The sequence below is a fragment of the Phocoena sinus genome, chromosome 6 (genome assembly GCF_008692025.1).
Source record: "Phocoena sinus isolate mPhoSin1 chromosome 6, mPhoSin1.pri, whole genome shotgun sequence".
NCBI lineage: Eukaryota > Metazoa > Chordata > Mammalia > Artiodactyla > Phocoenidae > Phocoena > Phocoena sinus.
The window spans coordinates 53462098-53606276 of record NC_045768.1 but is presented as its reverse complement, the minus strand read 5'-3'; positions in this window follow the sequence as shown (position 1 = coordinate 53606276).

Below are 144179 nucleotides of genomic sequence, written 5' to 3'. Positions count from 1 at the left end.
GTAAAATTCCATTGTATATATGTGCCACATCTTCTTTATCCATTCATCCGATGATGGACACTTAGGTTGTTTCCATCTCCGGGCTATTGTAAATAGAGCTGCAATGAACATTTTGGTACATGACTCTTCTTGAATTATGGTTTTCTCAGGGTATATGCCTTCCCATTTAGACAGCAGTTCTTAGGGTTTGTTAATTCCAGTTTCTCTGGCACCAAGTAGTGAGTCATAGTGAACTCTCAAGTAAATATTTCGTGGTTGGAGCTATGTATGGAGGGCTTTCAGGAAAAAAATACCATTACCCAGTTAGCAGTCACAGGAAAGGAAGGCTCTCCATATTGAATCTGGTGCTCAGAAAAAAGACAATTTCATGTTGAAAGCCCCCCAGGGAACAAAATGCCTATATTTTCCATTCATTCATTCAACAGGTGTTTACTGAGCACCGTGTCCTACATTTTACTACAATCTATGCAGAATGTTAGATAATGGATTCTGCCACTAAATGCCTTTAATTTTAGTTGAGGAGAAAAGTCTGCTTATTAAATCAATAATAGAAGAGCTGCATAACGATATAAGAGATGTCACAAGGCAGGATAAAATCAAGCATCAAAGCAGAATTCCAAACAGTAAGTCCAGGATGGGGAGACCACTGTGGGCTATAATAATCAGAGAAGGCTTCACAGAGAAGGCGCGACTTCAGTTGATCTTTGACCGATAAGATTCAGGTAAGTACAGAGCAGAGCTTTCCAGCCGGGCAACAGAGAGGATGGAGCAGTGCGATGGTGCCAATCATGATGGGTGGTGAGACTGGACTAGTGGAGATACTTTGCTATAGACTGAAAGCTTGTGTCCCCTTAAAATTCATGTGTTGAAAACCTAAGGCCCAAAGTAGTGGTATGAGAAGACAGGGCTTCTAAGAGGTGATGAGGTCATGAGGGTAGAGCCCTCATGAATGGACCAGTGCACTTTTAAAAGAGACCACAGAGATATCCCTTGCCCCTTCTGCTGCGTGAGGACAAAGGGAAAAGACAGCATTCTGTGAACCAGGACATCCTTGCCAAACACAAAATCTGTTGGTGCCATGATCCTGGACTTCCCAGCCTCCAGAACTGTGAGAAATCAATTCCTGCGGTTTATAAGCCACCCAGTCTATGATATTTTGTTACATCAGCCCAAGCTGGCTAAGACACATATATTGGAGACCCCAGAATCCCACACCAAGAGGACTGGGTTTTACAATGGAGAGCCATATGGGAACCCTTCCCCAAACTTCAATTTCTCCGTAATTATAACCACACGGAATCCGTAACTCCCTCCTCCATATTCCCACAACCTCCTATACACATTTCTGATAGCATAACCGTCACAGTGAATGATGATGATCTGTTTATGTAGCTGCCTTCCCCACAAGACTGGGAGATTTGACAGCCAAGGCTGTCATTTTTACCATTGCTTAGCACAGTGCCCTGAACTTAGTGGAGCCCCAGGATACACCTGTTGAAGGAACAGTGAGAGGAAGGTGAGGGCTGAGGTAGACTTAGTGCAGGGACAGATGTATGATGCGCTTTCTGCACCATCTCCTTCTGCTGCCACCTCCCACGGTTTCCGGGACCCCTACCTTACACCCTAGTGCTGTGAAAACTCTAGCTCTGGAGAGAAACACCCATGTTTAATGCTTCTAACGCACTCAAATGTCAGCTCAAAGTTAAAACCCAGAGGAACTTCATAAGTCTCCGTGCCTTGTGCTATTCTCCATACACAGTACTACTTCTGACTCTGAGAACAATTGCCCTGTCTTGCAAGTGCCTCAGTGAGATCAGCCCTTCAAATCCTATAAAACAGCTTAGGAAAGCAAATGTACCTCCTCTCCATCCACTCCTTGGCCCAGAAGAGAGGGCTCTCCCCTATACAAAAATATATATGACTTCTTAGTAGTTCAGGCTTCAGATTTAACTCCTGGCTTGGAGAATTCTGCTGCTAATTTATTTGTCAATTCCCAATCCCTCACCAAGGCCATATAGCATTAGGATCAAAGGATCTGCCTTCTATTTTCAAAGCAGTGTTCTCTGCTCTGTTAGGAACTCTGCCCACTTCTGGGGAGCGACAGGAGTTACATTAAAATGCATGCTGTGCTGAGAGGGTTGACCAGATGAGCTCTCTGCATCTCTAATTTTTATAATTGCCACTTGGGGGATCTGATCTACATTTAAGTTTCATTCCTAGAAGCTGTACCAGAAAAGCCTTTTAAAACTCCCTTAAAGATTACTATATTACTTTGTTTTCCCTCAAGTAATAAACACCCAGCTTCTAGCACTTACAGTTTTGTGAGTTCCCTCCTGAATGGTGCCAGAGCTGAATGTAATTAATATGGAGGCCCTGGGCTTTGTTTTTCCCCTGCCTCCACCTCTGAATCACTGTTTCCTTCTTCCCCTGTGAAGCAGCGAACAGCTGGTAAACCAGTTCATTCTTTCTATTCCTTTTATCTCATGCTCAAGCTGCCAAAGCCTCGTAAGTGTAATCTTTTTCTAAATAAGTAGTCCTCTGCATTGATTCTTTCAATTTCCTGAGCAGTTACTTTTGGTCAAAAAAGGTTTTTCTTAGGAAGATACAATAGAAAATATGATATGGTTTTTGCCCTTGAGCAGCCCATGAGGGAAGGCAGACATGGAGAATTAGAATTCAGTGTGCTAAGTCCACTACAGAAGTGTGTACACCGCGCTGGGGAAACCTAGTCGCCAAAGAGTAGCCACCTCTAGGGATGTTATTTCCAGAGGAAATAACATTTAATGTGTGTCGTCCTGGGGTGGAGGATTGCTGGGGAGAAATGGGTCTTCCAGGCCAGGCAAATAGTTCATGCATTTGTACAAAGGTATCAAAGTCCCCACTAGGGGTATATCTGCAGAAAGTTTAATGATAATCAGCTAATGGAAAAATGACGTTACTCATCAAAGTGCCTGATTGGGGATGAAATTTCCTTCCCTTTGCTGTTCAGTCCTCTGAGAGGAAAGGACTTAATGCCCTGATTCTATATTACAAAATTTACATTCATAATTGTCTCTATTTATAAGATGCTCATGCAGTTTTCCCAGGTAAATATCAGTGTATGCTAGTTGCCCTGTTTTAATTGGTAAAAATAGCCTCTTTCATTCTCAAATGTCTTTATATCTGGACAATAAATAATATGGCTACTCCACCTATTTGGGAAAAAATCCGTAAAATATTTATCTGACCAAGAGATCTTGGTAGATACATCTAACTTCATAGAACAAAAATGACCTCATACCCTCTGAGGAGAAAACACTTCTTTCTGAGATAGGTTACTTGTAGGGAATGAAGCGGACTCAGTGAATGCTAAAGTCTTTCCCAAGCACACATTTCTGTGATCAGAGAGGTTTCTTTCCCATTTTGAACAAAGACACAAACGAACAAAAAAACCTTACTTCTTCTCCTACCTAGCAACATTTCTCACAGGCCAGTGCAGTAGCAGGTTGCCTCCTGGGGAAAAAAATTCTTTTGTATTCTTTTTCCCAGTGGGCTTTGTACCAAACAATATGATTTCTAGTTGTGACTAAGTCGAATGTAATTCTCCTTCCCTCTGGCTAGAAAAAAAATGGATGGAATATATTAAGGATACAAGACCAAGTCTCACAGAAAATTGGAGAATCCCCATCATTGCACTGTTGCCACAGGGGTTAGAGAGCTCTAATTTTAAAATCTGACTCAACAATTCACAAATATTTACTGTGCTAGGATATGGGAAGTACAATGAAAAATAAGCTGCCCCACCTATTCTTGAATCAATCAGGAAAGACTAAGTTATGCTGCAGTAACAAACAACCCTAAAATCTCAGACAACAAAGGTTTATTTCTCAGTCAGACTCCATGTCAATTATCAGTCATTTAGAAACTCTACTTTGAATACATCTCATTCTGGGACCTATGCTAAGAAAGCAACACCATCTGGGACATTGCCAGTTTCTATGGGAGAAGGAAAAGAGAATTTGGTGAAGCACATATTAACTCTTAAAGTTTCCACCAGGAAGTCATATCATCTCTCATTTCATTGGTCAAAGCAAGTCATATTGCTACATCTAAATTTAAGAGGGAGAAGAATGGTAATCCTACCGTATGCTTCAAAGAAGAAAGAGATGAAATAACTGTGAACATATTCAATGACTATGACAACCAACATGGAGGTTACATTTTACAAAGGAAATTAGTCAAAGAATTCAGTCACACTGACATAAATTCACTAAGAGGCTTATACAGAAATCTGCTTGAGCCCAGCATTTTATGGATATACAATCATAAAATGGATTCTCTGGTGGAATCTCTTATGATAAAATTTTCTGATATTTAAGGAATCAGCAACAGGTAAGGACTATAGGAATTTAATATGATGTACATGCACTAGATAAAGTTAATGTTAGCACTGAAAATAATAGAATTTCAAATATGTAAGGGACACTGGACATCACCTAGATCCCTTGTTTTACTGGCATGGGACCTTACAGTTCCAGCATTATTGTGAACTAAACGTGGATTTCTCTGTTTTCCTTCCTGATACAAATATGAACAAATGCAAGATGAAAAGTTTTCAGTGAATGTGACTGAGCTTGATAAAAAGAATGAGAAATATTTAGATTCCAAAAAGAAGAATATATCACCAGAATGATGAGCATAGATGCTAATACTGGGATACCCAAGGTGACATTAAACTGAGATATGGGTCCTATTGGAAAGAGCCTAGAGTTCTTTCCATACATGCAAATATGTAAGACATGGTCTCAGGCCCAGCTGGAGTATGAAGCAAGCACCAAAACTTTGCAAAAAGTGAAGATCCCAAATGGTTCTCCCCTTCACAGAAGGAAAACTAGAAAAGCTTTATATTCTGGCCTAGGGAATCTTCTCTTCTCTTGGTTTTGGGGTTGGGCAAAAAGCTTCCTATTAGACATAAAAATCCCAAACTTGAAAAATACACAGGTGTGATATCATAATTTAGTTTGCTCATGTTGTATAGAAATCTTAAGCAGATATGTCAATGGGTAAATTGGTCTTGGGATAATAAGGCCTCGCATAGGGTCCTGATTAAAGAAAATGCAAATTTCATCTGAAAGAAAATATTTTCAATTCAATGCATATGGAGTTTCTAAAGGAAAGAGGAGGAAATGGCTGATAAGCTCAACATAAAATTTAGAAAACACATGATGAAAAAACCTATCTACCATAAGGCAGAATCAATGACAAAAAAGGGGGATTGGTACTCCCTATTATCGAGGTAATAAGTTTCAAGAAATTATAAAATAAACAGGTTCTTAATAATGAAAACAAAGTTAAAGGAAAAAAAACATAGCCAAAGAAGAATACACTGTAAAAAGAAACAATGCAGATTTGAAAAAGAACCAAATAGAATGTGTGGAAATAAAAATAATATAAACCCTCCTCCAGAAATTAAAAACTAAATGGACAAATAGGAAAGAAAAGATGGTAGATTAAAATCCTAAATATATCAATAATTGCATTAAGTGTAAGTGGACAAAATATTCCAATTATAAAAGACTAAGATTATCAGATTAGACTTTTAAAAATCTTTAACTTGATTATCTGCTGCACATTGAACATAAAGACACAGAGTTTGAAAGTAAAAGACTAGAAAAATATACACATGCAAACACCAATGGAAATAAGTCCAATGTGGCATTACTACTATCAGAAAAAAATACACTGTAAAGCAAGAAGTATCATTAAAGAGAAAGATGGGTATTTTATAATTATAAAGGGGTCAATTAGTCCTCTATAAAAATTTAAATGTGCACTTCTAAACATTAACTTCGAAATGTATAAAAACAAAAAAGTAACAGAATTTACCCTCATAGCCTGTAGGATTGCTACATATCAAGAAAAAAAGAAAGAAAATAACAAATGTTGGCAATAATGTGGAGAAATTAGAACCCTTATGTACTGTTGGGGGGAATGTAAATAGTGCAAACAGTGTAGTAGTTCTTAAAACAATATTAAAGAAATAATTACCTTAAAATCTAGCAATCCCACTTCTGGGTGTATACTCAAAAGATTGAAAGCAGTGTCTCAAAGAGATATTTGTACACCCCTCTTCACTAGCATTATTCACAATAGTTGAAAAACAGAAGCAACTCAAATGTCCACCAGAAGATGAATGGATAAACAAAATGTGGTATGTACATACAATGGAAAAAGGAAATTCTGACCAATGCCATAACATAGATCACCTTTGAAGACATTATGCTAAGTGAAATAAGTTGGTCACGAAAAGACAAATATTGTATGACTCCACTAATATGAGGTACTTAGAGCAGTCAAATCCATGGAGACAAAAAGTAGAATGAATGGTGGTTGCCAGGGGCTGAGTGTAGGGGGAAATTGGGAGTCTCTGGTCAATAGTTATAGAGTTTCAGTTTTGCAAGATGAAGAGTTCTTGACATTGATTGCACAAAAATGTGAATGCACTTAACACTACTGAATTGCACATTTTTTTTTTTTTTTTTTTTTTTTTTTTTTTTTGTGATACGCGGGCCTCTCACTGTTGTGGCCTCTCCCGCTGCAGAGCACAGGCTCCGGACGCGCAGGCTCAGCGGCCATGGCTCACAGGCCCAGCCACTCTGCGGCATGTGGGATCCTCCCGGACCGGGGAGCGAACCCGCGTCCCCTGCATCGGCAGGCGGACTCTCAACCACTGCGCCACCAGGGAAGCCCATGAATTGCACATTTTTAAATGATTAAGATAGGACATTTTACATTATGTATATTTTTACCACAATGAAATTTAAAAAAATTTTTTTTACAAGTAACAGAAGACAGGCAACTCCACCGTGAAATCTCTCTTGTATTAATTATCTATTGCTGCATAACAAACTGCCCAAGATTTAGCTGCTTGAAACAATAAACATTTATCATTTCTGTTTCAGCAGATCATGAACCTAGGTGTGGCTTTGTTAAGGGTCCTCTGACTTAAGATCTCAAATAGGGCATTCTTATCTGAAGGTGCACTTTCGGGAAGATCTACTTCCAACGTGGTTGTTAACAGGATTTTCATTTCCTCGCAAGCTGTTGGACATAGGATCTCAGTTCTCCTCTGGTTGTTTACCAGAAGACTTTTTCAGTTCCTTGCCATAAGGACACCTTCATCAGGCAGCTCACCATATAGTAGGTGACTTCTATCAGAGTCAGCAAGCAAGAAAGCATCAGAGGGCAAGAGTCTTTCATAATCTAATCTTGGAAATAACATTTTACCATGCTTGCCATATTCTATTCATTAGAAGCAAGCCTATGTACAGTCCACAGTTCAGGAGAGAGGATTAGAGAAGGATATAAACACTAGGAGATGGAGATTGTTAAGAACCATCTTAGAAGCTGCCTGCAACATTTCTCGATAATTAATAAAAAAAAAAAAAGCAGACAGAAATTAGTTAAGAACAGAGGAGATAGGTGAACAAACTAGATCATGTATAAAATAATTTATCCAACAACTATAAAATACATTATTTTCAAACACATATGGACTTTTCACCAAATTTGACCTTATGCTTGGTCATGAAGCAAGTGTTGACATATTTCAGAAACTGAAAAATGGAGTATGTTTTCTTCTCACAGTGGAAGTAAGCTAGAAATTAATAACAAAAGGTAATCTGAATATCTACAAATGTTTCAAAATTAAGCAATGTAATTCTAAATATCACAGTGGCCAAAGGAAAAATAAAATCAATGAGCTTTAGAAAATTTATTAACTGGATTATGATGAAAACAGAACATATCAAAACTTGTGGGATATAGCTAAAAGTACACAGTGATAAAATTTCAAAGAGAATGAAAAATATCTTGAAAACAACTATGCATCAATAAACTTTAAAACACTAGTATACTAAACAACAATCAAGTACCAGAAATAAATATAAGTCGATAGTAAATAATATCTGAAATTTTGAGGAGAAATAACAGTCACTCTAGAATTCTAAAGAAATCAGATAATTACCTTCAAGATTAACAGTTAAATTAACATTCAAAAGTAAAGTGGACTTCTCTTTTTGGTAATACATTTACCTTAGTGTCTGGACTAACCTTTCTAATGTTAAGAACTAAAATGAGGAGATTGGTTCAAGATGGCAGAGTAGAAGGACGTGTGCTCACTCCCTCTTGAGAGAGCACCAGAACCACAGCTAATTGCTGAAAAATCATTGACAGGAAGACACTGGAACTCACCAAAAAAGATACTCCACATCCAAAAACAAAGGAGAAGCCACAATGAGATGGTAGGAGGGGCACAATCAGAATAAAATCAAAACCTATAACTGCTGGATGGGTGACTCAAAAACTGGAGAACAATTATACCAGAGAAGTCCACTCACTGGAGTGAAGGTTCTGAGCCCCACATCAGGTTTCCCAACCTGGGGGTCTGGCAATGGGAGGAGGAATTTCCAGAGAATCAGACTTTGAAGCCTAGTGGGATTTGACTGCAGGACTTCGACAGGACTGGGGGAAACAGAGACTCCACTCTTGAAGGGCACAAACAAAGTAGTGTGTGCATCAGGACCCAGGGGGAAGGAGCAGAAACCCCATAAAAGAATGAAATTAGAACACTCCCTAACACCATACACAAAAATAAACTCAAAATGGATTAAAGACTTAAATGTAAGACCAGACACTATAAAACTCTTAGAGGAAAACATAGGAAGAACACTCTTTGACATAAACCACAGCAAGATCTTTTTTGATCCACTTCCTAGAGTAATGGAAATGAAAACAAAAATAAACAAATGGGACCTAATGAAACTTAAAAACCTTTTGCATAGCAAAGGAAACTATGAACAAGATGAAAAGATAACCCTCAGAATGGGAGAAAATATTTGCAAACAAATCAACAGAGGATTAATCTCCAAAATATATAAATAGCTCATGCAGCTCAATATTAAAAAAACAAACAACCCAATCAAAAAATGGGCAGAGGACATAAAGACATTTCTCCAAAGAAGATATACAGATTGCCAACAAACACATGAAAGAATGCTCAAAATCATTAATCATTAGAGAAATGCAAATCAAACCTACATTGAGATATCATCTCACACCAGTCAGAATGGCCATCATCAAAAAATCTACAAACAATAAATGCTGGAGAGGGTGTGGAGAAAAGGGAACCCTCTTTCACTGTTGGTGGGAATGTAGATTGATACAGCCACTATGGAGAACAGTATGGAGGTTCCTTAAAAAACTAAAAATAGAACTACCATACAACCCAGCAATCCCACTGCTGGGCATATGCCCTGAGAAAACCGTAATTCAAAAAGACACATGCACCTCAATGTTCATTGCAGCACTATTTACAATAGCCAGGTCATGGGAACAACCTAAATGCCCATCGACAGACAAATGGATAAAGACGTGGTACATATATAGAATGGAATATTACACAGCCATAAAAAGGAACGAACTTTGGTCAGTTGTAGAGATGCGGATGGACCTAGAGACTGTCATACAGAGTGAAGTAAGTCAGAAGGAGAAAAACAAATATCGTATATTAACGCATATATGTGGAATCTAGAAAAATGGTACAGATGAACCAGTTTGCAAGGCAGAAATAGAGACACAGATGTAGAGAACAAAGGTACGGACACCAAGGGGGGAAAGCAGGGCTGGGGGGATGGTGGTGGGATGAATTGGGAGATTGGTATTGGCATATATATACTAATATGTATAAAATACATAATAAGAACCTGCTGTATAAAAAAATTAAATTTAAAAAAAGAACTAAAATGAATGATAAAATATAGAAAACACCTTTTAAAATTATCTAAGAGGAAAAAAGGAGATAAGAGATTTTATCATTATAAAATCTAAGTGAAGGTGGGAACCCATAGATGCAAGAGGAACATAGATGTTGCTTCTGCCTTGAGGGCATTTATCAAACCTGATAAACTTGAGTCTAAATATTCATAGGATCATATGCATAAGGGATAGAAGATAAAGCCCAGACTTCCCCTAAGTAGGGACTCTAATATGTAATCTCTCATAAGGCTGGAACACTCCAAATAGCTGTACTTTTAATATAAGAACAGGCAAGTAAACAATCTCATGTGGATTTGCAGCCCAAATTCAAGTCACCCAAGTGGTCCAAAAACAAACAGAAATGATTAGCCTTTTTAAAAAAGTATTATTAAAGGAACTTAAACTTGTAGTACTCATGGGTTCATGGCAGAGAAAAAGCAAATTCTGTCCAGACAAATGCACCTTTATCACAATCCTCAAAGAATTTCCAGAAATAATTTTTCCAAGGAAAATATACAACAAACACAAACGTTTCAAGCACACAAAGAAGTAATGCTCCACAAACACAAAGAGCAGCAACAAAAGACAGCAAAAGACCCTCAAATATTTCAATGCGGGCATTATCAGACATAGAATTTAAATAACTACACCCACTATGTTTACATTATAAAGACAAAGTGAAAATTATCTATAGGCAACAAGAATATAAACAAGCAGAATTTTTTTAAACCACAAAACAAAAACAAAAAGTATTTTTAAAACTCAGGTTTAACAGCAAATTAATTTAGCTAAAGAGTTAATGAATTTGAAGTCTCAAAAATTATCCACAATCTACAAAAGAACATACAATGGAAAATAAAAGTGAGCTTAAAAGACTTGAAGGGAAAAAAATAAGAAGGTTTAAAATATATATTGCTAATTAGATTTCATGGAGGGAGGGAAAAGGAGAATATGGTAGTGGCAATATTTAAAGGTATAATAACTGGATAGTTCTGATAATAGATGCAGTGCCCAATCCATCGATTTTTTTTTTTCTAAGAATCCCAGTGAATCCCAAGCAGAATACACAAAAAGAAACCTACACAAACACGTGGCATAGAAAAACTGTAAGACACTAAAGACAAAGTCTGAACAAGGAAAAATGATATATTGTTCTCTAGGAATAACAGATTGAAAGCTGACATCTCAACAGTAAAAATGAAAGCTTTCAATATAATATACTGTAGTGATATCTTTAAGGTGCTGAAAAATAATAATGTCCAACCCAGAATTCTATACCAATCCAAATATCTTTTAATAGTGTCACAAAATACAGTATTTTCAAGAAATGAGATCTGAGAAAGTGTACCATTACCAGAGCTTCATTAAAGGACATTTTAAAGAATGTTCATTTGGTTGGGAAAAAAAAAAGATCTATAAGGGAAAGTTTGAGGTGCAAGGGAAGAAGAGAAAAGCAAGCAGTAATACTTGGGAAATATAAACAAATATTGACTATAAATGATATTTCTGTTGCAGGATGGTGGCAGTTAATAGAGTTAATAAGGTCGAAAAACTTGTAAGGCAGATGGTAAATGTATTAAGATGTGATAAGTTAAATATGTGCTGTAATTTGTAGGTTAACCATTAAATGAATTTAAACAGAATATATAACTTTCAGACAAGTACAGGGACAAAAGGAAATAAGAAAAAATGCTTAATCAATGCAAAAGAAAACAGGCATGGGGTCAAAAAAGAAATAAAACTGAAGAGACAACACAAAATATGATAGTAAATAATAAATCCAAATATACAAATAATTATATTAATTATAAATGAACCAAGTGCTCTAGTTAAAAGATAAAGATTATCATACTGGATAAAAAACATATCCAACAACATATTATTTATGAGTCACATAAAATAAAAGAATATAGAAAGTGAAACCAAGCAGGGCCCTATGGGGCTCCAGGGATACACATAACAATATCTTTTGAGTTCTTCATAGAACTAAAACCCCCAATAAATGGAAGATGAAGCAATCCTCATTCCAGAGAGAAGGTCACAGTTTGATAGCTTCAAGAACCAGAGAAACTTATCTGGAGACCACCTGAGGCCAGATTAAAGGAATGCAGGCCCTGCATGCATCTTAATCTTATCAGCAACCCCACCCTTGAACCATTGCTATAAAACTCCTCATCAAATCCTCCCAGGTTGGGGGACACAGTTTTTGAGGGGCAGGAGCCCACTGTGTCCCCCTCTGCCTGTCAAAGCTATAAAGCTATTCTTTCTACTTCACTCAGAACTCCGTGTCCAAGCTTTGATTTGGTACCAGTGCATAGAGCCTGAACTTTCAGCATCAAAATGTTAAAAATTTACAGAACAGAAAAATGATGTATCATGCTAACAATAGATGGAAGTGTATATGTATATCAGACAAAATAAACTTTAAGGTTTGAAGAACTACATTAGTTAGCAAGCACTTTATAATAAGTTAAATTTACCAAGAAGATATAACATTTTACAATTATATATACATAATAATATAGCCTCAAATATATGTAAAGTAAAAAGCAAAATATATAAAGAAAAATTCCAAGAAGTAACAAGCAAATCCACAATCACATTGGGAGGTGTTAACACACTCTATCAAGAACTAATGGAATACAAAGACCCAAATAACAAAAAGCAAAGTTTATAGAAGATTTAAACATGATTAACAAATTTGATTTAATAGATAATTATAGAATGCTGTGCTCAAGAATTGCAGAATATAAAATTACTCCAAGCAAATGAAACATTCACAAAAATTGGCCACATCTTGGACCAATGCGACACAAATTTCAAAGGACTGAAACTGTGCTATCAGACCATAGTGTAATAAAACTAGTAGTCAATAACAAAAAGATACCTAGAAATTTTCCTGTATGTTTGGAAATTAAGAAATACCCTTCTCAATAGCCCAGGGGTCAAAATAGAAATCATAATGGAAATTAGAAAGATTTTCAGCTTAACTGTAACAAAATAATGATAAACCATATAGAATGCAATTTCAACAGTACTTAGAAATGTATAGCCTTGAATATTTGAATTAGAGAAGAAAATAGGTTAAAAATTAATGAGCAAAGCATCCATTTCAAGATATTTGGGAAAAGAACCATAAAATTAAAAATAATAGAAGAAAGAAAATCATAAAGAGCAAAATTTAATGAAACAGAAACAAGCATAAAATAGAGAGAATTAACAAAGCCAAATATTGGTTTATTGAAAAGCTAATATAATTCACAAAACTCTTGCAAGACTGATCTAGAAAAATAAAAGATAAGGCACAAATGACCAATATCAGGAATGAAAGAGGCTACCACTGTAGATGCTGTAGATATTAAAAAGATAATTTATTCTGAAAAAATTTTGTGAATAATTTAGAAAATTTTGAAGAAATTCATTCAAATACGTAATCCACTAAAACTGTCTTTGATCTGTGAGACAAGCTCAGAGTAAGAGACTATTTCTCAAGCCCAATTCTAAATTCCCTGAAGAGGTTTCCCTTGTGGTGCAGTGGTTGAGAATCCGCCTGTCAGTGCAGGAGACAGGGGTTCGAGCCCTGGTCCGGAAGATCCCACATGCAGCAGAGCAACTAAGCCCATGCACCACAACTACTGGGCCTGCTCTCTAGAGCCTGCAAGTCACAACTGCTGAAGCCCGTGCACCTGGAGCTCATGCTCCACAACTGGACAAGCCACCGCGATGAGAAGCCCGTGCACCGCAACAAAGAGTAGCCCTCGTTCGCCGCAACTAGAGAAAGCCTGCACGCAGCAACGAAGACCCAATGCAGTCCAAAATAAATAAACAAAATGAATAAGTTTATAAAATAAATAAATAAATTCCCTGAAGAGAGAATTTAATTGGACACTCTTTAGTCCAGTGACCACACCATATACAATTAATTAACACCAGAGTGTTGGATTAAATTGCAAAACATATCTGCAAGGGGTCAGTACTGAGAGGACAGAGAGGGAGGAGAGTTCTCAGAGATAATAGGCCATTGTGGGGGGCAGATATTCCAAAGAAAGTGTACAAGTGTGTACCACTTATCAACATGTGTATTATCAACTTTTACTGATAATTTGTTTCCCATCACTGGGCTTGTCCAAGGCAGTTCTCGGCCGTGTGTCTGGGATAGAGTGGTGCTCAGACCATGTACACTGAATAAATGCTTTAATGAATGAACTTCATCTCTTTGAGATTTTAGATTTTTATCTTTAAAACAATACGTTATGACTGAACTTGGACCCAATAATGCTGAAATTCTTTTTCAGACCTATGATCACATGTGAGACTTTGAAATATATATTTAACAAAAACTTGTTTTGTATATTTTACATGTATTTTTAAGATCAAAAATTAAAAACTTATTTTTTGCAAACTTACTGAGGTATAATTGACAAAAATCGTATATATTTAGGGTGTACAATATGATGATATAATATATGTATCATTGTGAAATAATGGCCACAATAAAATTAACACATCTATCACCTCACACTGCTAGAATTTATTTGTGTGTGTGTGTGTGTGTGTGTGTGTGTGTGTGGTGAGAACACTTTAGGTCTACTTGCTTGGCAAATACTGAGGTATAATTGACAAAAATTGTATATATTTAAGGTGTATAATATGATATATGTATCATTGTGAAGTAATGGCCACAATAAAATTAACACGTCTATCAACTCACACTGCTAAAATGTGTGTGTGTGTCTGTGTGTGTGTATGTGTGGTGAGAACACTTAAGTTCTACTCGCTTTGCAAATTTCAAGTATACAATACAGTATTGTTAACTATAGTCACTATTCTGGACATTAGATCCCCAGAACTTATTCATCTTATAACTGAAAGTTTGTACCCTTTGACCAACATTAAAAAATATGTTTTACTAGACACATATATCTTTCAAGATTGAATTGGGCAGGTTGCATCATATTATCATTTCCTGAGCTGTTGAGAGTATATCCAATGCTGGCCTCCAGGTCTCATCTCTCCTCCCTTAGGCACAGGCTTCAGGATGTGCTCCTTCTCTCTGGGAAGAGCTTATTTTTCTAGAAGACTCATATTCTGTCTCCTATGTGTACCTTCTCTCTGGCCCCTTGTCTCCTTTTTACTACTTTCTGGAAAGATCTGATTCCCCATTTGCAAGAAAGTTCATCAATGCCAGAAATTCTCTCAAATATTATCCTTCTGTAACACAACTCTGGTCATGTTACTTTCCTTTATAAAATGCTTTGTGGTGCATACATAAATTTTACTCCACAGATTTGGGTATTTGAGGAATATCAAATTTTTTAAAAATCCAATTAAATCTAATTCTAAGCCCCTATTCTTACAGCTGGCAGGAAATTCAGTCACAGTATTTAATGGAGGTTCTTTTCTTTCCCTAGAGTAGTCCAAGAAAGCAGGAAGCTGTTTTCCAGGAAGTATGGTACCCAGAAAAAGGGATGGCTTCCAATATTCAGTCTGTAATGGCTGCCACTGATAGCCTCGTTTTCCAAACCTACATGGGCCCTGAAGTATGGGCATCTCTTCAGCTGTTGTGCCAGTTGAGCTACTGAGGTATTTGCCCAGCGGGGAGCAGCAGTGCCAGGGTTTGGCTTCTCTGAGGCACCTCCCTGAGTTCCTGCCATCCAGGTCATCAGGTTTGTGTCTCTGACCCTCTGGGGAGGTGACAGTCTCTATTTCCTGCCAGACGAGGGAATACGAGGGAATCTCTCTCTCTCTCCCTCCTCAGTCTTTTTCTCCCAGGCCCTCTCCTCTTTCCCCTCCCAGCCAAGATGCTGAACATAATCTCCTCTAAAATATGAGTCTTTGAACACAAAAGAAAGAATGTTTTTCTTCCAACAGTTTCTCCTTTGGGCCCTGCCAACGCCCCAGGGCGAGGGAAGAGAAAAGCTCAGGTTACCTCCTTGAAAGAAGAGTAGGGTGGGGTAAGTAGTTATATATGGAAAATGTAAATCAATAATCACAATAAATCATCTTGCCACACCCTCAAATACTTTTCTTTTTTCCACAGTAGTGTTCAAAATTCTTAGCCAGACCTCTAAGGTCTCCATAGTATAGATTCTGCCCGCTTTTCTAGTCTTTATCTTTCTCTCTCTCAAGTCCTGTAGAACTATGAATAATCCCTCCCCATGTTCTCCTGAGGCACTGTCGTGTTTAAGTGACTGTGTTCAAGCTTCTCTCTGTGGCCCCACCTCCCCCAGGAAACACCAATTCATTCACCTGTAAAGATTCAACTCAAGGATTGTCCCTTGTGGAGACTTGTCCTGACCTCCTCAGATAGGAATAGCCATTCTGTTTTTGTTTTTTTTTTTTTCTTTTTCCTGTACGCGGGCATCTCACTGTTGTGGCCTCTCCCATTGTGGGACGCGCAGGCTCAGCAGCTATGGCTCACGGGCCCAGCCACTCCGCGGCATGTGGGATCTTCCCGGACCGGGGCACGAACCCACGTCCCCTGCATCGGCAGGCGGACTCTCAACCACTGAGCCACCAGGGAAGCCCAGGAATAGCCATTCTCTTCTGCAGACGCCACTGCTCCCCGTGACATCTCAGTACACTTTTTAATATAGATGACTGCCTTCCTCTACTACCCTGTAAGTCCTTGAGGATAACTATCATGTCTATTCGTTTCTCCATCCCAATATCTGGCCCACGCTCAGCTTATGGATAGTAAATAAAATCAAATAGAGACCCAAGAACACACAGAGTGGAGACTCAGCATGGTTGGACCTACAAACATGAAGGTCCGGAGGCCTTGATCTCTGAAGTGTTGTATGTTTGTGCATTGTGTGACCAGCTTCCACCTAGGGTCATTTTGTACTTAGGAGGCACATTCTTCCAACAATGTTCATGCTGAGGCCCCATATTTTTTCTTTCAATACGTTCTGCCTTTAAATACTTTGTGTAAGGCCAACTGGCCCGAGGCAGGGGAACACAATCAGATTCACAGGTTGCATCAGACCGAAACTCTCCGGAACACCCAGTTCCAGGAAATGACCTGAGGACTTTGAACCCAGCCCAGCCTTCCCGCCTCTCGAGGGGCGGGACTAACGGTCCCCCAGGATACCCGAAAAGACCACCAAACAAGGAATACCCTGCGCCCTCCCAGATTCGCCACACCCCTTTCCCTTCTTCCTCTATAAAATCTTGCCCAACCCCCTCGGCCAGGTGCAACTTCTCTGGCCCCTTTCTCTCGGACCAGTGAACCTCGCCCGGGAGCGCTCCCTAATAAAGCTCACTTGAAGCTTTCCTCTGTTTTGTGGTGCCGTTTGTTAAGATCCGACCTTACACTTTGCATTTGTGATTTGAGTTCCAAGCCATTGGTTCCTGGGACTACTATTTAAATTTTCACCAAGAGTCTAGGCCAGAGGTCCCAAACTAGCAAACCAGTCAGTGAAATATATCAGTCAGCCATGTTTCAGTTGGTCAGCAAGTTTTTTGTTTTTAATTTCGGTTTGAATGCTCTTCACATAGTTACACCGACAGCTGGGCTCTTGAAGGCATTTAAATCAGTGCTCCCTACTCTATGCCAGCTCTCCATACAAGTCAGTCAGTCTCTAAACCCTTCCCATACTCCAGCCAAGAGTTAGTCTAACAGGCGGTTGACCATTTTATATGGTGGGTGCCTGTGAGCCCATGTGTGTTTGGATAGAAAAATGAGCAGGGAAGAGAGGAAGAAATGAAAGGGCAAGTTGCAGGAGAGGAGAGGAAACAGTGGGGAAGAGATGGAACCTGTGAACTCTGCTTCCACCTCGTAGCCAACCCTCTATTCTAGCGCAGGGCTATATCTCTTTGATATGTTGCCTGTCCGGATGGGAATTTGCCCAGTGTCAGGAGAGTCATCTGAGCTTTCATTCCACTTGGGTAACTTTTAGCCACGCCTACATACAGTAAGTGTTTTAATCAATGCACCTCTATTCAGTTTCAGAAGTCATCATATTGAACTTATGCTGTGTTGGGCTATATCCTAGTGCTACCGGGATGATTTGGATATCCTTAGGGGGCACACGGTTTAGGGAAGACTGACATCTGGACAGATCACTATCAGATAAGACAGAGCTATGCAGAGGGTGCTGTGGGAATTTAGAGGGGGTACTTGGCACAATGTGGAGACTCAGGGTAGGCTTACCAGAGGAGGTACTCTTTGTGCCAGAGAAAGAAAGGCAGCTGGGGCCCGTGGTTGGGGTGGGGGTGAGGGTTGCCTAGGAGATAAGACTAAGGAATAGATTATAAAGAGTTTAACATGCCAAGAATTTAAACTTTAATCTGAAGTCAATGGGGATCCCTAGAAGATTTTTTTAAGGAGGGAAATAAAGAAAATTTGAATTTTAAAAAGTCAGTCTGTTTCTCTAAATAGATACCCTACTTAAACTATTTTGAGACATTTTAATAGATGCAAGATGAAATATTTCCATACGCTTGTCTGTCAGCAATTGTGTAACGTACACGCATGTGTGCTTTTACAAAACGGTAGATGGCCTTTTTCCTTCCATTATTTTATTTGCATTCTCGCTCTAGACACTGAGAAATAAAGCAACTTGGCCAAAGACAGTCCAAAGCTTCCAAAAGGCAAATAAAATCCAAGACACCCAGGTTTCAAATTGGCAAGTCAGTAAGTCCTATGGAAATTTACCAGATCCTACCTGAAATTTGTTCTACCCACTTCTTTTATACTCTCAGATCTCATGCCAACTCAGCTCCAAATTTTAAAATTGTGTTTTTGTCACTGTAGTAAAAGTCCCTTTATAGATTTTTAAACAAATGTCAGTACTTGCACATTGATTCCTCATCTGTTTTCCATTAAGATTTACATGAATGATTAACAAATAGGCTCTCAATGAGGAGAGATCACAGGGCTTATTTATAAGGATGTCACGTTTTAACGTACCTCCAAAGCTGTGGCTTTTACCTCCATTGCTCATATTTCTGAATTTGCTGACATTCTAGCTTTCAGAAAACCAAGGATTCAAGCAGCTAAATATTGCTCAAAAGAGAATGTCCCACTAGGTTACTTTCTGTAAATCTGAAAATAAATCAGTTTGAGTATGTGTTTGCAGGGCAGGATCTTTCCCTGTAGTGGGTTACGAGGGGAGGGAACCGTGTTTCACCTTTGTCTACCGACTCCTGAATGGGAAAAGGCATATATGATTTATCACTTCCATAGTTACTGCCAGAGGCTCTTTGCAAACATTTTAAATATTCCCTAGGTCGGATACCTTTCTCTTTGTAAGAATTTTGAGTAGTTTCTAATTGTGAGATTAACAAAGTTTGTCTTCTAAGTTTTCATACCCTTTTGACCCTGTTGATCCCTGGTGCCCCCAGTGACTCCCACCTCTGTCCTAAGTAATCCTGGATGATCCAGAGCAGGTGTTCCCTTCTATTCTCTCCCAGTTCAAATATGGAAGTCATTTGGTTGGAAAATTTATTCCCACTAACCTATTGATGGCTAGAGGTGTTTTATATTATTCCTCCTAGAGATGTTTTTAGTTTTACTAGAACTGACTGCCCTCTTGCAAAGAAATAGATCTGCCAAGTTTGTGGCAAAACTGATTTATTTTCTGAAGCAATTTACTTTTCATACTTTCATTTAGCAAAGAGCTACAGTATTAAGTTACTACTGTGACAAAGGCACTTTGCTCGGAGCTGGTGGATACCCAGATAGAGCACACATAGATCTTGTTTGTAAGCAGCTTACGAATGACTAAGCAGGTAGCCTTTCAGGCTGGAGGCACCAGGCTGGTAGGGTGCCTAGTATCTGGGCACAGCTATAGCCCAGCATCTAGAGGAAAGCCTGCACTTTATAGGTGCTCAACAAAATTTGTTGAGGGATGAAATAGACCACTGAGAGGTGAAGAGACCAGAAACAAGTTAGGCTCCTGAGTATTCTGCAACCTTCCAGGGAAGGGCAGAGGGGGAAGAGTCCATTTTAGAACTAGAAGTTTAATAGGACACCTATATAGAGGCAACCATACATTTGGCTAGCTGGTGCTGCCAAAAACAGAGCTCAGAAACAAAACTGAACAAAACCACTGTAAGACCTCAATAATTAAATAAATAGATATATATATATATATATATATATATATATATATATATATATATATATATATGTCAAAGCTTGGAGCTGAAGCTGGGAAGGAAAGTACAATGAGGTTTTTTTAAACCATAACTGGACTCGCCAGGGTTTTGGCTAAGAGCCAATATGAGGAACCTAAGTACAACCAAATCAAGGTCCCCAGGGCGGGAATAAACTGATGAAAGAAGTATTAATGTTCAGTGAGACAGATTTTTTAAAAACGTAGCTGACTTTCTATTAAAACGTGGTAGTTACTACATGATGAAAACCTATGTAGCAATTAAAGTCATGTATACATTGTGATAAAAAATATGTATGTGCATAAAAGTAAATGCACCAAAATATCGACTAACAATGGTTATCCCTAGGAGGTAAAATTATGGATGATTTTTATTTATTTTTATTTTAAATAACAATTTACTAACGAATGTTTAATAAATTTTAGAGTTCATTTTAAATACTGAATTATTTAATAATGTTTAAATAATTAATGTTTATTGACAAAAAATGTTTTTAAAAAATAATAATTACTTAACGTAGCTTAAACGCTTCAGTGACAAGGCCTGGGTGGGGAGGAGGGAGAGGAGGGTAATGCATGTGAAATGAGGTGTGGAAACTTCAGGATGATTCTCGGTGCTAGAAGAGGCTTGAACAGAGATCTACCTCTTAAATGTCAGTGAAAGCGAACACCTTGTTTTCAAGTAAGAAATTCCATTTTGACCTGTCTGGGTGATTATACTTTTTGCTTTGATATGATTAAAAGACAACAAACAAACAAACAAACAAGCAAAAATACCTAAACAACATCTCTAAGGGATGAAAAGGCAGCAAGTGTGTCACATTCTCTGAAAAGGCTCTTGGATGGGGGAAGGCCAGCGACCATGGTGCTGGGAGGTGGGGAGATGGGAGGGTGGGTAGAGGGAACTTTCCCAAAACGCTGACTCTCAAAATTATAGGTGAAAACTACTCTAACCCTTTTCCTCCCTTGAGTCAAGACAAAAATAAGAGTCATATGTAGTTGTCTTACATAAGTCACCCAATCTACATTGAGGTTTTAGTAATTCTATCGAGATTGGTTGGTGGTATGGCTTCTTTTCTGTTGAAATCAGAATACGTTAAAAATTCCTTTGTGGGCTTCCCTGGTGGCGCAGTGGTTGAGAGTCTGCCTGCCGATGCAGAGGACACGGGTTCGTGCCCCGGTCCGGGAAGATCCCACGTGCCGCGGAGCGGCTGGGCCCGTGAGCCATGGCCGCTGAGCCTGCGCGTCCGGAGCCTGTGCTCCGCAATGGGAGAGGCCACGGCGGTGAGAGGCCCGCGTACCGCAAAAAAAAAAAAAAAAAAAAAAAAAAAAAAAAAAAATTCCTTTGTGACATATCTAAAAAAGTAAACAATGAACTTTAGGAACAGCAGAGTTTTAGGTGATTTTTATTTTGGTCTTTTGCTCGTCTGTAGCTCCTGCTTTTTAATTGCATTTTACTACGAGCATGTACTGCTTAACAACAAAAAGAAAGGATAACACTCAATAGGATCAAAATTAAGTGAAACAAAGCATGTGTGAAAAGAGAATGGACTACAAGAAAATATATCCACTATTCCTAGTGCTCGCCTTTGGGACAGATTATAAGCGATGGGTAAGTTTCCACTTCTTTGTATTTTGCGTATTCTCCAAACTTCCTAAAATGGCCATGGGAAAACAATACACATAGCACGATCCCACTTTGTAAAAAATGAAATTGCCTACCTATGTAATATATAGTTTTTACAGGGAAATATTTAGTAGCATATATACTAGCACAGTGATTTTTATTTTTTGTTTTGTGGGGTGGTGGGAAGATGCATTAGAAATGAGAGAGGAAGGAAAGCTTTTTTTGTTGGCATCAATATACTGTTTGATTCTGTGTGCAACAAATGTGTATTACTTTACTAACTTTGACAAAAACAAAAGAAATTAGAAAACTGCGCGAGAAAATCTTGACAAGCCCAGGTTGTCTTGCTAGCTTCTTTGCACCCTTTCACGTATGTTTTGTTTACGACCTAGAGAGGGTGTTTCCCCCATTGTAGAGTTCCACTGTTCAGCTCTGGCTCTCACTGAGGTTCTTAGCCCTTTAAACGATTTGAAACGCTTTCTAAAGAAATAAACCTTTTTCTACGGGATCCTCCCCACTTTTGCAGTGTATTTGAAAATCAGGGAGCCAGGAAGAGTTACTTTGAAAACTCAGATTTCTCTTCAATTTATATCATACAGGAAGTGATAGGACCTATTAATATTAAAAGGCTGTCCATATAGCTGGCATTTTTGCTTTTGGAAACTAAAGTGATGGGTGAATAGCACTGTTTATCTCAGTTAGCTGTGTCTTCCTGTGTCCCACATGCAGAGCAGAACCAAAATCTACAGAGGTCGGTAATTTTATAATCCAAGCTCCGGCAAATTCGGCATAGCATTTTCATTTATTGGCTTTCAAAAATGAGAATTCTGTCCTTTAAGCCACTGAGGGAATGGGGTTCACAGCATTGCTTTGATAGAGTTGTAATGTTCAGTTGCACAGGCTGGGCACAGCACAAATGTGTCATGCACCTACAGGGGCGTATTAACCCCAAGGGGATGCTGGCCTCTAGCTTGCACAATGGCTGGACATGGGTTACCAGCAGCCCTGAGGGTCAGCAGCCAGCCAGGGGCTGGCAGGCACCCAGATTAAGGAAATCACTCTGTCTTCATCACTTCACACAACTGTTTTGTTCATTTTTTAGTCTCTTTCTCCTACCCACGATTCCTGTTATTGATCGAGTTGCACCTCCCGCACTCCTTACAAAAAACAAAGAAAGAAGATATATTGGAGTACCTCGGAATGTGACCTTATTTGCACATAGGGTCTTTTAGAGGTAATTAAGGTAAAAAGAGGTCATTGGGTGGCCCCTATAGAAACAGAAATTTGGACACAGGGAAGAGGATATAAAGACACAAGAACACCATTACAAGCCATGGAATGCTGGAGGCTACCAGAAGCTAGGAGAGAGGCCTGGAACAGATCCTTCCCTGACAGCCCTCAGGAAGAACCAACCCCGCTGAAACCTTGCTCCAGACTTCTTGCCTCCAGAGCCATCAACAGTAAGTTTCTGTCGTTTAAGCCACACAGTTTGTGGTGCTTTGTTTCGGCAGCTCTAGAAAATGAATAAATGCCCCGCCCCCTCCCCAAGCTCTCCATTTTTCTCACTCCATGGCTTTCTCCTGTCTTCCTTTCTCTCACCTTCTTGTCCCAGGAAACCCATCTTTATGTCACTTCTCCGCTTTGGTTGCATTGACTCGTCAAACATGTGGTCAGTGTGTTCAATGAAATAAGCCAGACCCCAAGAAATCACGAAAGAAGAGAAATGTTTGTTCGAAGGACCCCGTGTTAGTCATGGTTTTTTGGATAATTTACACTCCGGGCATTACCAGTGCCAGCATGTCTGCTCTATTTCTTAAATTTCGACTCCATATAGTATCTAGTGCACGTCCGAAGTTACACCTGCTCGAATACCTCCTAAGTAAGAACCAGGAGCACACAGAATGTCTTCAAATAGAACTGAATTCTGTACTCCATACATATTATCAATTATTGCCCACCGTCTATGATAATCAAGCACCTCTGAGCTGTTTTACCTTCCGCTCTTTTAATAACTAAATAGATTTTTTTCGTGACTACAGGGATTGATTTTTGTCTTGGCAGTCACAACTGTGGATGAGCTTGCTTTGATGTAGAAACCTGTCAAGAATATAGATGAAAGAAACGAAAGCAATATACCCAGGCAACCTAGAAAACAGCACTTTCCAAGAAGTACTGTGTCCTGAGTTACCAACCTTGGATCTTAGAAGCTGAATTCCCAGCCAGGATTAGACTATAGTATTCCAGTGACCCAGATGATAAACTTAAACTTGTTTTCTTTGGGGGACAAGAGGAAGGAACATCCGTGGGCTGTTTTCTCTGAAAATTATGTACAGTTGACCCTTGAACAATGCAAGGGGTGTAGGGGTGCCCACCACCTTCCATGCAGTTGAAAATATGCCTATAGTTTATCGTGGATCCTCCCAAACCGAGGTTCTTCTGTATCATGGTTCTGTATCTATGGATTCAACCAACCGCAGGTGGGGTAGTGCTGTATTTACTTTTGAAAAAGATCCACGTACAAGTGGACCAGTGCAGTTCAAATGTATTTCAAGGGTCAACTGTATAATGTCCTAACATCCTACAATTTGTTCGGTCTTCACTCTGAAGGTCATTTATGCTCAATTCTCAAAGGTTTTGCAGGGATTTGAGACATTTCAGGCCAGGTCCCTCCTACACACAACACTGGCATGTAGAGATCTAGTGTCTGTCATTAAAAACTACCTCAAAGCTTCTTGCCAAGTGCCATTCATTTGATGGTACTATTAAAACTGGCAGTGACTTCGTATCACCATTACTGGTACATGAACAATTTTTAAATGCACTCTTGAGATTGTGAATTCTACTCCCCAAGCCTGCCCCAGATTTTTGCATAAACTGTAGGGCTCTGTTGCTTCCTTCCCACTGAACACCACTACAGACAGGGTCTGTTGAATCAGACAGACCTGGGCTCTGGGTCATGGCTTCCTAGTTACTTAACCCCTCTGAGCCCCAATTTCCTCTTCTGTGTGTAACTGCAGAGGCTGGGGAATGCTCTACAGATCTACACTGCCTTCTGAAGGGGGCAGATCAAGGTAAGAGTAAGACCTTCAACTCGGGGCTTCTGTAGGTCCTTTGTACTGCTGCAGAAATCAGTGGCTGTTTTGGGTGGGGTTTTTTTTAATGTAGTGGTTCTATAAGGGTTGTTCCCAGACCAGTGGCATCAACGTCATTTGAGAACTTGGAAGAAAGCCAACTTCTCACCCATACCTACAGGCTCAAAACCCAGCAAGCTATGTCATAAGGCCCCTAGGTGACTCTGATCATGTCCCTAGCATGCTCCAATTTGAGAACCACTGGTGTAGGTAAAGGAAGGCCTGGAACTGAGTTTAGATGTAGGGGCTTGTGAGAACTAATGACTGCCCTACATAATAAAGAGGAAGTTGGAGTTCTCCAGTACAGTCTGGGAAGTGGGTATAAGAGGAATGGAGCCAGCAGGCTGGTGGGAGGCCTAGATGGTGACAGGTTGCATGAGGTCACATGGGCAGTGAGAAAACCCCAGCCGTGTGGTGGCTGAAAGGACCTTGAGAGCAGGCCTGCCTGATACATGATTTGGCTCATGTACTGTATGGTGGCATTTTGGTACATTCGGCCCCATGCCTACAAATATTTAGATCTTTCTCCTGCATGCAGTAACTCTGCATGAGTGGGATCTTGTTTTAGGAGGGGAGGGATGGCAGTTTGGATATACACCGAGATGAGGTTAAGAAATCAGTGGATTTCAGGAAGTCAAAGCCAGAGATGACTATACTCTAGAGCAGGGCTTCTCAACCTCAGCGTAACTGATATCTTAGATTAGATAACTCTTTGTGCTATGGGCTTCTATCAGCTGTAGAACTTTTAGCAGTATCCCTGGCCTCTAGCCACGAGATGCCAATAATACACACATCCCAAATTTTGGCCACCAAAAACGTCCTCACCCATTGCCAGAACAGGGAAAAATAACCCCCTTTGAGAACCACTGCTCTGGAATCTTCTAGGGGGACACTGGATTTTCTTAAGGGCATGTAATAAGTGAGGTAATTAGGGATATGGTGAGTACATTTTCTCTGAATCAGAAGCGACCAGGTTATCCTAGCTGACACCTGTGGTGGTAACATCTCTCTTACAGAGCAGTGTGAAAACTCAGTGAGAGTATTTGTAAAGGGCTGGCAGAGCAGCTGGTCCCTGATAGACATACTGTCTCTTGCTTTTCCATTTCCGTTATAAGCATTCTTAGTAGACCACGACCCATGATAATCCCAGAGTTCTGTGCACTGTCCTCTCTACTACACGTCCAGAACCGTGAAGGGGCTGAGACTATCTGCAAGCTCACAGGTTAACTTACTTCAGTTTTATGGATGCTGACAGAAGCCATGAAACCACTGGGTCAGAGACAAAGGACCATTTATGACTCACAGAAATAGCAGTAGCCAGAGCATGAGTATTTTCTTGAGCTGGTTTTCCAATTCCAGTTCTCACACAGTGGCACTAAGGGGGCCAGGCATGCACACCCAGGTTTGCCTTACCAGAGAGTAACTCTGAGCTTAGGGAAACTGAATCTCGTGTGTTAGACTGTGAGCACGTCTGCCCTTTGGTCTAGGGGTAGATACTCTGTCTTTTAAGGCTGTTCATTATACAGACAGGTATCCTTGAAAAGGTAGTCTTGAACGGAGGCAATCTGGTGTGTGTCTCTGCTCACAAGTTGTGCAGAAACATAAGAGATTGGCTCCCAACATTACTATTCTGTAAGCTCTTTTGGGAGTAAGACCATATTTATTCATCTTTGTAACTAACCCTGGTACCCAGGAGGTCATCAATAAGCACTTTGGGGATTATATAATAAAAATTCCTAACAAAAGCATGTGGGATGAGTTCAAGGAGTTATGTTTGGCCCAATTCGACATTCTACCCATTTGAGAGTTCTATTAGCTTTCAGCTGCTGCTGTAACGAGTTACCACAAAGTGGCTTAAAACAACAGAAATTTGGGTTAGAGTTCTGGAGGTCACAAGTCTGAAATGGGTCTTATTGGGCTAACATTAAGGTGAGGGCAGAGCTACATTTCTTTTGCAGGCTATAGAGGAGAATCGTTTTCTTGCCTTTTCCAGCCTCTAGAGGTCTACGTTCCTCGGTCTGTGACCCTTTCTGCCATTGTTAGAGACATAGCATCTTCTAGTCTTTCTCTGGCTCTGACCTTCCCCTGCCCTCCCTTTTTCACTAATAAGGACCCTTTTGTTCTATTGAGAACACCTGGAGAATCCAAGATGCTATCCCTACCTCAAGATCCTTAGCTCAATTACAGTTGCAAAGTCCCTTTTGCCATGGCAAGGTAACATCTCCACAGTTTCTTGGAATTAGGATGTGAAAAATCTGTCTCCCCTTTTGTAAGCAAAATCAGGTTTCTATCCCTTCAATGAGACTTCCCTGAGGTATAAAACACAGTCATTCTTGTTTGGGAAATCAGGACTGAACTTTTTCCTTCACACTATTTTTTCCTCTTATAATTTACATTTGGAACACAGTTAAAAATATTTTTCACCAGCCCTCTGTTTAGCACCAAAAGTACATTAAGGAAAAAGCGTTTCCAAGAAATAGTAGGCAGCACACCATGTTTACTTTAGATTTTTTCATGTTATCTGTAGAGGAGATTATGTATATTTCCTCTTCTTTTATAAATTCCTTTCCTACTAGATAATTTGAGTCAATAGCAACAAGAACTTCTGTCAAGTCTTGGTAAAAGTGGTTGAACATGCCTTAAAGATCCTATTATATGAGAGGAAAAGAAAATTCTTGAGCATCGAAAATGCGCTAGAAGCTCTACTCAGCACCTAACCTGACCATCTCCGCTAATTCTCAGAACAAATCTATTAGGTTGGTATTATCATGACCCTAGTTTTACGGGTATACGTTATCTGTGTTGCCCAAGCCCCAGTACCTGTGAGTAAGGCACAAATCACACCCAAGCTTTCTGATTCCGCAGACATAAAGCTCAACACGTAAGCTATACTTCCTTCTTGGGTCTGAGTCCTTCTTTTTTGTGAACTGTGACATACATACCCCCCAAATGCATAAACAGATAACCATAAAGCAAACACCCCTGTAGCCATCACTTAGAAGAGGGGTTGGCACATGGGCCAAATCCATTCTGCTGTCTTTTTTTTTTTTTTTGTAAATCCTTTTATTTTTTGGTAAAGTCCTATTAGAACACACCTATGCCCATTCCTTCACATATTGTCTGTGTCTACCACTTTCAGGTTATAACAGCAGAGTTGAGTAGCTGTCACAGAAACCATATGGCCCACAAAGCCTAAACTAATTACTGTCTAGTCCTTCACAGAAAAAGTTTGCTGACCCCTGACCTAGATCAAGCAGAAGAGCATTGCCAGCACTCTGGAAGACTCCTATATGCCTTTCCCCACTCATAACCCTGTCAGTAATCACTATCCTGCTTTTTGTGATCATGATTTTTTAAGTAATAAGTTTAGAACCTAAATATTGCTAAACTGTGATACTGTATATTTCAGTTTTGCTGGTTTTTGGAACTTAAGAATAGAGTCATACCATGACTTTTTCCATTTTGTTTCTCTTGCTCAACATTAGATGTGTGAGATTAATCCATGTTGTTACATTTAGCTGTAGTTTGTTTATTATCCTCAAATTGTACTCTATCCTATGGGTATCACACCACTTATTCCTTCTACTATTTATGAAAATTTGGACTATTGCAATATAATGACTCATGCTGCTATGGATATTCTTTTCCATGTTTCCTGGTGCACATGTACATGAGTTTCTGCTGGTAGGTATCTAGGAGATTTGCTGGATCATAACGTATGTGTTAACTTCATATTCTGATATGAATATGGATACTAGTAGTATTCTGGATACTAATCCTTTGTAAGTTATATGTAACATAAATAGCTCCTCCCACTCTATGACTCTCCTTTTCACTCTATTTATGTTGTCTTTTAATGGACAGAAGTCCTAGATTTTTAATGTAGTCGCGTTTATCAATCTCTTTGGTTAAGGCTTTTTGGTCTTAAGAAATTTTCCCCCATATTTAAGTTACTCTCCTTCATTACCTTCTTAAAGCTTTATAGTTTGCCTTTTATGTGAGGTCTTTAATTCAACTAGAATTCACTAGTGAATTCTAGTTGAATGGTGTGACCTCAGGGTCAATACTTTTTCCCATATTACTACCCATTTGTTCCAACACCATTGACTGCAGGTACTTTCTGCTCTTCCTCAGAGCCTCTCTTTCATTATACACAGTGGCCATTTATGCATTGATGTGTGTTCTAGGTTACCTTTGCTGTCTCACTGGCATATTTGTGTATCTCCACACCAATATTATATTGTCTTTATTGTAAAAGAAGTTGTAAAAAGTGGTAGAACTACTCTTCCCACCTTGCTCTTCTTCAAGAGCATGTGTGGCTATTTTTGGCCATTTGTACTAGTGTATAAATTTTAGAATTAACCTGTCAAGTTCCACAGGTCCTACTGAATCTATAACTCAGCTGGGGAGATGTTACAATTTTTACAACATTGAGACTTTTATTTTTACTTTTTTTTTTAAAGTTTTTATTTCATATTGAAGTATAGTTGATTAACAATGTTGTGTTAGTTTCAGGTGTACAGCAAAGTGATTCACTTATACATATGCATGTGTCTATTCTTTGTCACATTCTTTTCCTGATTAAGTTGTTACGTAATATTGAGCAGAGTTCTCTGTGCTATACAGTCATACTGAGTGAAGTAAGTCAGACAGAGAAAGAGAAATATCTTATGTTTATATGTGGAATCTTAAAAAACTAAATAGATACAAATGAACTTATTTACAAAACAGACTCACAGACTTAGAGAATGAATTTATGGTTACTAGAGGGGGAAGGGTCAGTGGGGAAGGATAGTTAGGGAGTTTGGGATTGACAGGTACACACTGCTATTTAAAATATTTAAAATAGATAACATTGAGACTTTCTAGTCCACAAACATATTCTAGCTCTGCACTTATTAGGTCACCTTTAAAATTTTTCAAAAAAGTTTAATCATTTTCTCTCTACAGATCTTTCATATATTTTGTTAGATTTATTCCTAAGAGCTTTGTATTTTTAAAAAAATGTCTGTTTAATGCTGATACATAGGACTATAATTATTCTCTATTGCATTCTGTATCTGGAAATTGTTGGACTCATTAATTCTAATAAATTTTTGGTATATTTTTAATAAACAAAAATATTATGTCATCCGTGAAAAGTGGGAGTTTTATTTTCAATTGTTAATTTTTTTTCTGACTTATTGCACTGACTAGGATCTCCAGTACAATGCTGAATAGAAATAGTAATAACAATAACTTTATCGCTTCTGATTTTAAAGGGAAAGTATTCAACATTTCACCATTAACATGACATCTGCTAAGTGGTGTTTTTATAGACACACTCAATCTGAATCAAGTAGCTCCATTTTTACAACCAGTGTGCTAAGAAATATTTTAAATCATAAGTGATACTGCATTTTATCATGAGGTTTTTCATTGTCCATTGATATGATTTTTTTCCTCCATTAATATCTTAATGTAGTTAATTATATTAATTGGTATTCTAAACCAATTTTCAAACTAATCTTGCATTCTTGGAATAAACCCAGTTTGGTCTTAATGTATTGTCCTTTTTACCTATTCCTAAGTATTCCTAAGTTTGCTAGTATTTATGACTTTTGCACTTATATTAATGAGGGAGAGTGGCCTATAGTTTTCCTTTCTTATTACTGTCCTTATGAAGTTTTAGTAAGGGGGTTATGTTAACTCATAAAGTGAGTTGTGTGTGGCAAAGACATGCTATGTTTATACCACATCGTTTCTACATCCTCTACATATAAGACTATTTCCCAGCCTCCTTCGCAGTTACAGTGGCCAAGAGAAATATGGGTAAAAAGGACATGCATTTATAGTTTAAGTCAGTTAGGAGTGGTCGTGCCTTCTCCATACTTTCTCTTGGAGGCCACAGGCATTCCAGATTATGTAATTACAAGATGGTGGAGGGACAGAGCACAGCGTTAATTACCACTACGAATAGGGAATATATTTCTCCTTTTTCTGTTCTCAGAATAACTTGTGTAAAATGAGTTTTCCTTTAGATTTGTGGTAGAACTCACCTATGACTTTATTTGAAGGAACATTTATACATTCTCATTCAATTTCATTAATGGTAGTAGGGCTGTTCAGGTTTTCTATTTCTCCTTACATCAGTTATGATAAATTATGTTTTTAAAGGATTTGATACTTTTATCAAAATTTTCTAATTTATTCATATGAAATTGTTTCCAATATCCCCTCATTACATTTTAAAGTGTTTGCAACATCTGTGGAATATCAATGCTTTCATTTCTTATATTCATTATTTGTGTCCCCCTTTTTTTCCTTGATCTATCTTGCCTGAAGTTTCTCAATTTTATTAGTCTTTTCAAAAAACCAGCTTTTGACATTGTGAATTATCTTTATTTTGTGTGTGTCTCCCGTTAAGTTACTTTCTGATTTTATTTTTCTTTATTTCTTTTTTTGAATTTTTGGCTTTTATTTCTTTTTATAAAAACTTAACTTATTAATTTGAAGCTTTTATTTTCTAATATAAGCATTTACAGTTATAAATTTCCAAATACTGCTATATCTGTCCCCTTAAGACAGGAAATAAAGTCATTTTCAATACTCAGTTAAAAATGTTTCTAATTTTTTGTTTATGCTTTGTTCTCTGACCTATAGATTATCTGAAAGTAGAGTTCTTAATCAATAAGGGTTTTCTAATTATCTTTTTGCTATGGATTTCTATATTAATTCCAATGTGTCAGAGAACATGGTGTGTATCACGTCATCCTTAAAAATCTGTTGAGGCTTGCCTTGTTGTCCAGGATATGATAAATTTTTGTAAAAAGTCCATATATACTTAGAAAAGAAAGTATATTTTGCATTTATTGGCTATAGTGCTCCATGTAAGTTCAATAAGTCAAATTTGTTAATCATTTCTTTTAACTCTTTTATATAATCACAGAGTTTTTCGGTCTGCTTTTTCTATTAGTTCCTTAGAAAAATGTGTTAAAAATCTCCCACTGTGATTGTTAATTTGTTATGTCTTCTTGTAATTCTGTCAACTTTTGCTTTATATTTTGAAGATAAATTATAACATAAGTGTACAGTTTAAACAGTGTAGAATAACTTCCTGATGAATTGAAACATTTATCTTTACGAAGGATCCTATTTATCTCTAGCGATATATTTTGCCTTAAAATTTATTTAATATAGAAGTAGCATAATCAACTATATTTTAGTATTTACATATCCTTTTATTTTTTTTTTTTTTTTGTGGTATGCGGGCCTCTCACTGTTGTGGCCCCTCCCGTTGTGGAGCACAGGCTCCGGAAATGCAGGCTCAGCGGCGATGGCTCATGGACCCAGCCGCTCCGTGGCATGCGGGATCCTCCCGGACCGGGGCACAAACCCGCGTCCCCTGCACCGGCAGGCGGACTCTCAACCACTTGCGCCACCAGGGAAGCCCCCCTTTTATTTTTTAACATTCCTGGTTCTGATATCTTAGGTATGTGGCTTGAGAATGACACATAGTTAGATTTTATTGCTGTTATTTTCATTTTCTATCCTGCCTACAATATTTGTCTATTAATTGGAAGATTTGATCCACTTATATTAATGTAATTAGTTACACAAGTTTTAAATCTATCATTTTTTGTGTGATTTCAGTTTTTTGTGTGTGCCTGTTTTATGGTTTCTTTGTTTTAATCTCATACCATTTATTCTTTGGATTGATTTTTTTTCTCATTCCACTTTTTTCCTGCTTGCTACAATGGCAGTTGTATATTTTATTTCTCCATTTTGTTGTGCTTTCTACAAACATTAATAACATTAAAATTTGAAGTTAATACCATTATTATGCTCCCAAAATCTATGAAGAATTCTCCTCCCTCCTTCCTTATATGCTATTGTTGTCTGTATCTTACTTATACCTGTTTCTTTTAAAATTTATATGACAAAGTCATTATTTTATTCAATCTGAGCTCTTTTAGGTATAATCATATACTTCCATTTTTTTCTCTGTATTTCTTTTTATTCTTTCTTGTATTTCAGACTTCCATTTTAGATCATTTTCCTTCTGTCAGAAGGTTATCTCTTAAGCAAGATCTCCCCCACAAAAGAAAAACAAACACAAAAACAAAACAAACACAAAATAATAAATAAAATACTAGCCAAAAAAAAAAACTCAACAAAAGCCCTGGACTACAAAGAAGCAGTAGCAAAAACTCCACAGAGCTCAAAAATTAAGGATGGCTGCATAGAAAAGTGCAGGAGGTACATTACCTATATCACTCCATCCCCCAGTGAAGAGCAGCTCTGTACCAGGAAGGATTCCCTCGGAGGAATTTCACCCCACAGGAAAAAGAAGAGCAAGAGAACCCCAGCAAACCTCACCACTGTGAATGCTTGCGACCTTTGCTGCAGAAGTCTACCACAGTCTTCACCAGTGTTGATCCCAGCTGATGGAGCTACCCTGGAGTCCCACTTACTGAAACTACTCTCTGACGCTGGAACTGTAGCTGTGGTGAGAACTGCTCTCAGGGGCCCCAGTTGCTGTTGTGCCCTGCTCTCCAGGTTTAGGACACCACAACACCTCACCATTTATAGGGTAAGAGCTTCTACTGCTCTATGCCCCACATTGCCCTATGTCAAGGCTTCATCTTACCATTACCACGGCAGCCTCTATTGCCCTGAGCCCTAACCCCCTAGATCCCAGGTTGTGGCTCTGATCCATCATTTCTGGGGTAAATAGAAATAGAATTCTCAACAGACCAATAACAAGCAAAGAGATTGAATCAGTAATCAAAAGCCTCCCAACAAACAAAAGCCCAGGGCCGGATGGTTTCACTGGTGAATTCTACTGAACACTTAACAGAAGAATTAATACCAGTCCTTCTCCTTCAAAAAAACTGAACAAGAGGAAACACTATGAGACTCATTTTACAAGGCCAGCATCACCCTGATAGCAAAGCCAGGTAAGGGCACCACAAGAAAAAATTATAGACCAATATCCCTGATGAATATAGATGCAAAAAATTTTAATAAAGTAGCAAGCTGAATCTAACAGCACATTAAAAGGATCATTCACCATGATCAAGTGGGATTTATCTTTGAGATTTAAGGATAGTTTAACATATGCAAATCAATAAATCTGATACACCATATTAATAAAAAATAAAAATCATATGATCATCTCAATAGATACAGGATAAGCATTTGATAAAATACAACATCTTTTCATGGTAAAAATGCTCAACAAATTGGGTATAGAAGAAATGTTCCTTGGCATAATAAAGGCCATAGGTGACAAGCCCACAGCTAATATCATACTCAATGGCAAAAAGTTAATTCTTTTTTTCCTCTAAGATGAGGAACGAGAAAGACAAGGATGCCGACTCTTACCATCTCTATTCAACGTAGTACTGAAAGTCCTACCCAGAGGGATTAAGAAAGAAGAAAGGCATCCATATCAGGAAGGAAGAAGTAAAATTATCTTTGTTTGCAGATGGCATGACTTTATATGTAGAAAACCCTAAAGACTCCACCAAAAAACTCTTAGAGCTAATAAATGAACTCAGTAAAGTTGCAGGATACAAAATCGACATACAGAAATCAGGTTCATTTTTATATATTAACAATGCGCTATCTGAAAGAGAAATTAAGAAAGCAATCCCTTTTATAACAGCATCAAAATCAACAAAATTAACCAAGGAGGTGAAAGACTTGTACACTGAAAAGTATAAGACATTGATGAAAGAGACTGAAGGAGTCAAATAAACGGAAAAGTCTTCCATGGTCTTGGATTGAAATAATTAATATTGTAAAAATATATTGTGCACAGTGATCTAGTATTTAGGGCAATCCCGATCAAATCTCCAATGGCATTTTTCACAGAAAAAGAAAACACTGTTTAAAACAATTGTTTGGAACCACTACAGATCCCAAAGAGCCAAAGCAATTCTGAGGAAGAACAACAAAACTGGAAGCATCACATTACCTGATTTAAAGCTATGTTACAAAACTGTATTGTAAAACAATAGTAAACAAAACAGTAAGATATGGGAATAAAAACAGGCCAGTAGATCTGTGGAACAGAATAGGGAACCCACACATAAACCTATGCATATGTGGTCAGCAAAGTTTTGACAAGGATACCAGAACACACAATGGGGAAAGGAATGCCTTTTCAACAGATAGTTTTGGGAAAACTGGATATCCACAAAAGAATAAAATTGGACACCTTTCTTATACCACTCACAAAAATTTGAAATTGATGAAAGATCTAAATATAAGACCCCAAACCATAAAACTCCTAGAAAGAAACATAGGGAAAAAATCCTCACATTGGTCTTGGCAATGATTTCTTGGATAAGACACCAAAAACACAGGCAACAAAAACAAGTGGGTCTACATTAAACTAAAGAGCTTCTGTATAGCAGAGGAGACAATAAATTGAAAAAAACTAGAGAATGGGAGAAAATATATGCAAACCATATACTGGATAAAGTGTTAATATCTAAGATGTATAAAGAAACTCGTACAATTTAATAGCCAAAAAGCAAATAATCTAATTTAAAAAGGTGCGTAGGACCTGAATAGACATTCTTCCAAAGAAGATATACAAATGGCCAATAGGTATATAAAAAGATGCTCAAAAGCATTCATCATCAGAAAATGCAAGTCAAAACCACAGTGAGATATCACTTCACATCTGTTAGGATGACTATCATCAAAAAGATAACGGACAACAAATGGCAAAGACGTGGTAAAAAGGAAACCCTTATATACTGTTGGTGGGAATGTAAGATGGTACCGTCATATGGACAATAGTATGATTCTTCTTCAAAAATTAAAAACTGAACTACCATATGATCCAGCAACCCCACTCCTGGGTGTATAGCCACAGAAAATGAAATCACTACCTTGAAGAGGTATCCGCACACCATGCTCATTGCAACCTTATTCACAACAGTCAAGATACGTACACAACCTAAACACGGTTCAATGTAGGAATGGATAAGTCACATATATATACACACACACACACACGCGCGCACGCACATATATGTACATACGCAACGGAGTATTATTTAGCCATGAGAAGAAAGGAAATTTCGCCATTTGGTACAACGTGGATGGACCTTGAGGGCATTGTGCTAAATGAGACAAGTCAGACAGAGAAAGACAAATACCATATGATCTCACTTATGAATGGGATCTAAAGTCGAACTCATAAAAACAGAGACCAGAATGGCGGTTACTAAGTGCTAGAGGGTGAAATGTTGTCTAAGGGTACAAACTTACAACTAGTAGATAAATAGGTTCTGGAGGTCTAAGGAACAGCATTATGATCGTTGTCCATATTGTATTATAAAGTTTAAAGTTTCTAAGAGACTAGACCTTAATTCTTCTCACCACAAAAAAAGAAGTGATTATATGACATGATAGAGGTGTTAGCTAATGGTGGTAATCATATTGCAACATATAAACGTAACAGACCAACATGCTTTATACCTAAATGTTATGTGTCAACTGTATCTCAATAAAAATATACTCTTAAAATTTCTTTTAGTGAGAATCTTTGAATGGTGATCTTAATTTTGTCTGTCTAAAAACATTTATTACCATCACTCATTCTTCAAAGATTTTAGTGTACTGTTCACTGTTCCAGGTTGGAGATATTTTCTTTCTGTTCATTAGAGATATTATTGCACTGACTTTTGGGTTCCCTTGTGGCCATTAACTGTTGCTCATTTGAAGATGACTTTTCCTTTCCCCCCGCCTACCAGCTTCTCTTCGTTTCTGGTCTTCTGCCGTTTCTCGGTGGTATACCCAAGTATAGAGCTTTTTTAGTATCATTTTTGAATTTGCTGGGCTTCTTGAAAATGCAGATCGGTGCCATTGTTTGAGGAACTCCTTTACAATTAGGTCTTTTTAAAAAATAAATGTATTTATTTTTGGTTGCACTGGGTCTTCGTTGCTGTGTGCAGTCTTTCTCTCGTTGCTGAGAGCTGGGGCTACTCTTCGTTGTGGTGCGCAGGCTTCTCATTGCAGTGGCTTCTCTTGTTGTGGAGCACAGGCTCTAGGAGTGTGGGCTTCAGTAGTTGTGGCACATGGGCTCAATAGTTGTGGCTCACGGGCTCCGGTGCACAGGCTCAGTAGTTGTGGCGCATGGGTTTATTTGCTCCGTGGCATGTGGGATCTTCCTGGACCAGGCCTCTAACCCTTGTCCCCTGCACTGGCAGGCGGATTGTTAACCACTGTGCCACCAGGGAAGCCCCACAATCATGTCTTAATACTGCCCTCTCCCCATTATTTTTCTCATGTCCTAGAACTGATGAAGCATAGGTTACACTTTCTCACTTTATCCTCCTGATTTCTTAACTCTTCCCTATTTTTCGTTTTTTATTTTCTGTACTGCATTCTGGGAATTTTCCTCACAGCTTTTTTTCAGTTCTAATTTTTACGCATCATTTGAGGTTTTATTTTTGTCTATTCTATCTTTTCTTTACAGAAGGCCTATTGTGTTTTTTTCCTAATATGGTAGGTCCCCTTTTATATTTCAATGTTCTTTGTAGAAACTTCTAAGTTTACCTTTTATTTATTTATACACTGGTTATCAAGTAATTATGCTTACAGTGTTCTATAATTACAACATACTAAGTCTTTCGGGGGCTGTTTCTTTCATTTGCTGGGTTTCTGATTCTCACTTGTGATGCTTTATTTCCTTGGTGCTCAGTTATATTTGACTGTGTGATGTTTACTGCCCTTGAATTATTTTCTCTATGGGGATTTTTTATTTTTTTGAAGCCTAGAATAAATGTCTTCTTTTAAAGAGAACTTGTATTTATTTACTCCTATTTGGGGGTACTATCTGTCACCAATCATGTAAAATAAGTTGATGACTTGAGATTCCACGGATCAACCTGTTGCAAATCTGTGCACAAATGGGGTGTGGCCACAACTTATGGACATTTTTTCCCTCTTGCTCTATCATCAAGGCATTCTCTCCTGCAACACTGCAGCAGGAGGTGGTTTACTTCCGGTTCCCACTTACACTGAGAGTTTTCCTTTGGGGTCCAAAAGGGATGTGGCCACCTTGACTTCTCTCCGTCTTGATTTGTGACAATATTTTTTTAAATGGCCAGAACAGTTAAATGCCTAGAAAAGTGACTTTGATGCTAAGGCTCTTAATTTTCAGTTTCATTTTCATTTTAACTGTGTTGTGGTAGTTCCTTTCAGTCATAGGAGGTGTTTTTTGTTCAAGACATTTAAAAAATTTAAGTTGTTTTCACCTAAAGTTTTGGCCCAAATAACTTAATTTCCCACTCTTGGAATCAGAAATCTGTGTATGTATGCATGTTTTAGAGATGTCGCACACAGTATGGTTAGGAGACAGTCTCTGAAATTATGTATTCTAAAATGGCCAGGGGATATACTTTAGAGCCCGTTTGTCAGGCTTGAAGTCAAAAGGTCACCTTCTCTGTCCTCAAATACCACCTTTCAGAATGTGGCATCGTCAGGAGACATGCTTTGTCCCTTTATTTTGATAAAGCTCATCAATACCATCTACACAATCTTGAAGTGAAAATGATTGTCAGGTAAGTTCTAAGGACTTGAGCCTCCCTGCACTCAGCTTGGGTCTTCAAATCTCTGCTAAGCAACTGATATGTTTATGAAACTTAAGTTTATAAAGCACTTTAACCATCACCTCCTAATCTGACCTTCACAACATCCTTGGGAGCTAACCAGGGCAGAAGAGTTACTGGTCTTTCACAGAGGGAGTTAGCTGGGACCCTAAGATATTGGAGTGGGACCTGAGAGTCAGGACTCACTCTCCTTATTGAATGCTCTTCAACTATAGGGCTCAGCGTCATCAGAACGCTAACATCCAACAGTCACCAAACGATATTTTCAAAGCCGTACTGCCTAATATTCTGACGTCCCTAATTGATCTGTGAGAATTAGTATGCTTTCTAATACTCGACCACAGCCCATTTCCTCACAAGTTACATAAATGCCCATCCCGAAAATAAAAGACCTTCAGTAGTTTTATTACTGCCGTGACTGCCAGTTCTACTGTTGACTACAATTTTGAGAGTTTGTATCTTTTCTTTCCTGCCTGTTTTCACCTTTTCTTTCTCCCTCTCTTGCTTCATCTTTCCCTCTCTTCTTTCTTGCATTCTTGCTGTCTGACTTTTCTGTCTTTTCTGTTTTTTCCCTCTATGGACTGCTTTCTATTTGAGTTTGGATGAAATTGAGCAGGGGAATTTAGAAGCGGGGGGAAGAAAGGGAGTTACATTAGTTTCACGTGAGTTGTGTTTTCCAGCCTCAGGATTTGGTGTTTGAGCAAAAGATAACTCCGCTGAAGCCTGTGTGAACTTAGTGTAACTTGAATATCCCCAGGCCTCAGTATGTTAATGAATAAATGACACTAACAGTTAAGTCTTCATGTTACTAACTCTAATACCAGACCAAGACATAATTTCCAGCCCCAAGAAAAGAGCCCCCGGCCGGTAACTTGGCAGGGCATCGAGGATTGGCCATCACTTGACATTGTCCTCTGTCCCTCTGATGCCTATCACGTTGCCTTCCGTGGCTGCCTCCACGGGTGCACATCCCTGTAGATAACCCTGGCTGCCATATGCTTAATCCTTAAGTCATCTCAACAATTCACTGACTTGAAAAATAAGAAACAGCTTCCTCCCTCTGCCTTACATTCAGACGGAGCTCCACAGCAGAGCTGTTTATGTCCCGACACGTTTGAGCTTAATAATACAGTCGCGCTTGAGTTTATAGGCAGAAACCTCTTTGTTCCCAAGGTGGGCAAACCCACAGAGTAGGTGAGTCAGAGAGGATCTTAGGACCAGCTGCCGTGCCCGCCTCCCACCCAGACTCACAGATACCTCCCTCCTCTTGGTGAATTCCCATTTTCTGAGAGGCTTCTGAGGTCCTCCACACTTAACCCCACCCAGGGGTCTGAAGCTCAGTTTGGGACATGCTATGATGTATTCCCAGGAGCCTCCGCAGCTCTCATGATAATCAGAGGAGCAAGGACACAAGCAGACAGTAGAGATGAGCCCAAGTCTCCACAACTGTTGTATCTAGATCTTGAGGTAAAGCCCATGGGCCCTTTGACTCACTCTGCCGGTTACCAATATCCATTCTTCCCTTCTTTGAAAATGAAGTTTTAATTATATTCGAGGGGACAATGTACTCTGAAAGTCAATCGTCCCACTCCCTTGTGGATAGGTGTGGCCACCGGACAAGTTCCAAGCAATGAAGCCTAAGCAGAAGTGGTGGTGGTGGGGACTCAGGAAACTCCTTAAAGGAGGAGCAGACAGCTGCTCAAGTACGTTTTGACCTTTCTCCCTTCCTCTTTGCTTTCTGGAACGGGATAGGACGGCTGAGGTCCTAAAAACATTTTTGTATCATAAAGTGAACTTAAGGATCAAAGGTGGGCACGAAGTTAGGATGGTGACCCAGAAATGTAAGAAGGAACCGGAGCCCCAATGACAGGGAGTAGTTATATCTGGATTGGCTACTTCCAGATTCTTATTACCAGAAACAGAAAATAAATCTACGTGTGTACTGGCTCCTGTTATTTACTATTTCCTGTTAATATCTGCCTCTGTCTAGTTCTAGCTGATAAAGCTCTCTGGCTGTGAGCTAGGTTTGGGGCAACTTTTCCTGGGGTCCTGTGCCAGCTTTCCCATGCTTATCTCTGTGTGCTTCAACAATTCATTCAAGCTCCCTGTGCTTAATTTTCTCATGTGAGAAACAGGATAAGCAGAGCAGGTGTCTCACAGTAATAACAGGGTCAAATAAGGTAATACTATGAAGCTCTTAGACGAGCCCTTGGAACACCGTCTTCATTAAATATTTGTTATTACTACGTGTGAAAGAAAACCTGTCCCTATATTGACTGAGTTGGACAAGTTCAGTGCTATTGTATCTGCAATTTCATTTAAATGCCCAAGATTCACTTTTCTCCTTTTGCATTTCAGAGGAGGCTGGACCTCCCAGCTGGTAAACTTTGCTTCCCCCTCACTTGTAGAGAGGCGAAGGGTGTGTGTATGTATTTGTATACACAGTTTCCCCTTGGTTTCAGACACCAGAGAATGATCTCAATTTAATAAAAATCATAGATCTAGCATCTTGCCTTCAAGCTCAGGGTCAGTGACAACCCTGGCAAGCCCACATTTTCTTTGTTTAGGATTCCAAGTTGTTCTGCAAACTTTTCATCAATGCCATCACTCCCACTCAGCAAGAAAATATAGACATCTCTGCGACACAGGGCAGGATGGTATGGCTCTTACAAAACTTTGTAGACGCATGTCACTATTATGCAAAGAAACAGAAGAGGCCCACTTCAATCCAAGGGCAGAAAACCTCAAGAGGAAATCAGTCCAGATGCCCCTCACATGCCTCCCTCAGACGTGAAAATAGGAATGGCTGAAATGGAAAATGACGTGGGAAGAATGAGGCATCATTTGTAGGAGACACCAGAATACAAAGCTTATGACTGCTCTTTGTTCCCACTCCACGATTCGGCATCTACTGTTGACCCGTTATCATTTGCATCCTTTTGTGCTGGGCCACCTCAGAGATTTCCCATTTTTGGAGACAGACGATGAATTCCAAACCCACTCTGAATAAGCCAATTGCTGACCATTTGTTTCTCGAGCAAGGGTGAATGTATGGGGCTTGTTTGCGGCAGGATGCCTGCACTCTGCCTTCTTTCTGCCTTGATGATGGGGAGGTGACAAGATAATGGCCAGCCCTTGGGGGCAGCCCCATGAGGACCCCCAGCCAGGTGCACAGGATGGAGGAGGCTGGTTTTAGTTCATTTTCAGAAGGTACTGGCTCAGATTTTCCCCCGGTTTTCTTCTTGGATCAAGACAGAAACAGAATGAAGAGGAATCAAAGCAAAGAAACAAACCTAGAGAAAACAAGGACCACATGTACCATTCTACCTGAGCCTCCAGAAGATGACAGCCACATCAGCCTGGAAGAGGGGGTTTGGAGTTTAAAGGAGCAAACTCCTCATATATAGGCAGCCAGAATACAGGACTCACCCAGGCCTGAACCCAGGGCTCATTTCTGCAAGTCCGAATGGCCTGGCAGGTTAACTGGGGGGGGAAAAAAAAATGCATCTACTCCTAAGCCTGCAAACACCCAGGAAACTCCTTTGGGCTCAGGGAGATTGGTGCATTCAAAAGTAGCAGCCCAAGGCCCTGTTTTGATACGCAGAGGTCAACGGAAGTTCCTGGTTTAATTAATGGTGAGAGGGAAAAATTCAAAACGGCAATTATGTTTTCCTGTCAGATTCCATGTGCTCCTCTGAGTTTTATCCTTGCTGTCTTCCTGATGCTTTTGATAATTATTTAATTGGTTTCCAATCTAAATAGATGCTGTCTGGGGGACCTTGAAGATGGCGGAAGAGTAAGACGCGGAGATCGCCTTCCTCCCCACGGATACACCAGAAATACATCCACACGTGGAACAACTCCTACAGAACTCCTACTGAAGGCTGGCAGAAGACCTCAGACCTCCCAAAAGGCAAGAAACTCCCCACGTAACTGGGTAGGGCAAAAGAAAAAACAGAGACAAAAGAATAAGGACGGCACCTGCACCAGTGGGAGGGAGCTGTGAAGGAGGAAAAGTTTCCACACACTAGGAAGCCCCTCCGCGGGCGGAGACTGCGGGAGGCAGAGGGGGGAGTTACGGGACCGCGGAGTAGTGCACAGCGACGGGTGCGGAGGGCAAAGCGGGGAGATTCCTGCACAGACGATCGGTGCTGACCGGCACTCACCAGCCCGAGTGGCTTGTCTGCTCACCCGCCGGAGCGGGCGGGGCTGCGAGCTGAGGCTCGGGTTTTGGTTTTGGACGGAGCTCAGGGAGAGGACTGGGGTTGGCGGCTTGAACATAGCCTGAAGGGGTTAGTGCACCACGACTAGCCGGGAGGGAGTTCGGGGAAAAGCCTGCACCGGCCGAAGAGGCAAGAGACTTTTTCTTCCCTCTTTGTTTCCTGGTGCGCGAGGAGAGGGGTTTAAGAGCGCTGCTTAAAGGAACTCCAGAGACGGGCGCGAGCCGCGGCTAAAAGCGCGAACCCCAGAGACGGGCGCGAGCCGCGGCTGAAAGCGCAAACCCCAGAGACGGGCGCGAGCCGCGGCTAAAACCGCGGACCCCAGAGACGGGCGGGAGACGCTAAGGCTGCTGCTGCCGCCACCAAGGGGCCTGTGTGCGAGCACAGGTCACTCTCCACACCCCTCTTCCGCGGAGCCTGTGCAGCCCGCCACTGCCAGGTTCCCGGGATCCAGGGACAACTTCCCCGGGAGTACGCACGGCGGGTCTCAGGCTGGTGCAACATCACGCCGGCCTCTGCCGCAACGTCACGCTGCCTCTGCAGCCGCAGGCCCGCCCCGCACGTAGTGCCCCTCCTACCCCCATCCCCCAACCCCCGGCCTGAGTGAGCCGGAGGCCCCGAATCAGCGGCTCCTTTAACCCCGTCCTGTCTGAGCGAAAAAACAGACGCCCTCCAGCGACCTACACGCAGAGGCAGGGCCAAATCCAAAGCTGAGCTCCTGTGAGCTGTGAGAACAAAGAAGAGAAAGGGAAATCTCTCCCAGCAGCCACAGAAGCAGCGGATTAAAGCTCCACAATCAACTTGATATACCCTGCATCTGTGGAATACCTGAATAGACAAGGAATGATCCCAAATTGAAGAGGTGGAATTTAGGAGCGAGATCTATGATTTTTTTCCCTTTTCCTCTTTTTGTGAATGTGTACGTGTATGCTTCTGTGTGAGATCCTGTCTGTATACTCTTGCTTCCACCATTTGTCCTAGGGCTCTATCCGTCCATGACTTTTTTTTAAAAATTCTTTTTCTTAATAATTAAGATTAATTGTGATAACTTTATTACACTTTACCTTCGTTCTTTCTTTCTTTCCTTCCTTCCTTCCCTCCTTTAGACAACGAATCACCCCAAATTGAGGAGGTGGTCTCAGGGAGCAGGATTTATGATTTTTCCCCCTTTACCTCTTTTTGTGAAGGTGTATGTGTATGCTTCTGTGTAAGATTTTCTCTGTATAGCTTTGCTTCCAACATTTGTCCTAAGGTTCTATCCGTCCCTTTTTTTTTTCTAAATATTTTTTAATTCAATAACTATATTACACTTTATTTTATTTTTACTGTATCATCTTTCTTTCTGTCTTTTTTCCTTCTTTCCCTCCTTCCTTCCTTCCTCCCTCCCTCCCTCCCTCCTTTCTTTCCTTCTTTGCTTCTTTCTTCCTTCCTTCCTTTCCTCCTTTCCTTCTTTCTTTACTCATACTTCTACTAATTCTCCCTACTTTTTCTCCCTTTTATTCTGAGCTGTGTGGATGAAAGGCTCTTGGTGCTCCAGCCAGGAGTCAGGGCTCTGCCTCTGAGGTAGGAGAGCCAACTTCAGGACACTGGTCAACAAGAGACCTCCCAGCTCCACATAATATTAAACGGTGGAAATATCCCAGAGACCTCCATCTTAACACCAGCACCCAGCTTCACTCAACGACCAGCAAGCCACAGTGCTGGACAACCTATGCCAAACAACTAGCAAAACAGGAACACAACCCCACCCATTAGCAGAGAGGCTGCCTAAAATCATAATAAGGCCACAGACACCCCAAAACACACCACCAGACGTGAACCTGCCCACTAGAGAGACAAGATCCAGCCTCATCCAGCACAACACAGGCACTAGTCCCCTCCAACAGGAAGCCTACACAACCCACTGAAACAACCTTAGCCACTGGAGACAGACATCAAAAACAACGGGAACTACGAAAGTGCAGCCTGCAAAAAGGAGACCCCAAACACAGTAAGATAAGCAAAATGAGAAGACAGAAAAACACACAGCAGATGAAGGAGCAAGATAAAAACCCACCAGACCTAACAAATGAAGAGGAAATAGGCAATCTACCTGAAAAAGAATTCAGAATAATGATAGTAAGGATGATCCGAAATCTTGGAAGTAGAATGGACAAAATGCAAGAAACAGTTAACAAGGACCTACAAGAACTAAAGATGAAACAAGCAACGATGAACAATGCAATAAATGAAATTAAAATCACTCTAGATAGGATCAATAGCAGAATAACTGAGGCAGAAGAACGGATAAGTGACCTGGAAGATAAAGTAGTGGAAATAACTACTGCAGAGCAGAATAAAGAAAAAAGAATGAAAAGAACTGAGGACAGTCTCAGAGACCTCTGGGACAACATGAAACGCACCAACATTCGAATTATAGGGGTTCCAGAAGAAGAAGAAAGAAAGAAAGGGACTGAGAAAATATTTGAAGAGATTATAGTTGAAAACTTCCCTAATATGGGAAAGGAAGTAGTTAATCAAGTCCAGGAAGCACAGAGGGTCCCATACAGGATAAATACAAGGAGAAACACGCCAAGACACATATTAATCAAACTGTCAAAAATTAAATACAAAGAAAGCATATTAAAAGCAGCAAGGGAAAAACAACAAATAACACACAAGGGAATCCCCATAAGGTTAACAGCTGATCTCTCAGCAGAAACCCTACAAGCCAGAAGGGAGTGGCAGGACATACTGAAAGTGATGAAGGAGAATAGCCTGCAACCAAGACTACTCTACCCAGCAAGGATCTCATTCACATTTGATGGAGAAATTAAAACCTTTACAGACAAGCAAAAGCTGAGAGAGTTCAGCACCACCAAACCAGCTTTACAACAAATGCTAAAGGAACTTCTCTAGACACGAAACACAAGAGAAGGAAATGACCTATAGTAGCGAACCCAAAACAATATATAAAATGGAAATAGGAACATACATATCGATAATTACCTTAAATGTAAATGGACTAAATGCTCCCACCAAAAGACACAGATTGGCTGAATGGATACAAAAACAAGACCCTTATATATGCTGTCTACAAGAGACCCACTTCAGAACTAGAGACACATACAGACTGAAAGTAAGGGGATGGAAAAAGATATTCCATGCAAATGGAAACCAAAAGAAAGCTGGAGTAGCAATTCTCATATCAGACAAAATAGACTTTAAAATAAGGACTATTAAAAGGGACAAAGAAGGACACTACATAATGATCAAGGGATCGATCCAAGAAGAAGATATAACAATTGTAAATATTTATGCACCCAACATAGGAGCACCTCAATACATAAGGCAAATACTAACAACCATAAAAGGGGAGATCAACAGTAACACATTCATAGTAGGGGACTTTAACACCCCACTTTCACCCATGGACAGATCATCCAAAATGAAAATAAATAAGGAAACACAAGCTTTAAATGATACATTAAACAAGATGGACTTAATTGATATTTATAGGACACTCCATCCAAAAACAACAGAATACACATTTTTCTCAAGTGCTCATGGAACATTCTCCAGGATAGATCATATCTTGGGTCACAAATCAAGCCTTGGTAAATTTAAGAAAACTGAAATTGTATCAAGTATCTTTTCCGACCACAACGCCATGAGACTAGATATCAATTACAGGAAAAGATCTTTAAAAAATACAAACACATGGAGGCTAAACAATACACTACTTAATAATGAAGTGATCACTGAAGAAATCAAAGAGGAAATAAAAAAATACCTAGAAACAAATGACAATGGAGACACAACGACCCAAAACCTATGGGATGCAGCAAAAGCAGTTCTAAGGGGGAAGTTTATAGCAATACAAGCCCACCTTAAGAAGCAGGAAACATCTCGAATAAACAACCTAACCTTGCACCTCAAGCAATTAGAGAAAGAAGAACAAAAAAACCCCAAAGCTAGCAGAAGGAAAGAAATCATAAAAATCAGATCAGAAATAAATGAAAAAGAAATGAAGGAAACAATAGCAAAGATCAATAAAACTAAAAGCTGGTTCTTTGAGAAGATAAACAAAATAGATAAACCACTAGCCAGACTCATCAAGAAAAAAAGGGAGAAGACTCAAATCAATAGAATTAGAAATGAAAAAGGAGAAGTAACAACTGACACTGCAGAAATAAAAAGAATCATGAGAGATTACTACAAGCAACTCTATGCCAATAAAATGGACAATCTGGAAGAAATGGACAAATTCTTAGAAATGCACAACCTGCCAAGACTGAATCAGGAAGAAATAGAAAATATGAACAGACCAATCACAAGCACTGAAATTGAAACTGTGATTCAAAACCTTCCAACAAACAAAAGCCCAGGACCAGATGGCTTCACAGGTGAATTCTATCAAACGTTTAGAGAAGAGCTAACACCTATCCTTCTCAAACTCTTCCAAAATATAGCAGAGGGAGGAACACTCCCAAATGCCTTCTACGAAGCCACCATCACCTTGATACCAAAACCAGACAAGGATGTCACAAAGAAAGAAAACTACAGGCCAATATCACTGATGAACATAGATGCAAAAATCCTCAACAAAATACTAGCAAACAGAATCCAACAGCACATTAAAAGGATCATACACCATGATCAAGTGGGGTTTATTCCAGGAATGCAAGGATTCTTCAATATACGCAAATCTATCAATGTGATAAACCATATTAACAAATTGAAGGAGAAAAACCATATGATCATCTCAATAGATGCAGAGAAAGCTTTCGACAAAATTCAACACCCATTTATGATAAAAACCCTCCAGAAAGTAGGCATAGAGGGAACTTTCCTAAACATAATAAAAGCCATATATGACAAGCCCACAGCAAACATCATCCTCAATGGTGAAAAACTGAAAGCATTTCCACTAAGATCAGGAACAAGACAAGGTTGCCCACTCTCACCACTCTTATTCAACATAGTTTTGGAAGTTTTAGCCACAGCAATCAGAGAAGAAAAGGAAATAAAAGGAATCCAAATCGGAAAAGAAGTAAAGCTGTCACTGTTTGCAGATGACATGATACTATACATAGAGAATCCTAAAGATGCTACCAGAAAACTACTAGAGCTAATCAATGAATTTGGTAAAGTAGCAGGATACAAAATTAATGCACAGAAATCTCTGGCATTCCTATATACTAATGATGAAAAATCTGAAAGTGAAATCAAGAAAACACTCCCATTTACCATTGCAACAAAAAGAATAAAATATCTAGGAATAAACCTACCTAAGGAGACGAAAGACCTGTATGCAGAAAATTATAAGACACTGATGAAAGAAATTAAAGATGATACAAATAGATGGAGAGATATACCATGTTCTTGGATGGGAAGAATCAACATTGTGAAAATGACTCTACTACCCAAAGCAATCTACAGATTCAATGCAATCCCTATCAAACTACCACTGGCATTTTTCACAGAACTAGAACAAAAAATTTCGCAATTTGTATGGAAACACAAAAGACCCCGAATAGCCAAAGCAATCTTGAGAACGAAAAAAGGAGCTGGAGGAATAAGGCTGCCTGACTTCAGACTATATTACAAAGCAACAGTAATCAAGACAGTATGGTACTGGCACAAAAACAGAAAGATAGATCAGTGGAACAGGATAGAAAGCCCAGAGATAAACCCACGCACATATGGACACCTTATCTTTGATAAAGGAGGCAGGAATGTACAGTGGAGAAAGGACAGCCTCTTCAATAAATGGTGCTGGGAAAACTGGACAGGTACATGTAAAAGTATGAGATTAGATCACTCCCTAACACCATACACAAAAATAAGCTCAAAATGGATTAAAGACCTAAATGTAAGGCCAGAAACTATCAAACTCTTAGAGGAAAACATAGGAAGAACACTCTATGACATAAATCACAGCAAGATCCTTTCTGACCCACCTCCTAGAGTAATGGAAATAAAAACAAAAATAAACAAATGGGACCTAATGAAACTTCAAAGCTTTTGCACAGCAAAGGAAACCATAACCAAGACCAAAAGACAACCCTCAGAATGGGAGAAAACATTTGCAAATGAAGCAACTGACAAAGGATTAATCTCCAAAATTTACAAGCAGCTCATGCAGCTCAATAACAAAAAAACAAACAACCCCATCCAAAAATGGGCAGAAGACCTAAATAGACATTTCTCCAAAGAAGATATACAGAATGCCAACAAACACATGAAAGAATGCTCAACATCATTAATCATTAGAGAAATGCAAATCAAAACTACAATGAGATATCATCTCACACCAGTCAGAATGGCCATCATCAAAAAATCTAGAAACAATAAATGCTGGAGAGGGTGTGGAGAAAAGGGGACACTCTTGCACTGCTGGTGGGAATGTGAATTGGTTCAGCCACTGTGGAGAACAGTATGGAGGTTCCTTAAAAAACTACAAATAGAATTACCATATGACCCAGCAATCCCACTACTTGGCATATACCCTGAGAAAACCAAAATTCAAAAAGAGTCATGTACCAAAATGTTCATTGCAGCTCTATTTACAATAGCCAGGACATGGAAACAACCTAAGCGCCCATCATCGGATGAATGGATAAAGAAGATGTGGCACATATACACAATGGAATATTACTCAGCCTTAAAAAGAAATGAAATTGAGCTATTTGTAATGAGATGGATAGACCTAGAGTCTGTCATACAGAGTGAAGTAAGTCAGAAAGAAAAAGACAAATACCGTATGCTAACACATATATATGGAATTTAAGGGAAAAAAATGTCATGAAGAACCTAGGGGTAAGATAGGAATAAAGACGCAGACCTACTGGAGAACGGACTTGAGGGTATGGGGAGGGGGAGGGGTGAGTTTTGACAGGGCGAGAGAGAGTCATGGACATATACACACTAACAAACGTAGTAAGGTAGATAGCTGGGGGGAAGCAGCCGCAAGGCACAGGGATATTAGCTCGGTGCTTTGTGACAGCCTGGAAGGGTGGGATGGGGAGAGTGGGAGGGAGGGAGACGCAAGAGGGAAGACATATGGGAACATATGTATATGTATAGCTGATTCACTTTGTTATAAAGCAGAAACTAACACACCATTGTAAAGCAATTATACCCCAATAAAGATGTTTAAAAATAAATAAATAAATAAATAAATAAATAAATAGATGCTGTCTGAACTGCCTTCCAGAGCTGGTAGAAAGAGTGACTGATTATACAGCTCCCAGATGAATAAATACACAGAACTTTTTTCCTTCCCTCTGATCATAGAAAAGCAGCACTTTGGATTCATTGATAGACACAAAGTGAGGCCGAGAATTGAAGCAATTTCCTACATAATTTTAATATGCACATTTTTGGGGAAATAGCCTGGTATGTAATGACAGAACAGTCGCTTTACGAATAGCACCTGCATTAGCAAGAGTTGAGGGCAGGAGAAAGGGAAGAAAGGGCACTTTTTTTTTTTTTTACATTTTTCAAATAGCATATTACAAGAAGAGAAAGTGACTCTTCGATCTAAAATTGAGTCATCATACATTCCACATAAGCCCTGTATCTTAGATGTAGTGCTTCAGTAATAGAGGATCCCTATAAGAACTTTGAATTTGGACCATTTTAAGCCTTGATGAAAGAATACAATGCGTTCTTCTAAACTCAGACCTCTTTGTTGCTATCAAGTAAGAAATTTTAAAAACACTGTAAAAAAAAAAGTACAGCACTGTTACAATTGTTTTTATTACTAGCCACTTCAATGCTAGTTAATCCCAAAGCAGCAATGCGTAAATGCCGTGAGTAATGGGATTTCAAACCAGCTCCTCAAGCGAGAACAGCAGGGCTAAGCAAACCAGCTCCTGCCAGAGACTGGATTATACCCCTACCTTGGGATCTTGTTAGGCACTGTGGTGGTATTTAGGGGGACTTTCACTTTATATTGTTGGGTCCCTGCTCAGCTTTCTATCAGGCAGAATAATACCTGTGTCTTTCTGCAATCCTACAGTGTTAGGAGAATTAATGAGGTAATCCCATTGTAAAACATTTTGGCATCAAAAGCAAAAATGGGAGCTAAGGGGTATGCCTTTTGGAGAGAGACCCATCACTGTCGACTCTGAAGCCATCACTAACTACCCCGCACAGACCTAGTTGTCCCCTCCCATCTGTCCTTCTCTATGGCACAAGTCACACTGTATTGTCAGTGTGTCCTCCACAGACTGGGAGAACTTGAGGAAGCAGGTCTTGCTCATCTTCAGAGCTAATGCACCTCCAGGCAGAGCAGGTACTTAACCTTTTTGAAGCAATGATAATTTATCGAACATTCTATCATCCAAAAGTATTGTCTTGACTCAACCTTCTTTTGGACAATGCACCAGCTGGTTATTTTGGTGAGAATGGACAACTAGGGCTGGATGTGGACCAGGAGAACCAGGTGGCCAGCTTACCTTCCCTTTGGTAACCAATGTTCACTTGTTTAACAACCACCACTCTGTGTTTTGACGAAACATTCCTCTTTAGGGTCATTACCGCTGTTTGGTTCTACACAAGAGCCGGGAATTATGACCTGCATGAGAACCTGTACCATTTGCTTTGGTCAGATGGAAGATGCTCTGATAGGAGAGGGTAAGGGGAAAAAATAGCATCCCTACTATGTGCCATCCATTTAGAACAACATGGTAGCTGGAATTGTGTCAGACTGGTGATCCTGCAGATGTAATCTGGACTGCGTTCTTTTCTGATCAGTACCGATCTTTTTAAGAGATTGGATTTTGAATACTATAGGCCTAGCAGATCAAGTATAGCTCATCAGGAGTCCTATCAGGGCCCATCATCTCACGTGTGACCCATTTCACAGATTAATGTGACCTCCCAGGCTCCAGCAGGCAGTTGAATTTGCTGTCCTGATTTAGTTCAACCCCCTTTAAAGTTTTCCTTGTGTTATGATATTAAACCAAGACCCAAGGCCACTCATCTGGGGAAGGTTGTCACAGTCAGCCTTCTAAAATTGCTCCCAATGGTCCCTACCTCTTGCTGTCCACTCCCTATATAATATGTGGCCCGTGTGTGTGTGTGTAGGAGGGCGGATCTAGTGATTTGCTTCTAACAAACACAACCCAGAAAAAAATGGAAGGAAGTCACTTCCTACACTAAGTTATCTGAGACTGACTTCTGTCTTGCTTGTGTTCTTTCTCTAGTACCCATGCACATTCTCTTGCCTTCTTGGCTTGTTCACTTTAATGAACCAAGTTCCCACATTGGAGAGGCCTATGTAGCAAGGAACTGAGGGTGGCGTCTGGCCAACAGCGAGCGAGGAACTGTAGTCCTCAGACCAAGCTGCTGAGGAACTGGGTCCTGCCCACAGCCACTGAAGAAGCTTGAAAGCACATCCCACCCTCACTTAAGCCTTGAGATGATGTGGCCAGACTCAACCTTGATTACAGTCTTCTAGAGATCCTGGGCTAACCCCCTGACTGCAGCTACGAAGAAACCCAGAAGACGACCCAGCTATGCCACGCCCAGATTCCTGACTCGCAGAAACTAAGATAAAATTTGTTGCTTTAAGTCACTAAGTTTGTGGTCATTTGTTACACAGCTGAAAGTGTTCTGGTACCAATTTCAATGGAGGAGTGTGGGTGGGGTTTCCCACACCAATGAGCAATTCTCTGGGAAGGGTTTTTCCACACAGAGTGAGTAATTCTCCAGGACAACTGGGTATCCCACCATTCAACTCCATTCTGACACTACCTACCCAGAGACAGCAACACAATCCACAGATCCAGGGCTCAGTCTTACGAGACTGCCCCTCCCTCCACCACTTCAATGCCAGTCACAAGCCCAGGTTACGTGTGCTGCTGAATGACTGGGTATAAATCAGAGGTTCCCACAACTCTCTTCTTGAGTTCAATTAGCTTGCTAGAGAAGCTCACAGAACTCAGAGAAATATTTTTAACTTACTAGAACACTTGTTGATTATAAAAGGATATAACTCAGGAACAGTCTGACAGAAGAAATGTAGGGCAAGGTATGGAGAAAGGGCTTAGAGCTTCCATGCCCTCTCCAAGCTCACAGTTCTCCCAGTACTCCATGTGTTCACCAACCTGGAAGCTCTTCCAGTGCTGTCCTTTTGGATCTTGGGGTTTTTGTAGAGGCGTCATCACATACTCATGATTGATTCAACCTCTAGTCCCTCTCTGGAGGGCAGGGATGGGACTGAAGTTCCAACCCTCTAATTACAAGATTGCTTCTCCTGGCAACCAGCTCCCATCCTAAGGTGGGGTCCAAAAGTCACCTCATTAACAAAAACACGTTTATGGCTTTCTTCATTGAGGAAATTCCAAGTGTTTTAGGAGCTCTATGCCAGAAATAGAGTTGCAGATCAATATTTGTCTTAATACAAACCACAATATCAGAGCAGCTACAGGGAACTACATGATGGCAGAGTACAGCCAACTACATGACGGCAGAAGTAGAGCCTCGACCCCTTGCCTTTCATTCACCACTCAGTGCCCCACAGGTATTGGCAGCACTGAGCCCCTTTAACCAGCCAGCGGACATCCACGCTATCAAGCTCAGAGTAAAAAGGGTTGTCCTCCTTTCTTGGCTACACAGAAAACTTCACAAGCATTAAAACAGCTGCAAATGATCAGAAATTAAACGGAGCAAGATAGAATATAAAAATGAACGCAAGTCACTAGAGTGTTATACTAGCAATTATTTCTGTGTTCAAGGAGGGAACACAGAAGTCTGTGTTCTCTGAAGCTACTTTCAGAGGAAGTTGGAGACAAAAACCCTCTCTCTGACCCCATTGTCCCTATCAGAGCCAGAGTCCTTGCGAGCCCAGGACGGAGCTGTGGGTGGGAAAGCTCCACGTGGGCCTGCTCAGCTGAACATGTGACCTTGCTGGATCCCCAGGTCCATCTGATGCGAGCTGGGAATGGGGGGCGGTGGGGTGGTGAGCAGTGGTCCCTACGTCATGAGCTCCCTCGGGTCTCCCGCATTGATCATACATCCTGATTCCCTTTCCCAAATTTCCAGCCTTGGCTTGGGGCCAGCCCTTCTGTCCTGCCATCTTCTGAGACTCTGAATAATTCCCTCCCTTCATTTATATTGCTTCTGTAAAGTGTAACTTTATCTTGTTCCTCCAGAGCCTTCTTTTTCTAGGTTATGTAAATTTAGCTCTTCACCCTCCTTTTTACAACTTGCCCTCCAAACCTCTTGCTAGTTTATTAATTTTTCTTCATTTCTTACACATATGCACAGGTACGCACCGTGTTGCAGGCTAAAAGGGCCATAGGAAACAAGATCAAGAAAATGGGAAAAATTTACACTGAGAAAGGGGAAAAAAAAGTGAAACAGGAGGGAAGGGGGCAGGGACATGACATAAACTGATTAGAACCAAATGGGTCCAAGATGGCAGACAAGTCAACTTCCACCAGACCCGAAGCCTCAGTATACGCTCACTGTAACACATCAGCAAACTAGGTGACACACCCACAGGTGCCATGACAGTTCTAAGACCGATGATTCCTGGAAATCCCTGTCCTTTCCTGAAATAGCTAGAATACTCCTCCCACTCGTTAGCATAGGAAATTACCCACCCCTATAAAAACTGGCAACCCCATACCCTGAGATGGCCCATCACCTTCTGAGATGGCCCAACACTCTGTCTGTGGAGTGTGTTTGTCTAAATAAATCCACTTCTTACCTATCACTTTGTTTCTCACTGAATTCTTTCTGCCATGAGACATCAAGAACCTTAACTTCATTAAGTCCTGAAACTAGGTGTGGGATCTCAGTTGTAAAACTGTGGGTTTTGGCCGGGTTTGAGTCCCGGCTGAGTGGGTTCAAGTCCTAACCTGAGGTGCACTGTTTCAAAAGGAAATTTCTTTATTCTGATAGTAAATGCATGGAAACTTGTTTGGGGAAGGCCACAGAATGAACATCATTTGGAAAAGATTATGGTTTTTGGAAATTGTATTAAGTTTCTTCCTCAAGATAGAGTTCTAATTAATATCAGTCTAAAAGATGTTTTCAACACATGCAGGAGGGCTAAAGCCAAGAGATTTGTCTTTCTCTCATTACTTCTTTTCCTCCCCCACTCTCTCATCTCTCTCCCAGAATCTCACTGGGCCCCTGACTGACCCTGACCTACTCAAACAAGCTGCAAGGCATGGAGAGAAACAGAGAAGCCACCTTCCCTAGGGGAGAAGGCAAGGACAAGGGTGCTAGCTCTAATCCCTACCTCAGGGTAACTCTTAAAGTCAGCAGAGCTGCTCTGGGAACATATACCCTCCCTACCCTGCCTGTGAGCTTTCTAGACCACAAGTAAATGCATTTACGAGACACCTGGGATGGTTTTACTGCATTACAGAAAATATCTGAGGCAGAATCAATGAATCTACGCCTTGTTTTTGTTTTTCAAGAAACCCTCTTGAAACCCAAGTTCTTTCTTATTCATGATTTCAAAAGCTTTGTTTCTTTTTTTTTCCCTTTCTCCTTAATCGTTCTATTTTAAGGAGTTGAAAATGACAATATTTCTGCTAGTCAGGACTTCAATGTGGCTATTTCCGGCATTAGGGGCTAAGGAGGATGACCATCTTCTTCCCAGACTTTCCCTCTTACAGTAAGAAGGCAACAGAATGGATTGTGTCTCTTCTCTGTAGGCAGAAGAGGAGGATTTAGCCAAGCAAAAATGAAGTTCCTTAGGGATGAAGACAGAAGGCAGATGAAGAGACCCGGTGCTCTCCAGCCTCCAAGAGCAGTAAGTGGGTGTGTTGGTGCCGCAGGTTACCTATATGTTATGTCTGTGGCAGGGAGAGTAACGCACCCCTCCACAGATGCCCATGTCCCCACCCCAGAACCTGTGACTCAGTCACCTTACACGGCAAAAGGGACTTTACGGATGGGATTAAGGGGATGAGTCTTGAGATGGGGAGGTTGTTCTGGATTATCCAGGTAGACCCAATGGAATCGTAAGGGTCCTTACAAGAGGGAGGTACTAGGGTCATGGAAGGAAAAGGTGATGTGACAATGGAACCAAAGGTTGGAATGATGCACTTTGCAGGCAGGGTCATGAGCCAAGGCAGGCAGGCAGCTTCTAGAAGGTAGAAAAGACAAGGAAACATTCTCCTCTAGAGCCTCCAGAAAGAACAAGCCCTGCTACACCTCACTTTACCCCAGTACAACCTCCCAACCAGTAAGGTAATAGACTTGGGCTGCTTTAGTCACTAAGTTTGTGGTGATCTGTTGTAGCAGCAATAGGAAACCAATACAATGTCTTGAGCACATCTGTCTCTTCCTTTTCTGTTCCCTTGCCCATTTCTTCTTCCTTTTCCACTCCCGCCCCACCCTCGCTGGCTTTCTGTCAATCAGTAATCAGCAGGGGCTGCCCTGAGGAAGTGCTGTTGGGTCCCCTATAGCCTGGGAATCTCACCCAGGTCACAGTTTTTGAAGGCTTCTCCCGGCCCAAGAATCCAATGATTGAACAACCCCTATACTTTCTGCCTCACGCCTCCCGTCAGCCTGGATACCTTCAACGCACACAGCAAAAAATCTGGCTTGGGCCTGATGACTTCAAATAGATTCTTTCTTTCAAGAAAATCCAGACATCTTGATATGGGCTTTAGATGCTATGGGCTATCAACTCACAACTGTGTAAGGTAGGTACCGTTACTCCCATTTACCAGAAGAGAAAAGAGACTAAACTTACTCCTCCGACTGGTCACAGAAAGCCAAGCCCACCTAATTACAAAGACCTCCCCAAGACAAACGCTTGCAGGGTAAAGATTCTCTTTAGTGGATACCCTGATGTTTATATTCTGTCCAGTAGATGAAGCACAGCAGGAATCTCACTACGAGCATTTCTTATGGGTTGCTTTCTAGATGGCTCTCATCCAGGTAGCAGCTTGGTTTAGTGAGCTTTGGGGTTAGAGCGCTCATTGAATCCCAGCTCTAGCTGTAAGATCTTGAATAGCATAGCAAAGTGGCTACTGAATTATATACAACCTTCAACTCAGCACTCTCAACCCTGGAATATTGTCCTTAGAAGTAAAAGAACAAGTCACTTAAGACTATACATACGAGGGATGATTACTGCAGATATGTTTATAGTAGGGGGACAAAAGGAAAATATGAATGCCTATATATGGGAATGGCTGAATCATGGGCTATATCCAAAACTATGGATTATGCAACCATTGGAACACTGAGCTAGATCTACGTGAGGTAACTGGAGAATTCTACAAAATACTACATAGTGAAAATACAATATACAGATGTGGTGCATGTTATATATACACAGATAAATAACAATCCAGTTTTAGAAATCAATGACAAAACTCCTTATTTGAAATTACATAAGAAAGGAAAAAAGGTATTAATATATTACAGACCAAAATTCAATACCCATCTTAATCTTTAGAAATTGCAATTGCCAATGAAATACTGTTAGATAAATAAGTCTGTTACAAGATACAATACTTCTGTCGTAACCCCAAAGGAATATTACGCCTAATAAGAAGCATTAGAAAACATTCCCGTTAAAGTCAAAAATAGAACTTGATGATGTGTGCTAGAAGTATAGGCAACACAACTGGGTTAAGAAAAAGAAATCATAATTCTAAAAGCTGGAAAGAAACTGTGAAAATTATTTGCAGGTGCTATGACCATATGAAACCAACTGAAGTTACCACTAACCAATAAGAGAATCAGAAAGATATTAGGTGTATAAGAACAGAAACATCAGCTTTCACATACATAACCCCATAGATATAAGAAAAGACTACATGAATATAAACAACCCAAAACAGGAATACTGACAATATGTAGGCCTCCTAATATTCCAACTACCCCTGAAGACCTAAGAAGAACTTTCAAAAATGGAAACACCACACCCGATGACACAGATGGAATTTTCCATAACCGAATTAATAAGTTAATATTTCCAATTAAAACACCCCAAAGTCTTATTCAGGAAAAAAAAAAGACAACTGGGTAATGTGAATTCTAAAGCTCACATGAAAACATAACCAGGAAAACTCTGAAAAGAACAATGGGGTAGAATGAGGGAGGTGGAAAATGTCATAGTAGATATTAGAACATATTTAAAACCTTCAATTATTAGATCATAGTAATAATATATAAATAGACTGATGGAAGGGAATAGGAAGTCCAAAGGAGATATATACTCACCCATACACACAGACCTATCTATAGAGAGGCTTGAAATCAGTATGATAAAGACATCTCAAATCAGTCATGAAATGTTTCAATAAATGATATTGGGATAATTGGAGAACTAGCTAGAAATATATAAAGTTAGATACATGCTTCAATGGAAGCTGTGGGATTGTTGCCAAATGGATTAAATCCTTAAATGCACTGAAACAATCAAAGTTCTAGACAAAAACATGAGGCAGTGGTAACCTTGGAGTGATGATGAGATCTCTAATTTGGACTCAAATTTAGAAGTGATAAAGGAAAAGACTGGCAAACTCGACTTAAAATAGAAATTTCTCCATGGGGAGAAACACCATACGTAAGGGCAAAGGAAGAGAGAAACTAAGAAAAGCTATTTGTAACTCATATCACAGAAGGCTACCCCCCTAATATATGAAGAATGCCCAATAGAAAAATGGGTAAAGTAAAAATGAATAAGCAACGCATGGAAAAGGAGATACAAATGTCTCTCATCTCAAACATAAAGAGATGGTCAACTTTATTCAAAAGAGAAATAATTCTAACTACACTGACTTAACAGGTTTCACCTATCAGACTGGCAAAACTCCAACAGTTTGATGAACACTGTTGGCAAAGCTATGGGGAAACAGGCATGTTAAACTCCATGGGTGAGTGGACAATTGGTCAGTATCTTCCAGAATGCTTCCCTTTACCTTTGGTTCACCAGTATGTCCTACAGAGACACTAGCACTCCTAGGGAAAGACACATGACCCACTTGAGAGCTGATTCATTTCACCATTGTCTGTAAGAGCACAAAATTGAGAACACCTCAGCGTTTTATTCAAGTTAAATTATGGAATTCGCTTTTATAAATTAATAAAGTGGAACATGATGCAGCTAATTAAAAAGACTTTAAAACACTTCACACTGATTTGTAAACATCTCTAGGATAGAGTTAAGTGAAAAAATAAAAAGCAACTTATGGGATAGTGTGTTCATGCTGTCATGACTAAACAAAGGGAGAAATACATCCATACATGCATTAAAAAGCCTCCAGGGGCTTCCCTGGTGGTGCAGTGGTTGAGAGTCCGCCTGCCGATGCAGGGGACGCGGGTTCATGACCCGGTCCGGGAAGATCCCACATGTCGCGGAGCGGCTGGGCCTGTGAGCCATGGCCGCTGAGCCTGTGCTCCACGACAGGAGAGGCCACAACAGTGAGAGAGGCCCGCATACCGCAAAAAAAAAAAAAAAGCCTCCAGAAAGAGTCGATAGATTAGTAAGAGTGCTTCTCTTTTGACAGAGTTTTTGCTTCTCTAAGTATGTAAAAGCATTGCATATTCAAAAATTAAATATTTGAGAGTTTTTCTGTATTGATTTTTTGCCATCAGCATACATTATTTGAACAAGAAAAATGTATTTTACTTTTGAGAAGGAAACTTCAAAGTTCGAATTTGGAAGTTAGATTAAGTGCCTCTAAATTCCGGTTCCACTTCGGAGCAGCTGTGTGATTTTCTCCCTGCAGAGCTTTACTCCTAACATGCGTGTAATAGCTCGGCATGGGTTGCTTTGAGACTTCACTGTGGTAATGACTGTAAGGGGTTGGGGCCAGAGTAGGCCCTCAAGAAATACCACTTCTTATTCCCTCACAGTCTGTTGTGGACAGAAGCCCATGAGATAAACTACCTAAAGCTGCTGGTGCAGGCGCTCAGTGAATACTCATGCCCTTCCTTCCCTTTCCCTTCAAATTCTCCTGTAGCTCAACTCACGCTAGGCCTCATTGCCGGCCAATGTTCCCTGTCTGCTCAAAGTTCCTGAATCATCTTTCTTGGCAGTATGTCATCATAAAGGAAAAAATGGCTAGAGACTGGAAATAGTGATAAATTACTTGTTGTTTTGGAGGCTGTTCACCCTTCTTACAATGAACTTCCCTAATAACTGGAAACTACAGACCTGGTCTTAACAGCTTGGCTGGAAGTGGAATTATATACACAGCCAAGGAATCCCAGGGATTCAGTTGGAGGCAAACGAACAATTATGCCGACAAATTTTGAATTTCCAAGTGACCGAACTTTAGAAGATATAGAAAAGTAATAAACCCATGCTTTTCAGCCTATCCTGTTTTCTTCTTGATGTTAATATTTGAGTTGAGTGGATCCTCTCAATCTACGAAGCAGTCAAAACTCAGATCTTGGTCATTAATTATCAATACTTTTAACCAATATTTAAGTACCTGCTAAGTGCAAAGCATACTATTGGTCTCTGTGTGTGGTCTGAAGAAAATGAGTAAAAGTTATGACTTTACTTTAAAAGTCGAATAACGAAGTAACCCAGGCCTTTAGAGTAGGAAAATCAGTCATTCCAGCCCTATTAATTTTGAGTTTTTCTAAGAAGAGAGATCATTATGCTTTAAAAGTTGAATAACAAAGTAACCCAATCCTTTAGAGTAGGAAACTAAAATATCATTCCAGCCCTATTAATTTCAAGGTTTTCTAAGGAGAGATTATTATGCTTTAAAAGTTGAATAAAAAGTAACCCCCCCCAAAAAAACAGTAACCCAATCCTTTAGAGTAGGAAATAAAATATCATTCCAGCCCTATTCATTCAAGGTTTTCTGAGAAGAGAGATTATTATACCAACAATTTATATAAAATAGAGACAGGGAATGCCTTGGCTTCTTCTACCTTAGTAAGCTTCAACATTTTTGAAATACCACTTATGTGTAAAGGATACATGTTGAATTTGATCATGCTTGATGGTTCTATAAGGGAGCGCTTTTAGGTGTTTACTATGCAATACTTTATAGGCAGAGTGTAACATTTGAAGACGAAAACCTCTTTCCAATAATATAATCTGTAGCGCAAGTCTCATTTGGAGCCCAGAGGGGAGAGGAGGCAGAAGTGGGGGCAGGATGGGGCACGATCTCATCAACTCCCACAGCCCTTCAACGTGGGCATCATAGTTCCCACTTTACAGACAATGCAGTGGAGGCTTAGGCAGAGAGGGGCCGAGCCAAGTCTCATCCCAGATGTGCTGACGACACGGCACGCGCCCTTTGTCTTCTTCACCCCACTGCCTAGTTCCCCTTGCTCTGTAGCCATTAGTGAGACAGAAGGCCAAGGCTAGGCATGACCGTGACCATGGCATAGAGCATTAGCGACTGGCCACAGAGGAACCCAACTCCTGCCTCGGCCTGCTTCACGCAGGGAACTGAAAAACAGGCCTTGATTTTAGATTCCAAGCCCTTAGAGATGCTAACGATTGAGGGGAGGGAATCTACCTTTCAGGCTTTTAAAAATGATCATTCAGCTACGAGGTAGTTTTAGAGTTCAGAACCACCTAAGCCCTAAGTTCAGGGTACCACATCTTCCACAACCCCCTGGGCCCTGTACATGGTGTATATTGGGTTGACCGAAAAGGTCATTCGGCCAATGACCTTTTCAGCCAACACAGTACTTCCTGAGCTCTCCTTCTGAAACCTTCCCTCCCCTCAGCAGTATGTTAGCTCTTCAACAGGTTGTGTCAAGAACATTTTTGTTGCAGACTTCTGTTTTATATCCTGATTTTTCGTTTAGACACTCATCATTTTAGAAATCCCAGGGCAACTTGGAGTTTCCAGGTTGATCTCAAAACAAGACCGTTTTATCTGTTCCAGTCTGCGTTCCATTTTGCAGACTTCCCGCGCATTCTTCCAAAAGCTGTGTGAGCTCTCCACCAAAAAGTAAAGGAACCTCAAGTTGATCCGGCAAGAAAAATAGAAAAGCTGCTGGTGGAGGGGTATAGACCTTGCTCCGAATTATCGGAGGTAAAACTCCAGACGAAATAAAAACAGCAACTGCTTAAGGACTCTGAATAGTCAACAGAAGCAGGTGGGTGAATTGTGGAACAGTGAATACTTGAACACTAATGCGGCAACAATGACTCTCCTTGTTTTATGTTTTTCTTTCTATCTCGGTCTTCCGGCTTTGACCAAAAGGCAAGCCAAATAGGGAAAATGCACAGTGGACATATACAACTAAACTCACAAAATCCAACCTTTCTGGCCAAAGGATTGGCAATAAGGGCCTAGTAAAAGCTGTAGAGTATTGTGAAAATCCTACTGTTTCCCTCTCTTTTTTCTCTATCAGCCTGCCCCGAGGCCAGTCACATAGTTGCCACAAAGCGGTGAACATCTAAAATTCTGAGATAGGTTTTACCTCTCCAAACAGAGAAATCAGGAAAATAGGTCCCTGTTGTGCAAAGAGGATGCAGGTAATACCTGTTATTTTTCTCTTTTCCTCTTCAGTTCTCCCCAAGCGTAATAGTCATGGTGGTCACAACTCTAAGAGAAACCCTGTATTTCCAGCTAGATGAGTAAGGAAAGAAGACTTAGGAACCAAAAAGAATGGAAGAAAGACTGCAGAGGACAGAATGAGAAGAAAGGGACCCCCTAATTCTATATATGAGTTGATACAAATCTCAGGTTCACCCAAGCTGTAAATTTGAAGCACACACCCCAAGAATCACATGCTTTGACAAGTGAACTACCATATGAGCCACTCCTCTCGTCCCAGACTACCCTTTAGTGGCGTATGCAGGAACAGACCCAGACAGCATAGCAAAGGCTTCAAAAACTGAACTGACATCAGAACCACTGCCCTCAGAAGGCAAGACAGATTGATTACCTGCTAAAAGTAACAGAAAAAAAAATTTTCTTCTCCAGAAGATCTTAGTAAAACCCAGAGCTTCACAGCATAATTTACAGGATGTGCAGGATACAATTTGAAGTTACTCGACTTACCAAGGACGAGGAAAAATATGACCTACTTTCAAGTAAAAGACAGATGCCAGGGCTTCCCTGGTGGCACAGTGGTTGAGAGTCCGCCTGCCGATGCAGGGGACGCGGGTTCGTGCCCCGGTCTGGGAAGATCCCACATGCCGCGGAGCGGCTGGGCCCGTGAGCCATGGCCGCTGAGCCTGCGCGTCTGGAGCCTGTGCTCCGCAATGGGAGAGGCCACAGCAGTGAGAGGCCCGCGTACCACAAAAAAAAAAAAAAAAAAAAGACAGATGGCAACTCTGTGATGACCCAGATGTTGGAATTACCTGAGAAAAACTTTAAAGTAGCAATTATAACTATTCTTCATGAGGTAAAGCGCACTCAGAGTAGGGAGGAGGGGAAGGGGATTTAATTGCTTGCTCCCTCTTATCTCCTGTGTCCCATGGGTCAAAGTTTGCCCTACAAGGGCAAACTACCACATATATATGTATATACATATATATATATATATAATTTTTTTTTTAACCTCCCAGCTCCTTTGGCAACCCTTTGGCAAGTAAGAGACCACGTCTTACAGCAAGAGTTAGAAAACTTTCTGCAAAGGACTGAATAGTCAGTTTTAGTGTTTGCAGGCCATACAGTCTCTTTTACAACTACTCAAATCTGCCATTAGAGTGCCAAACCATAAATAACATATATACAAATGGGCATAGCTGAGTTTCTTTAAACTTTCCCTATAAGAAATGGCAGTAGGCTATATTTGGGCCACAGGTCACAGTCTGCTGATCTACGTCCTATAGCTTAACTCTTCATCCAAAGCTGGAAGTAGCAGGAGGATACAGAGGTTCCGAGACGACGGGGTACGTGATCAAAACCAGTGAAGTTTGTGATCTGAGTCCAGTTTTGCATCTCCTTTACAGTAAGTTGTGTCCATCAGTCTGAAGCAACGTCATACAGGATATAATGCACTGTGGACAAATCTACATCTGAAGTAGATGTCAGTTCTAGTAAGTAACTCATTGCTCTTTCCAGAACAGAAGGAATGCAAAATAAATCAGCCTGCCACCAGCTGTCGGGGTGGTCTCCCCAGGGGTGGTGCCGGCTAAGTTGACAGACTTATCGCAGTCGATGGCATCCGGTACACACTAATATGTGTGCTCATTCGCATGGGGCCACCCACACAGCTCTTAGATTCCACAGTCACCCATTTCAGCCTGAGACAAAGACTATATGCTAGTATGTTTTGGGAGCTCAAGACAGTAAGAATAGAAAACAGAGCTAGGTACAGAGGATGGGAAGCAATGAAAGGTAAAGTGTTACCATATGGACACTGGTTCACAATAAGCTGTGAAGAGATTCAGCTGGTCACTTGGCAGGTTCACTGGCTCAGCCGTGTGGGACACCTCCATATAGGCTATTCTTTGCTACAGCCATGGTAGGGAGGGAAAGAATTTATCTGCTGGCTCCTTCCCATCTGCCAATGGTAGACATGTGCCCAAACATTTACTTGGCTTGTCTTTGCCTTTTCAGCAGGTACTTGGGAAACTGCGGCATGCAGCTGAGTCTCTGGAAGTGGCCTAAGAGCCAAAGGCTCTGTAGCTGGCTGTCCGCAGGCAGCAGAGTCATTTAAGTGGGTTCACAGGGAGTCAACTGGCCATAACAGTGGCTTACGTGAAGCCCTGCTGCCTGTGGACTGGGAGACAGGTGAGGCCAAGGAATATCGAGAGGTGTCTAAATTACACCCACAAAGAAGCTCTCGGTGTTTACTTATTCAACAAATGTTTATTACACTCCTAGGCACTGTACAGGATCTTGGGAAAACAGAAATGTTTTCTGCCATCAAGGAACATAAATAAACATTTTGCACAATGTTTAGTACTGTACTATGAGTTTTTTTAAATGCCATTGCTTTCCAGAGGAGGATGTTCAACCATGCCTAAGAATTTTGGGAAAGGTGTTCCCAGAGAAAACCATGAATCGCATTCAATTTCGTAAAATCGAAGTCTTCAGTTAGAAAGGAAACTTAAGGGCTCATCTGGCCAACGATGTACTTCAATCCCCCAAGTCTTTATTATCCTGGGACCCAAGACAAGATAAACACCACCGCAATCCCCACCTACCTCAGTCTGCATTACATATTCGGGCATTATTAACCGTTTGCACTTTCCAGATCAAAGACATTGCATGTCTCTGAGCCTTTGTAAATAGAATCCCCTGCCCAGAACGCCCTTTTGCGTTGCTCAGGGCAGATGACCTTATGTTGCCATATCATCCACTCTGCAATTTCATGGCTTTAAACAACAAAGATTTGTTTCTTCCCATTGTTACCACTCAAGAGACAAGACTGATGATAGCTCTATCTTAACGTATTGTTTCCACAGTTTCTGTAGCAGTGAGATGGAAAAACGGTCAATCACCACTGGCATTTAAAGCTTCTACCTAGAAGCGATACACGCCACTATCCCTCACATCTCATTGGCTCAAGCACAACCAGTAGCCACACTTCAGTTCAAGAGGATAAGGACACGCTATTCTACTGTGTGCCAAAGAGGTAAGAACCAGAAAGAGTCAAGGAAGAGTATTAATGACTCACATTTCTAAAACTTCTCCACCTGCCTAATTCCTACTCAAGCCTCTAGATCAGGGGTCTCCAACACCTGGGCCGCGGGCTGGTATCGGTCTGGCAACCTTATAGGAACCGGGCCGCACAGTAGGAGGTGAGTGGTGGGCAAGTGAGAAAACCTTCATCTGCCACTCCCCGTCACTGGCATTACTGCCTGAGCCATCCCCCCCAACCTAGGCCGTGGAAAAACTGTCTTCCACGAAACCAGTCCTTGGTGCCAAAAAGGTTGGGGACCGCTGCTCTAGATTCAGGCCAGGTGTCATCCATTCAAAGCGGCCTCCCCGCTCCATCTCCCCCACCTTCCTGCTGGTTAAGGAGACCTCACCAGAGCTCCAGACACCATGCACCTACCTCATTGCACCACAATACTGCAGAGGTCTTCTCTCTCTGCTTGTCCCTCTCCCCAAGCCCTCTCTCACTTACCTCCGTGTGCTCAGCACCCAGCACAGTGCCTGCTCTCGTCAACAGACACTCAATGCATGTTTGAACTGAACAAAACTAAAACAGAACTTAAAAGGAAACTTCCTTCTTTTAAGAATCCATTGTAACAGTACTAAGTGAAGCGGCGCACAGCACTTTAAGTTTTTTTGCAATGCCAGTCTCTCCTCCCCTGCTGTTGATCAAATTAAAGTGACACATTCAGGCGATAAAAAGAACTCCCCATGCACAAAACCTAAATATAAACATCTTAGGAAACCTTTACCATCATCCGTCTTGCTGGTTAAGTGTACCTTACCCAAATCCTCAAGTTTGGGTTTGTTTTTTTGTGTTTTTTTCCCCCTAAGCAGAGTTCAGCAAGGAGGTAGGGCCTAGATGGGGAAAGGAACTCATTTCCCTAGCTCTTTGCAAAGACAAAAATCAGGTCATAAGCAAAAGTCATTTGGAAATCTGATTTCTCTATGGGCTCATCTATTCTACTCTGCTAAGTGGGTGAATCCCACGAGCACCAGTCCTGTCTTTTCTGGGCCGTTAAGAAAGAAGGGGAAATTGTACTCACAAATTTCCTCAAGCTCAGGCTCCTTTGTTGGTGGTCTCAAAAACTTAGGCCAAGTCCACTGTGGGGCTGAACACAGCCAAGGACAGCTCCGTGGTGATACTCGGCTGGCAGTGAAGCAGGGACGACATCTTGTTGCAACTCCACGCAGACACTCTACGAACAGCCCAAGCAGCCCCTTCCTAGGCCCTTTTTGTAAGGTGTGGTTCATGGGCCACACCTGGGGCCTCATTAGAAATTCAGAATCTCAGCTCCTCGCCGCATACTTGCTGAATCAGAGCATGCTTTTTCAGCAAGATTCCCAGGTGACTCTTGTGGACCTTAAAATTGGAGAAGCCCTGAGCCGGGCTCTGAGCACAGTTTATGGAGGAGACGGATACGTGTAAGGACAGCTGTGCCCGTCACAGCCCCATCTGTTACTTGGGAGAGGTAAACACTCCCTGACCCATGAAGCACAGCACTGCCTTTATTCACTGTGTAGGAGACAGGAGGGACTGAGCGGGAATGGAGTCATGATGGATCCTAGGATCTCAGGGCCAGGTGCTCTGTGGACAGCACTCTTTATCATCATGCTGGTGGTCAACAAGGTTGAAAAGGTGGACAGCCAATTTACCAAGGGGTGACCTAAGAGACCCAGAGATGCTGCAGAAACATTTCCAAAGGCTCCAGAGGTGCCCAGCCTCTTATACTATAAGCTACAGCTGGTATCTCATTCACAGCCTTCACCTTAGGTGAGGGGACGCAGAGGTAGGGGAGCCGCAGGATTTGTGAGCTGGTTAAAACCTCCCAAGTCTGGGCTTCCCTCGTGGTGCAGTGGTTGAGAGTCCGCCTGCCGATGCAGGGGACACGGGTTCGTGCCCCAGCCCGGGAAGATCCCACGTGCCGCGGAGTGGCTGTGCCCGTGAGCCATGGCCGCTGAGCCCGCGCGTCCGGAGCCTGTGCTCCACAATGGGAGAGGCCACAACAGTGAGAGGCCCGCGTACCGCAAAAAAAAAAAAAAAAAAAAAGCCCTTCCGCAAATACGGGGCCTCTCCTGTCCTTGGCTGTCTTCTCATCTGACTGTCATCTATTTCTGAGTGCCACCTGTCTGATGTTCACGATCTCTCCTTTCCTCGCTGCTGTCCCTCTTGTGTCACCACTCTTCACGTCACTTTGGTGGACTGGTAACTTGACTACCCTTTGATATGATCTTGTGTAATCCATCACTTTACACTTTCACGATAGACTATTTTAGTCCACGTCATTCCATCTACCCTGGGATGAAGCGTTCCTCTACTGACGTTTGCTCCCTTTTCATTGTATTATTGTACCATAGACAATGGCATTACACATTTAGTGTGTTCTTTTGCGAAGGAACTAATACAACACACTGTCTATAGTTACTTGAAAGCAACTCGGCGTGCAAGGCAAGACATGGGTAAAAATCTTGCTTCATCATTTATCTCTGCTCTCTCCATCTCCAATGGCAACCGACCTTCAACCTACAACATATTAAAATCGCTTCCATCTTTAAAAAACCCAACTTTCTTCAGTATTGTTCTTCCTGAAGCATGCCATCCCATCTCTTCCTTCCTTTTGGTGTCCTTAACTATCTTCCCTGCCTCCGTTTCTCTCTTTTTCACTGCCACCTAAGTGGACTTTCCAAAACCTACACTGTGACTGCACTCCCCTGCTTGAAATCTAGTGAGGTCTTTCTTCCATTAAATTTGATGGGAATTAACACAGACATTGCCCTTTGCAGCTGAGTCTCAGCCCCACTTACCAACCTTATTTCAAGTCATTCTTTACCTGCTCAAATCATACATCCAATCCCATGGTGCTTTCAAAACAGTCATCGTTTTTCCTTCTCCCTGTCTGTGCTCATAACAATTCCTCTATGTAGATGGCTTTTCCCTATTAATACCTGATGAAGTCTGCTTGCCTCTCAATACCCAGCTCAGGTCACCTCCCTTGGTGAAGCCTAAAGCCTTGCCTCACCTCCCCCATGTCTTAAAGTGTCTTGGCCATGCCTGTGTCTCATTCGTTGCCATGTGAATAATTGCACTCTGCAGTATGAACTTCTTGAATGCTTGAAATTTTATTTTGTCTTTATATCCCAGCTTCTAATATAATGCCTGATATATAAAGGTACACAAATATTTATTAAATTACATTTCAAATGGGTTCCAATTTTTTTATCAGTTTATTACATACTGTGGTTTTAGATTCATAAGATGTTAAGAACTCAATCCAGAGAGTCATGTACAGAGAGGGGCATGACTGTAACCAAGCAGTACCCTATGAGGCCTTCCCAGGACAGGAGCACCCCCTCTGCCCCATCCCCCTTCCAATGTCCTCCACCTGCCTCTTGCTTATAGAAAAACTTTAGCCTCCTAGGCCTTCCCCGAGTTCCAAATAATAATTCAATCAGAGAAGTGAGAAAATGCAGAAACAAAGGAAAACATTCAAGCGGGACAAAATAATAATAGTTCAGCCATTAAACAAAGTCAAGGACCTTTAGTTCCTCCTCAAGGGCTATAGATAATATCCTGAGCCACGTCCCTTGAGCTGTTTTGCAGATGCTGAAGCCCCCACCAGGTGGAAGGAATTAACTGTATGTTGACCACAAGCACATAGACCCCAGACCAGTTGGAACCAGAAGGTTGATGATCTTGATTGACTCCCAGTTACCTCACCACCAACCAGTCAGAAGAACGTCCATGAGCTGATCTGCACCGTGCAATGCTCTCTCGCTCACCCTGTCCTTAGAAACCGTTCCCTGAAAGCCATCGGAGAGCTCAGGCCTTTTGTGCGTTAGCTGCCTGGACTCCCTGCTTGGCTCCTGCAATAAATGCTTCACTTTCCTTCACCACGATTCAGGGTCAGTAGATTGGCTTCTCTGCTCATGGGAGAGTGGACTCAAATTTGGTTGTAAATCGCCAGGCCTCTTAGCCGGGAACTTCCTCTCCCCATCTGCTTTTGATTTGATCTGCTGGGGCTAGAGAAGTTGAAAAGCAACTTTTCTAGCCTCCTCAGCTGCCAGAGATTAGCCTGAATGATGTGATTACTGGGAAGGGGGAAATGCTGGACCCAATCCCTCCCTGGCCAGATAGCCACTGAAAATGAGGCCAAGCTGGAGTGGGCAGCAGTGAGGCCTCTGTACTTGAGGAATTTGAATACAGAGAAAGGAGCCTGGAGAACTGCGAGTTGTTTTCACTTAAAACTTGTACACGTATAGCTGATTCCCTTTGTTATACAGCAGAAACTAACACAACGTTGTAAAGCAATTATACTCCAATAAAGATGTTAAAAAAAAACAAAACTTCACACTTGCTTTATAGGGCTGAGCAACAGACGCAGGCTGTATCGGGAGCACCTTACAAAAGCCAACTTCACTTTGCTCGGTCTCGATTGCCCACTCAGCTGGCCTCCAAACTTAACGTGTACGGTTCCTTAACCGCGTTGCGTCCAGCTCTTCAGAGCCATGCTGTGAGCAGAACTCAGTATCCTGAGGGTGCAGACCTGACTTTAGCTGGGGGTGGACCAACTTCTCAGCTGGCTCAGGGACCCCGAGTGGGCCTATGGGAGAATGGTCTACTGTATTTCACATACAAAAGGTCTCCGTACAACCCACCACTGCCCCCAAGGCCAGGGTAGGCAGCCATGAGTTTCAGGACTTGCTTGAGTCTAAATTCAGGTACCTTGAAATGTTAAAGCTTTCTGATGCGCCAATCAACTCTGTCTTGTGCCCAGACATCAGGGGAACTTTTCTGCTCTCGGAAGAAATAGCTTCTCCCCGTATGTCACGCTGAGCTCACATCATCATGAGATGACTCCGTGAAATGTACAAGAATTTTTCTAAAAATTAGTTGGATGTGTTTGTAGGTGAGCAAGCATGTTGTGATCTCTATGTCCTCTATGTAAATAATTGCAACGCAAGCTTCTTAAGTATTGAAATACTTCTATTTTTTTCCTGGAGGAAGGCTTCATAGGTGTATCCATATTTTTAAGTTCTGAAATCTGATTTTTTCACACCTTGAGATATACCCAGAGAGTTATTTACTGCCCTAAAATTTCAAATCTAACAAAACCGCATTCATTTAGAAAGTGTTCATCTATGCCTCGGAAATCCTCAGGAGGAGAAGGAAAGTGACAGTCAATGAAGTCGAGCTTCTGTTGCGAGGAATATTTCTTACTCTCATTCGAAGACTTTTGAAAAAGTGGAATATAAACATGATAGAATTGCAATTGATGCAGGGAACTCTGCATCAGATACTCCATCTACACGTGATGAAATTGAAAGCGTTGAATGCAAGCTGGCAATGCTCTTTGAAACGAAGCTATAGCTTGCCGTCCATGAAAAGATGATGGTTTGTGCAGAAGAAAAAGCTTTTCAAAAAGCACCTCCTCAAAGTTGTCAAACAAGAGATGAGATTATTTGAAATTAAGTCAAAGGAAAATTTTTGGAGTCAGTTTATGAATAATTTCACCATCATCCTTCCCATAAAGAATCAAAGATTTATCAGCAGCTGGAGCCCTGCACCAAAGTAAACTCTCATCATGACACCATAGTTTTTTTAATGTGAACTTAACTTTTAAGTAATATTTAATTTTCAACTTCCATGGTTGATAAAGTTTTTCCTTTTATACAGTGTTTTTGAGTATTACTTTATGCTATTAATTATATTGTTAGTAAGTGATTTTAGAAGAACCAAGTATGTTTAATAAGCATACTTTTAAAATTTCCATTTATAGTTGTTTTAGAGTATATTTAATTTTTTAGTTGTCACATATTAAATATTTGGTATCATTTTTTATTTCACAAACTCTAGCTACATTAAAGAACAGAAAATGCCAAGATCAGTACTACTATTTCAATGTTATACAAAATAAATACCAAATTGCTGATACTAGCATTTTGCTTTGGTACTGTAATCACCAAATAATAAAACAATAAAAACCCATAATCAATATGCACGCAACACACACACACACATACACACACACACACATACACATAAATGAACAATCATGGAGGGACCTTGAGGGATTAGGATTTCTATATCTCTGTCCCTTATATTCCAGTTTCAACCATTTGATTAAACTGAATGCTGAAAAATGTTCCTAAAGCTTACCAAAATTAGGGCGATCACTCCAATCTGGGTAAAACTGTATTTTGGTTTCCCTTGTGTCGCAATGACATGGAATTTGCTGGACTTCAAGCTGGCCAAGTCTCCCTGTTTGTTTTGTCTCTTAGTACATGCAGTACAAGCAGTAAATCAGACATGACAGATTTCCTCCCTGCCTCTGTCTAAGATTGGGATTCTTCCATCACCAGTGCAGTGCCTTTGAGCTGGACCAGATCACTGGGTGCTGACCTCTGAGATGTTTTCCCTTCCCATAGCCAACTCTGCAGCACAACTCAGGTCCTCATTTCAAGAGGGGCCTGGGTTCTGATTCCCTTCTCTGAACTTTCTGGAGGATCCTCTGGGACCCATGAATATCTAATGAGAACTCTTTCAACCCATTCAGATTAGGTTTCCCCATATTCTTCAACAATAACATAAAAGGCAAAAAAGTATAGTTTCTAAACAAAGAGAGAATTTTTAATAGGGCATTTGCAGGTATGGTAAAGTTTTCTTGTCTAGTTTCAGGTTCTCAGCCTGTGCCTGGGGAGAGAGAACCTGCTCACAAGTCACAGTTAGCCGGTGATTCAGCCAGGATCCCACCCAGGTCTAGCTGCCTCAAGAGCCCCTGTTTTTTCCACTCTATTCCTGAACAGCGGCAGCATCAGAATCCCCTAGAGGGCTGGGTCCCAGTCCCAGAGAGCTGGAATGAGGCCCACAAAGGTGCATTTCTAATAAGATCCCAGGAGATGCGGGTCCTCAGACCGCACCTGGAGACATACTGCCCCATATAGTGGTACCCCAACCTGAGGGGGAGCTTGTTATGAAAGCCTCAAGAACTACTTCCAGGCTATTCTGATGTAGGTGATCCACAGGTGACATTTGGGGAAAATTACACATTGCTAGCAGCGGCTACATGAAAGTCCATAGTAAATGTAATCCCAAATAACGTGGGCAAAATATAGTACTAAACAGAAGTTTAGAAATAATTAGAAGTGAAAGGCAGGGAACAATTAATTTTACATGGACAGTGGTAGGAACCAAAGATGATTTTAATGGGAAGGAGGCATTGGAGCAACATATTTTGCAGGATCCAGTGCAAAAGAAATCTGGGGTCCTTTGTTCAAAAAGCAGGAAAAGCATGTCATTAATGGTATTAAGCTAATAAAGTTTTTTCCTTTCTCAGTCTCTCAACTTGTCATGGCGTTTTTTATTTGCTATTTAATGACATCCTAAGTAAAGAAAAATTTTAAATTTTAAATCATTTACATATATTTTGTCATTTGTCTTTATGTGTGCAATGACAGTGTTGAATGCAAACTTAAAAGCATTTAATTAATATGCAGAATCACCGACATTATACAGTTCATATTTCGGAGATTACCAGAACAGTAGAAATGCTGCACAAACTATTTTCATTTCATTTCTTGATCTATGCACATTGTACCAACACTCTCTCTCTTCAGCTTACTGATGAGTAAGGAAGAAAGGACTAAAGGACAAGGAACTATGGATTGCCCTATCTTGCCTTTTTTTGTTTTCTTTAGGTCATTAGTTTCAGCTCAAGTGGTTGGCTGATCAGGGAAATAACATGAGTAAGAAAGGATAGGATAGGATTCCTTTGTCATTCCTGTTTCTTAGGACACCATTGCCTTCTTTCTGTGTTGGAAACGTGTTCTGGTTAGAGCAGAAAGCATGGCTTCTCCAGGCTATCAACATCCCCACTTAGTTGTAGAGGTAACACTCTTACATTGTACTCACTCACCTGGAAGTTTCATGCACGCTGAGCCCCCCAGAGTTCTGTGCTCCGGGGGCACTTTGAACACTACATGCGAACGAGGCAGCAGGGAACAGAGGCACCCACACTGCCTGCATCTCAACCGCTCACGTGCATATGCCACTGTTCCATCAGGCTTCACTTGCAAAACCTAAGTTCAAAGATACAATTATTAAGTATTTGTTGTTGTTCTACAACTTGCTTTTTAAAAAAACCTGAAGTATAGTTGATTTATAATGTTGTGTTAGTTTCAATTGTACAGCAAAGTGATTCAGTTATACATATATTTATACATATATCTATTCTTTTTCAGATTCTTTTCCCTTATAGGTTATTACAGAATATTGAGTAGAGTTCCCCGTGCTATACAGTAGGTCCCTGTTGCTTACCTATTTTATATACGGTAGTATGCGTATGTTAATTCCAAGGTCCTGATTTATCCCTTCCTCCTTTTGCCTTTTGGTAACCACAAGTTTATTTTGTCTGGAGGCCTATTTCTGTTTTGTACATAAATTCATTTGTATCCATTTTTTTTTTAAATTCCACATATAAGCGATATCATATATTTGTCTTTCTCTGGCTTACTTCTCTCAGTATGATAATCTCTAGGTCCATCCATGTTGCTGCAAATGGCCTTATTTCATTCAAGGCAGAGACAGCAGAGCATCTAACCATCACGGGGCTCTTCTGAGTGTGGTAACCTGAGCAATTGCACAAGTTACCACAAAGCTGGCTCTGACTTGGGTGTTTGAATGAGGAGGCATAAAATGGGAGGGTACGAAGGGAATTCCAGTCTGAATCAGGTTGGGGGGACGGGGGTGGGGGGTTGTGGGCAGAGGGTGTGGGAGAGGCACGCATTCAGTACCATAAAAATGTAAGGGAAGGGCTTCCCTGGTGGCGCAGTGGTTGAGAGTCCGCCTGCCGATGCAGGGGACACGGGTTCGTGCCCCGGTCCGGGAAGATCCCACATGCAGCGGAGCGGTTGCGCCCGTGAGCCATGGCTGCTGAGTCTGCGCGTCTGGAGCCTGTTGCTCCGCAGCGGGAGAGGCCGCAACAGTGAGAGGCCCGCGAACCACAAAAAAAAAAAAAAAAAAAAAAAAAAAAAAGCTTAAATTCATACATAAGAATAAAAATAAATGTGAGGTTATTTTATTTTTATATGCTATATTTTCTCTCAAAAACAAGAAACCTTCTCATGAAAACTGTATATGTTATTGATCAGTGTAATAAAAGTATCAGAAGATAGTTTTCAGGTTTTGATTGTCTAGAAGACATATTAGTTTCTTTAATAAAATTATAAAGAAATATTTCCACTTGTTTGTTAGTTTTCTATATGAAACCATGTTTCTTAAATCATATTGTTACGACTCTCTCTCTCCCCTTGGTTATGACTGTGAAATATTGAGACCCAATGCCCAGCCTGTTGGGGATGGTTTTGTAACATAGCTAATATTTTGTGAAAGAGTGACCTCTCTTTGCTTTTCAAATTACTATCATATGAGCTAAAATTAGGCCTCATTTTTACTTGTGTGATCCAAACTAGGAGAAAATTCTTATTAAGCTCCATTATCAGACTTTATATAAAAATACATTCCCTTTTTGTCCAGAGATTAGACATTGTATTTATAGATTAAAATAAGAATTCAGTATTTAATATTTCAATATAAATTTAAAATATTATGTCAAATACTTTGTAATGTGTCTTTTAATACACAAAGTTGACATGTTAGGGTTCAAAACTAAATTCTAATATTTGAGATGAAAGTGTATGTTGTAAATTTTTACCTTTTAATATTAAATTGAGATTATACAAGTAATTTATTAGTCCTTACTCACTGCAAAAGATGCAAACAATACAAATAAATAGCGGTCCTCCCTGAAAATACCCCTCAAGAGGTGACAATTATTATCAGTGTTATAGGAATAATTTAAATTATTTTCTTTGCACTTATATCATAATGTGCATATAGAAACTTGGACTTTTTAAAAAATATAAGTGACGTTATTTCGTGCTAACTGTTCTGAAATTTGCTTTAACTTTAAACTATCAATGTCAGAAAATTCTAAGCAGGTATATACGTATATACATAGATCTAACATATTCGTTTGACTGCTGCCATACTCAGATGTTTCATTGTTCATTTATCTCCTTCCTAATAACATTTTGATTATTTTCAATGTGTCGCCCTACATACAATGCAATAATAAACAATCTTGCCCATGGGTATTTTCAAAGATACAAAGTAAAAAAATTAGAACTGATAGGTCATAAGAGATGTACTTAAAATTTTTTATAGATCCTGCCATATTACTCTCCAAAAAGACTTTACCACTTTATACTCACATTCCAATATCCAAAACTTGTTATTTTGAATCTTTTTAAGTACTGGCAATCAAGTGGGTGAAAACTGATATGAGTTTTCTTAGGAATGCAAGGAAAGACTAATATTAAAAAAATCTACTTGACTTCCCTGGTGGCACAGTGGTTAAGAATCCCCCTGCCAGTGCAGGGGACAGGGGTTCGATCCCTGGTCCGGAAGATCCCACATGCTGCGGAGCAACTATGCCCGTGCACCACAACTACTGAAGCCTGCACGCCTAGAGTCTGTGCTCTGCAACAAGAGAAGCCACCAAAATGAGAAACCCAAGCACCACCACAAAGAGTAGCCCCTGCTCGCCGCAACTAGAGAAAAGCCCGTGCGCAGCAACGAAGACCCAGTACAACCAAAAAATAAATAAATAAAAATTAAATTAAATTAAAAATCTACTGATAAAATTACCTATAGTAACAGAGGAGAAAATTGTACAATACATGTGCATTTGATAAAATCCAATTGCTTCTCTGTGGTGGTTAAGTTCATGTGTCAACTTAACTGGGCCATGGTATCCAGATATTTGGTCAATATTCTAGATGTTTCTGTGAAGGTACTGTTTTAGGTGAGCTTAACATTCAAGTCAGTAGACTTTGAGTGAAGCAGAGGACTCTTCTTAATGTGAGTGAGCATGAGCTAATCACGTGAAGTCCTTAGGCAAAAAAGGCTGGCCTCCCCTGAGGAAGAAGACATTCTGTCAGTGGACAGCCTTTGGACTTGAGCTGTAGCAACAGCTCTTCCCTGGGTCTCCAGACTGCCAGCCTCCCCTGCAGATTTTAGCCTTGCCAGCCTCCCTAATCACAAGGGCCAATTCCTTAAAATCAATAAATCTCTCTCTCTCTCCACACAGACACACACACGTCTGTGATACACATGCGTGCATCTAGACAGACACATACAGAGACACACACTTACATCACTTGTACAGGCAAACACAGAGACCAAAAAAAATGCACCCACATAGACACCACCACCCTCTTTGACTCTATATGAACAGCAGTCTACAGAATAATGAGAAGGACGCTACACTGGGTGCCAGAACACCTGGGTTTCAATTCTGGTTTTGCCCCTTACCAGCTCTATGACTTTTACAAAGTTATCTATTATCACTGAGCTACAGTTTCATGCCTTAACATTAAGAAAAACAAAAAATAACATCCTACTCATAGACTAACAGTTTTTAAACAATTGTTCATTGATAGAATACGATGGAACACACAGTAAATTTTAAGTGCTTGCTTTTTAAGAAATAGATAGCTACATAAACACTTACACACACACCATTTATAATGGCCTTTCATTCTTCCTTATTACAAATTTTATATTCACAGAGAATTCTGTGTGTGTGTGTTTAATGAGATTGTCTGCTATGAGACTAGACGCCTCTGGTTTTATTTTTTGTAGTTTGTTTGTTTTGTTTTGTTTTCTATTTTTGAGTTGCCATGAGCAAGTATTAGTGCCCCAGGTTTTGGTTTAGTGTATGTAGTATTTTTTTTTTCCCAAGCAAAAATACACCACCATTGATAGGAAGGGTCAAAAATAAAACATAGACATCTCAGTTCAAGGCAACATCCAGACTCTGACTTGAGGGTACCTTAGTTATAACACTGCAGCATTTCAGAAGTCAGGTCCAGGAACTCCACAGACGACAAAAAAACAGCTGACAGATTTGATCATATAAAAAATCCTAACTTCTGAGGGATGGAAGACACCATAAACTAAGTTAAAAAGACAAGTAACAAGCAGGGATATTTGCAACATGTAGAACAAACAAAGGATTTATATCTAGACGGTATAAAGAGCTCCTACACATTGTTATGAAAGACAAATATTCCAACAGAGAAATGAGGATGTGAACAAGAAATTCATAAAAGCAAAGCAAAAAATCCAATAAACAGATGAAAAGATGTTCAACCTTACTAGTAATTAGATAAATGCAAATTAAACCCATGTGAGCTATCTTTCTCTAAGACCCATCACATCCGCAAAAACTCAAGAGCCTGACAATATGTAATACTGATCGAGGAAACTGGCATTCTTGTACACTAGCAGTGAGAGGGTAAGGATCAGTAGATCTGTCGTGTTTTACATGGATGTACCCCGCCGCCCTCTCCCCCGTCTCTCATATCTCCCTCTTTCTCTCTCTTCCAAGTGAGGATGTTGCAGGAAGATGGCTATCGTGCAAGCCAGGAGCAGAGCTCTCACCAGAAGCCGAACCTGCCAGTACATCGATTTTGGACTTCTCAGCCTCCAGAACCATGAGAAAGAAGTTTCTGTTGTCTAAGCCACTTGGTCTATGACATTTTCTTACAGCAACCTGAGCGGACTAAGACACCAAGGCGGTGGTGAACTCAAACCCTGGCCAGGCTATGAGGCTAATTAGCGGTGAGTCAAGTAAGCAAACCAGCTCTGGACGGTAGCCACCACACCGCCCTTTCCCTTCACTGGCGGTGTTGTGCAAGTTTGCCCTGTCCTGGGGGCATGCCACTCGGGCCACTGTCACTCTGAGTCCTGGCTCTGTCAATGCCACTAATCATTTGTGTTTCACAAATCCCGTTGTCAAGAGCCCATCAGAGCTCGTGATGTGAAAAGTAAGTGGCCATAATTCCCATCAAAAGCAAAATGAATTGATGTGTCAGAGGGCCACCAATTCCTTATAGCTCCTTTAGAACTTTTAAAAATTCCAGAAATAACCTGTCCCAGACCTAGAGATCGTCATACTGAGTGAAGTAAGTCAGACAACTATCGTATGATATCACTTATACGCAGAATCTTTAAAAAAAATGATGCAGGTGAACTTATTTACAAAACAGAAACAGACTCACAGACTTAGAGCATGAACTGTGGTTGCCAGGGGGGAAGGGTTGGGGAGGGAGGGATAGTTAAGGAATTTGGGATTGACACGTACACACTGCTGTATTTAAAATAGATAACCAACAAGGACCTACTGTACAGCACAGGGACCGCTGGTCAATATCGTGTAACAACCTAAATGGGAAAAGAATTTGGAAAAGAATAGATACATGTATATGTATGACTGAATCACCTTGCTGTACACCTGAAATTAACACAACATTATTAATCAACTATACTCCAATATAAAATAAAAAGTTAAAAAATAAAAAACAACCCATCACGGCCTTCAAGAACAGGCTGGAGGCTCCTGAACTGACATGGGCATCCACTCATTTCAGAGGTCACAGAACTTTCCATCAGGCGCCCCCTCAAGTTGGAAATGAGTCCTTAGCTGTTGGGGTAAGATCATCTTTCTCCACATGTAATGGGGTGGGGTAATTTTTAACACATATCAAACTTACGTTCTGCGTTGAACATTAGAATCGTTCTGACCCTCAGACCTTGGGCCTTCTTACAATAGGAAATAGACCTAATACCTCTCTTGCGAGTTTTAGTTAGTATCTCAGGGGTTCAAGAGCAAAAGAGAACTGAGTGGACTGAGGTGATATGAGAAAGCTTCTTAAAGAAAACAACTCTAGACACTGATGTGTAGGATCTGTCCGGGACAAGCAAAGAACAACTCCCACGAGGGAGAAGAGATGTAATAATTTTGGAAGAGCTTCTGTGGACACGATGCTTGGCCCAGCCATTCACTATTGTGAGAGGCAAAGGAGACTAATGGTTCAGAGTGCAGCCTCTGGAAGCTCTCCAGTCTCAAAGTGTAGCTCCACCACCTACCAGACGTGAGGCTTCAACCCCTGTGCACCTCTATCGTCTCCTCTGTCTAATGGAGGCGTCATTGTAACCCACCGCACGGTTTCATTTCGCTGGTGACATCCATCAATACACAGAAGTACTTCCTAAGTCTTGATACTTACTCTGTGTTGACTATTCTGTCACTCACAACAGCCTCACCTTAGCTACACTGGAAGGATACACACCCAGTTTGACGGCCAATACTTCCTACAGAGGAGGGTTACTGAGGTGAAGAGAGAGCAGTTCTCTTCTTCCCCTGCATAGAGTCAGGAAGAGAGAAGGCGAGAACGCAAACTGAACCTCACCTGTTTGTGAATTCTGCACGCTTTCCTCTCTCGACTACACCACCTCTTCCTCCTTCGTGCTCAAAAAATGTGTGTTGCGCTGGGTGCAATAAAAGAGCAAACACAGGTTCATCCTATTTTTTTCCCACCCTCCGGCTGAAACAAGCAATTTCATCGCAGAAAATTGTATCGCCGTGTTACCCACCCTGGTGTGGGTATTGGATATCTCAATCACTCCGTAGCAAGTAGGTTTAGACTCAACCCAGGCTCTGTGCCTTTCTTCTCTTCAAAGGCTTCTTCTACCTTAGAGTTGCCTGCATTTCACAAATTTGCCAAATAATAGTAATAACAAAAACGACCACCACTTAGCAAGCAGTGTATACGCCAAGCTCCCCGTGCACTAAGCACTTTACATGCATCATCTAATTCAATCATCACAACAGCATCTCATTATCCCCATTTTTACAGCTATCAGAGTAAGGACAGAGATTTAAGCCCCTTGCCCAAGACCACACGACCAGTCAGTTCAGTAGCTGGAATTTGGTCCCAGGTTTGTACGATTCCCTATACGCTCTCCCCAGTTCGTGATATGCTTTTTAAAATATTCTGTAAGCAGAAGATTAAGAATTATGACTGTTGAGGTCACCAGTCTGAAAGACCTCACACTTCATTTCAGATTATGAGATGATTTCACACAGTAAAATCTTCTCTTCAAAGTTTATACAGAGATGGTTGTCTTGCTTCTCTGGTTACCTTGGAAGGACCCAGATTCAACATGACCTACTTTTGCCCATAAAACCTTTTCCTTTCCCACCCTTACTTCTGATGGGAAACTGAGGCATGCAGTTTAAAACAAGTGAAATGCTGATAACACGTGGGCGCGATTTAAATATTGACGAGATGTATTCCAATGTAGATAGGAATATGGTTATCTGTACCCAGGAGAGAAAGCTTCCTGTTACCATCAGTGTGATGCTGTATGGATTCTTGATTGCAACAGAGATCAAAATGCCTGAGAAAAACAACAACAGCATGGCATAATCTCATCAAACTGGAAGGCAGCCTAATTCATGGAAAATGCTTGCTTTAAGAAATACAGTATAATCTTTATCAGTCAGGATAGATGAGGCTATGCTGTGGGGAAGTCAGGCCAACCCAAGGTTGTTGAGTGACCTCCCGCTCATCCAGAATGCCTGGGCCGTGGAATGTTATCACTATCAGATATTGACTGTTGATTGGTGCACCGAATACTCAATTCAGAGAACCAGGCAGATCACTGATGTGCCCTCAGCCCTGCATTTCCTCACTTTTAAAATGAAGTGTTGCCTGTTTCAAAATTCAATGGTTGGAGACTGGCAGAATGTTAACAATCAAAGCTAGGGGAGGGGAACACAGGGGCACACTATGCTATTCTCATACTTGGCGTAGGTTCAAAATTTTACATAAGGTTCGAAAAACAATCTGTGCTTAAACCAGTTTTCTAGGATAGCACATATAGCACAGATGACCTTTGACCCATATATATCCCAAGGCTGTCCCAGTGCTTCAGATTCACAAAAATCATGATAGCGTTGAATTTGTTCTGACCACCCATACTCCCCCCATGTTCTGAGCAATACAGTAGATAAATATAAATTAAATTTATATGTTTTTTCCAGACCCTCAGTGAGAATAATTTCACGTGTAGGAGCAACTGAAATGCTGGTGATCAGGTAGCTTCAGATGAAAGCCTCATTTTCCTACGTGGAGGATGTAAGCTGTTGCCTTATCAAAATGACACCTGCAAGTGTATCTATAGTAAGTAGAAAATGCAAAAGTGCGGTCCCCTAACTCAGATGTGCCCAGAGTGGGATTTTCTTTATTTTTCTACAACTTACTGATTTCTATTTCAAGTCCCCTTTATGCCAGAAGAGCATAAACTGAATCACATTCTATTTGAGGACTCCCGCCTTCCCTGGGGTTGTGTGTAAGTTTGAGGGGAGGGTTCAAATGGTATCGTTGTGAGGGGGGGACCTTGGCCCTCGGTATCATCATTTCTTCGGGCTGGCATCTGCTGAGACATTGCAATTTCCATCTGGACTTCAATTATCCATCAAAGCAGCTCCTGGGTTGTACCTCATCTCCACGGAAGGCCTTTGGGTGCAACTCTCTCAGCTGCGGCCAAGCTCCACTGAGGGGCAGGGGGGCAATTCTGGGGCTCTGGCACCACGCTGAACCATGGTAAGACCCGGAGGCTGTGTAGGACCCCACGTGCCTCAAATTACCGCACAGGCAGCCACTCCTCTGCTCATTGGCTTCTTTCCTAGGATGCTACTTAGGGCAGGAGGCTCAAGGCATCTTTGCTCTCAGATTTCCCCGGTTGAACAGGAAGCGCTCTCACCCCCAGATGAGTGACAGGTTGAGAACACGCCCCCATCCCCCACCAATCCACAACATACACCCATTCTTGGCTTCCTCTTTCTTTTTCTCCACCCCTCATCCAAATTCTGGGAAGTCAGAGCCAGTCTAGAGGTAAGATGCCTTCCCCTCACTCACCAGGTGTCAGTCCAAAACTATTGTTTATGCCTTAGGTACCCTCGAGGCTAGGCTTTTGAAACTCAAAGACTTTTTTTCCTCGTTTTGCAACAACATCAATTCTCCATGGCGAAGAACACCTCAGAGTCTGGGCTTGAAAAGGGGAAGGGTCAGGGGGTTGTGGGGTAACAGAAAATAACAGGAAAATTAAGACTACTATTAATATTTTAAAATATCATTTCACCGCAGGTATTCTCGGGTTGGTTGCAAGCCGCAATTTCAAGAGCTTCAGCTCACCTTCAAAGTTCTTCATTCCTTCAACTCTTCTGAGGGGGGGAAATCCTAAAATGTGCTTTCACCGTTGTTCCCTCCCACTGCTAACTGTCAGCTCAGGCTCAGGAAACCCCGGGGGCCACTACAAAGGCCCCCTGTGCCACTTCCTGTGGCTGCCCAAACCCGAGGCCCCAGGCTGCCAAGTCAGCGAAGGCTTTTCTGCGCTCTCGACATCCCCCGGGGATTTGAGAGAGACAGTTCTTTTAGCTTCTACCCACTGTTTAACTTCCTTGGCCGTGAGCCCGTGAGGCTGGCGCAGGGGGAGATATGAGTGACAGACGTGGTCCCTGCCCCCCAATGGCATTCAACTTCTTGGGCTCCGAGCATGAAGCGTCCATGCTTTCCTCTGGCACGAGAGAGAATCCTGTCCAGCAGGCTCTTGGGTCCTGCAGGCAAAGAGGCCTCTGGTGGGTCAGCTCCACGGGCCCTCTGGATGTGCTCAGGTGGGTTTGAATCCTAGGACAGAGACAGTCAAGGTTCTCAGGCTGGGACCCACAAAAACTGACACCAAAGACTGATCAACATACATACAAATACTGGCATTTGGCATCCTTTCCACTTCTAGGTGGTAGAGGCTCAGAGGCCAGGACTAAGGAACTTTGTCTGTGCTCATGGACATCAGTCTGGCTACCTCCACCTCTGCTCTGAACTCAGAGACTAAGGGGGGCACACCTGTGAGGACAGCACAGGCCCCAGAGAAAGACTGGATACCTTCTTCCCCCTTCTTGGGAATGCAATGGCCTTTTGTACTATAGCCCTCCCATGCTCTCCTCAGATAAATTCCTTGGCAAGTAAAAATTTTAAATCACTCTTTAAAAGTCATTGAGCCTGTAACCAACAAGGACCTATTGTATAGCACAGGGAACTCTGCTCAATCTACGTAACAACCTTAAATGGGAAAAGAATTTGAAGAAAAATAGATACATGGATAGGTACAACTGAATCACTTTGCTGTACACCTGAAACAAACACAACATTGTTAATCAACTATACTCCAATACAAAATTTTTTTTAAAAAGTCACTGAGCCTGATACATTAAGAAAATAAAAATTTCCTCTTTGGGGAGGCCCTGAACTATGGCCACGCCCTAGTCCCCAGAACCAGTGACTATGGCAAAAGAGACTTTGCACGTGTGATTAAGAATCTTGAGGTGAGGGGATGAGCCTGGATTATCCAGTGGGCCTGATATAATCACAAGGGTCTTTATAAAAGGATGCAGAAGGAATCAGAGTCAGAGAAGAAAGCAATGTGACAATGTCAGCAGAGACTGGTGTGATGGGGCCACAAGGCAAGGAATGCCAACAGCTTCCAGAAGTTGGAAGGGGAAAGGAGGCGATTCCCCTTGGAGCCTCCAGAAGAACTCAGCTTTGCCCACACCTTGATTTTAGCTCAGTAAGACTCATTTGGGACTTTTGACTTCCAGAACCGTAAGACTCCCAAAATACTAAGTGTGTGGGAATTTGTGACAGTGGCAATACGTAACTAGTACAGCCTGCTTACATGAGGTAACACCAGGTTCAGACCCTGTCACAACTCAGGAAAATTACTGCAATAGCAGTGTTAACTTAAATCTGGATTTTTACCACATAGCGCTGGAGCCGTAGAAGGGCCAGGAGGTTGAGAGAACCTAGAACTGGTGTTTCTTATCAAGGAGATGGTTGGGATCCGCTTGCCTATTTGTCCTTCATGGAATGGTAAGCCTATGTGAGGCATAGCACGCTAAACCTAGAATCAGTAGACCATTTTGAACCCTGGTTGCCATTTGCTAGCTGAAGGATTCAGCGCAAGTAACTTAACCTTTGTAAAATGGGAGAGCTCATTAACTATCTAAAAAGGTACTGTGAGACTCCAATGAGATAATGTAAGTGAAAGGATTTCCTGTCCCACAAAGACCTTTACAAAGAGTATAAGCTACTCTTACAGAGAAAACTATGGTATAGAATGTATAAAAGATTCCAGACATTTGCATGTCCTGGTTGTTTGCATTTCAGATAAATGGGAATTAACTGAAATCTGCCTCAGGTGTTCTTTTAAGGAGCTCAGATCTCAGGGAAAGTTTTGGACTCCATCTATAAGGTCCCTTCCAGCTCTGCCATTCTATTAACTCTAAATGTCAGCCTGGACGATGCTGTGATAGCACCATTAATTCTCTCATGGCAGATAGATAGGACCAAAAGCCCAAGAAAGAAGCTAGAGTTGATCAAGAGTGAAAGATGGTGTGGGCCAGTGTTCAGACTTCTGAGTAAGAGTGTTTTATTTGTGCATTCTTCATTCCGTTATTCATGACCCATATAGTCACCACGTGAACACAATATATATCAGCAGCTATGCTAAGCCCTGGGTAAGATGAAGGAAGAGTGACTGAAGGACACGGAAGAGTTATAAAAATGAATAAGACAAGTGCATGACCTCCATGACTATGCAGTCAAGTAGGGGAGACAAATATGCAACCCCCAGACAGCCCGACTATCTCTAGGCCTCACCTTCCCGGGGTCTCCAGGGAGGTCCCACTCTATCTCCTTGATTTCAGGGATGCACCTACTCACGCAGAAATTCAGCCCCTTGCTAAATCGCCCAATATTCCTAGGGCCCCTGGAGACTATCTCACCTGAGCTCACCAACACTCTGGGCCTGCTGCCACTCCCCACAGGGACGCCGCCAGGTGTGCCCTGTGCCATCACAGCCATCAGGCAGGCTCCTCTGCATGTCGCTGATGCGGTTAACTCTCCAGCCAACTTCCATGGCAGGGCTTGTGACCACCCAAACCTTCCCATGATTTCTGTAAGTTTCCATGGTTTCCATCGTCCTTCCCTGCTGTTTATCACTCACCCACCTCCAACACCCTTCCCCACATTCCTGCTGCAGAACTCAGCTCCTACTGTCTCCAAAGAAATCCATGCACATCAAACACTTCCAAGCTCCCTCCCTCCATTCCTTCCTCCCTTTGGTTGATTTAACTGACTGTAGGGTAGGGAAAGGACAGAGAGGGGATTCAGAGGGAGAGCACATGGCACAGGGATGTCCTTCTGCCACCCACTTGCTCCAAGCCCCTCTCTCCCTCCTCCCCTCTCTCTCTCCCTTCCCTCTCCTAAGTCACCAAGCCAACCTGCCCCCTTCAGTTTCCACCCAGGTGCCTCGGAGACTTAGCTCCTAGTACAGGTGATTAGCCAAGTATTTTCCCAAGAAAGATGTGTGGAATCCCGAGAAGGGGCTGAGCCTCACGTGCAGAATCTTTTGGGATACAACACAGTAGATCCAGCCCTTAAAATTGCTTCCGTTTCATCACCTAAAGCCTCAGCATCCACTCTGTCTGGGTTCCGGTGTCATTTGAGATAATACAGGCACGAGGACATGAGCCAGCAGTGTGGTGCTGGGCTGCTGCTGTTTGTGTTATGAGGACTGTGGGATGCGGTGGGTCTGGGCACCTGCCTCGTGTAGTGACGGACTGGACACAGCAGGACCCCCTGGTAAACACAGAGCAGGGGCCCTTCCAAGTTTTAGGGTCCTGAGTCTTTCAAAGTATCAGTCATACACCAGATGTCACTAAAGGAAGCTTTTTTGAAACAATCCGACTTGAAATAATGAGGCTCAGATTGTTGCTATGAGCTCAGGGGGACAAAACATAAACACAAGCTGGGGCGGATTTAGCCTGAAGCTAACAATGCTCAGGCTTCAGTGTCTGTCGCTCTCGCAGGTTTTTTCTGGGGCCTGTTCCTAACTTTGTTTTTTGTCATTTTTTACCCATTTCCTGACAAAAGCTCCCCCAGTTGTTAGGTTTCAGGTCCCCTGAAACCAACCCTCCCCAGAACACCACCTGAACACAGACACGGGCTCTCAGAGGACCAGCTCTTGCCAAACCAGGCAAAGTGAGAGCTCTGTGACTGACATCCTTCCACCCCTCCCGTTTCAGATCTTGCAGCCTTGAACCTTAGAATCCTCTGTGCTCCCACTAAACGTGCACCACCTTCCTCCTGGGTGCACTCAGCTGCCTTCCAGCCCCTTGTCTAATCCAGCCATCTGCAAACTACTGCCTGGGGGTCCAATCCGGCCCACCTACCATCTTTGCAAAAGCCGTTGTAGTGGAATACAGCCACACTCGTTGCAGCCACATGTTATACATGGCGCATGAGGCAGGATCGAGTAGTTGCAACAGAGACCGAGCCTCCTCAAAGCTTAAAATGTTTGCTTTTCTGGCCCTTTGCAGAAAAAGTTTGCCAACCCCTGATCTCATCCCAATAAATAACTTCATAACCGATATTGAGAACTCATTCTATCAACCAAAGATGTGTATAAAAAATAAACCAACTCCTGCTCTCTCCTCTTCCTCCCCATGAAACTTAAAAGGAAGTCCAGCTCCTTACCAGGCCCTACCAGGGTTTATGTGATCAACACGTAACCCTGACTCCCTGATGTCTTCTGCCCTCGCCCTTTCCCTCACTGTGTCACTCTCACTTTCTTTCTGTGCTTCCAACACGAAGTGCTTCCAGCCTCTGAGTCTTTGCCCATGCTGTTCTCTCTTCCTGGGAATCTCACATGACTGGGCCTTAGGATTCAGATTGCAACGTAAACGTAAACACTGTCTCCCCAGAGAGGCCATCTGGGACTGTTACCAAACCAAACTTGGGTCCACTTACCAGCTCTCACTACATAAAGCCAATCTACTGACACCGGGTTGTGCTGAAGGAAAGCGCAGTGTTTACTGCAGGCACCAAGCAAGGAGTCCAGGGCAGCTAGGGCACAAAACACTGGAACTCTCCATTGGGTTTCAGGAAAGCATTTTTTTTTTTTTTTTTTTTTTTTTTGCGGTACACGGGCCTCTCACTGTTGTGGCCTCTCCCGTTGCGGAGCACAGGCTCTGGACGCGCAGGCTCAGCGGCCATGGGTCACGGGCCCAGCCGCTCTGCGGCATGTGGGATCTTCCCGGACCGGGGCACAAACCCGTGTCCCCTGCATCGGCAGGCGGACTCTCAACCACTGTGCCACCAGGGAAGCCCCGGGAAAGCATTTTTAAAGGCAAGATGAGGGAGGGGAGTCCCAGGGTATGTGATCAGCTCACGCACATTTCTCTGACCAGCCTATGGTGAACTAACAGGGGTAAACACTGTCAATTCTTAGGTGCCAGTGGGTCTGAGGACTATGTGCTCATGGTCATCAAGTAGTTAATTTCTTCTGTTTGTGGTGGTTTTAGCATCTGTGAAACAACTCAGGAAATGTGCCTCAGATACTATTGTCCAGGTACTTCAGAGGAGAGCTAAAGCAGAGGATATGGGGGAGGAGTCTGTTCCGGGAAGGCCCCGTAGGGTCCTGTTGCTTTACATGACCACTTATCAAATATCGTCTCCTACCTTCAGTCACTTTTGGTTACAGGCCCTGGTTTCTTTTTTTATAGCTCTCGCGATCATCTTGTTGGTTTACCTGTCTACCATCAACATCTCCCGTTAGAGTGTAAGCTGCCCAGGAGTAGGGCCAGGAAAGGACTGTCTTATTCAGTGTTGAAAAATGCCTAGAACAGTGCCTGGCACATACTAGGCTCCCAAGAATTATTTGTTGAACACATGAATGAACAGAATGGTTATGTCTTAATAGGAGGACTCTGAAAGTTGAAAAGGAATCACCTTTAACAGAGGAATTTCAGAACCTCACACACAGCTGTGTGGGTACCTTGCAGGGAGACCAGACCAAGGGTCAATCAGATTCTCCTTCTGGAGCCTTGGGGTGTAGGCTTCAGGTGTAAGCTATGACCGGGAAACCACCCAAAGCTGAGATGGATGTAATGCAAGCCACACCTTTCATACTCACTGGAGAAAGAGAACTCACCTTAGGGTTCAGCCTGGACTAGTGAACCTATTTGTTTGTCACCATGACATATTTCAATCAACGGCCTCTGACACTGAAGCAATAACCAGAGGTGAGGCCTTCTTCGCCTTGAAGGCTCCTTCTCGGTAGCAACAAGCATCTCCAATTGCAGGCATTACTCTGACATTATCCATGATTTTTTTTTTTTTTTTTTTTTTTTTGCGGTACGCGGGCCTCTCACTGTTGTGGCCTCTCCCGTTGCGAAGCACAGGCTCCGGACGCGCAGGCCCAGCGGCCATGGCTCACGGGCCCAGCCGCTCCGCGGCACGTGGGATCTTCCCAGACCGGGGCACGAACTCGTGTCCCCTGCATCGGCAGGCAGACTCTCAACCACTGCACCACCAGGGAAGCCCGATTTTTTTTTTTTTTAATCTCTTCCTGCTGTTGTTTCCACCCACAGCAGCCTCTCCATTCACTCCCGACAAGCTTAGCACTTTCTGCATGTGCTCCCACTGCCCTGCTCCCCTGCTGTCCTCCCACCCTGGGAACGCCCTCCCCATCGCCTTCACCTCCACTTGCCGTGGCCCACCCTTCCCCGAGGTCCTGTTAAGTCCCAATCACTACCAGCCCAGCGATCCCCAAAGTCAGCATTCACCTCTTATTCCCTGACATCCTGTCCTCCTTACCACTTTACTGCTTTGCCTATCACTGCATCACAGACCACCCCAAAACTAGTCAGCTTAAAACAACCACCATTTTATTTTATCTCATGATTTTGTGGATCTGAAATTTGGGCAGGGTTCAGCCTGGTGGTTTTTCTGCTCCACATGAGGTCAAATGAAGTCATTAGGTGGAATTCAGCTAGTGAGTAAGTCAGTCTGGTCTGAGACAGCTCCCTCAATGTTTAGCCCTCAGGGGGACTGGAGGAAGGCTGGACTCAGTGGAGGTGTTGTCTAGACACCTACACATGGCCTCCAGCATGCGCAGGCCGGTAGTTGGACTGCGTTGGTAGCAACTCAAAACTCCCAGAAGAGGGATCTAGGAAACACGAATTGAAGCTTTGGGGGCTGCAGTTTCCTCCCTGAAAATAAAACCATTGCATTGATGAGGTGGTCTCCCGATCGCCTCCAGCCCCAAAGTCTCACACTTTACTGTCTCAGAGTGTGTGCACTCAGCAGTTAAATCCCTTCTTTACCTGGAAAGCAGAGAACTTCGAGGACCGGACAAATCACAATAGAATATTTTAAGAACTGTTTGTTAGAAGGACTAAGGGTTATGAACCAACCTGGTAGAACAGGATCGCGCATGCATACGTACTTCACTATGCTGGCAAGAAACAAAAATAAAATAAGCTTCTTTACATTCTTTAATTGATCTTATCTCTCTCATTACAGCTTCTCTTCCAACCCTACTAAATAATGGGGATATGGGGCAGAATTTAACCTAATTAATAGTATCTCTATGTGAAATAACTCTTTTAGACAAAAATTCACTTACTTTAAATTCTTTAAACAGAGCTGTTTCCCCTCTCCTTTCTCTTTTTCAAGGTAGCTTCTGAGTGAAGGTAAAAGCTTGAAAGTATTTCTGATCCCTGGGGGAGTGGGGATGCAGCAGGGGGCCAAGGCAATGAGAGGCAGCTGGCCCAGGAAATGTCCCTCCCTGCAGACCTGGCACAGGGTGGCTGTGTCGATCTGGTCTCAGAATTGGCATCTGCAAAGATGGTGCCATCTGTATAGCAATAAAGATCCCTATGTAGAGAAGTGAGATAACTCATCTGACTGCACACATTTAATAAGAGGCAGAGCTAAGATTTGAATCCAGGTATTTCTCACCCTTGGTCTTCTTCCCTAACCGCCCTGTTATACCAGCGCCCTCTCACCAATTAAATGGCAACCAACAAAACTAAGCCTTTAACTCCCAGCCTAAAATAATTTTGTCTAAATAAGCTGCAGTCAGTGGGTCCCGCTCTTCTCTCCTTTTAGCTTTCTTCACCATCCCACCCGTACTCAAGAGGTAATAATGTTACTACTCCCTAATAAAGTATTAATAATTACTATTAAATCTTTAGCACTGATAGGTAGTAAATTGTGATGAATAATTAATACATATTAATCAAATGGCAGCCGGGCGGTTGAGTTAATTCATCAGATAGAAACTTGGGGTCATGATCCCTCTAAATCACTGGCTCTCTACTGGGGGAGGGGTGATTTTGCCCCCCCACCTCCACCCCAGGGGACATTTGGCACTATCTGGAGACACTTTTGGTTGTCACATGTTGAGGGCGTGCTACTGGCATCTAATAGGGAGAGGCCAGGGATGCTGCTGATTGCTCACAATGAACGAGGCAGCCCACCCTGCAAGGAATTATCTGGCCCCAAATGTCAATAGCGCTGAGGTCGTGGAACCCTGCTCCCATCAAAGCACAGCAGTTGTTGCTTCCTAAACCTAGTGGTGAGATCAGTCCTGAGACCCTCAGATGGGTGAATCACTTGGTCTGTTTGCTTCCAGCTGGCCTCCAGCAAGAGAGTAAATGCTGGGACCCAGGCTGAAGGCAAATAAGATTAGCACACACCGCAGAGCATGTGAGGCAGGGGTGCTGGTGGACAACACCCATCTCCTGGGGCAGGGGAGTAGGTGAGGCGGGGTGGAAGGATGCAGGCCCCAGAGTCCTACAGAGGGATGGGGGTGGTCTGAGAGACACAGGGAGGTCCCTCCTCAGCCCTGGATCTAAACCTCCACACTCACTCAACCTCTTCGGCAGTCACCCCTGGCTCCAAATCAGACTGTGACTCCAGGGAATTGGTGTTTTTTTTCAGCTGAGCTTTACTCTTTTATCCTTCATTCTCCCCCCCAAACTTTTTTTTTTAATTTTGCAATCTCTCTTTTTGGCGATTTTTTTCCTAAGAAAACTTGAAGCACACTGGTATCCTTTTTCACTATTATTCATTCCCCTAACTGGGGGCTCCTTGAGGATATTTTCTTTCTCATCAACCAAGGGCCTGGTACATAGTAGATGCACCATACACATTGATGGGAATAAAGGACTTTCTAAGATGGAGGTAACAATGCAAAAGCAGCTACTACTTTCTGTGCTTAATGGTTAACGTATGTGTGGCAGAGGAGTTGATTGAGTCCACAAACGCTCACTGAACATGTACTAGTCAGTGTTTCAGGTGCTCTAAGGGATATACAGGTAAATAAATCATGATTTCTGCATCAAGAAGTTAAAATCAATGGGCGGGGTGGGGGGGGGAGAAAGCCAATTTGCAAAGATTTAGCTAGTCCAAACAAATTATGGCAGATACTAAAGTGAGAATATAAGCAGACTGTCGAGATCACAGAGAAGAGATACATTTAGAGAATTTTGTTTTAACAAGAAAAGCTTAGAGGTGAGGTGGCATCTGAACCGAGTCCTGAAAGCTGGGGAGATATTGATTGGTCCCGTCGATCCACATTATACCTGCAGGCGTGATGCCCTTGACATTATTTTTAAATTTGTAATGTAAATGTAAGGACTAGACAGAAAAGTGCACAGTTCATAAGTATATCATTCGATGAACTGTTACAAAATGAGCACACTTGCATACTACCCAGGTTAAGAAGTGGAATACTACTCTGTTTCCAGAAGCCTCTTTGTACTCCTCCCCAATATTACCCCTCCCAGCCCCCTAAAGTTTAGGACTCTCCTGTTTCTAAAAACAGATTCATTTTGCCTGATTTTATAAAAATGGAATTTCATAGTATGTTTTTGCTCATGTGTCGGTCAAAATTACTTTTAAGAGAATCATCCATTTTTTTCCCCACACAGCTGTAGTTGACTCATTTTCATTGCTGTATAGCATTCCACCATATGAATAGGCCACAATTTATTTAGAAAATTTCGAATCTATCCACTCTCCTGGTGATGATAAGTGATTGGTCTCAAGTTTTTGGCAATTTCAAATATTGCTATTTTTGTATGGATTGTTGGTAGACATGTGTTTGCTTCTTTATTGGGTATATGACTTAGGATTAAATTTGTAAAAGCAGTTTAAGTCCATGAATTAAAGACTGGAGACTGAATGTACATGGATGTCCTCATCTATTCTTAATAGGGGGTGAGATCTTTGCACGTGAGGTAGTAACCTGGGGATGGATGAGATGATTTCAAACCCAGAGGGTTGGTAAAATGGGATACACAGGTGAGATGAATATGCTACAGAAACACAAGGCTTGCTGATATGTTGAGGCAACATAGATGTGGATGCCCTCCCCATATCATCTGACAGAACCTTCTTGGGACTTGGAAAGGAGTCTAGAACAGCAGTGATTCCATCCCTCCAATTTCAGCTCCAATCTTAACCACAGGACGTCAGCCAGACTGAGCCCATGTGCTCTGGCAAGACTTCCATGTAACTTAAATCAGGTTTCATCTCTGATTTATCAGGATTTTCTCAAATTGCTAAAACGATTATTCTACCGCCATCCATTTCATCAACAGCAGTTTAAGCTCAGGGGCCTTGAATCTGTCACAGTCCCAAAGGTTTATTCGGCCTTATATTTCTTAACACAATTTATAGCGTTCAAATATTGAGTTAGATTTCGGGATGACATTCATCAAGCCTGCTGTAATATGCCCTCAGCTTTTTTCTCATCATCCCTGTTAACTATCTTGGCAGTAAAAGTGCCGCTGCCTTTACCTCCGTTCCATATGATCAGATAAAATCACTTTTTCTTTCCTAGGCTTATATTCCAGCAATACCCAAAAACTCATCTACATGTCCTGCTTAAATTTTCATTCTTTCTATAAAGCTTTGTAATAAACTCACTGCTTCAAATACATTTTTCCCAAGGACATACCCCAAATTTGGTCTTTTTACCTTTCTGAATGCCAGAATTGCTTACGTGGGTAAGGGATATTATATTTTCTAAAGCAAAGATCATCTCCCCTGGACCACCCAAGAATGTATGCGTTCATGGGGACAAAGGGCTGAAACACCGAGCTAGGCTGGGAAAATCTCATTTATAGGGGTCATTGTTCAGCCTGAGTTACTTCCCAATGGTTAAGTCCCCAGGACTCCAGCCTAAAAGGCAGAGTTCCTAGATTCCCTGGAGATATGGCTGCTTTATCCTGACTCCTTTCAGACTCTAACAGAGGCTACAGTGGGATCACCCAGTCCAACCCCTCTTGTTTCATAAATTGGGAATCTGAGGTCTATAGAAACAGATGAATCCTAATAAGTCCTAATAAGTCTAATAAGTTACCAGGCAAAGTTCCAGATGTGCCCGGTGGGTATTGTAGCATCAATCATTCCCAAAGACTGTCACAGAACCCCCCACTGTAGAAACTCCAAGGGAAAAAGAGCACAAGCTTTGAGAACACACAACCCCAGATTTGCAGTGAGGACCACCCCCCACCTACGGATATTCACGCAGAGTATTTTCCTCCCCTTTGAAATGGGGGTATGACACCGGCCTCCCTGAAAAATCGCAGAGAAACCCATATAGGACCTAGACATTGTGGAGCTTGGTAAACGGCAGCTAAACAGTAATGTTGGAGAGCTGGGGAGCAATATGTAGACACTGGACATTGGGGAAAAGAGCCAGAGAGTTGGGAGGTAGGTGGAGTCTGAGGATGACCTGAGAAGCCAGTGAAACCCGTGGAATGATTCGCACAGTCTACCAATGCCTGCTTTAAGATCTCTGGGCCAGGACTTCCCTGGTGGTCTGCCTTCCAATGCAGGGGACGTGGGTTCAATCCCTGGGCGGAGAACTAAGATCCTACATGCCTTGGGGCATCTAAGCCCTAGCGCACTACAACTACTGAGCACGCAAGCCACAACTAGAGAGCTTGAGTGCCACAATTACAGAGCCCATACAGTCTGGAGCCCGCGCGCCACAACTAGAGAGAGAGAGGCCTGCGTGCCGCAACGAAAGATCTCCCATGCTTCAACGAAGAGCCCGAGTGCTGCAACTAAGATCCAACACAGCCAAAAATAATTAGATAAATGTGTTTTGTTTTTTTTTCGGTACGCGGGCCTCTCACTGTTGTGGCCTCTCCCGTTGCGGAGCACAGGCTCCGGACGCGCAGGCTCAGCGGCCATGGCTCACGGGCCCAGCCGCTCCGCGGCATGTGGGATCTTCCCGGACCGGGGCACGAACCCGCGTCCCCTGCATCGGCAGGCGGACTCTCAACCACTGCGCCACCAGGGAAGCCCTAAATAAATGTTTTTTTAAAAAAGGAAAAAAAAAAATCGCAGGGCCGATTTGCAAGACAAACGACCTCAGTCAGTCAAACCACTGCTGTTCAGAGAATTCAGTTTCCTGGAGTTCTCTAGATCCTGCCTAGTGTCACGCATCTAGTTGTTGTTCCTCTCCTGCAGACAGGAAGAGCAGAGGACAGAGGAAGTCAGGTAAAAGAAGAAAAAGATGCTGGCCAGAGCCCGCCCCCCTCTTTCAGTAAGAAAAGTAGATCTCACTCAAACATGCTGCCCTCTCCCCGCTGCTTTATTCCAGGTCCTGAGAGTGCACGCAGATGTCAGTGTTTCAGTGCTCCTCTAAAGGATGTCCTATAGCTCTCTCGCTCAGGATTCCTGGCACATTGCTGGGCATAAGGAGAGGCATCCAATAAATCATTTGTAAAGGCGTATAGCCGGAAGGGAGTTGAGAGAGAAACTCATTTTACCAGGGAGAAGATGGAATGAGGCTGGGAATTGGAGAGAGCTAATAGCATCATCTTTCCTGCTGTTTGGGTGTAAGAGTGGGTATAACAGTGTTCCAGAAGATCAAAGCTCGACCTACAGTCCTTCCTCCTAACCATGCTTTTTGTCTCTCTGCTCTAGGTGACCACAGAGGCAGCCACGGTTTCTGTTTTCACGCAACCTCCCTGCTGAATCTTGCCATCCTGTGTCATCGAGTGGCGCTACAACCACCCACAGCCAAGTGAGAGAACCATTTCCTCTTCCTCAAAACTTCTATATGGCCTTTGTTCTCCTTCTCAGCCGGTTCCCAGCTAAAGTTGAATTCCCAGTTTGGAAGTGAACACGTGGATATATGATTTAATACATTCTTGTTGGTAGAACTGGAAGTCTTTCTTCAGGAATATACAGCTGTGGCTCAGACCCAAGATCATGGTTTAACAGCAGAGAATACTACGTACCGAAAGAAAAAAAATACTATACAGGTTTAAGGTTCAACGATCCCAAACTCAGACGACTGTCGCCATAGCCAGGCAAGTTAAGGCCACTCTCTGCAACAGCTGGGTTTCCGTAAATATCACGGAGCCTCTTACTCATCAGTGGCATTGTGTCTCTTGTGTTGGTTTCACAAGACTGCCTGCCTCTTGGCACCATTTCATTGTGTGAATATTTCCATTGAAGATTTCCCCTTCTGGCAGCTGCCAAGGCAGTCATGCCCTGGTGTGCTTGGCGGTGTCCTTACAAGGGGATCAGGCCACTGAGAACGTGACACCTGCCTACGGACTATGGAGGCAAATAGCCAGACGAAGCAAAACGTCCCAGGGCATGGCTGCAAAGAAATAAATTAAATATGTTGCATGCTGCAGGTGTAGCCAGGTGACAGAAGTCCATCTGGGTGTAATCTTCCTGAGAAGCAGTCAGAGATCCAAGAAGTGTCAGATGCACAGATGTAGAAATTCTTATCCCGTGTCAGTGAGATTGCAAAGTTTGGATTCTCCGTAGAGCTCCACATTTGGGATAGTCACCCACCCAGCTAATAATAACATGTTTTCAGGTCCTTGAACGTCGCTACACCTTCCTGGGCTCGAAAGAGCCAAGCAATCTAATCACATGCTAGTCTCTGGGAGATGGATAATGAGAAAAGTCAGAGGTGCTCTGTCTTCATCCTGGTGACCTCTGCTGGAGAGCTTAATTCAAATGTTAGGGAGGGTGGGAGGGAGGGAGATGCAAGAGGGAAGAGATATGGGAACATATGTATATATATATAACTGATACATTTTGTTGTAAAGCAGAAACTAACACACCATTGTAAAGCAATTATACTCCAATAAAGATGTTAAAAAAAAAGGAGATGTGGCACATATATACAATGGAATTTTACTCAGCCATAAAAAGAAACGAAATTGAGCTATTTGTTATGGGGTGGATGGACCTAGAGTCTGTCATACAGAGTGAAGTAAGTCAGAAAGAGAAAGTCTAGTACTGTATGCTAAAACATATATATGGAACTTAAGGAAAAAATGTCATGAAAAACCTAGGGGTAAGACAGGAATAAAGACGCAGACCTACTAGAGCATGGACTTGAGGATATGGGGAGGGGGAAGGGTAAGCTGTGACAAAGCGAGAGAGTGGCATGGACATATATACACTACCAAATGTAAAATAGATAGCTAGGGGGAAGCAGCCTCATAGCACAGGGAGATCAGCTCGGTGCTCTGTGACCACCTAGAGGGGTGGGATAGGGAGGGTGGGAGGGAGGGAGACGAAAGAGGGAAGAGATATGGGAACATATGTATATGTATAACTGATTCACTTTGTTATAAAGCAGAAACTAACACACCATTGTAAAGCAATTATACTGCAATAAAGATGTAAAAACATACAAAATAAATTTTTAAAAAAATTAAAGAAAATAAAAAAATAAATAAACAGCATTGCTCTAGTAAAAAAAAGTAAAATTGTTTTGGGAAAAGGAGGAGGGCCTGTAGTAAAAGTAGGTTCTCATTTTCTTTCGTGGCTAAAAATGACCTCTTATTCCATCTCAACACAAATAGAATCCTGATTTATGTTTCACGATTTTCATAGGTGATTTCCTGTACTTTTGACAGTTTCAATATATATTAGGCAGTTAGGCCCCCTCCTTCACTGGGAAACTGGAGGGGAGAGGGGAGTCGGGTGCCTTTCTGTGCCCTTTGGGTGCCCAGTGGATGGTGTCTAGGTCAATGCTTTGCATGTGGTAAGTGCTCAATAAGTATTTGCTGCATTGAATCTAAGCAAACATATTCACAAGGGAAGAGGGCAGAGACCATGTGGGAACAAGACTCAGTGTTTCCGTCACCACCGAGACCACTCCAGCCCCTCACGGTGGGAATTAGGGATCAGCTGAAGTCGCCCGCTCATCTGATTGAATTGTTATAAGAATGATTCCCGGTCCTTTACCCGCGATGCTCAAACCTTTCTTAGTGAGGAGTAGTTGTAAGGATCTGGTGGTGAAGTAGCCAGTTTGACTATGTACTAGCTGCATGGCCCTGAGCAACTAATCTAACTCCTCTAAATCTCAGTTACCTTATCTGTAAAATGGGGAAAAGTCATAGGACCTCTCTCTCCAGTGGTGGGCTGGTGTCAGCTCTCTCTGGACTGCAAGGGCTGATTTTGTGCTTCTCTTCCCAACTCCGAGTTCAGGGACTTCACATTAAGTTGAGAATGACCAGTGGGAGTATTTATACCATGGAAATTGGCGAAAGCTATAGATCAGAGCTTTTTCGTTTTGGAGAGCCAGCTGTAAAACATTTTGTGTGGGTTAGATAATAAAATTCATATCAAAGGACTTCAGAGTGTCTTGCACCACACATTAGGTGCTTGAGAATTGTGGATTACTACCAGGTTTCCTAGACTCTACGACTTTTGATTTACGTTTTTACATCTTTGAAGCCAGAATGTGACTTACGATCAGTAGCATCTTGCAATTATAATCGGCGGTATATTTCCTCAGGAGCTCACAAAATAATGGCTCACGTAACAATCAGCGAGTATAAAGGGTCAATGACACGTTATTATTATTATTAGCAGCAGCATTATACTAGGTCCTTTGTAACAGTCTATGTAGATGATTTTCAGAAGGTGAGGGAAAACACGCCAAAGTCTTACCAAACCAAGTAGCATCCGGTTGATTCTAGGGGAGATTTCAAAGTAGATAAAACCTCCCTATCTTCATCCTTGCCTACCCCTGACAGCTCTGCCTCGTCCAGCCAAGCCTTGTCTCAGGAATGATCCCATGGGACCCTTGGGACTTGCTCCTCTGAATGTGACCCCTCCCTGAGCAGTTTTCCACTGACACCCTGACAGCTCACTAGGTACCAGGAGCTTGAGTCCCCTTTAAAGGCACTTCCGGTGTCTGTGGTGGGCAGATGAAAGGGGCTGGGCTGTCAGGAGCCTTTCCTGACACCAACGTCATCCATACGGGTTGCTGCTTGCAAAGTACCCAGTCTTACAAACCTTTACAGACGATGGCCGAGACTCAGTACACGTTTGTTGAATAAGCCAATGAGTGACTAAGTGCATAACAATATCAAAGTTCTGCCAAATATAAACGTTTTAACATGAAATCATCAAGTATTATTTAGGATGTACTCAAAGACCTTGCTGGTGGGGTGTAAATTGCTTTAGCTCTTTTAAGTGACACTTTGCTGGTGTGTATTAAAATTTAACACGTGGAGAGAGGCACTCACACTCGGGCACAAACTAGAGGGCACAAGGATGTTCATGGCCGTGTCACCTCTAGTGGCAAAAACTATAAGCGGCCTAAATACTAGTAAGGGATGGATTAAATAAACACTATGACACCCATAACCATTCTGTGTGCAGCAGTTAGGAAGAATGAGGCGATTTGTATATACTTGATCGAGATAAAAATATTAGTGGGAGAAAAAGCATTTTATTGAACACTGTACATAATATGATAATGTTTCCACCTTTAAAACATGAAAGAAGACCTTTTTTCTGTATTTTTATATATGAGCCTAAATGCCTAAGAAAAGGTTAACAACAGTTACCTCTGGGAAGGGGGATACAGTGCCTTGGGAGGAGGTTGCAGCATATGGCCAAGGCAGACTTTAGCTTTATTTTTATGTTTGGATTTAAAATTTTGCAACCAAAAGGTAGCCGTGTGCTATCTGTGTCGTCAACATTTTTAAATAAATAAAAGGGAAGCCTGGCCAGTGGTCACTCAGGTTGAGGCACAGAGCCATGCAGTAGCTATGGGAGCACTCTCTCTGCTGGGGATGAGTCTGAACTGTTGAGTGGCCGAGCACCCTGAGAGGTGATGCTTGGAGACGGAGGAAGCCAGAAGCCCCTCATGGGCTGATGGGACAGTAGTGGCCACAATGCCCCGCCTTCCTCTTCCTTCCTTCCGCCCCTTTGTTGATGCCTCTGTTGATGGTGTGTGTATGCATGTCTGTGTGTGTGTCGGGGGAGGGGAGGGGGAATGAGGAAGGAAAAGGGAGGGAGGGGTGAAGGGAGAGGAAGGAGCGTAGAGTCATCCAAGACAGGCATGCCGACCTGGTCACTGTACTAAGAGACCGGGCTTTCCATAGCGGAGAATTCAAGGGATTCGATGATTTCTTCCCGGCTCCTTCATTCCCCCTACCTCCTGGGCAGAGTGATCTGTCTAGGCTGGTACCAGGCTCCAAACTTCCTCACACTACATAGCCTTAGAGCAAGTTGGAACCTCAAAGAGCTATCCCTTTGAGTCATCTGCTCCTAGGAAGTTAAAAGTTAAGCAGGCCATGAGAAAAAAATCATCACAATACACCCAGAACATTCTTTTTTCTTCTTTGGAAACCAAAATATTTTTGCTTTCCCTTTGGGAGTCCATGTTCTTATTTATTTCCTAAAGTTGTCACAGAATGGGATTCTACTGTTTGCTTGGTCTGCATCCATCCATCCATCCATCCATCCAATCACACTTACATAGCACCAACCTCGTGTATACAAGTATCTCATTACTACAGGGCACCTGTTTTTCAAGGGTGAAGAGTTTCACAAAAAATGAGTAGCATATGTCGAGATTCTCCAGGCAAATATTTGGGGGTGTGAGTGATGAAGTGTGGGAGTAGCATGACGGGGAGAGGGGGCGGGGACCAGGGCAAGCACACTCCAGACCAAAGGAAAACATGGGCTACAATATGTTTTAGCAACTCAAGCTCCCCTGTACTCAGAGAGGGAAAAAGAAACTATAGGAAGCAGCTCTCAACTCAGGGATGAATAAGTGAGTTAGAGTTCCTGCAGGATGCTGGGTGAGATTTTACAAAGTACAAAGACCATCAGTCTGAGGGATTTTTTGCTTGCTAATGAAATACCAGTAAAGGCTATGGAGGCAGAAACACAGTCAAGTGATTCGGAACTGGAAACTGAATTTCCGGTGAAGGCTACTGGATTAAGAGGGTGCTGGTGTTTCTTACTCCCAAACCAGGGCAGCCGGACAAAGTCTGAAGTGCTCAGAGGAAACTCAACCACGAACTTGATTTTTCAAACATTTAACTTATGGAAATCACCCTTTGCAGAAACAAAGTTAAAAAAAAAGAAAAAATCAGAATCTGAAAAACAGACACATTCTATTTGGGAAGTAAATTAAACCTTTTAAGATGTTTTAAGAGGTAGCTTTTCTAGGATAATTGTATTGCAAGGATTCCAGGCCAATCACTCTTTAACCCAAATGTCACCCAGCTGTGGATACCAAGAAGTCACATCTAAATTGACGTTGTAATTACAGGGCCTCTGAATCCAACAGACGTTCAAACAAATCTTCAGTGCCCTTTGCCCCAGTTATCGCTGGCGGGCTCTGAGGGGTGTCTCCTTGTGTCTGCGGGGACCGGGCACAAGGACTGCCACAGATCCCTCTCCCTGTTTTCCTCTCCTGCCCCGCCCCACCTACCCGTAAAGGAAACTCACAGGTGCCCTGCTGTTGCTGCTGCCTATCACAGATGCCAGTGTCCATGCCCAGGGGCACTGTCTCTGGTGACCCCAAAGCTGTCAGCTCTTGGAGAGCCAAAGTAACCATGGTGGTATGAGTGGATTCCCCAATGCTGGGACCACTTGTTGAGCTCGGGTCCCAGCAGCCACTCTGGCTAGCAACACCGCCAAGGCACTTAGCTGACCTGGCAGGGAACAGAGATCAGGCTGTCTCCTACAAGGTCCTCCTCTCCCTTCTCTTCTGCTGCCCCAGCTCCAAACACTCCTCCCTACTCCCCAAGTTCTGGTGAGAGCTTCCAGGGCATCATCAAACAGATCCAAGGTGGAGGAAATCTGCCCGGGCAGCAGGGAACAAACGGCTTCATCGGCCAAAGGCCCCAAAGGATGCTGCGGGGCTTCTAAAGCCATCTGCTTGGTGCTAATGGTCTATAAACCTAAAATAAGGTTCTCATTAACCCGTAAGAAAAAAAAAAATGCAACTCAAATAGCTGCATGATTTTGTTCCAAGTTGCATTATAGTTTTTCCTCCTATAGGATCAGGTTAAGGTGACTGAGGCATAAAAAATGATGAATGAAGTATAAGTGATAAAGGCACCAATATGCCAAATGGGAAATGCAGAAGATGGTTTACTACAGGTAAATTAGTATTATAGCTATTCCTTATAAGCTGAGGCAAGACAGCAAGCTATCACAGTAACAATTCCTTCAAAGGACTCATTGGTGAGGGGAGGGCTGTGAAACATTGGTTAACATTTCTTAGTTACGTAAAGGTCATTTTTAACACTCTTCATTTCTGCCTAACATTAACTTCTCCCACTTCAGCAAATTCATCAGAGAGAATTCATTAGAATAAATTCATTTCTTCCTTTACTACATAGTACTGTGTGCCAGGCATTACTTTGGGCTATGATACATGATTGACCAAACCTACCAGGCCCTGACTTCATGGGTTTGCCTTTTGTAATTGAGGGACAGACACACAACAAACAAACAAAAAAAGAAATATTTAATATAATGTCGGGTAGTGATGAGTTACAAAGGTAAACAAAGGAACTACAGGTGATAGGAATACTTCAGATAGGGTCAAAGCAGACTCTCTACGGAGGTGACATCTGAGCAGCTGTAGGATTGAAATGAGGCAGCATCCATGGGGTTATCTAGAGAGAAGCACATCCAAGAGGGGGCAAACAGCAGGGGCAAAAGCCCTGAGGTGCTCAACACAGGTGAACAGTAGAAATCTGGGGTGAGAGGAGTGAGAGTTTGGGAAGGGACGCCAACAAGTGGTAGCATGTGTGCACTGGGTAGGTCATGGTGAGGACTTAGATTTTACTCAGCATCTTTGATAATTACAGATAATTTCTGACCTTAGAATTTACTAACATTTTCATCATTTGTTTAGTGGATGCTATGTTGAACCACCCAGACTCCCCTAATCCTTCTTCAGGACTTACATAGCCATTCCCCTCAGCCGAGGGGAGTACGGGCTGCTGAGGACCCAGGCTAAGACCCTCTCCAGGAACTGTGGTTTTAAGGGAGCTGCCTCACAGAAGCTGACACGCCCCCTCTCATCAACAGCAGCCAATGACTGGTCAGCGTGGGAGCACAGAGGCTCAGCCCCTTTCCTCAACTGAAATAAGCCTAAGCGTCAGATTCGCTTCTGAGCTTTCCGTAGGGTCGGCTGCTACAACTGTACCACAGTCCGACGTCTCCTCTGGCCAGTGCTGCTTCCGTCACGCCATACAGGTGTTGAATCTACCCAATAACTCTCCGGCACACAAATCTCAAAATCTCAGAGTCTATCCCCTAAGGAACTCAGCTAAGGACAATTCTCAACAACAAACTGCATTATACAGATCTTCATCTGTAGATGGAGAAGTAGAAGATGACAGCCAATGTATTCCGACAAGTCGACAGAACCGGTGAGTTAATTTTTTTCATTGTATTCCTGATTTGGATTTTTGTCATTTGGCGCTTTTATCTAAAAAGTAGAAGACTGAGAAGAAAGAGGGAGGAGGTGGTGCATATTCTGCGGTGGAATCTTTATTTTTTTCTCATGAGCCAATCAATTAGTTCATTCCAGGATATGGAAAGCATATTGACAGTATTTAGTGCAGTGTGAAGGGATGTGCAAAAGTAACTCTTAGAAGTTTTTGTCAGTTTGACTACCACTTTTCCGACTTTTGAAAAATCTAAAGTCTTCAAAATAGAGGTAATGCTGTTTATCTTGAAAATTTCGTGTTGCTAACAAGTCTCGTAAATGTCTGCACACAGCTGGGTTGAATGTTGTAGCAGAGTCTTGGTCTTACACAGGTGTTTGATATTACTGCTGCGCGGTACAAAATTGCACCTTGAAGGTAGATCCTCATTTACCCACTGAGAGTATTTGTTTCACCACCATCACGCTGAGATCAAAACAGTAATCAAAACGTGCCCAGCCCCTGTGCTTTAACAGTGTTACTCTCCTGGTTACCTCCCTGGGATCTATTGACCTTCTCTTTCCAACTGAATCTCCATACTGCTGGGAGTAGCTAGGCAGCCAGTGAAAACCTACATTTCCCAGGTTCTCTTTGCTGTTTGGGATGGGAGGAAGGGAGTGCTGGGGAGGTGAGGGGTGCTGGGACAAGTTGCCAGAAGTCATTTGGTGGGGCTTCTGGGAAACGTCTTCATCAGGACCTGAGTCAGCTGATGGGCGCCCTTCTGCCTTCCCCTTGTCTTTCCCCTTGCTCTCTGGATCATGGCTCCCAAACTTGAGGGTGTCTCGGAATCACCTGAAGGGCTTGTTAAAACGCTCACTGCTGCTTGTTAAGACCCCACTCCCACCCCCGCAGTTTTCTGAGGCAGCTGGTCTAGAGTGTGCTGGAGGAACTTTGTAACAAGTTCCCAGGTGAGCTGATGCCGGCTGGCCGGGAGACCACACGTTATTGCTGCAGCCACAGTGACCATCTTGTGAACACAAGATGACCTTGAGGTTAGAAGCCAAGTCCTAAGGGTTGCGGAACATAAAGATAGAAGGAGTCTGGGTAGTTGGCATTAAATTGGTGATATCATGGTTTATAATAAGAAATATATGTTTGCTTTTTGTCCTGTTTCTAGCACAGAGCTTCTGAAACCCTTGGGATGTCCTAAGGGGTAAGAGAGAGAAAGGTGTCTTTTGTTACGTTAATGAGGTGACTTTTGGAAAGCCCTTTTGTCCCTTAAGGATAGGAGCTGGTTGCCAGGGGAAGCAACCCTGTGACAGAGGGTTGGGACTTTTAACTTCTCTCCTCTTGATGTCTGGAGAGGGGAGTGGGGAGGTTGAATCTATTACCAGCCACCAATGATTTAATCAGTCGTGCCTATGTAATGAAGTCGCCATAAAACCCCTAAAAGAACAGGGTCTGGAGAGCTTCCGGGCTGGTTGGTGAACAAGGTGGAGATGCGGGGACACTAGTAAGCTGGGAGAGGGCATTAAAGCTCTGCACCCTTTCCCCACACCATTCCCTGTGCATCTCTTCATCTGGCTGTTGAATTCTTACCTTTTAATATTCTTTGTAATAAACCAGTTACCTAGAAAGTAAAATGCTTCCATTCTGTAAGCTGCTCTAGCATATTAATTGAACCTCAGGAGAAGCTGCTGGAACCTCAGACCTATGGCTGATCATTTAGAAGCACCTGGGCTTGCGACAGGCGTCTGAAGTGGGGGATGGGAGGCAGATCTTGTAGGACTGAGCCCTCCACCTGTGGACTCGGAAGCTGTCTCCGGGCGGATAGTGTCAGGACTGAGCTCATTTTTAGGGTGCCCGGCTTGTACCCGAGAAGCCCCCAACAGCCCTGGAATTGTGTGCAAGTACTCTTTTAACTTACGAGTCATCCTACCAGCCTGGATTTCCTTTTCCTAAGAGAAAAATAAAACTCTTATCTTGTTAAAGCCCGACTCCTTGGATTTTCTACTGTACGCAGCGGAAGCTACTCGTATTTGATAAAAAGGCCTCAGGCTGTATCTCATAGTTTCCTCCTCTTTTTAGAAAATCCCAAGTGAACGGAAAATTGGAATGTGACTTTAGTACTTGAACTCTAGCAATGAAAGCCTTGAATCCTTACATCAAATTTGGCTGTGTGGCTTAAAACTCTCCGTGAATCAGTACTTGGCCTGATTATTTTATGAGAGATTGTACACCCTTGAACCCTGGGTGCAGAGGCGGCAATGCGAGTGGTCCCTCTAGCACTCAATGTACTGTCCCCGGGATGTGTGTTACAGGGATCCCTAAATCCTATGCTCCTGACACCTGCATGTAAGGATTTTACGCTCTCAGTGGAAGCAGTTGGAATCAACACTGACTTTTTTTCTTTTAAGCAAGGAGTGACAAGGCTACCTGCTCTTTGTAGAGGTCACCCTGCCTATCTGATTAAGGAAGAAAAACCATGTAGTATTTAAAGTTCCTGTGATGAAAGTCTTTGGATAATTATACTGTTTCTGAAGATCCTTTGTTAAAGCTCTGTCTCTGAGAATTTGAAATAGGTTTTTATCAAAGATTAAGAAACAGCGTCTATTTGTCGCAAATAAGCTAATAGATGCTTGTGAATGGCCGTTGCCACGGGTCCGTAATTTCTGCTCGGGTTGAAACAGGGGTCAAAACATTTATTCCTCACCCACACGTCCTCAGCTGCCTGGTGATACTGGCAGAAGAGGGCAGATGCTGCTTTTTCTGTCTCTGTCACCACAGCAGGTACATTAGCTCCAGGGCAAGTCATTATTTGGACTGTTGACAAATTCCACCTAAAGGATGAGAGCTGAAGGTAGCGCGGGTAACATCAGGCATTAGAAATGCATCCTGTCTCAGACTACACACAGGGGAAGCCTGCATCTGTGGGTGAGGCCGTACCCCAGGTACTGTTTAAAGGCAGCATGTCTAGGAGGAAAGAAAAAGATCTCGTGAACCCTAGTCTTATAAACCTAATCCTAAAAATGGTCATCAAATATCACTATAAAAGGGCTTCCCTGGTGGCGCAGTGGTTGAGAGTCCGCCTGCCAATGCAGGGGACACGGGTTCGTGCCCCGGTCCGGGAAGATCCCACATGCCGCGGAGCGGCTGCGCCCGTGACTCATGGCCGCTGAGCCTGCGCGTCCGGAGCCTGTGCTCCGCAACAGGAGAGGCCACAACAGGGAGAGGCCCGCGTACTGCAAAAAAAAAAAAAAAAAAAAGGCACTTTGCTGATTTCCTGGTTTATAGACTCTTTCCCCACTTTCAAACTAACCTACAGAAAATAAATCATTGATCCTGTAACGTTCTAAGAGGCTCTAGGCTGGCTAGGGATCTCAACCAACTGAGTCTCATCCGAAGCACACGTTTCACCCTGGGGTTTCCATACCCCAGACGCCAGCCCATGTGATTCCTCAGTCTGGTCACCCTCAGCCAATAGGACCGAAGCCTAGGACAGAAGTGAGGTGACTTGTGGATATAAGATGGAGAGCTGAGCAAGGGCTCAAGGAGCATGGCAGGTGTGTGGTTGCCATGTGTTTCATTTAATTCAAACAGAATTAAATCCCTACTGAACAGAAGGGGCAGGTAGAGCAAGTTCCAGGCTGACATGACAATCTAGGGCTTGTTTTATTGTCGTTGTCATTGTTTTAACCGGGGTAGCATTAACTACTCACCCTTCTCTGTGGGTGTCATGAGCATTAGGCAAGTAGAGATGGGGCAGAGCTTCCCTCCACCTGCAATTGGCCCCATACACACAGACCTCTGGTATTTAGGACCCTCCTCCTTTTCTTGGTTTTATACATACGCTGCTAAGTTGGATGTGGGACAGGTGGATAATGTCCATGGGGGATAAACTAGAAGGTGTCCAGGGACTTCCCTGGTGGCGCAACGGTAAAGACTCTGTGTTCCCGATGCAGGGGGCCCAGGTTCGATCCCTGTCCGGGAACTAGATCCCACATGCCTGCTGCAACTAAGGAGCCCGCGAGCCTCAACTAAGGAGCCCGCCTGCTGCAACTAAGACCTGGCATGCATGCATAAATAAATAAAATAAAATAAGAAAGAAAGAAAGAAGGGGTCCAGCAAAAGTCCCCAGCACAGACAGGGGCGGCCCTGCTATGAAATCAGGTATGGTACAGGATGTTAATAAAATGAAGTCCTTCATTACCTAGTTCCTGGGCGCAGGCAATGGGCCAATTGTGTATATGTATCTATTCTTGCAAAAGTGAAGTGAGGGGAGCCGTGATTCAGCACCCAGGTAGCTCCTGCATGTTCCAACAGCCTGCCTCCAGGGCGCCCACTGAAGGTCCACACAGCCCCTACTTTTTATGGAAATCCCCAGTTCCCTGAGTCATTTCCTCCTTTGAGTATCCCCTTTCTTACCTCTTCTTCAAAACCCCTTCTTCCTTTTCTCATGCTAGACGTCGATGGCCCAATAGATGTGGGACCCCAAAGAGTGGGAACCAGTGCCCTTACCTTGGAGGCCAGGAGGGCTTAATCTTTCTAGGAAAGCACAGAAAAGAAGGAAAAGGAGAAGCTATTTACTCTCCATATTAGCATTTCCTAACCTTTCACATGTGTAGCCATCACTTTGGATACACTGAGGATGCCAGGCAGGGCTCTTTAAATAAGCCCGCAGCACCAGTGCACACTGAGGACCATAGATATTGAATAACAAGAAAACAATTAAGTTTCTGGGATGTGCTCCATGGGTGTTTATTCCTGGCAGTAATTATTAGCATCTGAAGTCCTGGGTTGAGGAATTAGAATCAACAGCTCTCTTTCCAATTCAATTTTTACAACACAGTAGGAATTGTATACGTATACATTGTTCTGTTTGCTTTGAATTATAGGCAACACCTCACAAGTATGTATTTGAGGTGCCAGCCAAGATGCCTACATTTAAATTTCCTAGTAAGAGGTACAGTGAGGTTCTGGAATTGATAAAGCTTTTCAGTCTGGCACTGTTTGACCCCTGGCACGTAGATCCATCCTGTGTTGTAAAAGCTGGAGTTGTGAGAGGGCAAGATGAAGAGCCCGGGTCAGGATAAATCATTTTGGAACGATGCACAATGCTGCCTAGACAATAACTACTGCCTCTTTTAGTCAATTAATGTTCTCCCAATGGTCCATGACTACAAATGACTTGATATTGTTGGTTCAACAGAATAAATCAGAAAAGCTCCCTACTCTCCCTGTTATTGTAAGGATATGATTTTTAAACTAACAAAGCATATCATTTTCATTTTATTTCCTCACGCAAGAGCTTGGATCAAACACCCATAAGCCCAGCTCCAAATGCAAATTGTTTTCAGTTTACTCACCTGCAGAGTTGATTTTCTTTTTTCCTCACAGCCTCCATTCCTTGATTAAATCCTGGGACATCATTGAATATGTTAAGTCAGAACCAGAGTCCCTAAAAACAAACCAAATTAATAATGCGATTCATTATCTAGGAGGCTGTTTCTTTCACTGTTTTGTTTGCTGAAAGGAGTGTGAAAAAATAAGAGACGGACCAAATAAGTAAATAACAATAGATCAATAGGAGAAATAGATGAAAGGAAAAAGGGAGATGATAAATATGGTAAGTAGGTTTGAAAACAGATGTGTGTCAGATGAAAGGCTTTCCAATCCTTTTCTCAATTAAAAAGAATCTCATCAACCTTAATTTCTTTATTAGGTTCTTATCTCTTTTTTTCTGCTTCTCTAATTGCACAGAGAGCGACATATGAGCATCTCAACAGTCGTCCTTTTAGATCAGAAATGATACTACTTCAGATCACTTGATAGAAGATTTCTCAAAATTTTGACAAATTTTGGTAGTTTTGGAAACAATGGTAAAACTCAAGTTGCAATACAAACATGCTTTTGGCATCATCATCATCTTTAATGCCTTAGTCATTGTTACCATCATCACTGATGTTGATATTAGCAAACATGGAACATACTGATTTTAATTCCGAAGGCAAACAAACGTTTGCATTCAGTTGAAGTCATGGTCTCTGGTTTGGATTTGATGCTTTTTCTGGATGTATAGAAAAACTTTGGTGACCTTTAGCAAATGAGTTCACTTCTTTGCTTTAAAGATGCTTGATTAGCAAACACAGGGCAACAGGAATGAGTAGGCAGATTTCTACAGAGAATCCAAGGGCTTAAAAAATGTAGAATTCCCAACAATGGAGAAATCACTCAACAGAATACAAAGAATTTTTTCCCTAATTTGGTCTTGTTAAAAGCAGTAGGAACTAAACATTTTTGTACTTTCAAAGAGCTACCTCTGTCCTCCAGATCTTGATTGTGGTGCGGAAGGAGACCAGCAGCGTTGGGCCATGATAGATATTCGCTGTATCCAAATCTGAACAAGTAGACTAGACAGCCCAGGGGACACTGTTTACATCATGATTCCTGCCCCATCACCACACTTCCAAAAAACCTCTCTCCTATAATTCCACCCTTAAGAAAGCATTCCTTTGATTGAACAAGTTTCCATTTGAAAAATGAAGTCCTTGAGAAGGTTAAGACAATAAATAGTAATGAGCCATTGAGGGGTGAGGGGTGAGGAAGAAGATGTATATTGTCTATTGCTCCTTCTCTGAGCCTGGGTAAAAAGAGGGGTTAGTATGAAAGAGTGGGTAAAGCCCAAACTAGAGAGTCAGGGAGACCTAGATTTGAAACCTAGCTCTGCCCCTTGCTGGCTGTGTGACCTGAGGCAAATTACTTCACTTCTCTGAATTTCGACTGCCTCATCTTTATTTTTATTTTATTAAAATTTTTTTAAAAAATTTATTTATTTTTGGCTGCGTTGAGTCTTTGTTGCTATGCGTGGAGGCTACTCTTCGTTGCGGTGCGCGGGCTTCTCACTGCGGTGGCTTCTCTCGTTGCGCAGCACGGGCTCTAGGCACGCAGGCTTCAGTAGTTGAGGCTCACGGGCTCAATAGTTATAGCTCACGGGCTCTAGAGCGCAGGCTCAATAATTGTGGCACACAGGCTTAGTTGCTCTGCGGTATGTGGGATCTTCCCGGACCAGGGCTCGAACCCGTGTCCCCTGCATGGGCAGGCGGATTCTCAAACCCTGTGCCACCAGGGAAGCCCCCTTGACTGCCTCATCTTTAAAATAAGGAAGATAATCCTACTTCCTAGGTTGACTTGGGGAATCAAATGAGATTACAATATACATATCAATCCTACATATGCAGGCAATGTAGGATATGTAGAATAATAGTTATTGCCTAATTATCTGACGTGGCTTGCCAGTTCTCAGGTGTGACAATGACCTGTGCTTTACAGTGTAGCTCAAGGTCTGCCCCAGTACAAGGGCCCTTCCAGAGAGACCCTAACCTGGCCTGAGTGGATCGTGTGGTAAAGAGATCACCTTCAGTGTCCTTCCCCTTTCACATAAGTAGAGCTGCCCTGCTGTGGGCAGGATGGATACTCTTAAATCTAGGTCTTTAGGTTTAAGATAAAGAAATAAATAAAAAGCCTCTCTCTGCCTATACTGCACACTTCCTTTTGGCTACCACTTTCTGTTTTTTTTCTTTTATTTTTTATTGAAGTATAAAAACATTGAATTACAGTGTTGTGTTAATTACTGTGTTAATTACTGCTGTATAACAAAGTGACTCAGTTATATATATATATATATATTCTCTCTCAGTCTTTTCCATTATGGTTTATCACAGGATACTGAATATAGTTTCCCGTGCTGTACAGTAGCACCTTGTTGTTTATCCATTCTATATATACAGGTTTGCATCTGCTAATCCCAAACCCCCACTCCACCCCTCTCCCACCCCCTCCCCCTTGTGGCTGTCACTTTCTGAACTAATTATTCATTCTAGTCACTGGCAGCTCCTATCAACAGCCCCGTTGCTGGCATCGCTCCGTATACACTCCTGTAGCATTAACATTTCATGAGGAACAATAGGGTAGGACCATACAGCAGTTTCTGGAAAAGAATAAACCCCGGGAAAGAATGAAATAAAATGGCCTGAATACTTGGAGGGAAATGTGATAAACCCAGAGCCAATTTCCTCAGTGGTGTTTCACAGAAAAGGTTTTATTGTACAACAGTGAGCTTTTATTCATTCTTCTTTCAGTAGGCATTTTTGCATTATTATTCGGCAATTCAGCTAGGTATTCAGAAGTGACAGCTTGCCAGTTTTTTTTCACAAACATTTTGGACTTTAACATCTTAATCCGACGTCATTGCGGTAATTACACGGGAGTAATGGGTGGGAGGATATGGGAAAGGTAGCAGTGTTTTCAAGATGCTCAGACCAAGAGGAATTGTGCTAAACACGTAGCTCTGACAGCTGCAGATGGAACGTTTGCATCTCTGCTTGCTGATGGAGACCAAGAACAGAGTCAGATCGGATGTCGAAGTACTGCTTGCTCTGTCTTCTCCCGTTTTAGAAAATGATCACACCTGTGCCAGCCAGGCTAGCACTTGCTCTCCTCACCTTCTCTTTGAAAGCAGCAGGGGGTCACTGAAACTATCAAAAGGCCATACCTAATCAACCAATTAATCAATATTTATTAGGTATCTACTATGCCTAGTGAACTCTCTAATCCTTTATCTTGCTTTATTTTCTTCATAGCACTTGCTATTAATAGTGTTATATTTCAGTTGATTTATTTGGTTTATTTTCTGTTTGCCCAGTTAGAGTGTAAGTTCCATGAGGACAGGCACCTTGCTGGGTCTTATTCACTGCTGCATCCCCATCACCAAGAACAGTGGCTAGCACACAGTAGGGGCATAATATTTGTTGGATTAATGAGTGAATGAATGTGGGAATGCTAAATGCTGAGGCAAATTAAAGAGTGGTAAGACACTTTCCCTTATCTTGCTGTATAAGCTAACAGGAAAGCAAAGTGTGTGAATGGTAAGAGAGGCTGCAAAGCCAGGCAGGGCTTCAGAAGCTCTTGGTTTTCCTTGGAAGGGTAGTCTCTACAAGCAATGACAAGGAGCTTCCTGTGCAGAAGGAAAAAGAATCTGTTTGCCACCCCCGTTTCAACACTAACCAGTAAAAATAAACTCGCATCACCCTTGGACCTGCTTTCCAAATCCTGCCTTTCATGCTCTGTATTACTCTGCTCCTGACCCTTACAAAGTTCCTTACTTTGTATCTCATGGCTGAGGTCTAGAGGTTCCCCACCTGCCAACGTTACCAATTGGTTCGCCCCCTTCTTATCCTGTTAACTATGTTCAGACGGTGGCTTGATACAGATGCATCCGTGAAAGAGCTTCAGCCATGTTTCTCAGCTTGTGTTGCAAAAAATGCAATCTTTGTGGCTATTAATAGAAATGTTATGGGAGAATGTTTCCATAGTCCAGTGGGTATGAGGAATACAGAGTTAATCAAAGTCACTCCCATACTGGTGTGCATTTAAATATCTGAGACAGGGCCATAGGACATGGTGGGCGTTTCCTTTAAATTTATTTGACAATGGAACTTTTCTCTCCTAAAGTATACGTTACCTCTTGCTACCACTGAAACATAATCTAGGAAACATTGGTCTACAAGCTTTGCAGGAGAAGGGCGTGTAGAGGTGGTAAGCCAGAGCTAGACCTTTGGGGGTGTGACCTTTGAAGATTTACTGATGGGTCATCACCAAGTGATTGGGGATTACCATGATATGTAAGTTCATAGAACCAGGACCATAGCATTGCAGAAGATGGGAGAACCAAGGTTTCAAGGAAGGCATAGGATGGAGCTGGGCTTCAAGTGATAGGATTTAGATAGAGGAGGAGAAAAGAAAATTTCAAGTGTGGGCAAAAATGACAGGGAGATGCATAACAATGAGTATTTTTATTTTCAAAATTTATTTTCCTCAGATTTATGAAAATTCAGTGGGACTTTTATTGATGGTTCCAAAACCCAGTCCTGTTTTTCTTACTAAGTCAGTGTGTTGGTTTGCATCCTCCGAAGCAGATACTCAAACAGAATTCAATGTACAAGGATTTTATTAAGGGAAATAAAATCTGTGTGACAGAAAATGGGGAGAACACTGGGAAAGCTATCAAACCATTATGCAAGACTGACCCCAACTGAAGGAGAAAGGGAAGGGAAGTTGGGTAGAAGTGTTCTCAGCTACTGTGAAGTCTAAAGAAGGTTTAGCAAGACAGTCAGGCAGTCCTGTTTCAAAGTCAGACGTTGGAAGAGTCCACTGTCTCCCAGGACTAGCTCTGTCCAAGTATTCCCGCTGTGCTGAGTTACCGGCTGGAAGCAGCCCATGGGAAACATGGCTTTGGTGCAAATATGGTGATGGGTTTCAGAGCTCAACTGCTGGCCCCTTGATCAATTAAGCTCCCTGTAGTTGGAATTCTGCAAGACACATTCTCATAACCACCACACTCAAGAAACAGAGCTTTTTAAAAAGTGAACTGACATACATATGAGGAACAGACTGCCCCCAGACTCAAAGTTACACATCTGAAATGAGGGATAAGGGCAGGACAGTATCTGCTGCAAATGACCTTAGGCTTAGCCTGGTAATAAGAGAGAGTCTCGCTACTCCTCATTTTATACATCTCCAGATAAGAATATTTTATTTTCTCCAGGGGGTAGATTCATTTTGTGGGATCTCAGCTTATAAAATTGGATGTTGATGATGGGGAAGACTATAATTAAGAACAAAGAATATAAATTACAAACCCAAAATGATCAGAGCTCCCCCCGGGGCCTTGGAAAGGGGCCCTGCACATAAGAGGCCAGCTCCAGACTCACTTGCTGCGTGATTAATCTACCCCTGCCCATCTGCAACTTATGGGTGAGAAACTTGGAGTATACTGCATGAACATATTCAAAAATAATTCACTGTTGATTGATTCGTGAAGATGTAAAATGCCTCACAGGTGTTTAATTATCTGAACCATGTGTGCTTTTGGCGGCAAAGAAACAGCTGATGAGAGACAGAGAGGGTGAGCCACCGAGGGTAATGCACAGAGGATGACCCTGCTGTGCTCTCTGCAGCTGAGCTGACTGAGCTGCTGACACAGATGCAGAGGGACGGGTTCTCAAACCCCCAGCTCCGTCACAGTCTTCGGAGGGGAGCACAGCGTGGCTTCGGTTCTCTGATTTTTCCCTGTCTCTTGACGGACACAAAATAAGGAAAACGGGGGGAAACGTGCAGCACAAGAAGATCTGTCCTTTTAGCTAAGCCCCACAATGCAGTGCAAGAGGCAGTCAGACTCCGAGGGCTGCGACTAACACACTCGTGTTGGTTTGTAAAGATCCAAGGATGACAAGATGTTTCCCAGAATTCACTTTTCTCCCCCCAGAATTCATTTTTGTAGAGGACTCCAGACTATTCAGATGGAGAGGCTTCTAATGAGAGAAATAAAGCAAAACAAAAGTGAAAATGAGGGTGGAATAAGGAGGAAAAGAGGAAGAGGAAGTGACGACAGACGGCAAAGGGAAAGGAACAGGAAAGAGGATGGAAGAGAAAGGGGAAGGGGGGGAAGGATCAGAGGCCCATTGCTTCTGGATCTTGTAGCGTCATTTGGAAATAGAATATTAGACTCAGGCAGATCTACTTAGGGGAAGCTCCGGTACTAGAGGTGCCTTTGCTGGACTCTGATATTCCAAAGGTCTCCATCCCGATGGCTTTCTAGTTTGGTTTCCAGTCCATCCGAATATTCCATCGCTGGGATAATCTTCCTTACACCCAATGACACGATGACATTCCGACTCCCCCAACTCAGCACGGAGTGAAACTCTGCAGCTGGCCATGCGAATCCAAACCCTGTCCTAGCACAGTCTTGTACCACTTATTTCCTCCATCTCACCTCATTTCTTGCTATTACTCTCTCTCTAACACTTGATCAGCCCTATTTCTCATGTTTTGTATTGTTCTCTACCTAGACCCATTGTTCCAACCAATCAGATCCTGGTCTGATGAACTTAATCATAATAATTAAAATTTCCTTCTGATCTTTGTATTCCCCATATTTTATAAGCTCCAAGAAATTTATTGTCCCACTCGTAGCACCTATCCCAATGGATGGCAGATAGCAAGATCACGGTCAATATTTCTTGAAAGAATGAATGAAAAAGATATTATATGCATATACACTTCCCTTATGATTCCTATGACTTTTGCTTAATTATCTCTCTTTCTTTAAAAACCCAGCTTAAAGTTTGTCATTTCCAGAAAAATGTACTGAAATACTCATTTTACACACACGAAACTTTGTGTTGGAAGGTTCTAGGTGCTGCTTTACTTTTCATTTGTTTTCCTACTGTGAAATGTAGCAGACCAATGATTCAGGAAAGCTCGTATTTTAAAAAAAAAAAGAAAAGAAATTCTGCTTTAAGGCATTAGAGAGCAACTAAGAAAATCAGGATTTGAGGGGCTAAGATCCCAGGAGGAAAGGGAGCTCACTGATGTGACCCCAACATTCTACACTGCATTTCTCCTCAGGATATATGCTAATTTTTGACATGGTTTGAGAGTCTGGGAATCCAGGCAAAAGGTTGACATCTAAGATGTTGAGAAGCTAGCTGAGCTTTTGGCAATCTTCTGGAACTAGGGAGAAAAAAAATTTAAGTTTGGGCGGCCAATGCATTAGGAGTTGTATAATCTAGAACTCTGAAAGAAGGGATAAATAGAGAAGGGGGCCCAACACTTGGAGGTTTTTCCCCCTCAATGTATCTGAAGATTGGATAGAAGGCTTAAAAGCCAAGTTAATACCATCTAAAAGTCACAGTGGAGTTCTTAGCAGTCACTTAGTCCTGGGGAGACAAAAATTGGAGTTCAGGATAGGCCATATTAAACACCTCAGCATCTCATCTGAGTATCCTAAAGGACTGTCCCCTAGAAGCTAGTGAAAAATCAGAAGTAAACTGAGGCTTTCTTAGTCCCTAACAGCACTGAGGTGAACTGTCCGTCATCCAGCTGCCTGCGGAGGATAGGGTAAATTCCCTCTGGAAGAAAATAACATCGTGCGAAGCCTCTCAAATTTTTCTTAGGTAATATGTCTAACAAGCAATCAAAATTTGCTAAGGATATGGAAAAAAGGACAGAGATGAAAACAGAAAAGAGGGGCAGATCCATAGGTGCTCAGATACTGAAATTATCAAACATTGGCTGGACCACGTTCAAGAAAATAGATAACAAGATGGAGAATTTTACCAAAAAACGGAATCTATTTAAAAAATGACCAAATGAGAATTCTACAGCTGATATTAAGATATCAATAAGCAAATTTAACAGATTATTAATACAGCTGAAGTTTAGTTAACTAAAAGTTAGCAGGAAATAGCAAAGCTTATAATCGTAGACAGAAAAAGGAATGTAGAATACAGAAAGGAGCCTGAGACAAATAAAACACAGGGAGAAGGTTTAACATATTGTAATTGGAATCTAAGAAGGAGGTGAGAGAATAGGAAAGAAGCAATATTTGAAGAGAAAATGATAATTTTCCAAAACTTTTGAGAGATATCAAGCCACAGATTCAAGAAGTTCTATAAACTAAATACAAGTGGGTTAAATACAAAAGCCCAAAAAAAACTACACCTAGACGTATTATCATAAGACCACTGAACACTAAGGACAAAGGGAAATCTTAAAAGCTGCCAGATCAAAAGACAAATTACCTTCATAGGAGCAAAAATTAGGCAGATGGAAGACTTCCCCCCAAAACAATAGAAGTTAAAAGACAAAAGAATGACATCTTTTAAAGTGTGGAGAGAAAAATCCTGCCACCCTAGAATCTGTAACCAGGGAAAATAGCCTTCAAAAATAAAAGTAAAAGACTTTTCCAGTCAAACAAAAACAGAATTTCATCTCTTGCAGAGCTGCGCTTACAAAAGGGAGGGAGGAAAGGGAAAAAAGGGAGAGAGCTTTCTTCGGGAAGAAGAAAGATGAGCACAAAAGGAATTACAGAAAGGCAAGCTGGAATAGACAACAATGAAAAGAGAAGAATATGAGGATACTTTTAGGTTAATATAGACTGCATAAAACAACGGTGGTGGGATTTAAAACATATAGACTCAAAGCGCGTGACGGTAATGGAAAAAGGCAACATTTAATTCATTAACAAATGCATTAATTTCATCTTGTCCAGCTCTGTGTCATCAACGCCGGGCACAGTGGAGAGTATACAGTTAGTGCCATATAATTGAATGCTCCTTGAAACCCTCATTTTACAGATGAAGAAAAGGGAAGACCAGAGACATAAATTTACTGTCAGGGGGTGCCCAGCATCCAGGTCCTTTTCAATGACCAGCACTCCTCCGGTGCTGACTTCAGAGTCTAGCTTTGCCCTCCGCCCACTTCAAGACTGGTGACATTTTAGACTACTTTACATTCCATAAGTGCGCTTGGGAACAAAACCTTGCACCCCATTACAAGAGTCTGACCCCAGGGCAATTCTCTGTGTGCTCACCCACCAGGGGCCCAAATCTAATCTGGGTCCTGGTGTGTAACCACTTTCCTACCTTCTTTTGTAAATATCCTCTAAGTGGCAAAGCTTTGAGAAAGCCAGACTAACCTGAGACCTGGGTGTGGGTCATGGTTATTTATATTGGCTCAAGCCCCCTTTTCCTCCAACTGTTGAGGCTTTGTTCCAGAAGAATGCAAGGGAGATGGAGGAAAACACTGCAGTGGCCTATTGTCTGCGGAGCTGTCAGAGTTCATTTTCCAAGCAATTCTTCCAAAGGTCTTAGGATGACAAATGGCTTCTGTCTTGTCGATGATTCTGTTTTTAAAGGGAAAGACTTGGAGGCTGCAGGGAATTGCTAAAGGGGAGAGAATAAGATGAGAGCTTGAGCTTTCTTACAACCCACTTCCACTCTCCTAACAGGATCAAAAACAGCTGGCATGGAACAGGTATATAACACAGGACTGGTTTGCAGACTTTATGATATGCAATATTTTATTTTGTACAATAATTTTTAGTTAATGTGCAAAACAATGAAGTAGGTTTCTGGGCAGGGGAGGAAGAGCTTAGGTCTTGCAGTTCCACAGCTTAATTTCAGTCCTTATTCTGCTTCATAGATCATAGACCTAACCTCTCTGAGCCTCAGTTTCTCCATCTGTAAGTGGGGAACATAGTAATCCCTACCCAGCTTACTTTACATGATTTTACAGGGAGATCAAATGAAATAACATGTATAAATATGCTTTTGAAATGGAAGAGTCCTGAAAACAATCTCAAGTTTCGTTACTTGCCTAAAGAACACTGCAAATATTGCAAACTGTGACAACTGATGAGGAATGCATGGGAAAAAAATGCCAGGAGTGTTTAGAACTGGATGGATACTTAAGGCTGTTCTAGCCGAATACATTTATTTTTCAGATGAGAAACCTGAGTGAAAGCCAAACAAGGAAAGTTACTTTCCCAAAGTAATGAAATCAGAAAAAGGGGGAAGGAAGAGCCTCCAAATCTGATTCAAATTCTGCCTGGAGTCTCCCGGTGCGGGGGAGTCAGAATTACCAGATCCTGGTATTTACTGTTTCCTGTTTTTTGATGTACACAGAGAGTCCTGATCTGAGCAAGGAGATTAGCGGGTGATCAAAGAGAGATGTTAAAAGTCATAAGCATCTATCTGATGTTTTCTTCTTGGCATAATATCAAGAATTACAAAAGCACTGGGAGACTTCTGTAAAGAATGTGGGCAACTTATCTGAAGAATGTTAGGTCAATAAAATTGTCTCCGGTGGAGGCACTGACATACCTCCTCAGAATGGGGAGGGGTGTTCTGGTTACCGGTTCAGGACCATTTCTGAGACTTCTGGGGTTCACTTGCAGTTGCTCAAATGTCAGAGAAAAACATGGATTTCTACTGGATCCTGCATCATCTCGGGAGCAGTTGGAGGGAAGGAAGGAGGGCACCTGACATGTGAGGGTGTATCTCTGGTGTGCATGACAGACCTTTGAATACACGCTACCCTCGGTCTCTGCAATGATGGCCACATAAACTCCTCCATTGAGTGTTGGGACGATTTCTGATATCAGGTTGGAGTTTCTCCAACAGCACAATTTTAGGGGTCTGCACAGAGAAGACAAGCCCACCGTCCACTTGGTACAAGACTTAGAAAAAGTTACTTGAGCCCTTGATCAAACAACTATGAAAATAACACTCCCTACCCCCGTCCCCTTCAGTGCTGCAAGGCCTCAGGAGTGTTTGAAGATGAAGTGGCCATTTGATCCTGAACTTACTACCACCACCACAGCGTGAATCAAAGCTTTCCAGCAACTCTTTTCTTCCCCCCTGTTCAAAGGTTAGAAATCAAAGAGCCCCAGCTCTCTGTGGGTCCCAGAATGCTGCTGGTTTACCCAGCCACACGTTGGCACTGGGTCAACACCATTGTTTGGACTTGGGTGTTCCCAAGATCACATTCCTCCTTAATCAGTGTTGTCCTCTGAAGAGGTAAGCCCCAGAGCCTGCCCCAAATCTGCAGATTCGTTGATTTCATGTCATCAGGGACGGAATAGAACACCTCTGGTTCAACAAAAATAACTGTCACTGACTCAGAAACAAGAAACGGCCTGTCCCCAAGGGGCCAAGTCACCAGGCAGGAGAGCCCTCCCTAAAGCCTGGCATGATCCCTTTGTTCTGTGCCAGTCAGCTACCGCCTTAAACTGTGTTGTCATCTCTGATTCAGCCCTTTCTTTCCATGCAGGGGGACTCGGAGATGGGGAGGTAAAGTGCTCTGGAAAGTCTGGCTACATTTAGTTGATAAAATATAGCCAGTTACTGCCAAGCCAAAGGGGGCAGATGGATAGTCCAAGGATGCACTGAAGTAGAACACTGAGCAACTTGACAACTGGCAGTGGCTGCACACAGCTGAGGAGGGACCACAGTGGATGGGCTTCTCTGGCCTTCAGCCATTTTGTGCAAAAGCATCAGAAGCTCTTGGGGACAGAAAAAGCCACAAGCACTGGCGCGACCCATAAATGCCAGTCAGGGGCACCAAAGAGAGGCAGGCCACAGTCAATAATTTTAGTCATCTATTAAGCATAAGCTAAATACCACTCAATGTAGGACGAGCACTATAGTAGGACAGTGATTATCCATAGAGGAGCAAGGTGCTCTCTGAACCTAGCAGGCTGGACTCTGGTTAGGTGAGATAAGATGGCATACAACTTGATGCTCATTTTGAGCAATAACTAAAGAATATATATATATATATGTTTTAAATTTTCATTTATTTTTAATAGGTCTTTACTGGAGTATAATTGCTTCACAAAACTGTGTTAGTTTCTGTTGTACAGCAAAGTGAATCAGCCACATGCATACACATGTCCCCATATCCCCTCTCTCCAGAGCCTCCCTCCCATCCTCCCTATCCCACCCCTCTAGGTCATCACAGAGCACCTCTAGGTCATCACAGAGCACTAGGTGATCTCCCTGTGCTATGTGGCTGCTTCCCACCAGCTATCTATTTTACATTCGGTAGTGTATATATGTCGGTGCTACTCTCACTTTGCCCCAGCTTCCCCCTCACACCCCGTGCCCTTAAGTCTATCCTGTATGTCTATATGTTTATTCCTGGTCTGAATCTAGTTTCATCAGTACCATTTTGTTTTAGATTCCATATATATGCATTAGCATATGGTATTTGTTTTTCTCTTTCTCACTTACTTCGATCTGTATGACAGACTCTAGGTCCATCCACCTCACTACAAAAAACTCAATTTCGTTTCTTAGTATGGCTGAGTAATATTGCATTGTGTATATGTACCGTATCTTCTTTATCCATTCATCTGCTGATGGACATTTAGGTTGGTTCCACGTCCTGGCTATTGTAATAGTGCTGCAGTGAACATTGTGGTACATGTATCTTTTTGAATTATGGTTTTCTCAGGGTATATGCCCAGTAATGGGATTTCTGGGTCATATGGTACTCCTATTTTTATTTTTTTAAGGACCCTCCATACTGTTTTCCATAGTGGCTGTATCAATTTACATTCCCACCAACAGTGCAAGAGTGTTCCCTTTTCTCCACACCCTTTCCAGCATTTATTGTTTCTAGATTTTTTGATAATGGCCATTCTGACCAGCATGAGGTGATAACGTCATTGTAGTTTTGATTTGCATTTCTCCAATAATAGTGACGTTGAGCATCTTTCCATGTGCCTCTTGACCATCTATATGTCTTCCTTGATGAAATATCTGTTTAGGTCTTCCACCCATTTTTTAGCTGGATTGTTTGTTTTTTTGAGATTGAGCTCCATTAGCTGTTTGTATATTTTGAAGATTAATCCTTTGTCCGTTCCGTTTGCAAATATTTTCTCCCATTCTGAGGGTTGTCTTTTTGTCTTGTTCATGGTTTTCTTGGCTGTGCAAAAGCTTTTAAGTTTAATTAAGTCCCATTTGTTTATTTTTGTTTTTATTTCCATTACTCTAGGAGGTGGGCCAATAAAGATCTTCCTGTGGTTTATGTCAAAGAGTGTTTTTCCTATGTTTTCCTCTAAGAGTTTTATAGTGTCTGGTCTTACATTTAAGTCTTTAATCTATTTGGAGTTTATTTTTGTGTATGGTGTTAGGTAGTGTTCTAATTTCATTCTTCTACATGTAGCTGTCCAGTTTTCCCAGCTCCGCTTATTGAAGAGGCTGTCTTTTCTATATTGTAAGTTCTTGCCTCTGTCATAAATTGGGTGCCCATATGTGTGTGGGTTTATCTCTGGGCATTCTATATTATACCATTGATCTATATTGCTGTTTTTGTGCCAGTACCATACTGTCTTGATTACTGTAGCTTTGTGGTATACTTTGAAGTCGGGGAGTCTGATTCCTCCAACTCCGTTTTTCTTTCTCAAGATTGCTTCGGCTATTTGGGGTCTTTTGTGTTTCCATACAAATTGTAAAACTCTTTGTTCTAATTCTGTGAAGAATGCCATTGATAATTTGATAGGGATTACATTTAATCTGTAGATTGCTTTGGGTAGTACAGTCATTTTCACAGTGTTGATTCTTCCAATCCAAGAACATGGTATCTTTCTCCATCTGTTTATATCATCTTTGATTTCTTTCATCAGTGTTTTATAGTTTTCTGAGTACAAGCCTTTCGCCTCCTTAGGGAGATTTATTCCTAGGTATTTTATTCTTTTTGTTGCAGAGGTAAATGGCAGTGTTTCCTTAATTTCTCTTTCTGATTTTTCATTGTTGGTGTATAGGAATGCCAGAGATTTCTGTGCATTAATTTTGTATCCTTCAACCTTACCAAATTCATTGATTAGTTTTAGAAGTTTTCTGGTGGCATCTTTAGGATTTTCTATGTATAGTATCACATCATCTGCAAACAGTGACAGTTTTACTTCTTCTTTTCCAATTTGTATATCTTTTATTTCTTTTTCTTCTCTGATTGCTGTGGCTAGGACTTCCAAAATTATGTTGAATAAGAGTGGTGAGAGTGGACATCCTTGTCTTTTTCCTGATCTTAGTGGAAATGCTTTCAGTTTTTCACCATTGAGTATGATGCTTGCTGTGGGTTTGTCATATATAGCCTTTATTATGTTGAGGTAGGTTCCCTCTATGCCCATTTTCTGGAGAGTTTTTATAATAAATGGATGTTGAATTTTGTCAAAAGCTTTTTCTGCATCTATTGAGAAGATCGTATGATTTTTATTCCTTAATTTGTTAATGTGGTGTATCACATTGATTGATTTGCATATATTGAAGAATCCTTGTATCCCTAGGATAAATCCTACTTGACAATGATATATGATCCTTTTAATGCACTGTTGGATTCTTTTTTTTTAACCTCTTTATTAGAGTATAATTGCTTTCCAATGGTGTGTTAGTTTCTGCTTTATAACAGAGTGAATCGGTTATACATATACATATGTCCCCATATCTCTTCCCTCTTGCACTTCCCTCCCTCCCCCCTCCCTATCCCACTCCTCTAGGTGGTCACAAAGCACTGAACTGAACTCCCTCTGCTATGCAGCTGCTTCCCAGTAGCTATCTATTTTACGTTTGGTAGTGTATATATGTCCATGCCACTCTCTCACTTTGCCCCAGCTTACACTTCCCCCTCCCCGTATCCTCAAGTCCATTCTCTAGTATGTCTGCATCTTTATTCCCATCTTGCCTCTAGGTTCTTCTGATCTTTTTTTTTTTTTTTAGATTCCATATATATGTGTTAGCATACAGTAGTTGATTTTCTCTTTCTGACTTACTTCACTTGGTATGACAGTCTCTAGGTCCATCCACCTCACTACAAATAACTCAGTTTCATTCCCTTTATGGCTGAGTAATATTCCATTGTATTCCATTGTACATCTTCTTTATCCATTCATCTGTTGATGGACATTTAGTTTGCTTCCATGTCCTGGCTATTGTAAATAGAGCTGCAATGAACATTTTGGTATGTGACTCTTTTTGAATTATGGTTTTCTCAGGGTATATGCCCAGTAGTGGGATTGCTGGGTCATATGGTAGTTCTATTTTAGTTTTTTAAGGAAGCTCAATACTGTTCTCCATAGTGGTTGTATCAATTTACATTGCCACCAACAGAGCAAGAGGGTTCCCTTTTCTCCACACCCTCTCCAACATTTATTGTTTGTAGATTTTTTTCATAATGGCCATTCTGACAGGTGTGAGGTGACACCTCATTGTAGTTTTCATTTGCATTTCTCTGATGATTAATGATGTTGAGCATTCTTTCATGTGTTTGTTGGCAGCCTGTATATCTTCTTTGGAGAAATGTCTATTTAGGTCTTCTGCCCATTTTTTGGATTGGGTTGTTTGTTTTTTTGATATTGAGCTGCATGAGTTGCTGGTATGTCTTGGAGTTTAATCCTTTGTCAGTTGCTTCATTTGCAAATATTTTCTCCCATTCTGAGGGTTGTCTTTTGGTCTTGTTTATGGTTTCCTTTGCTGTGCAAAAGCTTTGAAGTTTCATTAGGTCCCATTTGTTTATTTTTGTTTTTAGTTCCATTTCCTAGGAGGTGAGTCAAAAAGGATCATGCTGTAATTTATGTCATAGAGTGTTCTGCCTAGGTTTTCATCTAAGAGTTTGATGATGTCTGGCCTTACATTTAGGTCTTTAATCCATTTTGAATTTATTTTTGTGTATGGTGTTAGGGAGTGTTCTAATTTCATTCTTTTACATGTACCTGTCCAGTTTTCCCAGCACCACTTATTGAAGAGGCTGTCTTTTCTCCACTGTATATTCTTGCCTCCTTTATCAAAGATAAGGTAACCATATGTGCGTGGGTTTATCTTGGGCTTTCTATCCTGTTCCATTGATCTATATTTCTGTTTTTGTGCCAGTATTATACTGTTTTGATTACTGTAGCTTTGTAGTATAGTCTGAAGTCAGGGAGCCTGATTCCTCCAGCTCCTTTTTCTTTCTCAAGATTGCTTTGGCTGTTCGAGGTCTTTTGTGTTTCCAAACAAATTGTGAAATTTTTTGTTCTAGTTCTGTGAAAAATGCCAGTGGTAGTTTGATAGGAATCGCATTGAATTTGTAGATTGCTTTGGGTAGTAGAGTCATTTTCACAATGTTGATTCTTCCAATCCAAGAACATGGTATATCTCTTCATCTATTTGTATCATCTTTAATTTCTTTCATCAGTGTCTTATAATGTTCTGCATACAGGTTTTTTGTCTCCTTAGGTAGGTTTATTCCTAGATACTTTATTATTTTTGTTGCAATGGTAAATGGGAGTGTTTTCTTGATTTCACTTTCAGATTTTTCATCATTAGTATATAGGAATGCAAGAGATTTCTGTGCATTAATTTTGTACCCTGCTGCTTTACCAAATTCATTAATTGGCTCTAGTAGTTTTCTGGTAGCATCTTTAGGATTCTCTATGTATAGTATGATGTCATCTGCAAACAGTGACAGTTTTACTTCTTCCTTTCCAGTTTGGATTCTTTTTATTACTTTTTCTCATCTAATTGCTGTGGCTAAAACTTCCAAAACTATGTTGAATAATAGTGGTGAGAGTGGGCAACCTTGTCTTTTTCCTGATCTTAGTGAAAATGCTTTCAGTTTTTCACCATTGAGGACGATGTTGGCTGTGGGTTTGTGAATATGGCCTTTATTATGTTGAGGTAGGTTCCCTCTATGCCCACTTTCTGGAGAGTTTTTATCATATGGGTGTTGAATTTTGTCAAGACCTTTTTCTGCATCTATTGAGATGATCACATGGTTTTTATTTTTCAATTTGTTAATATGCTGTATCATGTTGATTGATTTGCATATATTGAAGAATCCTTGCATTCCTGAGATAAACTCCACTTGATCATAGTGTATGATCCTTTTAATTTGCTGTTGGATTCTGTTTGCTAGTATTTTGTTGAGGCTTTTTGCATCTATGTTCATCAGTGATATTGGCCTGTAGTTTTCTTTCTTTGTGACATCTTTGTCTGGTTTTGGTATCAGAGTGATGGTGGCCTCGTAGAATGAGTTTGGGAGTGTTCCTCCCTCTGCTATATTTTGGAAGAGTTTGAGAAGGATAGGTGTTAGCTGTTCTCTAAATGTTTGATAGAATTCGCCTGTGAAGCCATCTAGTCCTAGGCTTTTGTTTGTGGGAAGATTTTTAATCACAGTTTCAATTTCAGTGCTTGTGATTGGTCTGTTCATATTTTCTGTTTCTTCCTGGTTCAGTCTCGGAAGGTTGTGCATTTCTAAGAATTTGTCCATTTCTTCCAGGTTGCCCATTTTATTGGCATAGAGTTGCTTGTAGTAATTTCTCATGATCCTTTGAATTTCTGCAGTGTCAGTTGTTGCTTCTTTTTCGTTTCTAATTCTATTGGTTTGAGTCTTCTCCCTTTTTACCTTGATGAGTCTGGCTAATGGTTTATCAATTTTGTTTATCTTCTCAAAGAACCAGCTTTTAGTTTTCTTGAGCTTTGCTATTGTTTCCTTCATTTCTTTTTCATTTATTTCTGATGTGATCTTTATGATTTCTTTCCTTCTGCTACCTTTGGGGGTTTTTTGTTCTTTCTGTAATTGCTTTAGGTGTAAGGTTAGGTTGCTTATTTGAGATGTTTCTTGTTTCTTAACGTAGGATTGTATTGCTATAAACTTCCCTCTTAGAACTGCTTTTGCTGCATCCCGTAGGTTTTGGGTTGTTGTGTTTTCATTGTCATTTGTTTCTAGGTATTTTTTGATTTCCTCAGTGATCTCTTGGTTATTAAGTAGTGTGTTGTTTAGCCTCCATGTGTTTGTATTTCTTACAGATTTTTTCCTGTAATTGATATCTAGTCTCATAGTGTTGTGGTCGGAAAAGATACTTGATATGATTTCAATTTTCTTAACTTTACCAAGGCTTCATTTGTGACCCAAGATATGATCTATCCTGGAGAATGTTTCATGAGCACTTGAGAAGAATGTGTATTCTGCTGTTTTTGGATGGAATGTCCTATAACTATCAATTAAGTCCATCTTGTTTAATGTACATTTAAAGCTTGTGTTTCCTTATTTATTTTCATTTTGGATGATTGGTCCATTGGTGAAAGTGGGGTGTGTTACTGTTGATTTCCCCTTTTATGGCTGTTAGTACTTTCCTTATGTATTGAGGTGCTCCTATGTTGGGTGCATAAATATTTACAATTGTTATATCTTCTTCTTGGATCGATCCCTTGATCATTATGTAGTGTCCTTCTTTGTCTCTTGTAATAGTCTTTGTTTTAAAGTCTAGTTTGTCTGATATGAGAATTGCTACTTCAGCTTTCTTTTGATTTCCATTTGCATGGAATATCTTTTTCCATCCCCTCACTTTCAGTCTGTATGTGTCCCTAGGTCTGAAGTGGGTCTCTTGTAGACAGCATATATATGGGTCTTGTTTTTGTATCCATTCAGCCAGTCTATTTCTTTTGGTTGGAGCATTTAATCCATTTACATTTAAGGTAATTATCGATATGTATGTTCCTATTACCATTTTCTTAATTGTTCAGGGTTTATTATTGTTGGTCTTTTCCTTCTCTTGTGTTTCCTGCCTAGAGAAGTTCCTTTAGCATTTGTTGTAAAGCTGGTTTGGTGGTGCTGAATTCTCTTAGCTTTTGCTTGTCTGTAAAGGTTTTAATTTCTCTGTCAAATCTGAATGAAATCCTTGCTAGGTAGAGTAATCTTGGTTGTAGGTTTTTCTCCTTCATCACTTTAAATATGTCCTGCCACACCCTTGTGACTTGCAGAGTTTCTGCTGAAAGATCAGCTGTTAACCTTTGGGGGTTCCCTTATTTGTTATTTGTTGTTTTTCCCTTGCTGCTTTTAATATTTGTTCTTTGTATTTAATTTTTGATAGTTTGATTAATATATGTCTTGGCATGTTTCTCCTTGGTTTTATCCTGTATGGGACTCTCTGTGCTTCCTGGACTTGATTAACTATTTCCTTTCCCATATTAGGGAAGTTTTCAACTATAATCTCTTCAAATATTTTCTCAGTCCCTTTCTTTTTCTCTTCTTCTTCTGGAACCCCTATAATTCTAATGTTGGTGCATTTAACGTCGTCCCAGAGGTCTCTGAGACTGTCCTCAATTCTTTTCATTCTTTTTTCTTTATTCTGCTCTGCAGTAGTTATTTCCACTCTTTTATCTTCCAAGTCACTTATCCGTTCTTCTGCCTCAGTTATTCTGCTATTGATCCCTCTAGAGAATTTTTAATTTCATTTATTGTGTTGTTCATCACTGTTTGTTTGCTCTTTGGTTCTTCTAGGTCCTTGTTAAACGTTTCTTGTATGTTCTCCATTCTATTTCCAAGATTTTGGATCATCTTTACTATCATTATTCTGAATTCTTTTTCAGTTAGACTGCCCATTTCTTCTTCATTTGTTAGGTCTGGTGGGTTTTTATCTTGCTCCTTCATCTGCTGTGTATTTCTCTGTCTTCTCATTTTTCTTAACTTACTGTGTTTGGTGTCTCCTTTTCTCAGGCTGCAGGTTCGTAGTTCCCATTGTTTTTGGTGTCTGTCCCCAGTGGCTAAGGTTGGTTCAGTGGGTTGTGTATGCTTCCTGGTGGAGGGGACTAGTGCCTGTGTTCTGGTGAGTGATGCTGGATCTTGTCTTTCTGGTGGGCAGGTCCACATCTGGTGGTGTGTTTTGGGGGGTCTGTGGCCTTATTATGATTTTAGGCAGCCTCTGTGCTAATGGGTGGGGTTGTGTTCCTGTCTTGCTAGTTGTTTGGCATAGGGTGTCCTGCACTGTAGCTTGCTGGTCATTGAGTGGAGGTGGGTCTTGGCATTGAGGTGGAGAGCTCTGGGAGATTTTCACTGTTTGATATTACATGGAGGTGGGAGGTCTCTTGTGGACCAGTGTCCTGAAGTTGGCTCTCTCACCTCAGTGGCTCAGCCCTGACATCTGGCTGGAGCACCAAGAGCCTGTCATCCACACAGCTCAGAATTAAAGGGAGGGAAAAAAAAAAGAAAGAAAGAAGAAGATAAAATAAAGTTATTAAAATAAAAAATAATTATTAAGAAAAAAAAATTTTAAGTGAAAAAGAAAGAAACACAGACAGAACCCTAGGACAAAGCTATACAGACAAAATCACACACAGAAGCATACACATACACACTCACAAAAAGAGAAAAAGGGAAAGAAATATATATATCGTTGCTCCCAAAGTCCACCTCCTCAATTTGGGATGATTTGTTGTCAATTATTCAGGTATTCCACAGATGCAGGGTACATCAAGTTGATTGTGGAGCTTTAATCCGCTGCTTCTGAGGCTACTGGGAGAGATTTCCCTTTCTCTTCTTTGTTCGCACAGCTGGGGGGGCTCAGCTTTGGATTTGGCCCCGCCTCTGCATGTAGGTCGCCTGAGGGCATCTGTTCTTTGCTCAGACACGATGGGGTTAAAGGAGCTGATTCCGGGGCTCTGGCTCACTCAGGCCGGGAGGAGGGAGGGGTATGGATGCGGGGCGAGCCTGCAGCGGCAGAAGCCAGTGTGACATTGCACCAGCCTGAGGTGCGCCGTGCGTTCTGCCAGGGAAGTTGTCCCTGTATCACTGGACCCTGGCAGTGGCGGGCCGCACAGGCTCCTGGGAGGGGAGGTGTGGATAGTGACCTGTGCTCGCACACAGGCTTCCTGGTGGCGGCAGCAGCAGCCTTAGTGTCTCATGCCTGTTTCTGGGGTCCGCGCTGATAGCCGCGGCTCGTGCCCGTCTCTGGAGCTCCTTTAAGCAGCGCTCTTAATCCCCTCTCCTCACGCACCAGGAAACAATGGTCTCTTGCCTCTTCGGCAGGTCCAGACGTTTTCCCGGACTCCCTCCCGGCTAGCTGTGGCGCACTAGCCCCCTTCAGGCTGTGTTCACGCAGCCAACCCCAGTCCTCTCCTTGGGATCCGACCAAAGCCCGAGCCTTAGCTCCCAGCCCCTCCCGCCCCGGCAGGTGAGCAGACAAGCCTCTCGGGCTGGTGAGTGCTGGTCGGCACCGATCCTCTGTGCGGGAATCTCTCTGCTTTGCCCTCCGCACCCCTGTTGCTGCACTCTCCTCCGTGACCCCGAAGCTTCCCCCCTCCGCCACCTGCAGTCTTCGCCCACAAAGGGGCTTCCTAGTGTGTGGAAACGTTTCCTCCTTCACAGGTCCCTCCCACTGGTGCAGGTCCAGTCCCTATCGTTTTGTCTGTTTTTTCTTTTTTCTTTTGCCCTACCCAGGTACGTAGGGAGTTTCTTGCGTTTTGGGAGGTCTGAGGTCTTCTGCCAGCCTTCAGTAGGTGTTCTGTAGGAGTTGTTCCACATGTAGGTGTATTTCTCATGTATTTTTCGGGAGGAAGGTGATCTCTGCATCTTACTCTTCTGCCATCTTGAAGCTCCCTGCTGTTGGATTCTGTTTGCTAGTATTTTGTTCAGGATTTTTGCATCTATATTCATTAGTGATATTGGCCTATAATTTTCCTTTTTTGTGACATCTTTGTCTTGTTTTGGTATCAGGGTGATGGTGGCTTTGTAGAATGAATTTGGGAGTGTTTCTCCCTCTGCAATTTTTGGGAAGAGTTTGAGAAGGATAGGTGTTAGCTCTTCTCTAAATGTTTGATAGAAGTTGCTTGTGAAGCCATCTGGTCCTGGACTTCTGTTTGTTGGAAGATTTTAAATCACAGTTTCAATTTCATTACTTGTGATAGGTCTGTTTATGCTTTCTAATTCTTCCTGGTTCAGTTTTGGAAAATTGTACCTTTCCAAGAATTTGTCTATTTCTTTGTGGTTGTCCATTTTATTGGCATATAGTTGTTTGTAGTAGTCTCTTATAATCCTTTGTATTTCTGCAGTGTCAGTTGTGATTTCTCCTTTTTCATTTCTAATTTTATCATTTTGCATCCTCTCCTTTTTTTTCTTTATGAGTCTGGCTAAGGGTTTATCAATTTTGTTTATCTTCTCAAAGAACCAGCTTTTATTTTTATTAATGTTTGCTCTTGTTTTCTTTGTTTCTGTTTCATTTATTTCTGCTCTGATCTCTATGATTTCTGTTCTTTTACTGACTTTGGGTTTTGTTTGTTCTTCTTTTTCTAGTTGCTTTAGGTGTAAGGTTAGATTGTTTGAGATTTTTCTTGTTTCTTGAGGTGAGATTGAATTGTTATAAACTTCCCTCTTAGAACTGCTTTGCTATATCGCAAAGGTTTTGGGTCATTGTGTTTTTGTTGTCATTTGTTTCTATGTATTTTTAAAATTTCTTCTTTGATTTTTTTCAGTGATGTCTGGTTATTTAGTAGCACCCTGTTTAGCCTCCATGTATTTGTGTTTTTTTTATTTTTTATTTTTTTGTGGTACGCGGGCCTCTCACTGTTGTGGCCTCTCCCATTGCGGAGCACAGGCTCCGGACGTGCAGGCTCAGCAGCCATGGCTCACGGGCCTAGCCGCTCCGCAGCATGTGGGATCTTCCTGGACCGGGGCACAAACCTGTGTCCCCTGCATCGGCAAGCGGACTCTCAACCACTGAGCTGCCAGGGAAGCCCTATTTGTGGTTTTTAGCTTTTTTCCTGTAATTGATTTCCAGTCTCATAATGTTGTGGTCAGAAAAGATGCTAGGTATGATTTCAATTTTCTTAAATTTTCCAAGGCTTGATTTGTGACCCAAGCTGTGATCTATCCTGGAGAATGCTCCATGTGCACTTGAGAAGAAAGTGTATTCTGCCACTTCTGAGTGGAATGTTCTGTAAATATCAATTAAATCTATTTGATCTATTGTGTCATTTAAAGCTTTTGTTTCCTTATTTTCTGTTTGGATGATCTGTCCATTGGTGTAAGTGGGGTGTTAAAGTCCCCTACTATGATTGTGTTACTGTCAATTTCTCCTTTCATGGTTGTTAGTATTTGCTTTATGTATTGAGGTGCTCCTATGTTGGGTGCATAAACATTTATAATTGTTATATCTTCTTCTTGGATTGATCCTTTGATCATTATGTAGTGTCCCCCCTTATCTCTTGTAACAGTCTTTATTTTAAAGTCTATTTTTTCTGATATGAGTATTACTACTCCAGCTTTCTTTTGATTTCCTTTTACGTGGAATATCGTTTTCCATCCCTTCACTTTCAGTCTTTATGTGTCCCTAGGTCTGGAGTGGGTTTCTTGTAGATAGCGTATATATGGGTCTTGTTTGTGTATCCATTCAGCTGGTCTGTGTCTTTTGGCTGGGGCATTTAATCCTTTTACATTCAAGGTTATTAACAATATGTATGTTTCTATTACCATTTTCTCAAGTGTTTTGGATTTGTTTTTGTAGGTCTTTTTCTTCTCTTGTGTTTCCCTCCTAGAGACGTTTCTTTAACATTTGTTGTAAAGATGGTTTGATGGTACTGAATTCTCTTAGCTTTTGCTTGTCTGAAAAGCTTTTGATTTGTCCATTGAATGTGAATGAGATCCTTACTGGGTAGAGTAATCTTGGTTGTAGATTCTTCTCTTTCATCACTTTATGTATATCCTGCCACTCCCTTCTGGCCTGCAGAGTTTCTGCTGAAAAATCAGCTGATAACCTTATGGGGATTCCTTTGTATGTTATTTTTTGTTTTTCCCTTGCTGCTTTTAATATTTTTTCTTTGAATTTAATGTTTGTTAGTTTGATTAATATGTGTCTTGGTGTGTTTTTCCTAGGGTTTATCCTGTATGGGACTCTCTGCACTTCCTGGATTTGGGTGACTATTTCCATTCCCATGTTAGGGAAGTTTTCAACTCTAATCTCTTCAAATATTTTCTCAGTCCCTTTCTCTTTCTCTTCTTCTTCTGGGACCCCTATAATTCAAATCTTGGTACATTTAGTGTTGTCCCAGAGGTCTCTGAGCTTGTTTTCAATTCTTTTCATTCTTTTGTCTTTATTCTGCTCTGTGGCAGTGAATTCCACCATTTTGTCTTCCAGCTTACTTACTTGTTCTTCTGCCTCAGTTATTCTGTTATTGATTCCTTCTAGTGTATTTTTCATTTCAGTTACTGTGTTGTTCATCTCTGTTTGTTCTTTAGTTCTTCTAGATCTTTGTTAAACATTCTTGTATTTTCTCAATCTGTGCCTCCATTCTGTTTCTGAGATTCTGTATCATCTTTACCATGATTACTCTGAAATCTTTTTCAGGTTGATTGGCTATTTCCTCTTCATTTATTTGGTCTTGTAAGTTTTTCCCTTGCTTCTTCATCTGTGACATATTTTTTGGCCATATTGTTTTCTTTTCTTTTTTTTTTTTTTATGAGTGGGATTGTCTCCCTGTCTTACTGGTTTTTTGGCCTGAGGCTTCCAACACTGGAGTTTGTAGGCTGTTGGGTAGAGCTGGGTCTTGGTGCTGAGATGAGGACCTCTGTGAGACCTCACTCCAATGAATATTCCCTGGGGTCTGTGGTTCTCCGTTAGTCCAGTGGTTTGGACTTGGAGCTCCCACCGCAGGAGCTTCAGCCCAACCCCTGGCTCTTGAACAAAGATCCTGCAAACCATGTGGGGTGGCAAAAAAACAAGAGAACAATAACAGTAAAAAAACAAAATTAGACTAGGAAACTAACAGATATGTTAGAAAGAATATAAAAACAAAAATGTAGATGAATAAACAACCAGAAGGTATATCAGTACCACAATAAAAAAAAGGAGGAGGAGGGCTTCCCTGGTGGCACAGTGGTTGAGAGTCCGCCTGCCAATGCAGGGGACACGGGTTTGTGCCCCAGTCTGGGAAGATCCCACATGCCGTGGAGCGGCTGGGCCCGTGAGCCATGGCCGCTGGGCCTGTGCATCCGGAGCCTGTGCTCTGCAACGGGAGAGGCCACAACAGTGAGAGGCCCATGTACCGCAAAAAAAAAAAAAAAAAAAAAAAAAAAAGGAGGAGGGAAAAGGAAAAAAAAAAGGGAGGGAGAGGAAGGCCTTTTCTGTGGAAGGTGGGGCCTATGCTTAGGACCCACAAGGCTGGAAAAGGCCCTAGGGGCTGTGGGTGGTGGGGCTTAGGCTCAAGGAACGGAAGGGGCCCAGGCATGCCCCACACCCCTGGTCTCAGAGGGCAGGGGACCTCACTTGGGAGCCCAGCAGGCTTCTGGGCTCTAGTGGACGGGGCAAACACCCTCCTCTCCTCTCCTGCTCCTCTGGTTCTGGAAGGCCTCTCCCACCTGCCTCTCCTGATCTCCCCAGCCTCAGGGGCTCTGATCCTGTCTGGCCTCCACTTCTCCTTCCCCCTCAGTCCCCCCACATCCTACCTGTTCACTTGGGGTTTCCTCCTGTCTCTTTGGGCATCACGGTTCCCCACCAGCAGACGACAGGCGCCCGTAGTTGTGAGGAGATGCTAACTCAGCGTCTTCCCACACTGCCATCTTGACTCTCCCCCCTAAATTTATTTGTAATATATATTTGTCTTGTGTATATTATATATTCTACATTGTATATTATGTATATCTATACACATACATATATACATAAACACACATGCATACATATATGTACATATACATCTATTTTTTAAAACATCACCTGTTGCCCTCCTCATCTGCATGCTGACTGAACCTACTCCTATGCAGAAAAACTCATGATCATTGGGTTTAAAACCAAAAATTACTATGTAAAAACACCTTTTTGAAGTGTAAACACCATGTGCAAATATAATTTACTTTAGGCAAAGACTCATAAAGACAGAGAATTGAAATTTTTTTTTTAAATGTTTGAATTGGGTTAGAGTATAAGCTTGTCTTCGTTGACTCCACTGGAGTCTGAACTCTATTTCTGAATTCAAGGCATGGGTTATTTGCAGTGGCTGAGCTCAGGAGAGAAGTCCTTCACCATCAAGAGGGCTGGGCCTCCAACAGGCACTCACAGAGGCAGTGGTGATGCATGTGTTGGGAGGCTGGGGGCACCATCCTGTTCAACCTACTTGCCAGCCTCATTCCTGGGCTCCTCCTTAGATGAGTGTCAATGCCAAATAAGTCAATATTTTACATTAGACATAGTATTTTACAAAGATAATTCCAATGATGGCATAAAGTATGACTTAGAGGTGGGGCATGATTGAAGGTAGAGAGAACAGTTAGGAGGATATTGTACTAGGTACCTAATACAACATAGTGGGGTGGGGATGCAGACTCAGGAAAGGTGTAATTGGTGAGACTCACACAGTAAATGCTTCTTTATGCAAAGACCAGAAGTCTCCATGGATATGAGTGGATACAAATAGTTACAGGGGGAATGATAACTAGTTCCATTTGCCGGAAGTACAATACTTCAGGCCTGCCAAGATAACAGATACGGAAATGCAGGTGTTTCACAGAGAAAACCAACTCATTTCAGTTGCTAAAAACTGCATGATGAAGAGAATGATGTAGAAGACAAGGCAGTCCAAAACATCGTGCCTGACATTTATTTTTTGAAGTATGTTTTAGGACTTCGGAGGCTGCAGAGCCCAGTTTTCATTCTTTCTGCATGTCACCCTAGTTTTCTTCTGTCATCTGGTTGAGCTGCCATCATTGGCCAAGTCACCACTCTAGTGTGAAGACAGAATAGCAGTATAATAAAATGACAAAAATAAGTCACGACATGTATATAGAGTTTGGTTGAAAGAGGTAGAGAAGGATGATAGAATAGCTGCAGTTCACTTCATTAAAATGGGAAGTAGCCTCCAGTTTGTTTTCCTCCTGTAGATCATCAGTGACACGTATGGAATGGTCAGGCTTATTGCTGCTATTCCTGTTTTCTTTTATTTTAATTAATTTATTTATTTTTGCTGTGTTGGGTCTTCATTTCTGTGCGAGGGCTTTCTCTAGTTGTGGCAAACGGGGACCACTCTTCATCACGGTGCACAGGTCTCTCACTATCGCGGCCTCTCTTGTTGCGGAGCACAGGCTCCGTAGTTGTGGCACGCGGGCCTGGTTGCTCTGTGGCTTGTGGGATCCTCCCAGACCAGGGCTCGAACCTGTGTCCCCTGCATTAGCAGTCAGATTCTCAACCACTGCGCCACCAGGGAAGCCCCTATTCTTGTTTTCTAAAAGAAGAATATAGAAGGTTAAAACTGAGAGGCAGTTGAAAGTTTACCTAGTCCACCTGTCCCATTTCATGGATAGGGAATCTGAGACACAAATGGCTTAAATAAATTCCCCAACTTACAGAGCTGACAAAACCAGGGCAGTAAAATACGCAGTTCTCATCACCCATCCCAATCCGCTGTACAAATCCTCTCTCGTCCTCCCCTTTTCCTTCCTCCCCTCCCCCTCCCCTCCATCCTCTTTCCTCCCCCCTCCCCTTTGTCCTCTCATTAAAATCATCTTAAGAAAACAAGTATGAATATAATACATAAAGTAGTTAGGCTATCAACTCATAGCTCTGATAAGATTTAGCTTCTTATCTGTGGATTTTAGTATCCATCATTAGACAGGTGCTCCTGGGGGAATGTCAGCAAGTCTGGAAATGGAAGAGGCTTGCTGATGGTAGAACATTTTTCAGTCCAGTGAATCCTCAGAGCAAACAGCCATGGCATCACCTATTTCTTTGTCATTATTCATAATTGTGCTCTCAAAGCATTAAAGGCAAACAATGTGTGGCATCTATGAGGCACTTTCTCAGCAGACATGCTGAAGAACCGAGGTGTAAGAGAGTCCATAGGGAATTGACAGGGCAGGGTGCTGCTTTGTCAAATCTGTCTGTTGTATGTGGGTCCTTAAAATCTGACCCAGAGCAGTGTGCTGTCCTTCTTACCGAGTGGTGAAACACTGGATGCACACCATTTGGGAATGTGCTATGACATTTTTTCCTCCAGAAGGGATGGGGTGTGTGACAGTCTGGGGTTAGAAGCAGTCCGTAGACATAATTATGACAAGGAGCTAGTCACTTAACCTCTCTGACTTTTGTTTGGGTTTGTTTGTTTGTTTTTCCCCCCAGTTTATAAAATGGAGGAATTGAATTAGATGACCTCTAAGACCCTTTCTAGCTCAGACATTTCAAATCTATAAACACAAAGCCACCTGCCTCACGTCCGGATTAAACTCATAATTTTGCCTCATTAGCAATCCGTCCTACTCAGCCCAGAGAAAAGGAGAGAACAGAGCTTTTGTTTGAGATGTGCGCACCAGGGAAACCCAGATTCTTGATCTGAATCCCCTTTCTAAGAAGAGATTTTCACTTTTCTATGTGGCCACAAAACTCTGTGCTCCTAACTTGCTGGGCTACTAACAATAATTTTAAATCAAATGAAAAACAAATGAGCTGGTTCTGGGTTAGACACCCACAGCCGTTTATGCAAACGGCTGAATCCACGGCCGTTTACAAACATTGTTGGTTGTCAGTGAGAAAGAATCATATTAAATTCATCTACATACCCCATCTACTAAGACTGCTAGAAGAGATGTTAAAGGCAATCTTGTCTTAAACATGAAACATCAACATCTCTTTAGGAGGATGAAGGGTATAAATTGGAGTTTTTAATTGGAGGTTTACTTTTGTGTATATGATAAGCGTTTGTGGTAGATAATATTCATGGTTAATCAAGTCTGGCTGTTTTTATACAGGAAAAATTTTAGTTGGTTGATTCTTAAAAAAAAAATTTTTTTTTAATTAAGGGCATAAAAGCCCCTATAAAGAGACAACATCTCTGTGTGAAAGAAGATGCTATCTCAGAGCTAATTGAAAGGGTCAGCTGTGCAGAACAAGAGTTATCTTAGATGGTTTCTTCATTCGTTTCTTCCACCACAGATTTTTTGAATGCAAAAATACTGTAGCATTAGGTGGAGATACTGTAAATATAAAAAGAGATGGCGCGTGTGCTGAAGACACTCACAGTCTGATGGGGAGACTCGCATGCACTGGGCATGCTCCACCCACAATGCAGGCACTAGGGATGGAGGAGACTCCGGGAGACCAAAAGTACCGGCCCCAGCACGGGAGAGCTGGAAGGTCACTAAGAATTAACACGTGACATTTGTTTTCAAGGTAGATGGTTGAAATTTGAAGCAGAGATGTTAGGAATGGGCATTTGTTCTGGATATCTTAAGTTTGCCCCTCCAGGTCCCATCCTTCACCTTCTGCTAGGGCTACAGGACCAGCTGACCTGGGTGAACCCTACTGACAGGCTTCATGCCCTTTGGCTTCAAGTTGTGACCCGTCAATGGGCAGCCCCAGCAGGAGCTTGGAGGAAGAGGAGGGTAAGGTCTGGGTATTTTAGCCCCCTGGTTTCCTTCCTGAGGAGGCTAGTTGATTCTCAGTCTGAAGTTAAACCAAAGGTTTCAGCTCCTCTCAGGCGGCTTCTACAGGATCCTCTCTTTTTGGGTCCCAGTAAACACTCTCTCGACGATGGACCCTATGTTACACATTCGCCCTTGGGCTTCTCTTTCCTTGCACTCCCCTTCCTGTGCAACCCTCTCTTTGTACACCGATTTGAGTGTGCCCTCTCTTCCCAGCTGGAACTCGGACTGACACAGCATCAAAGGCTGAGTGGACAGACTGAGCAAAGATAAAGGGAGTGCAAAATGACTGTATGCTTGGAAGTCAACCTATAGGTCAGAGATGCTAGAATATAAGGGACATTTAGGGTGGGAGGAGGGAGGGCAAGAGGAGCACCAAAGGTTTGTAAACTAGGGCATTAGGATGTAACAGGATTCAGTCTGAGTTGACAAAGATCAGCCTGGCAATAGCATGGGGGAAGAACTAGAAAAAAGAGACAAGAGTCTAGGGACAGTAGCTGCCACTCCCCTGTGGCCCCAGCTTCCTCCAGTCAGCATTGCTGTGGTTCCAGGTTTTGTCAGGACAAACTGGCTCTGACAGAATTTCAGAACTTCAGTGGGACTTCAGCCACTGGGTTCCTGGAACATGACGCCTTCCCTCTGGTCCTCCAGCCTGCTGTTGCTAGCTTGGGGTTATCTTGCCATCCCATATTTGGCTCTTAACTTCTCCATCACCTGGGCAACCAATGCCTGGTAGTAAATTTCCTCTTTTACAAATATCCAAAGTGTTTTCTGTTTTTTCTGGTTAGACCCAGGTGAATACAAGCATCTTAATAAGCCCAGGCAACGAGATGGCAAGCTGTGACACGTTCTAAGGGAGCTAGCTTGCTGGCAAAGGGCCGCAATCTCTCCTCACACCAGAAAGCTGTTACAGTCTTTCATGAGGGGCAGTTCAGTGCGGTGTTCTTACATGGATTCCAGAGCAGGCTGCCTGGGCTAGAAAGCCTGCCTCAAGGATCCCATGTAACTTTCTTGATTTTTGTGTGCCTTATTTCCTCACATGTAAAATGAAGATAATAGTACCTTCTTTATGGGATTGTTGTAAGCATTAAATGAGCTAATATGGTATATGTAAAATGCTTTAAAAAGTGCCTGGTAGGGTTTCCCTGGTAGTGCAGTGGTTATGAATCCACCTGCCAAGGCAGGGGACATGGGTTCGAGCCCTGGTCCGGGAAGATCCCGCAGGCCGTGGAACAACTAAGCCCGTGCACCGCAACTACTGAGCCTGCGCTCTAGAGCCCGTGACCCACAACTACTGAGCCCACGTGCCACAACTACTGAAGCCCGCGCGCCTAGAGCCCGTGCTCCGCAACAAGAGAAGCCACCGCAGTGAGAAGCCCGTGCACCACAAAGAAGAGTAGCCCCCGCTCACCGCAACTAGAGAAAGCCCGCGCGCAGCAATGAAGACCCAATGCAGCCAATAAATTAATTAATTAATTAAAAAAAAAAGTGCCTGGTAGATATTAAGTGCCGTGTAAATACTAGCTATTATTATTTGCCTAGGGACTTTGGGTTGGAGCGTGAAAGGCTGAGGTCTCCCTTCCTTTCCAAACACCAAGTCATCTCCATAATAGGACAGGATTTTGGCTGCCATATCCTAGGGATGGCAGCTTTGGAAGTTGGAGGAAGTGTGCACTGATGGACAGGGATGCTGTAAGGAGATATCATTTCCCAGGGGCAAGCAGTGGTTGTCACATTTTCCAGCTGGCAGAAACTCCAAGTTCCATTTCTTGAAAATATTTCACTACTGATGTGAGCAGGGCGATTCTTCTCGGCTCCTGATGGCTTCCTGTGCAACAGGGCAGATTGCTCCCAAACTGAGCCCTGCTCTCAGGCAGGGCAGCAGGAGAGAAAAATCGGAACGAGTAGAAATCAGAAAGCACAGCCATCCAGCTGACCACTGACACTGAAGGCAAATACAGCTGATTCCCCACGGAGCCAAAAAAGGGAAGTGTCACCTGAAGAAATGAAATTTTAATAACCACAGGGGGAATAAAGCATTTTATTCTGAGACTCAGGCCTGCACTGATAAAGATCACTGAGAACAACTTACACTATTTGAAATTCTCATTGCTCTCCGAGTGATTCATTTTTACTTCCCTGGAAATTCAAGTCCCAGGGTGCCAGGGAAATCGCAATGCACAGACTGCTGGTGATAGCCCACAGCTCAGCTCACCAGCCAATTTAACTCGCTGCTCGTCTGCCTCCAGACCCTGTGTGTGTGTTTCATCCTTAAAGCAATGCTCCGTCCTTTGGAATTAAACTCCTCTGACAGCCCAGCTACAGGATCAATTAAATGTTTTCCTTTGTAGAGTGGCTCACGTTGTTTTGGGGAAGCCTCTCCCCAAGGCCAGGGATTACGTCCAGAGTCCATTCTCAGGGGGGTGGCCTTCCCCACAGTGTTGGTCACTCCAGGGAAGTCCCATTAGCTGGGCACGGAAAGCGGATGTCTGTTCATCGTGGGCAGGCTAGAGTGTCATTGGATAGAATACGCAGGTTTCATCTAAAAGATGCAGGTTTCTCCACTATGAAAGGGCTCTGCCTAACTGAGTCAAGTACCAAAATAAAAACAAAAACAACATAAAAATCAGAACCCCTCTACTACTTATTCATAACTCAGAAAGTCCCACTGCGCATTGACCAGTCATTCAAATGCTTTCGAAAATGCTTTTAAAAAGCAACCCAGAAAAGTTAAACCAATGTTATTTCCTACTCACGCAGCATAAAACTCTTCTTTCTCTAGGGAAGCTGAGGCCTGACCATCTATTTACAAAGTTGTACTAGAGATTTAAGGGAAAGAAAAAAGGAATTGTAGTTAGGATTTGTGCTCAGTTTTAGATGGCCACAGATTCTTTGCAGCTGTGCCTATCAAGAAATGCAGTCTTACCCCTCCTCTGGATCCTCGGCTGGTCTGGAGACTTGCTTTGGCCAGTAGAATGCAGCAGAAAGGAAGTTGTGAGACTTATTTGTCTTGGCTTCGAGAAGCTTGTAGCTTCTGCTCTGACCCTCATGAATGGTGTCTCCATGTGAACAAGTCCAAACTGGTCTGCTAGGGAGGCCATAGGACGGAGAACCAAGGCCCCCTAAAACCCACAACCACCATGTAGGTGAGTGAGACCACCCTAGACCATCCAGCCTTGTCGACCACCAGGTGGCTGCAGCCGCACCAGTGACCCCAGGCTAAAGCCGTGGGCAAATGCCCAGCCTGGGTTCAGCCCAAATGCTGACCTGCAGAATCAGGAGCAAATAAAACAGCTGGTTATGTTAAGCCATTGACCGCTGGAGTGGCTTGCTACCCAGGCACAGATAACAGCCAGAGAATGCATTTCTGGTTTAGTGCTTGATTTTTCTGAGAAATAGAAAAAAATCACCTTCAATTACAGAAAATATTCAATCAATGGAGTATTCGCACTCACTAAATATTATGAACAATGTTAAGAGAATTAAAGAAACTATTTAGACAACGTAAGCAGTCTGGATTATTCATGCCAACGGATCTGACTCCCCACATACACTCACCCTGAATATCCATCTCCATTTCTCAGAAGCAGATATTTTTATGAGAATTATCTGTAAAACTGACATATTGCTACTTTTTTGGGAACAGTATGGCCCTAGGCTTATTGGTCATCAGTCATTGGGTACACCAGTGTTCTGATCATAGGTTTATCTCCCCTTCTGTGCAGTAATGAATTTATCCTCGCCTAAAAGACATCTGGCCTTTGCTCTCAGCCAATGGGAGGTGATCTCTAAGCCCTTATAGTGTCATGCCTGATAGGAATATCTTTGCCTGGGGGTCTTGGGTCAGCCAAATAGTGACAGTGTGATTTAGGGTTGGGGCTTTGAGCCACACTACCAATGCGACTTAGGTTGGGGGCTTTGGGTCATACAGTATCAGCTTGGCGTTCTGAGGAGCTGGAAACTGAGATTATGCAAGAGGACAGTCAACCATGCCTGTGTGCTGGAGGTCCCAGTAAAGACTCTGGTCAGCAAGGTTCAGGTGAGCTTCCCTGGTTGGTAATACTCAGTGCATACTGTCACACATAAATGCCAAGGAAATAACACTTTCCATCCCCCATGAGAATAACTAGAGGCTCTGCAGTTGGTACTTTTCCTGGACTCTTCCCTATGTGCTTCTTCCCTTGGCCAATTTTAATCTATATCGTTTCCCTGTAATAAAGCATAGCTATGAGTATATAATACTTTCAGTGAGATCTGTGGGTCTTTCTAGTGACTTATCAAAACTGAGGATGGTTTTGGGAACGCCCCCTGAACTTTCAGCTGCTTCAGAAGTAAGGGTAGTCTCATGTGGACTGTCCTCCTAACTTTGTAGTTAGCTAACTTTCACACCTTCCTTCAAGATGCAAATCAGGTATGCTTCCAGGAAGCCTTCCCTGACAACCCACTCCAATTCTAAAGAAAAATTCCATTCTCTGAATTCTTACAGCTTGTAGGACTCAGTTGTAACTTCCTATGATACTTAAAAAAAACTGTTCCGGGCTTTGCTGTTGATCATGGATACCTATCTTATGTCCTGTACTAGATTTAAGCGCTTCGAGGACTCGGCCTATTTCTCACACCCTTCTACTTCCAGTAGCCCCACATTCTTTTTAAATTAAACATTGTGATATTCACAAATTGTGCTGCCTCTACTGTAAACTAGCAATTTCTGAAATTTAGGTTACCTTGGTATTATTAATGAGGCTAAAATAATTATTCACTCATTCAAATATTTATTGAGTATCTATGTGCTAGGTTCCAGGTCTTAGCAACAAGCAGTGAAACGAGTCCCTGTCTTCAGGGAGCTTCTATTCTGGAGGATAAAGAGAACAAATCAACACACGTATGTTATATTAGATGGTGATGCGTGGTAGAAAGAACAGTCGTTCACAATAAAGGATTGAATGTGATGGGGATAACTAGCTTAGATAGAACAGTCAGGGGAACGCTGTCAGAGGAGCTGACATTTCAGTAGGGACCTGAAACAAGCAAGGGGGCGGGGGAGACACGTAGACATGTCTAGACAGGCTTGCAAAGTTGGTCTAATTGCCTGGTGACTTCAATGGCTGAATTGGTTTGAGAACATGGCTATCTGAATGGTAGATAATTCTTTCTTAAAAAACATTTGTTTTAATGAGTTAGGAATTCTAATCCACTCAGGACACACAGATCCTCACAGACCCTTTAAAGGTAGAAGAAACATTACAGGTAAACAACTTGGGCATGCAAAAGGCATAAAGCAAGTTCACAGCTGACTGAAGACAAAATTCAAACTCGTCGTAGTCTTCGTGTGTCCAATTTCTTGAGCGGACACTGAAGAGGACAACTTTAGCCTAAATAATCATCCCGCTGTGGAAGAACCCTCCCAACAAACCTCTTCCTCAGTCTAACAGCCTTTGTTCTGAGGAGGGTTCAGCCGAAGCTTGACAAGGTGTCACCCAATTCTGAAGAGAACCAGGTAATTCAAATAGAAGGATCCAAGCAAAGATAAATGTGTAGAAGAACCTTGTCAATGTAAGGTGTAAGATCCAGGAAAAACGTAGACTTTTTCATTGTATTTAGTTTCAGTGAACAAACTAAGGTTTATAGACTTAATTTTTTTTTTTTAAACAAACAAGACAGAATCTCTTTAGAAGTAGAACTGGATGCTCTGAGAGAAGAAAGGTGTGACTTTTAAAGATGGTGACGGTAGAATTGTTCCATTTCTACTTTCCGATTTCATGTGGTCACCGCCATGGTTCTGCTACTTTTTGGGAAGCGAGGAGTGCTTACTGGGCATCGTGTTTGAATATGATCATCCTTCTGTGATCTAGAATCTCACTCTCCACAACGCTCTATTCTCTGGCGTTCTTGTGTATATAAAATGAAATGTCACAAAAATCTAAAAATGCCTTCTGAATCATCAGAAGAAGATTAAATTATGTTGCAGCATCTGTGGTGCTGAATATATTAGTGTGTTCTAGTTCTTTAAAAAATGGTGAGCTAGGTATAATGTATGTGGCAAGTCTTGACTCATCAGAAGAGTCATTAACCAGGATATAACATTCCCCAACTATGCTGTAGATTGAACTGTTCAGATAAGCTTTTTGTACTAGTCATGTTTCTAGATTTCAAGACAAGATGCTTTCGATTGAAAAAGGTGGGAAATGGAGACTGTCCAGACACAATGTTTTAGAACTGAAGCCCAGAGTCTCCAGAATACCACCCTTATTCCTAATTTCTCTGTCTTCTTCTTAATTGCCCAGTGAAAATATTGATGAGAAGTGGTACCGTGAGGAAAAGTTGAAAAAACAGGAGGCAAATTTGGTTCAGAAAAGTTGCTATGGGACAGGAGAAAAGAGAAATGCCTTGCCCATTTCCCTCTTTTTTTCTCCATCAAACATACCAGAAGACTGGTATTGAATGTGTTGGTAGCATCTCTGTAGAGAAATGGAAATATTTCTGGGATATCAGAGGGAATGGACATGCTGGTTGCCATAACAATATAGGTCAAGTAGGAGTTGTGCTAAGAAGCCCAAAACTATAAATAACTTTAGGGCAAAGTCTTAGGAATGCAAAACCAATTTACTTATCATTAAATAAACACCTTCTGTATGTCCACACTCAGGTAATTGCTATGAAGGACATTAAAGAAGTATAAGATACAGTCCCTGTTTAGCATTTAGTTAAGTCACATACCAGGCCTAGCCAAGTATGTGACTTAGCTAAACGCCAAATGCATGGACGTTGCTTTCCAGGAGCTCATGGGTTTGTGGGAAAGACAAAGTGTGCGCTTAAAATACTTAAAATGTGATCCTTGCAGGAAATGGCAAGTGCCCGTAAGGTTTACACGAGTCTAAATAGTTGTTCATTGATAGGGAAAGACAAGGGTGGCCTGCAGTGGGATCATTTGGTGAGGAAAGATTTAGCTTGTATTTGTGGGGTCTTTCCTCATAAACCATGTTAATTCATAAGATAGTATGCCCATCATAAAACCACAAAGAGAAATTCAGGCAAACATATATACACAGGACAGCAGTGCTATATGATGGGCTAAGGCACTTCTGGAAAAGATAACATGGCCTAAAAGCAC